Below are 122,500 nucleotides of genomic sequence, written 5' to 3' on the forward strand. Positions count from 1 at the left end.
GAAACAAAAAGCGAGAGAGCTATGAAGGAAGCTACATGAAGTTATTATCAAGCGTATCACTCGCTCCTTGTTTCTGAATATAATTAGTGTTAGAAAAAGTTGTGGAAATGATCATTTTAATTCATGCCTGAAGCGCTTACACATGGGTAGCTGAGGGTTAAAAAAAATAAACGCTCTGTACAAACACAGTGTGTTTTTATTAATATATTATTAATATCTCTTTATAAATTAAACACCAAACTGAGTGTTTTTCTTTCCACATTTAGCATCTGAGAGCTGTTGGGCTTTTCATAAGCCAGCGCTGAAAGCATGAAGAACAGGAAGCACTTGTTGTTACATTCTCTTTGGGGGAAACCCTTAAAGGATCTACAGTATGTCAAACTGTACAAGAGAAAAATTTCCCTTTTTTAAGTAGATGGAGCAATTCTGAGCTGAAACCCTTTTCTGACTTAAAGCTAGAATGCTGAACCATTCATGGAATTACTGGGGAAGCCTTGAGGAATATACATGAGCTGAGCTGAAAAGTACAATCATTGCTTTTTTAAAAGCTAAGAAGTAAAAATGGCAAATGACATGAATAAAAGGAAAAAAACACTTCAGGGCATACTGCTGTAGGAAAATAATCAGTGATTGGGTGAGTGAGTAAGTGAGTGAATGAGTAAGTGAGTGAATAAATAAGTGAGTGATTGAGTGAGTATGTAAGTGAGTGAGTACGTGAGTGAGTGAGTGTGCAAATGAATGAGAGAGTGAGTTAGGGAGTGAGTGAGTGAGTGAGTGAGTGAGTGAGTGAGTGAGTGAGTGAGTGAGTGAGTGAGTGAGTGAGTGAGTGAGTGAGTAAGTGAGTGAGTGAATGAGTGAGTGATTGGGTGAGTGAGTGAGTGAGTGAGTGAGTGAGTGAGTGAGTGAGTGAGTGAGTCAGTGAGAAAGTCAGTGAGTAAGTGAGTGAGTGAGTGAGTGAGTGAGTGAGCGAGTGAGTGAGTGAGTGAGTCAGTGAGTGAGCGAGCGAGTGAGTGAGTGAGTCAGTGAGTGAGCGAGTGAGCGAGTGAGTGAGTGAGTGAGTCAGTGAGTGAGCGAGCGAGTGAGTGAGTGAGTCAGTGAGTGAGCGAGTGAGCGAGTGAGTGAGTGAGTGAGTGAGTCAGTGAGTGAGCGAGCGAGCTAGCGAGCGAGTGAGTGGGTGAGTGAGCGAGCGAGCGAGTGAGTGAGTGAGTGGGTGGGTGAGTGAGTGAGTGAGTGAGTGAGAGAGTCAGTGAGTGAGTGAGTGAGTGAGTGAGTGAGTGAGTGAGTGAGTGAGTGAGTGAGTGAGTGAGCGAGCGAGTGAGTGAGTGAGTGAGTGAGAGAGTCAGTGAGAGAGTCAGTGAGTAAGTGAGTGAGTGAGTGAGAGAGTCAGTGAGTGAGCGAGCGAGTGAGTGAGTGAGTGAGTGAGTGAGTGAGTCAGTGAGTGAGCGAGTGAGCGAGTGAGTGAGTGAGTGAGTGAGTGAGTGAGTGAGTGAGTGAGCGAGCGAGTGAGTGAGTGAGTGAGTGAGTGAGTGAGTGAGTCAGTGAGTGAGCGAGTGAGCGAGTGAGTGAGTGAGTGAGTGAGTGAGTGAGTGAGTGAGTGAGTGAGCGAGCGAGCTAGCGAGTGAGTGAGTGGGTGAGTGAGAGAGCGAGCGAGTGAGTGAGTGAGTGGGTGAGTTTGTGAGTGAGTGAGTGAGTGAGTGAGTGAGTGAGTGAGAGAGTCAGTGAGTGAGTGAGTGAGTGAGTGAGTGAGTGAGTGAGTGAGTGAGTGAGAGAGTCAGTGAGAGAGTCAGTGAGTAAGTGAGTGAGTGAGTGAGTGAGTGAGTGAGTGAGTGAGTGAGTGAGTGAGTGAGTGAGTCAGTGAGTCAGTGAGTGAGTGAGTCAGTGAGTCAGTGAATGACTGACTGAGTGAGAGAGTCAGTGAGTGAGTGAGTGAGTGAGGAAGTGAGTGAGTGAGTGAGTGCGTGAGTCAGTAAATAAATGAGTGAGTGAGTGAGTGAGTGAGTGAGTGAGTGAGTGAGTGAGTGAGTGAGTCAGTGAGTCAGTGAGTGAGTGAGTCAGTGAGTCAGTGAATGACTGACTGAGTGAGAGAGTCCGTGAGTGAGTGAGTGAGTGAGTGAGGAAGTGAGTGAGTGAGTGCGTGAGTCAGTAAATAAATGAGTGAGTGAGTGAGTGAGTGAGTGAGTGAGTGAGTGAGTGAGGAAGTGAGTGAGTGAGTGCGTGAGTCAGTAAATAAATGAGTGAGTGAGTGAGTGAGTGAGTGAGTGAGTGAGGAAGTGAGTGAGTGAGTGCGTGAGTCAGTAAATAAATGAGTGAGTGAGTGAGTGAGTGAGTGAGTGAGTGAGTGAGTGAGTGAGTCTGATGTCACATGTACAGAATGTCTATCATATCTGTAATAAATCCTGCAGTGTGTAAGTACGGCCCTCACTGTGCTCAGATGTGCTGAACAGAACTGGGTTAACTGAGCTTTAATGCACTTCAGGTTATCCTGCAGAGCTCAGCCATAAAAACAGACGGACATTTATATGCTGCGGTTTAAATCATAACTGTACACTTTAGTCTGACAGTCATATGCCAGCAATTTGCTCAAAGAACCTTTTATTGTTAAGAGACCCATAATACTGAACAAATAAAGATAGCAGGGATTAAAACTGTATTAATGTAAATGCCTCTGGCTTTTGTTTGGGGAAAAAAAGAAGCATCTACATCATTCGTAAGAGGTTTGTGAAGCTTGTAATGATGCTGGAAGGACCAAATTAGGCTTCTGGGGATCAGAAGAAGAGCTTTTTACCAAGTTCAGAACTTCACAGAATACAAAATAAAACGTATATGATATGACTTTAGATACACAGTTATTATGGATTCATTCACACACCCATTTACACCTAGGGGCAATTTCGAGTCACCAAGTTACCTAATGCCATGTTTTTTGGAACGTGAGAGGAAACCGGAGAACATAGAAAATCTCTCTCTCTCTCTCTCTCTCTCTCTCTCTCTCTCTCTCTCTCTCTCTCTCTCTCTCTCTCTTTAACTTAATAATCCTTGAAATTGCAGCATGTCATGTTACTGACAAACCCTATACTTGAAAAACTGCAACATCTAAGAGAAACTGAGACTAAAAAAAAGTCTTAAATGATATATTTTATTATATTTCTTTATTTTGTCTTCGTATAAAAAGTTTAATAGGCGAATTCTGACTCTCAGTCCTAGTCTTGAGCATTTCTCTGCATAGTTTCATAACTTTTTAAAAGTTTCATTTCCTAAATTGCCCAAGAACAATGGTGATACATTGCATATCATAAGTCTAACTTTTTTCCAGCAGCATTAACATCCATCCAGCTCATCGTCGTTACAGTACCTAATTATCGTATAATATGTAATAGTCATCTCGGCCATTGTGGTGTACGGAAAAATACGGAAAGTATCACAAAATAATGATCCTTCAGTGGAAGCAGAAGTATTATGGCTAATATTGAGCCTCATGTTGGGATGATTCTGCTTTTACAGGTGTTAGTGATTTCTTGACATTTAAACCCATGTTAATGGTAGCACTGACCATAAACTGTGTTTTTTTTTTTAAATTTGAGAATATGATTAGAACCCTTTAGTGGTCATTGGTCGATGCGGAGTAGCTTTTAAAAGTAAGATTAATAATTTATCACGTCAAACATTGCTTAGCTTTTAGGCTAGGTTTCATATGGAAGCCATACTGTCATAAATTATGTATATGTTCACTGTTATTTATATTATACACCGCATCCACCTGCTCCAGTCAGTGTGTGTGTGTGTGTGTGTGTGTGTGTGTGTGTGTGTGTGTGTGTGTGTGTGTGTGTGTGTGTGTGTGTGTGTGTGTGTGTGTGTGTGAGAAGAAATACGTTAAATTACAGCTTGTCATTAATGGACTGTCGTGTGTTATATCAATCACGCAGTTATTCACAGTCATTGTGGTCACTGTATACTGTATGTACCTATTAGGGATAGAATGTGGTGATACTATCTGTATCTGTATCTGTATCTGTCTGTAACATATTATAAGTGCTCTAAAGATTTGTATCTAGATTGATGTTGTAAGGCTTAAACCTTTTTTTATATATATATATATAAACCCTGGCATTTATTTGGACATGGCCTAAAGAACAGATTGACATTTTTATTCGTTCGTTCGTTCTCTCTCTCTCTTTTAATTAAATATAAAAACAGCCCAAAAAAATGATTGAAAAAAATCCAGTGTGTTCCTCATCCTCAGCTGCCTCAGCTTGTTCCCATCCATAATTGTTCTCAACTACATTTTTTAATCTTGCTTGCACAGTTCATTTTGTCTGTATCGGCCTATAGTATTTTCTAACCAATTTATTTGGTTCTTTTTTCCAAAGTAGTGTATAAATCAAGTGAGACCCTGAAAAGGCCTACAGATGAATGAATAAATGAATGAATGAGTCAATCAATGAATGAACACTTTTGTGGATTTATTATAGTCAGTTTAATAACGTTTTCATTGTTCCACTAGCTAGAAATGAGCTTAGTCTGTTTGCACACCTCTATATTAAAATATCTGTGTGTGTGTGTGTGTGTGTGTGTGTGTGTGTGTGTGTGTGTGTGTGTGTGTGTGTGTGTGTGTGTGTGTGTGTGTGTGTGTGTTTTAATATTAACTGTATGTTCTCAGGCTTTAAATAATACACTGCCATAATCGTCAGATGAGGAATATTCAAAAGGGAAGTGTGTGACGTTTCTAAACATACTGCGAGAACCAGACATGCCAGAGATAGCTCAGACACGGCAGTTCTCCATCAGGATGCCTAAGAGAGCGACAAAGCAGGAAAAGGAGAAGTGCACTAAAGAATGAGTGGATGTCACTTTAGTGGAGTCAGACTTTAGTGTTGCGACATGTGAAGCAGCAGAGCTAAAGCATCCTGCAGCTGGGTGTAAGACCAAGAAGTGATACTGAAGGGGATTTTTAAGTATTAGACCTAACGTATATATGAATATAGAGTCGTATCTAATTAAAGCTCAAGGTCAAAAGCCATTAGCACCAAAGCACTGAACTGCTGAGTGAAATATTTCAAAAGGCGGACCCGAGTGCTGGAATAAAAAAATTATCATTAAAATTTATTTATTTATTTAGTTAGTTAGTTAGTTAGTTAGTTAGTTAGTTAGTTAGTTAGTTTAAAATTTTATTCTTTTCTTTAAAATTTTATTTATTTATTATTTTATCTTTCTATAAAAGGGCATCATATGATTTATACCACAGCCGTTTATCAACGTTGTATTTTAATTCAAAAAATAAAGATTCATTTGTTAAATAAATGTATAGTTAATTTTGTAAAGAAAGTGAGTTCTTATTATTTATCTTATCGAAGTTCTCTTGCAAGAGTGAAAAGTTAAGTTAAAAAAGACACACACACAAAAACAGGTGCAGTATGTCATGTTACTGAGAAACCAGAAAGCGTAACATACGTCTTCTTTTTTTTTTTTTTTTTACAAACTTTCCTGTGCCAGAATACTGTGCCAGAAAACTGACTATTCCAACATGCTGACACTAGAGACTTCTTTAAATAATGATTATATGTTATTAACCATAAAAACAAATTTTGAGAGAAAAGACATGTCTCTCTCTCAAGAGGCCACATCTGACCTTCATTCACTAGGAGTAGCAGGTATACAGACCACACCTCTTTTATTGGGCTGACAGGTATACAGACCACACCTCTTTTATTGGGCTGACAGGTATACAGACCACACCTCTTTTATTGGGCTGACAGGTACTATATAGAACACACCTCTTTTATTGGGCTGACAGGTATACAGACCACACCTCTTTTATTGGGCTGACAGGTATACAGACCACACCTCTTTTATTGGGCTGACAGGTATACAGACCACACCTCTTTTATTGGGCTGACAGGTATACAGACCACACCTCTTTTATTGGGCTGACAGGTATACAGACCACACCTCTTTTATTGGGCTGACAGGTATATAGACCACACCTCTTTTATTGGGCTGACAGGTATATATACCACGCCTCTTTTATAGAGCTGACAGGTCTACAAACCACACCTCTTTTTATTGGACTGACAGGTATACAGACCACACCTCTTTTTTATAGGGCTGATAGGTATATAGACAACACCTCCTTCACTGGGCTAACAGGTATATAGACCACACCTCTTTCATTGGGCTGACAGGTACATAGATCACACCTCTTTTATTGGGCTAACAGGTATATAGACCACACCACTTTTTATTGGGCTGACAGGTACTATATAGAACACACCTCTTTTATTGGGTTGACCGGTATATAGACCACACCTCTTTTATTGGGCTGACAGGTATACAGACCACACCTCTTTTTATTGGGTTGACCGGTATATAGATCACACCTCTTTTATTGGGCTTACAGGAATATAGAACACACCTCTTTTATTGGGCTTACAGGAATATAGAACACACCTCTTTTTATTGGGTTGACAGGTACAGTATACAGACCACACCTCTTTTTATCGAGTTGACCGGTATATAGATCACACCTCTTTTATTGGGCTTACAGGAATATAGAACACACCTCTTTTATTGGGCTGACAGGTACATAGATCACACCTCTTTTATTGGGCTGACAGGTATATAGACCACACCACTTTCTATTGGGCTGACAGGTACTATATAGAACACACCTCTTTTTTATAGGGCTGATAGGTATATAGACCACACCTCTTATATTGGGTTGACAGGCATACAGACCACAGCTCTTTTTTATAGGGCTGATAGGTATATAAACCACACCTCCTTCACTGGGCTAAAAGGTATACAGACCACACCTCTTCCACTGTGGTTGCTGGACATGATAAACAAAGAGACCATGATATCATCTTTCACTGGGACTAACAGGTACACAGGGATCATACCTCTTATGCTTGCACTGACGGGAATATAAGACAAGCTGCATTTTCTAGAAGCCACATCTTCATCATTGAGACTGGCGAGTACATAGGTCATGTCTCCTGAAACAGATGTTCACAGAGGATGCTCCTCCTTCACTGGAGACCACGCCCCCTGGACTGACATGCAGAGAAGCCACACTCTGTACTGGCAATGTCTCTGGAAATTAAACATACAGCAACCACACTTTTTTATGCTGCGGCTAGAACTGAAAGCAAGACAGCATGTCATTTTATTTGCACAAATTATCAGTGAGATTTTGTTTTCTTCCATGTGCACACTGATGCCAGCCGACGCCACATGCTAAACATCAACGTTTAGTCTCGTTCATAAATTAAATATCTTAAATCCCTTGCATTATATTTGAAGGAAATTATGTTAACATTACCCCTAGTATTATTACAGGCTATTTATCTGATTAGTAAGACTGAAAGGATTTTTGATCGAGACATGACTCACTGTTACAGAATTCTTCCTTGTCTCAACCCTCTGCTACAAAAAAAAATGATTTATTTTCTTATTACTACAAGCCCTGACAGCGACAGCAAATTTGATTTCTTCACGTCTTGAGGAACGACGTTCCTGGGCAAAAGGTAAAAGTTTCATAGCAAACAAGTCAAGTAGGGAGAATAGTTTATGAATAATACGATATAAAAAAGGTCAAAACTTTAGGAGAACGTTTAGGTGTACTTCAGTTGCTGTTCTGAAGGAACTATTTTTTTAGAACCCTACTAGAAAGGGTCCTAAACTAGAACCCTTTTGGAGGCTAAAACCCTGGGGAGAAAGAACCTTTTTTCTATGACTGCATATGTTTGAAAGGTAAAGGAAATATATCCAGAAATGTGTGTGTGTGTGTGTGTGTGTGTGTGTGTGTGTGTGTGTGTGTGTGTGTGTGTGTGTGTGTGTGTGTGTGTGTGTGTGTGTGTGTGTGTGTGTGTGTGTGTGTGTGTGTGTGTGTGTGTGTAAGAAACCACATTAGCGCTGCCAAATATTCTGACAGAAAGACAACACGAGTAAGACTGATCATTTCAGGCTTGCAAATCACAGCAAGAATGAGTCATGTCATTCATGCCCTCCACAGACAAGCTGTGGTTACTGTAAATATGCATATGTGTGTGTGTGTGTGTGTGTGTGTGTGTGTGTGTGTGTGTGTGTGTGTGTGTGTGTGTGAGGACACCAAAGCAGATGCGGCTCGTCTATGAATTATGTCCTCAGGCGGAAATTTGTCACTGGCCTGAAATACTGCCAACTTCCATCATTACGCTTCGATATGCATTTTTAGAAACACGGCTGAAGAAAAAGAACCGCATCATCACGTTCTTCACTTTGGATTAGCTTTGAATGAACATCATAATTGAGTATTATGAGAGAATCTGGGATAACAATGCAATAAAAAAGCAATTCTTGTCGTTTATACATGACCGCATTACAGAACGTGTTTGTCTGTTTAGCTTAGCAGTTATCTGGTTAGTGCAGGTGTCATTAACAATCAACAACAACAACAACAGGAAATCACGCTAAAGAGTGAATATCTATTGTTTTTGAGCTGTGAGCAACCTGTAGATGATCTATGCAATGCCCAACCCCATTCCTGGAGATCTACCATGCAGCCAGAGTTTAACTCTAGTACACCTGGCTCTAATAGTTAGATGCCACTGAAGGCTTTCATTAGCAGGATCATATGTGTTAGATTAAGGGCTAAAGTTTGAAAGAAGCTCAGTCTGGGTGGTCATGCTGTGTATTGTGCGATACTGAGAACTCTACATTTATTGTATGTATGTATGTATGTATGTATGTATGTATGTATGTATGTTTGTATGTATGTATGTATGTATGTATGTATGTATGTATGTATGTATGTATGTATGTATGTATGTATGTATGTATGTATGTATGTATGTATGTATGTATGTATGTATGTATGTATGTATGTATGTATGTTTGTATGTATGTATGTATGTATGTCTGTATGTATGTATGTATGTATGTATGTATGTATGTATGTATGTATGTATGTATGTAGTGAGGACGTATCCACTTAGACGCATCATTAATAAAAATTGCTGTTAAAGGAAAATAATCAACAAATGGTTAGCACAATGTAGCTTGATATGAATTATTTGTTAGGATTTTCCAATAAGAGCCTTATAAGAAAGCATTTTTTTTTTTACAATTAAAAATTACATCATCGTTTTTTATAGATTCGTTATATATATTTATAGATTATACAATAATTTATTATGCATAGCTATTATAGTTTATGCTTGTTGTTTAGAAGACAAGTCAATACCTCTTATAATATGCGTTATAGCAGCTAGAAACGATGGTATTTCACGAGACCAATGACCGTGTTAACCTTAATCTTATAAGCATATAATAACTTATTATCAGCCATGCCATATATTATTTGTAGCATTAGCAATACAAGTTCATTAGTACAAGATGTTACTATAGAAATAAAAATGTATTAGAAAGAGTGCCTTAATACGGTCCTGTAATTGAGAACTGCTGTCATAGAAAAGTATTGAAAACATCTTCTGGCCAATCACATGTGATATAAATATATCTGGACATGACATGAGATGAAATAGATCGAACTAAGAAAGGTTTCTTTGGATGGTTTGTAAACCTTTCTCAGTAAGATCTACTTTAGTAACCATTTATGTAAGATTTTTACCCTTTATGGTTCTAGATGTGAATAACGGCACTGGAGCGATATGGACGGGTTCTAAAGAGTCAGCTCCCCGGCTGAAAATCTTCTAGACGACAGCAGATCTGACACTCATTTTTGCATTGAAAGCCACATTCACTGTAAGCAAATGAGCTTGTGGAATGCAGCAGCCTCCAAAAAGCAAATAAGAGCATTGAGAGTGGTGGTGTGTATGTGCGTTGGTGTGTATGCACGGTGGTGTGTACGTGCAGCAGTGTGGATGTTCAGGGAGTGCATTTACTCTCTTGCTCCTAATGGCTGCGGATGTATCGTTAGAAGATGATTCCTCTCAGCCTTACATGCCAGAGCTCTTTACAGACCTGGAAAAGCGTTTGATGCAAATTGTGAATGAACTACTCTATTAGTCAGACGAGTGCTAATTATGCCCCCACGGCGCCACACGCTCGATATCCTGCGATGCTCTCTTGCACCGAGGGCTCTTATCACATGAGCATCAGAAATACAAGGCCCATGATCAGATTACAAGCTTACACATGATAAGACTGATGCAGAACATTGTGACCAGGAGATTTTGTGCGTGTGGTTGCTCAGCTCATGCCTAAGCATGAAGGAAACGGTTTCATGATATTAGAATGGAAAATATCAATTGCTCTCTTCACAACTCCACACTTTTAGGAATGTCTGAAGAAACCAAAGTTTCCCTTTGCTCAAAGGAAACACGCTCTAGATGATTTGCCAGTGTCACCGCAGACAGCTAAGTAATACGAGCAGGATAAGAACAGCGTAATTTTTCTGTAACATCTCTCATTAACCATTACAGCCTCTGCCAAGTGATTTTAATCTTAACCCCCTGTGCTTTCTAGCTCACAGACGAGTACCTATACCTTAGCAGAAAATTAAGCATGTCTGGAATTCCACCTAAGACTAGATAGAAGTTTCATTTAACTTTAAAAGCTTCATCCTGGTCAGCTTCAAGGTGTATCAGGAGCCAATCCCAGGAACACTGGGTTCAATCCCAAGGCATCATACACACACACACACACACACACACACACACACACACACACACACACACACACACACACACACACACACAATTCAGAGTTATCAGTACCTCAAGTGACCAAGGGATGAAGTTTTGATGAGAATCAACACACTGACAGTAACCTGAGCACAGTGATGAGCACGGGGAACCCAGAGGCAGAGGCAGCAACACTACCGGCTGAACCACTGTACTGCCCTCAGCCTAAAGGAGTATTTGTGTTCTTTGAGGGTGTAACCCATGTTTTGTAAATGTGGCATGAAAATTTTAAGCAAATTCAGAGCATGGCTATTGTTGTGTACGATTTACATATAAGAATGGTTGGCAGTGGATTCAGAAAGACAGGGTGTATTCCCAGTTTGCTCCCAGTGTTGATGTGATTGGCTCCGGATATAAACCCTGACAGGGTGTGTGTATGACTCATACCCAGGACTGGCTCAGGATCCAAATCCTGATTATATATTTACCTGACTCATGTCCAGTATTCCCAGGATATCAGGATCTAAACCATGACTGGGCAGTGTACCTGTCTCATGCCCTGTTTTCACAGGTTACGCTCCGGATCCGTACCCTGACAGGATGTGCTCTTGCCTCTGTGCCACTGTGACCTTGACCAGTGTTAAGCAGATATTATAGACCACTAAATAATCAACAACTAAGAAGATTTAACTCCAGTGTCTCTGTGTGCAGAAGGGAAAACTCGTGCAAAAAAGTGCTTCGCCTCTAGACATGGTTTGAAGGAACTAGGTAAAGATTTAAGCATCTTAAGCAACGGTTATAGGATGCGCAACAATGAAGGGAAAAGTAAAATATGACATTTTTAATGATTAAATAGACATAATAAATAATAAAGTGTTGTGTCACGGACGTGGCAACAATCCGTCCAAACATCTTGATGAATGCAGGCGGAATCCCTTCCCGGAGAGATTCCCGCTGCTGAGAGGCTGCCGGGGGCGCAACCGTAAGCGAACGGGGGGCGGCGCGTGGGATTCGGGAGGCGGGGATGATTGGTTATGGAGTAGGAGGGTATTTTCCAGGTTTAAATACAGCGCGGTGCGGGAGCTCCGTAAATAGTCGTGTCACGCAACGCCGGTAAAAAAAAAAACTAAAAGAAAAACAAAAAGACCCACGGAGAGCCTCATTATGAGAAGCGACAGCGCGCGTACAGAGTGACTGACGCCAGACGCGCTGCGCTCTACCGAAACGCGTAACCAAACAGCCACGCAACGGACCGGGATGCACAGTTTACACTGATCTTCCTCAGGTTTCACACTTCATTTGCACTCGCTTGACTCCTTTTTTTTTTTTTTTTTTTTTCTTGTTTGTTTATTTGTATTGGAAAGTTTGCACGCTCCCGTGTCGAGAGGGTGAATGCCCGCGTCTGCGTGCACGCGTCCTGATACGAGCGCCAACTTCACACGGCCGGCTTTGGGCAAACGGAGGGGATCCGAGCTCTACTGCTCTGCTCAGATCAGCATGAAGTCTGCGGAAGAAGGTGAGTGTGTGTGTGTGTGTGTGTGTGTGTGTGTGTGTGTGTGTGTGTGTGTGTGTGTGTGTGTGTGTGTGTGTGTGTGTGTGTGTGTGTGGCAGTGTGCTTATTGCAAATAACCTGCTCCGGTTCAACTTGATGCGCTGTGTCCATATCCATTAAAGAAAAAGTATCATGCACATAATAACCCAATAAAGAACGGTATAAAATTCTAATTAACAGATTCAGAACACAGTTCAATAGGCCAATGATGCAGTTTAACCTATTGGACAATTCAAAAAGAAGAGATCAAACAGAAAATTGTCTAATTAGACAATCTAATTATCAATTATCTAATTAATCTTTGGTCTTACAAAAGAATATAGAAGTTCAATTTTTTTTTCTAATGCACACTCATAGTGATGCTTTCAGTAGAATCATCTCTATCTACTGTAGTATCTTATTGACTGATTAATGGACTCATATCTAAAGTGGAGTTATTTAAATGCAGTAGTGATACAGTAACATGATATGTTCCTGTCAGAAAGTTGATTTGTATTTTAAAAAAAAAACAAATTCAGTAGAATCCACAAAACATTTCCTATCATAGATTCCATAACAATGCTTTCACATTGTCAAAGATAATTCACTATTCATCGATTAATTGACTCGTAACTTGGTCACACTGTACATTAACATTGCCGAGATAATAAAGGTGTTTTGTGATTTTGTGAAAAGAATATAGAAGAGACATTTGGCGTGTATGAAATGTTATATTTCCAGTAGATCTGTTAATGAAGTGTTACTGATTGAATAATGCACTCATGTCTTATATAACGTAACGGTAATGTGGTAATGTTGTCATCCCATTAAAGGTTCAAAACGAAAGGGTCAAAGACACAACTAAACCGAGAGATAAACAGATATGTGAATTTCTATTAATTTCATGTTGATGCTTTGGATAGAATTTGAATTGCATTTTTAATTGTTATTATTATTATTATTATTATTATTATTATTATTATTATTATTATTATTATTATTATTATTATTATTGACTGGTTATTGACCAGATATCTAAAAGTGCAGAATAGTTAGATGCATTTATCAATACTGCAACATAATATGATTTATTGCCAATACAGTTACCTTTAAAGAGAATATAATGCATAAACATAGAAAAACATAGAATAGAATTGCATGTTGATGCTTTTAGTTAACCTGCCAGTATCTGAAATGCAGTTAGTCAAATGCACAAATTATCCTTTATGTAACTTTTCATTTCAAAGCAACTATAATGACATTAAGTCATTGGGATTAAGTCAATATAGTTACTTTGAAAGAATAGAATAGAATAGAATAGAATAGAATAGAATAGAATAGAATAGAATAGAGATGCAGGTTGTTTTAATTACCTGTTAATTCCTTTATTAATTCATTATCAATGAGGTACCCTAATACAGCCATGCCAAAACATTGACACTTGAATAGAATATTATAGAATAGAATAGAATAGAATAGAATGGTATTAATACATTTATAAATGCATAATTAATAAAGATCAGTTGCATTATCAGTGTAACCTAAGAACACTATGTTAATGTAGGTACTTTAAAAGAGAATAGAATAGAATAGAATAGAATAGAATAGAATAGAATAGAATAGAATAAGATTCACTTTGTCAGTTTTCTTGTTAATTTCTTTATTGATGCATTAATCACACTAAAACCGAACAGTCTTGTCACTATCTTGATTTTAGAATAGAACAGAAGGTGTGGTTGTTGATCAAGTCTCGCTGTGTACTTGTTAATCAGCTGCTACTTTCTCACTGTCAGTCCTGGAACCACAAGCAGTCCGTTATAACACCTATGATATTTTATTGCACTGGAGCACAGCTGTTATGGCCACAAATAGACTCGCCAGTGCCTGTGATAGTTGCATCAATATGTTGCAATATTGCTGCCTCAGTTTTTTTTTAACTCTCAGTTAAGTGTCTCAGTTCAGTTGGGATCAGGAGTGCACACTGAATATCACATCATTTATTAGCGGACGAAGGCTCTGTGTGCTGATACGGGAAAGCGTATCGGAGATTGATGATGGATGAAGGATCCCCGTCTCTCGTACACTTACTCCAGTAACTAAAGCGCACTGATGTCATGGGCTCTGCGTCGATTTGGGGTTCCTTCTGTCTGTCTGTGCGGTTTGGGGGATTGCATTACTGTGGCGAGGGGAGCATGATTATTCGTTTCAGCCCTCTGCTTTTAAGCCTCATAATTGATAGCAGACTGCTTGGTTTGGGTATGCATGTGCGCCGCCTCAGCACGTGTGTGTGTGTGTGTGTGTGTGTGTGTGTGTGTGTGTGTGTGTGTGTGTGTGTGTATCGTCTCAGCTCTTCAGCCTGCTGACGAAGGCAGTTTTCTGCACCCCTCTTCCAATTTTTTTTACCCAACCCTCTGTCTCTTATACCCATAATTTCACCAGACACACAATTAAGAGACTGACTCTCGCACAACACAAACAGGACAGTGGGAGAGTGTTAAAAAATAAATAAATAAATGAATTAATTAATTAATTAATATTAGAAAACAAACATTCCAGGCTCCCGTGTAGGCCGCACACGTGTACACTTTGCAAACGGTAAAATTCCAACAAAAGGGGCGACTTCTGCTTTATTTCACTATGCTTTCGTGTGTGTGGTGAACGGCTATGCAATCTATTGCAGCTCACTTCCCTGTCGAGCAGCTCCCATGAGCCTGAAATGCAAACAAGCCATGTCACATGGAGAGAAAAGAGAAAACCCCGTGTAAATGTATGCAGACGTACCTGCTGCAGAGTGCGGTGTGTGTGCGAGAATCACAGACTACCTCAAAGTCGAAAAAAGGAACTAGTAAGGGGCGGATCTGGCTGTGAGTGAACCCTCAGAATGAGGCGGCAGGTGGTTTTTTTTTTTCTACGAGGGTAAGGAAGAGATAAGAGCTCTTGTGTGACTGAACAGGATGTCAAAAGCCACTGCTCTGCTCTGCACGAGAAGCTGCTGATACACAGCGGCGCTTAAACACTCCTTCCCGGAGACGCTGAAGATGGGATCCGGCCATAAAGAGCCCGAATTTGATTTCAGCTTTCTGTTTGAGTACGGCAGCCGAGGCGGAGAGAGGGAAATGGAGAGAGGTGTGTTGGGCAGGTGGCAGAGTCTGTATGTGTGTGTGTGTGTGTGTGTGTGTGTGTGTGTGTGTGTGTGTGTGTGTGTGTGTGTGTGCTTGTGCATGTGCATGTGTTTGTCTGTGTACTGTATGTGTTTGTATATGTATATGAATGAATCTGGTTTTCTAGTTTAATAGATTTGGCAAGAAATTACATTGCAGCATTAGTTTTCTTTATCTCTGGAAAAGATGATCTTCAGTGCAATAAAAATCTTTTTTTTACCAAATTTTTTGGTAAATATTTTTGTTTTCCATTCAAATACAGCTGGTTAATATTTTATACATATTCAGTCAATTTAAGAAAAGGATTCTTTGTTTTATCCTGTGTATCTGTGTATGTGTGTGTGTTTTGTGTGTGTGTGTGAGAGAGAGAGAGAGAGAGAGAGAGAGAGAGAGAGAGAGAGAGAGAGAGAGAGAGAGAGAAACTATATATATAAGTATTTATTTTGTCTAATTAAAATAAGATTACTTTTAAACTTCTTGTAGATTTTTTTTTATCTTTACAAGACTGACAGCTGTTTTTTTTTTTCTTTTCTTTTTTTTTCATTGCATCTGCTTCTGGAAATAGTCTGTCACACACTAATTTTAGTCAGTCTGCCCACGCATTCTGTGGTGCATGACAGGTTCATCATTTCACGTGGTGTCCTGGTTGCGTACCGCTGCAGTTAACAAATATAGATTGAGGTGAAGGGGCTGGCCACAAAAAAAAAAAGTCACTGTTCAAACAGAACACAGTGTTTTCTTTAGAAATCTGAATAGGTACGAACAGGGTCATGATGGGGCCATTTTCTTTAACCTGTTTGATTTTGTTTTCCTTTGAGCCACGTGAAAGTGAAATTGTTTGAGTGTTTTTATAAATGAAGGCTTTAAAATAACTGATACAAATAATCCATAATCTCAGGCAGATTGTTAGAAATTCATGTTTTATCATTGATACTTTGCACAATCCTTCTTTTTGTAACAATGCAAAGAAGCAAAAGCAATTTTGCTGCAATTACAGTACAAGGATTGAACAAATACATTCACCTTCCTCATCCCCTTGAGTTAACCTTAAATATTTGTTACTGTCCATATGCTCATGCAGATTTCTCCATGCCTCAAAGTACATTTTGAAGTAGGCCTCTATGGTGCTGCTAATAGATGTAGTACTTTTGTTTTTTACTCATCATTGTCTTTTTCTTTTGTGTTCGCAGAGGCTTTTAGCTACACACCAAATGTTAGTCTGTCTCTCCCACTTGGCATGGCCAACCCTTGCCTGGCATCTCAGTACCACAATCTTCAATCAAGCCCTGTTATCTCAGTCTCATCATGCCACCAAGCGGGTTACGGTCTCCAAGAGAGCACCGTGGGTCCCAATTACTACTTCCCTGGGCTCCGTCCTAACGGTGCACCTCCTCTGGAGAGGCCACGCATTGAGATCACCTCATATGGCCAGATGCCTGAGGAAGAGGTGGTGGAAAGTGGGACCATGGGCCCTGTGCCTAAGCGAGTCAACATTGTGACCTTGACCTTGCCTAGTGCTGATGGGTACCGTGATCCAAGCAGTCTGAGTCCAGCAAGTAGCTGCAACTCTGAGGCATCATATGAATCTGGTTTCTACAACTATGAAAATTCACCCCAGAACTCACCCTGGCAGTCACCCTGTGTATCACCCAAAGGCTTATCCTCTTCGATGCTGTCTTGCCCTCCTCATGGCCATGCCCCAGGTCCCTCTCCTCGTACTTCCCCTTCCACCTCACCCAACGACGACATCGGAAGTCACGGCAAGCGGAAGTATAGCTTCAATGGCACCCCTTATGGGCACGTATCAGGCATGTCACCCAACCACTCACCTGGGGCGTCACCTCAGGGTTCACCAAGGCTTGAAGAAAGCTGGCTGGGAAACACTAACCAGTATACCAATTCCGCTATTGTGGCAGCCATCAATGCTCTCAGTACAGACGGCTTTCCTGATCTCGGTGACGGTGTTCCAAACAAGAGCCGGAAGACCAGTGTAGAGCACAACCCCAGCATGAGCTTGAAGGTGGAGCCGGCAAATGAGGACGTGGGAACAGAACTTGGCCAGGAGGACTATGCCAATTCTAACCGTATGCCATTCAAGAAGGAGAGCTATTGCTCAGGTTTCCTGGATGTTCCACCTCACCCATACTCATGGCCCAAGCCCAAACCTTACCTCAGGTATTCAGTTGTACACAAAATTCAAATAGACATACATCTAAAAATTCCTGATCTATTTCAATAATTGATGCTTCAAGCACACGATTATGTCTTATGAATGATTTGTGTTTACATGCAGATTATACCTTACTATGAAGTCTCTTACGCTTGCTATGTAAAATAAAACTATTTTAGTTATAGCAGTAGGAAACTGAAGGTAGAAAGTTCTTACGTATTTCATAAATTCCTATCCAAAGGCCGATGCAATGTGTTGTTGTTGAGTAGTTCTCATAGCAACCCATACATAAACACTCACCAACACATCATTTTATTATTTTGTTGTTTTTACTGTTTTTAACAGGCCTCTGGGTCCGCCTGTGGTCATAGTGCACGAGTGTGTATGCGTGTGCGCACTTTCCTCCGCCGGCATGCTTTCCTGCCGGAAATCAAGTGTTTGAGGGTGATAGTGTGGAACAGGAAGTGATGGTGTCAATGCCGGTGGCGCTAGCTGCAGATTCTCCTTCCCTCTCAGACACATTAGGCCGATAAAAGACAGATAAAAATGCAGATAAAAGTCCAGAGGGAAGCTAGTTCATTTTGGGTCAGAAAACACACCAAAAGTTCCAAGAGGATGCCTGAGATTGTGTCCATTTGTGTTGCTTTTTGTTGCGTCGTCCAGGCATCCGGGTGTGCTGAAATTTTGTTCCGTCAACGTGTGCTTTTTGTGTTTTTTTTCACGTGGGAATGTGTTCTCTCATTGCTCGTTCACTCTGGACAACAGAGAATCACAAACACAACATAGTTTAAAAAAAACGCAAGGCGTTTTCTGAATCGTTATTAAACTCGCACAAAGTCTCATCGTTTCAGCGGAACCAAATTTATCCACTTAAAAGCATAAGTGCTTTTGTGGAGACCTGGACTGATGAGCTGTCAAGTCGTGATAGAATGCATGGAACACTTTAAATGGAACTCATACTTCTTTCATTATTTCTTCTGAAAAGAAGAAGATTGAAGAAGAAGAAAAAAAATGTTCACAATTAGCTGCCAGACTTTAAAAATTAAGTATGTCAGGCTGTGACTACAACAGATTAGATTAGAGACAATGATGAAATGGAGGGATCCAGGTCCCGAACGCTTGCCAGAGCAGGCAGAAAATCTGGTTTCACTCATCCGATTAATGCCTGTAAGACTGTGTCTGTGAATGTCCGTATGTGTGCGTAATTCATAAATCTTGATGAAGTATATTGTGCTGTGATTTTGCAGCCCGTCCCTGCCGGCTCTTGATTGGCAGCTGCCATCCTGCTCAGGTCCCTACAATCTGCAAATCGAGGTGCAACCCAAATCCCATCACCGGGCCCACTATGAGACTGAAGGCAGCCGAGGGGCAGTGAAGGCCCTATCAGGAGGCCACCCTGTGGTGCAGGTATGCTAACTTTTCTTTTGCTAGCAAGAATACAGTATAAAAACCCTTGCAAATGTTTCTGTCTAATCTAATTCATTTAGTGAATCTAGAGCCCGGGTAAGTAAATTTTAGTGTAGCTAGAGTCTGTAGAGTCTAAAATGTAACATAGCATGTGTTTATCCTGTGATGTATCTCTGTGTGTTGTAAACCTTTTAGTAATTTAGTAGCACAGTACTTTTACAGTAACCACCAGTCACTTGATGAAAAAAGTAGCTTGTCTGAAATTAGGGGGAAAAAATGACATGCAGGAAAGTAGAACTAATGAAACAAGTGGCAGGTACTACTAATGTGAAACGGGGAAGAGGGCGGGGCTTCCAGCGAGACCAAGGGGTTAATATTTGTACGTTTTTTGACATTTGTACAACTGTCAATCATTCCAGATTCGCTCATCTGCCATTTGTATTAGGGGGAAAAGTAGACTATTCTTTTTTGTGTATGTTTGAGCGATGACTCGTAATGTGTTTCCCCTACGCAGAATGTGTAAAAAGGTCAGCGGTTCTGTATTCTGTAATAGCCAAGGAGGCTTTGCAACTTGACTCATCAACCCAAATAAATCTAGGCTTTATTTTACAATTATTACATTATTTATACAGTTTGAACTATATTTGGGAATATTAAGAAAAGTGACCTTAACTATTAACTGTGCAGAAACATTATATATGTTTTAAAAGATTTCGAATGTAACTCTTATTAGGATCCTGAATCGGGTTAAATTAGCACTGCGTTTAATAAAAAAGTCAAATTTTGTTCCATGTCTATTTTGCTGCCTGGCCATGTGAGCGTTCCGTAAGGGTAGGGGAACATTTGAGAGTGACAGAAAGAAAAAGAAAGAAAGAAAAAGAGAGTGTGTATGCACTTGTGAGTGACATGCTGGTGTGTATGTGTTATTAATGGACCGTGAAGTCCGAAGTCAATCGACTACACCATTTGCAGGAGCGAATTGCAGTGGCGCATATTATCGCAATTATTGCGGCACATGAGCACCGCCTCTAACTATTGTGCTTGGCAGGCATTACAGGACCCACGTCATTCTCACCTGCATTACCTAACACGTTACAAAAAAGCGTTCTCTATTTTTCTGTCTTGAACTAAAACCCCTTAATTCGCTTCTTGGTTTATCCAAGGTGGAAAGTGCACTTGAAAGTGCAATGCTACGTGTGTGTGTATGTGGTCGGGAGTGACGTGCGTGTGGCCATGAAATCAATAATGTAATACATTCAGACGCAGACACACTGGCGCGTTGCTGCCGTCTCTTGGTAAAGGCAGTAGTCGAGGCATTGCAGCTGTTTTCCAAACCCTTATTTTCTCCCCAGTCGAACACGGGCACTTTCACTTCCCAGCACAGCAGCTGCCGCCCAGTCAGTTTCAAACCTAATTCATCAACTCTCAGGTGTTATTTATAATCCATTTCCTCCCCGAGCAGAAGTCACGTCTCGATGTTGAAGGTGAATTTGTTAACATAGGCCTGTAGGGAGGTAGACATTAACCAACTTAGCCTGTCATATGTTTGCTATTGAGAGCTGGACCTGACTAAGCTTGTGCCACTTCATCTCTCATGGGTGTAGTGGTATCATAGTGTCCCTCATATTGCCAAATGTGTGTGAAAACCTGACCATCATAGCCATCATTGGAGACATTCACGAAAGTTGGTGTAGAAGAACTCAAGTGTCCTCCACAGAGCCCTGTCTTCAACCCTGAATGCCCCCAAACCCCAGACCTCAAACCTTCACTCCCAACATCAGTACTGTACCTGGCCTCAGTAATGCCCTTAAACATAGTCACACTCACATAGAAAAAATCTAATTATAAGCCTTCTAAATCTTTAAATGGAATGTTTAAAAAGCACATCTGAGAATTATGGTCAACTGTCCACGAACATTTGACTATAAAGTGTTAAATTTATATATAAATTGATTTATTTTGATTTAAATTTATTATATATAAATTGTGTATAAATTGAATAGTATCAATTTTAATCTCTATTGGGATTCATATATTCAAATAACAGCAACAGAATTTGTTAGCTTCTTATATTTATATTTTTTATATTTTATAATAAAATTACGTTTATGTCCGGTACAATTAATTTTTAGAAACAAGTTGAAAAAATACCATTTCAGTGACGCACTTCATCTGCCATGTTCACATTGTTAGCATGCTTCTTTTAACTTTTACTTTTCTTCACTGTGATTTAATGCCTTAACTGCTCGAGTTTGGGGGAAATATACGAGAGCTTTCATCAGCCTGCGGCCTCTCGAGCAGACAGCAGAAGCTTACTTGCTGCTTTCTCGGCTGAGTTAGGCAATCCCGTCCAGTGATAGAGCTTCTGGGAGAAAGAAGCTTCAGCTTAGTCATGCTTCAACTGCTGCCAGAATTTGCCGTAGAAGATCCAAAACTGAGAGTAGAGTGGGTTGAAATTTTGGCCCCCCCGCCTTCCCCCATTCTCCTACTCTCCTTGCCTGAGCATCATTCGCATCATGGCTCCCAGGGTAAGACAGTAATGAAGAGCAGGTTTTGGGCGGGTGGATGGCAGCCATGGAGAACGGCAGCAGGGGGAAGAGGGTGTGGGGCACAGGGAGTCAACAGGCAGGCAGCTGAGGCTCAGCAGAGCTCCTTCCCCTCTGGGACCCTCTGCTTCCTGCTGATTAAGGACCCTAGGCACAAGTGGTGCCCCTACAGAGGAGTAGGGAATGGTATTGGGGCAGAGAGGGACAGGAGTCCCATAACCCAGCTGATGCTACTGTGTTGGGACTCCAGGGGACCTTGTCTCATTGTTGGTGTCAATTCTGGTGAGGCATTCATCTCTCAAAAGTGCTCCCAAGTCAATCCATTGGATGACACTCAATCCAAAATGTTTCCTTTCATGCATCAATACACAAACGCACTCATGTTGCTTCTATTGAGGTGGTGACAATTTTCCTGTAGAGTAGCATTGTCAAAACAAGAGATACAAACAAAGCGGTGGCCACCAGTGGCACCATCCCTTGTCAAACTTCAAACTTCGATATTCCATATCACATTTCGTTTGTATAGTCATCACAAGGGGGGGGTTGCATTTTAATTTTCTGTCATATGATGTAAACAACTGGAGCGCCAACAAAAAATGGTGCCCCCCTTCTCCCAAGCCGGACTGTTTCTCTGCCCCCCTTGGCATACTCATTAGTGATCATCGAGGTTCCACTGTAATGAACAGAGGTGTTTTCCTACTCTCTTTTACTGCTGCTCCCAACCACACAGACTTCCCTTTGTTTTGGAAAGTTTCTTTCATAGAGGTGACATCACTCTCCCTCTCCACTACACCACTGGCAGACTGGAGGCCAAGGCTTGAGAGAGATACCCCATCCCCCAGAACATACCCCAGAAATCTCCTTCCCCTAATTAGACAAGAATCTGTGAACTCGCCAGCTGCCCATTCTGTCTTTGCCTGTGCCTTTAATTTGCCTGTATGGTTTATTATTTTGGAAGCTGACCCCTGTAGCCACTTTTCCTCTTCCCTAGCTACTGGCAACCGCAATACTATTGGGGGGATGTCCGTCTTCGGAAAAGGCACACTGCTGCACCACAGTCATTGCCAACATCTACATGATGGTTTTAAAGGCATTCTGGGGGGAATCTCAAGGTCTACCTTCAAGGGAAAGAACACCCCAAGAACGATGGGTTTTTCCATCATGAAAATGAATATCGCAAGTGTTTGCCAGTCCTGAACTACATGGAATTTAGTTTTAGGGGAGTGAAGACCAAGCTACGACTCACTAAGTATTCCCATAACTTAAAGCTATGTTTTATGTTTAAAAGTCTTTAACTGCCATTGGTTAAACTTTAAAAACAATACCTAAAAGTCTGGTTGACACGTAATCTGATTCCCTTTTGGGCGAAGAGATTCCCTGTACTACTAGGCTACTACTTAACTGCTCTGATTTCAAAGCCTGAGGTTTTGGATGAATACTGTGAAATGTGTTGAGATTTGCTGTCTGAAAACATGTTTCTCTAGTAAGTCTCCTGTACTGAGTCCAATTGAACAAGCCTGGAATCCCCATCTTTGTTTCATATTGAGGCAGAGTTGACAGATTTATTAAAGAAATCAAGAAAGTATCATCTTTCAAATAATTACCGTCTCATGTTTATTATGTAAAGATCCATTAAACACTCAGATGTGCCCAGATTTCCTTTTCTTTGAGGGCCTCCCCTTACTCAAGACATTGGTATTGGGAAACCACTAATTGCGACCATGGAGAAACTTAAAGAATGCTGTGCGACGGCAACATTTTCATTGGTCTGAGGTGCTGACCACAGATTTATGAGGTAAGGCATCGTTGGCCGCCACTTAGATCACGGGGCACTGGGATCCTGCACACATCAGTGTGTAGCCTTTGGCAAGGCACTCAGGTACAAAGACGCTCCTTTTTAAGCCGTCGATTTATACAGTGCATATGATCTCTATGATCTTTGGTCTAGACATGGGGAGCTCTAAACATTGGCCCTGAGTGACATTCGTTTTGCATTTGCGTTTTAATACTCACCACAGACTATTGTCACTCTGCCGAAAACCATAAAAGCAACAATGATTACCGAGGCAGCCAATTACAGTAAAGCAAATCTATTTCTCTTTCTTTCTCTCTGTTTCTCTCTCTCTCTCTCATATACACACATATAGCAAATGCTATGTGAATCAGCAGAGAGTTAATAAAAGGGATTTTGGTGTGGGTATAATAAGTCTTAGATGAGGGTAGATTTAATTTGGTACAGAGAGGCCTCGCTGGGTGACTGTCAGCACCTATGAGCGAATGTGATAATGGACCAAGGTCCCCCTCCTTCCTTTCCTCCAACCTTGCACTCATACACTTTCTCTCCCTCTCCCCCTTTCTACGCCACGTGGACTAGACCAGTCATGAAATTCCTACTTACCACCGTGGAGAGTACAAGAGACAGAAATGAGAGCAGGAATGAGTTAGACAAAGTTACATAATGTTAAGTAATACAGAGAAAGAAAATGTGAAAATGGAGCTTATTTAATGTCGCCCTCTGATGTCACCACTCATCAGCCTCTCATTTCCTTAAACAAATGTGCTTATTGCAAATTCTTGAGCTGACCCAACAGGAGTGATGTGTTTCCAGGGAGGGCATTTCACTAATACCTAGGAGCCATACTGATGTAGGAAGTCTGCTGAGCATGTCATGTGCCATATTACAGTAGTTATGGGGAATAATAGTGCATTTCCTGGGTAATTCTGTACATGTATATGCTTAGGCATATCTGATAAACTGGCAATCCATGCAGTATGGAAAAACTTTGTACAGTGAGTTGCCTGCTTATTATCTATCAGATTGGTAAACCTAATAAACTGGCAAATCAGTGTAAAGTAGGAACAGATCTCGAGTACAAGAGAGGTTTGGCTTTCTGACTGAGACTCAGACTGAGACTCAGAGCTTTTTCATGCAAAATAGTAGGGAACATGCAGAACTAAGTCAGACAAACTATGTTCAATTTCCTGATTTGAAACATAGAGGATGGTGATGGTAATAAAAAAAATTATAAAAAAAAATTATAATTTTTCTTCCTCCTTAACTGATTAAACTGGACAATATAAAATGGATTTTAGCAACAACAAAACTGATATTTTTGGAAAAAAAATCAATTAACTCAAAAGGACAGGTGAATACACTCACTGTACAATTTATTCAGAACACCACCACCTACTCATTAACACAATTAATACAATTAATACTCATTAATACAATTAATACTCATAAATACATTAATACAATTATCCAATCATGCAGATACTGGTCAAGAGCTTCAGTTAAGGTCCATTAAAATGGCAGGTAAGTTTACACATAACAGTCTATCAAGTTTTCACAGAATTGTGCGGGAAAAAAACCAACAACCATCAAGTGTGTGGTACTTTTCTGGGTGAAAATAAAGCATCGCAAAGGCCAAGATCATGAATCTGAAGAGTTTAAGATTGGAAAAACAAGTGGGCCAAATAAAGTGGCCAGTGAGTAAGATTAATACACAGTCAATAGTCCAGATGTGTCATCAGTATTTCTTTATTTTCCAGAGATTCAATAGTGAACTATAAGTAAATTTGTTTTTTGTTTTTTTTGCCACATACTGGACTATTGAATGAAAATAAAGACTTTGGCACCTATCAAGCCAACAGACATAAAGAGTCATTTGGATTTCATGGTGTATTTTAGACAGTGTCTCAATGTGAGATGATAAAGACACAGAGAGAGAGAGAGAGAGAAAGTGAGGGAGGGTTCAGGAGAACACATGTTAAATGGATCTAAGGAGTTTGCCCAAGGGGGACAAAAACATGTTACGTTACTTTCAGGAAGACCAACATCACTGCAAGTTACCTGACCTCATTCATCACTTCCCTTTGTGTATGAGGTCACTTTTGCTTTTGAATTAAACCAGCCATAGTTGTTGCCCTACACTGCTAGACCTGTGAGCTCAAAAAATCGTTTCCCTCAGACATATAAATGCTGAGGTAATGCCTGGTTGAAAGAACAAAACCATGGCAGAACGCAATGACTATAATACCGTAGTTTAAGTGGTGTGGAAAAAGATATGTCAGATGGTCTACTCAAATTAAAAGACCAATTTCTGATTAGACTGCTTGATCGAGTGCACAAAAATGCAGTTGCAACATTTTCTCAATTTTCTCCATTTGTCTAGAGTGCTTAGTAGCACACAGGCCTGTAGCTAATTAGCTGCAGTGACACAGCGAGTAAAATATAATAAGCAGAGCGAGTGCCTCTGGTGAGATCACCTTGGAGATAAAGTGCTCTCTAGAGAAGTAAGGACTTCGAGAAGCCCCTGACCCTGGCATGCCTTGCTGATGACAAGCATATGTGACTTAGCGTTCAGGGTCAGGACAGCTGTTGAGACTCTGAAAAGAGAAAAAGAGCCAGGAGAATGGATAGATCATTAGCCAATAATCGCTGGCTTAAAAAATTTGTCATTCTTAACCATTCAGTTCTGGGAATCATGCTTAGAAAGACCTTCTAGTAAATAATGGATTTTATATTAGCATGTGTCTTAAGTATCATTATTCATCTTGGACAATATATCATGCTTGGAAATTCGTTAATTTCTAGAAAATATGCCTCATGTCAGTTTATGTAGTTAAGTCACTACATCTTCTTTCGAGTCACTCGAAGTGTGAATAATGCGGCCACGTTAAATCGTGTGTATAGCAAATTAATTGCTATGTTTTTTTATTTAACAGTCGTTTGACACAATCGTTTTTCCTGTGTCAGTATTTGCTCCTGTTCCTGACATGATCCTTCAGACATCCAAGGGTTACCTGATAAAAGCCAAAAGGCAAATAGTACAACTTTTAAGATTACAGTGGGGTGAGGGTGTGTGGGGGAGCCAGAGGAAACTAATGATGGCAAGTTGATGAGGTCATACAATGTAGAATAATTACATGTATTACTGTATAATAAGAGTTCATTCATTCATCTTAAGTTTTTATCCGGGTCTGTGGAGGGTCAAACTGTGAGGTAGGAACACACCCTGGATGGGATGCCACACACATTCAATCAGCAACTGAGGGTAGATAATCCATCTACCAGCATGTTTTGTTGAAGCAGGACTTGGGTTGGGTAAAACCGGAGGAACACCTTGTGATAATGTTAGGGAAATCTCAGACAGAATAGACAGTAACCCAAGCTAAGGGTGGACCCAAGCTAGTGGTGTAAGTTTGAGACAATATCCACTGTGCCACTGTACCACCATATCATAGGATTCTCACTTACGATAAGAAACCATTTTATTTTTCAATCCAAGAATCAGATTGTAGTTGGCAGACACTTCCGATAACACAAATACCCCAATCACCCTTGCCCCCACTGCCCCACCATACAGGGGCAATTATATAAGCATTAATCAGGTTATGTCATAGGTTACATGTGGTCTACATTCTGTTAGATCACTCAATCAATTAAATAAGCATAGCCCTATCATTTAGCTTGACATACTCCCCACTTTGACTTGGTCACTCTAAGAAACTTCATAAGCCCTAGACCTGAAATTGCACAGTTTGGATTTACCACATGGTCTTTATTTTGACAGGTCGTTCTTATTTGCTTTCATGGCAATTGAACATGTGGCCAGTAAACCCCAATTGAATTGAGCTCTGGAGGTTAATCTTAGGTTTTTTTTTGCTCTTAGTGTTTTCTTTTTTACTGTTTTCAGAGTGCAGTCCAGTTGCCCACCCACAGTGTGGAGAATGTAGCCATACAGACTGAAAGATCTGGTTACACCAAAGTCTCTTCAGTTGTACCATGATGGTTGCCGATGTGAGCCACTTATCCAGCATACAGTTTTTAATCTGCTGCTGCATGCATTCATGCAAAATACACAGCAAATGTCCAGGGATAGCCATAGTCCTGTATTTTTTACAATAGGTCTACATTTGCAGATCCCACAGATCTACAGCAACCGTGCCACTTACTGTGCTGCTGACGAGTGGTTTCTATCTATGTATAACAAACATTTGTTCCCCCTGCCTGTGCTGAAGTGGTTTTTATTAGAGAGCAGAAGGGCTAAGTGGTAACCAGAGAGAGAAGGGAAGTTGTACCTGTTTGAAGTAAGGGGTTCTGATTCTCTTGGTGCTTTTATCTCAGTGTGGCACCGTCTCTGGCTCTGGCCCAAAGCTTTGCCAGGTGTAATAAAAATCATAACACATATTGTGTTCCATGTCAGAAAGCCCCCAGGGCAGCATTATGGAGGCTAGCAGCATGTTAATAGCAAGTTATGCTTAGAAATGCTGCCGTCACCAAAATCCAGGTCAATTGAATCAGGCTAGCATTAGGGGAGAAGACTGCATGGATCTTCTGTTTGTTTTTTTTAAGCTTATTTAATTCCAGTAGGTGTAAAATCAATATTTTAAGTGGTTTTGTTTTTAGCATAAAAAATACTAGGTGACATTTATAGAAATTGTGTAAATTCTATTGAGGAACAAATAGAAAAAACAACATAATCACCAAAAATGGTTAGCTGTGGTTATCTCAGATCCTAAAATCTTAGTAGAATAAAAATGAATAGTTATTTTCATTTATTGTTATAAGGTGTTATAAATGTTATATACTGTAAATGGATAGATTATGTTTGAATTATGTTTCTTTCACTATTTTCCATTGAAACGGTGTGTTCTAAACGTTTGCTTCTCGATGGGCATTATTTTTATGGTCACTGAGAAATGTTCACAAACAGCAGCATGACCAAAGACCAAACCTTCAGCTTATGTGTTACTGAACAGAGGCTATGAAAGAGTTCCTGCTGCATAACCTCAAGAAAAAAAAACCGAACCTGTCTTTAAGAACCCCCCAAACCCCAAAGGGAACTCTTTTAATTCTGCAAGCAATACTAGGGAAAGGGTAATGTGGCTCGTCTCCAGCCCAACCAGGGAAACAAATACAGTACTGTTAGCACGAGTGTGGCTCTCTGAGGCTAAAAGCTATCATTAGGAAGCCTTAGCCGCAGTGTGCTGAAATAATTACAGCACAGAAGAGATGGGGTTTTAAGAGTGGGCTTCTTTTAAGAGGTAGCAGGCTTTTTGAGAGCTCACCTAGATCTCTTTGTTGTTTTGCCAGCTCTACGGCTACATGGAGAGCGAGCCACTAACACTCCAGCTCTTCATTGGCACGGCAGATGACCGACTTCTGCGACCGCACGCTTTCTACCAGGTTCACCGCATCACCGGCAAGACCGTCTCCACTGCCAGTCATGAGGCCTTGCAATCCAACACCAAGGTGCTGGAGATCCCTCTCCTGCCTGAGAACAACATGAGAGCCATGTGAGTCTGTCCCACATGCATGCATACTCTGTCATACCATTTGTACTGAAATTATTTATAGACTAATAACAGTGAATCTATATGAAATAATTCATCTATGACATCATTGGTGGACCACAAGTGGATCAAGGTCGGTGGATCCATCTCGCACCCTTAATAGTTCCTTTGGATGAATCCTTAGATCTAGAAACCTATAGCAAAGGGTTTCCCTTTCTTAGGAATTTTTTTTTCTGCACCAAAATACACTCAGAATACATTAAGACTACTGTTCTTCTGTAAAGATCAAGTCAAATCCTGCTCCACAGACCTGTCTCAGAACATTTGTTGCTTCGTACTCCCCCTCATCACCACCACCACCCGGAGCTCAAATGTCCCTGGGGCTTTTACTTGGCATGTGGTCCAGCCAGCAGCACTTCTGGCTTGGCTTTCCTTCTCCACAGCTCCACTGGTTTTTGTTCCAGCAGCTTTAGAGTAAGAGAAATAAGGCAAAGAACCCAGACATTACATAACCTCCATCACCTTCAAATGTCTCTTTTTTGTTGTTGTTGTTTTCTATGGTAATGCACCACTTGTCAAAGTTTACTGGCAAAACACAATGGTTTCAAGCAAATACAAACACCTACCCATTTTACCAGCTTCATTTTGTTAAGAATTTGGCCAAGCAGGATGATGCCTCAAATAGTAATCCAAACTCTCATTTTTATTTCTCATTTTAAACCAATTATCTGAAGTGGAAGTGTCATGAACAAATCAAATGGTTAACTAAATTACAGGAGGAGATAGCAGCAGACGTTCTTCCATGTCCTGATGACCTGATAAGCCTTGGCTAGGTTGTCTGCTGAAACGTTGGAGCGGTGAGGGGGTTTTCTCCGGTCCAATCTCAGACAGGAAGGTGTGGGCTGAGGACCTTTTTCTTTTAAAGGCCAGGTTTTGTGGAGGCTGGCTGATGTGGTCTTTCCATGCATAAGCAGGCTGTTGATAAGACAGAAAACAGTGCTTTTCTCATAGATTCAGTTCTTTTTCTTCATCTCCCTGTTTCAGTTGTTCAGAAGATCTGTTTTACCCAAGTCATCTCCGTAGGGGCCACAACGCTACACAGATTCAAATCATGAATGCATGTAAGTGTCAGGAAAACAGAGCAGAGCAGCAGTTCAGTCTGGATTTTTAACACAGTGTTTATTTTTTTTAAAGTTATGGACTAAAAATGTGAAAGCAAGCTATGTTTTTATCCTGTGGGAGGTTCTAGGGTGCTTCTATCCAATCCAGTGAGCATGCAAGGTGGAAATTGTACCTAATTGGGCCATGTCCACTGTCGAAGCAAATGAGGTCATTTTTTACCCATCATTTCCCTTGTTTCTTAATTATATCGCTAAGAGAAGTATTAACAACGGAAAGAGCCTAACGATGGTAAGGACACCAGACACTTTTAACCCTGGTTTCAGGGAAATGTCTGTCAGCCCACACTGATGGTCTCTGCATCTTGCTGCCCTTTACATTATAGACCATTATAGAACAGAACTACAATTGATGAATTAAAGCATATATACTCACTACTAATTTGTATGATTCAATTGCCCGTGTCACAGGACTCTCATAATATTTTTCACTCAAAAATTTGTTTTGCCTGAGATTGACATCAGACACTAATAGCTCTGTGGTATTTTCTGTGTATTCAAATTGTAACTGGCTGAAGTGGAGGAAAATAGATTTGCGTAAAATTTTTTGACATTTACCATGTTCCAGAAACTGCCTGAACCTCAGATATAAAATAATTGGAATCCCAAGCCATATCCCATATGTATGCTCTGCTTTATTTTTTATCAGCCTAGCTTTAGTTTTATTTAGTTTTTTTATGCCAGCTTGAAACATGAGACCTTTTTCCACCCAAATGTCCAATAAATAAAAAAATGCACAGAGAAAGAGAGAGAGAGAGAGAGAGAGAGAGAGAGAGAGAGAGAGAGAGAGAGAGAAAGAGAGAGAGAGAGAGACTAGGCGTGCAAGAGAATGAAATGAAATACTGAGAAAGTTCCTGCCTCTGAATGTGGCATTAGTTAGAAGAATTGAAGCTGTAAAAGTTTGTAGTGGTAGTTCTTTTGAGGCAGGCTGGATTAAGATGCTCGACCAGCTGTGAGAAAGCATTTGGTGCCCAGTGTGCTTCTCCTCTGGAAACACATAGCCACCAGAGATCCCCCACTCCATGGACACTAGGGAGGCAATTAAGCTACGGGAGGGAAGTCCCTCTTCCAGGGTGTGAAAGTACCAAATGGGATAAAGACGTTGACCTGTTATGCATCACCCTTACAAAGCCTACTATTGTAGACGTTTAAGTTGATGTCATTGCTAGTCATGACAAACAGCCAATACATGCATTGGTTCCATCACTTTTGTCCAAAATGAACCATAAAACTCACAAAATCCACTTAGGTGCAAATCAATAAAATTTTCAATGCTTATTTTTTACATTTGAAAGTTCAGTGGTTTGACTGATTGGTCCACATCCCATTCTTATTCTTTCCGCATGAGTAAAGGCTTTATTAAGGAAACTTTTAATGATCTTACACTTCTTCCATGCAATTCTTCCAGAATCGACTGTGCTGGAATCCTGAAGCTCCGAAACTCAGACATCGAGCTGAGGAAGGGCGAGACGGACATCGGCCGCAAAAACACTCGAGTCCGAATGGTGTTCCGCGTCCACATCAACCAGCCCAACGGCAGGACCGTGTCTCTACAAGTCGCATCTAACCCCATTGAGTGCTGTAAGTACACATACTGTACATAGATACCCAAACAACAAAACAGCACAGGATTCGGTTGAGGTCAGATTTTTGTAGAAGGTGTTCTTACAGTATGTTGGAAAGCAGTTCAAAAGCAAGATCATTAAAACATTGATTAACACAATGAAATTTGATTTGTTTAGCACTTGGACAATAGACACTGACACATAGCGACTTTACAGATATTTGGATGTAGATCTAAATGCCTAATGGACAAAGCAGCCGTGAGGGAGATGAGGAAAAAACTCCTATGAAATGACAAGAAAACTTGAGAAGAACCAGACCCAAAAGAGGGATTATAAATCATTACTGTTATAAAGTCACAGTATAAAAAAGTAATTATAGAATAGAAAAATGCTGATAGAATGAATGTTCAGACTGAGTTTATGTTTATGTTCTTTCATGAGGACAAAACGGTATATATGTATGATTAGATCAACTATCCATTGAAGGGTTTCATTATCCATGACACAGTGAAGATCTTTCGTATAAATTGTTTATTGGGAAGTAAAAACCGTTATGCTAATCACATGCAACCGTGCACATGAGCTTAAAATGAGTCAGCGAAATTATCTAACTCATTAAAAGATTTACAGTACAACAGCTATTTGGTCAGTATTTAGTTATTTACACTGGGCCATTGAAGGTCATTTTCCAGATGCAAATTCGAGAGGATGCCTTGTTACTTATTTAAAAATCATGATGTTATTCACATCTCTTTGCCATTCCTATAAATCTGCCCCAGTATAATAAGCTTCCTCTACATTCAGGGCAAACAGATGGACTACACTCTTCTCTCTTTTGTCAATTATTAAAAATTCCTACAAGGCTGAGATTAATATGCCAAGATCCTGATAACAAACCAGTAAACCGAATTTGACGCTAAGTATTCTGGCTGAGAAAACGTTCAGTATGACCAAAATGGCCTTGAGCTTTGCCATGAAAAAACATTAACGGCAAGCTGGTGCTTGAGTAATGACTGAAATGAGTATGTTGATGAAAATGAAGAAACAAAACCTGCTGCTTAATAGGCAAATAGTGGCTATAAACATATCGATACAAGAAATGTGTTCCTGATAGATCCTTTTTAATCATAGCAAGCGTAAGCATTTATTTGCATTGAAGTTATGTATGGCTCCAAGGGTGGAGAAATTCAAACACTGCTTTCTTCTGACTTTCTTATTGCTTGGCCTAATAAACAGGCTAACATTGGCTACATTGGCTACATTGCTTGATTTTTCGATTGCTAATGATCCATAATGATTCACATAAGAAGCAATACAGGTTGTGTTGCATTATTATTAATTATCACGAACGCAACAAAAATCTGGCTTTTTTTTTTTTTTTTTTTTGTAAATCTGAGGATTTTATTCACTGATAGATTTCCTCAATCTGGCAATTCCACTCCCAAAATATATACGTTAGACACTGAGTTTACTAGCAAGTGAACAAATAGAAATAAAGATCTTAGAAGAGACGTTTCTGGACACTCAGGGCTAGATGGAGATCAGGTTCAGAGATGGCTGATGCATTTTGGTGATTCGTATTTGTTCTCCTGCAGCCCAGCGCTCAGCACAGGAGCTGCCTTTGGTGGAGAAGCAGAGCCTGGACAGCTACCCAGCATCGGGAGGTAAAAGGATGCTCCTTAGTGGGCATAACTTCCTGCCTGAATCCAAAGTCATGTTCGTGGAGAAGGCCCAAGGTAAGCCTTAACTATGCTCTTCTCATTCTTTTTAATTTCCATCCCATTTGCTTACTCACTTGCCCTCGTTTTTTTATTAGCATCCCCTCTCCTTGCCTCTCTCCTTCTGCTCCCTCAGTCTGTCCTTCCGTCAAAATAGAGCATGGCTTGCCAGGCGGCCCATGTGGTGTGCATTAGGACGCTATATTTTTAAACCAAAACGTATTTACATTTGCACAAGTTTCCATTGCCTGTTCTCTGACGTTCAGCCGCAAGTTGAGGAATGAATCACAAACGAAGCATGTGCAATCTCTCTCTCTCTCTCTCTCTCTCTCTCTCTCTCTCTCTCTCTCTCTCTCTCTCTCTCTTTCTCCTCTCCACTCTCTTTCAGTCTTGCAGACTCATTTTCTCCCTCACCAGCCCTTCCCCCATTTTCCTCCATCTTTCTGTCTCCATAAAAATAATAGATCTCTCTATTATTTCAGTCACCTCATCTGTCTACTGGAATTTATTTGTCAAACATATGCTGTCTGGGTGGAAAAACGCAACAAGATGTTGATATTCGATGGCTACAAATCGTTTCCTTGATTGCGTTTGGAAACCTGTTGGTGAAGCCTAAACCACCGTTTTCTATATACATGATGATGAGAAGACACATAAGATGTCTTATGGCACCTGTGATTACACACAGATTTTGATATGAATCTGTAGTATTCCTGATTTTTAATGCTTGCCTTGATCACACACTTATCGTTTCTGTCATTTATAAATCTCAGCTCGTTTAAGCCAGCGCATTTTTAATGTCTGTCAGTGCAGAGGAGTTTGAAACACAACATTAGCAATTAAACATAGCTTTTCTAGGCTCAGTGGCTTAGCCTGCGCAATTCCCACTGGCCGGAGTTTCGGAATCGCACTTCAGCATAGAACTGCTGGAACGTCAGCATGACAAAAAAAATCACTCCGAAAAACCATTGTGTGGTGTTTTACCTTGTTTTCCTTGGCATCTCTCGCCTCAGGCTTTTCCCCAAGAATATGAATGCGTCTGCTGTTCCTCTCTCTGCGGGGTCTCCACTGTCTCGGGGTAAACTCTTTACTTCACTTGGCCTGTTGCCGGCCCCTAAGAGAGGAGTTGTGCTGAAGCGTCACATTAAACGCTAATGAATTAAGATGGATGGAAATCTAGAAACGATGATCTTTCCTGAAAGAAGATGGATACCTACCATAGGTCCAATCTGTCCCAGAACGTTGGTTTAGCACAGCAACATTCAGAGACATTTGGGGAAAGCTGACTGCCAGAGATTTGGCAAATGCTTTTAATAATGTGTAGTCAGTAGTGGTGTCTCCATCTGTTTTTTTATGCTAATTTTAAACGTGAGTATTGTAAAACCTAAAGGGAAAAAAGTTGCAGAGGTTTTCAACACTGGTGTTCGGGTTGAACTGAATATAGATGAGCAATATAAAAGAAAAGATTAGTCTATGGCCTAACTTGGGATTTACTACAGCATACCTTGAGAGAAATGGGATGAGAGATAAAATGGGCTTTGTGAGATATATATATATATATATATAGTACGGCATTGTGGAATATGATGGCTGATGGTAGACTGCCCAAATGTTTTGAGACACGTGGCTGGATTGTTGAGTGTTATTACCGGACTCTATGGATTCAATGGCATTTAAAGTGAATCCTCAGTAAACCTTGAGGAACCGTTTTTAAAAGTGTCAGATTAACCGAGATACACTCTTTTTCCTGATTTCTCTCATTTTCTAAATGTCTTCGATGTGGAACCTTCTGAAAATCAATCCAAAGAATTTTAGGTGAAGAACTAAATTAAATGGTAGCAATACCATTAACCCAGTAGCTTCAGTGGTTCAGGATGTAGTCCATGACTGCTTTTGTTGTGCAACGGTTTGTAGTTTTTCTTTTGACAACTTATTCGTAAATTTATTGAAGCATTTGGATAGAAGCCAAAAACCATCAGGTTTGTGGGTTTCATTTTTATATTCTGGTAGGGGCTTCCACAACATAAATATACATACACAAATACATACGCACACATGTGCAGAGGCCCCGAGAGGCCATTAAACACAAGCACCTCATATACTCCGACATGTCACGAATCAGCATCAGTGAGCTGTTTATGCAGCAACAGACTCTGCATGCAAATTCAGCCCTGATTGGAATGGAAAGAGAGGGAATCCTCAAGAGAGGGAAGCCCTTCCTCTGTCCCCCTTTCACTTCTCTCTCTCCCTCTCTCTCCTTTTCCTAGGCTGAATGTTTAACACACTTCGCTGGTCTGTTATTGCCATCGCAGGCTGTTTGTTTTCTCTCTTTGCAGCCTCCTCATCCGAATTTCTGACAATCCTCTCTGGTCAATATGGCTGACTATTTGTCTACCTGTCTCTCAGAGTCTCTAAAGCGAGTAAGACAAACTTCTGGACAAACGTCTCAACATCAGACATCAGCCTGAATCCATTACAGAGACTGAGAAAGAGAGAGAAAATGACCGAGAGAGAGAGTGAGAGGGAGAGAAAGCACAAAAGACAGTGAGAAAACAGAAGAAGAAGAAGACATGTTAAAGTTTATTGCAGTAATTAAAAACTCAAACACAAATGAACTGTCAAATACTAAACTCACGCGAATGCCTTTTAATACCATCAAAACGCACGCTTCCTAACCACAGCATTAAAGTCGAGGAGCAGCACCGGCTTTCCGAAATGGACGCCAATAAACACCTTCTTTAAATTTCCAGCCTTAAAATAGCAACAGATGGCTTTCTAAACTTGCAGAAAAAAAACCTTTCTCTACATTAAGGTAACGCTAAAGTAGAAGCTTTAGAAGGTCTAGAATTAGAAGCTTTATTTTTTTAATAAAACTCCCTACTTCTTACTAATATCAGTACACGCACAAGAAACAGATGAATATTACATAATGTAACAGCTAATCAGACCGGAATATGCAAATGCATTTTTTTTTGTGACCTAAAATTAGGCATGTGGTAGCCTAGTGGTTAAGAAGTTGCATTACCAATTAGAAGGTTGTGAGTTTAAATCCCAGGTCCACCAGACTGCCTGTACAAGGCCCCTAAACCCTCAACAGCACAGTTGTATAAACTGAGATAAAATGTAAGTTGTTCTGGTTAAGTTCTTCTGCTGGAAATGTAAATTTTTAATGCATCATTAATAAAAAGAGTTCACTTATGTCAAATATACTGTTCCCTTTTCTAATAGTAACTAAGTCAAAAACACATTAATAACCTCAGAATATTCTCCGCTTACCGGGACATAAACCAAAGGCGCCACATCTTTAAAGCAAGGAATTCGATTCGAAATAAGAGAACCAGCTCCTGAACTACAAAGGGGAAGGAGGCAGAGTTTGCATGGTGTCAGTTCATAATGGCGAGTACCAAACACTTATGCAATTGTTAATCATTCCAGCATTTTTAATTGGCAAGTTTGCCAGGAAAAGGCATGTGTAGAAGAACGAAAATATTTTAGACATTTGTTGTACATTCATATGTGCTTTGTTACTCATTAGATTAGATTTTTCAGCAGAACTGACACACAAACAATTTATTACTTAACTATATAAATGACATGAATTGATCAAGTGTAAAATGATTTTGTTAACAAATCAAACTAATCGTTTAGTGCAACTTATTAAGACAAAAAAAAATAATATTCTATTCACACAAATGCAGAGCTTGTGCCCTGTCGTCTTTTTTGAAAGAGTGATGCAGGCCGTGTGTGTGTGTGTGTGTGTGTGTGTGTGTGTGTGTGTGTGTGTGTGTGTGTGTGTGTGTGTGTGTGTGTGTGTGTGTGTGTGTGTGTGCGTGCAGGATCTAATCTAAATATAGTTTGCTTTTCCTGAGTGTTTGCTTGTTTGTGTGTGTGTGTGTGTTTGTGTGTGTGTGTGTGTGTGTGTGTGTGTGTGTGTGTATGAGTATATAGCTAGCCTGCAGGTGTGTTTGTGTCTTAAACAGGATGTGTTTTCAGTTTCTTAGCTGTGAGGGATTCCCTTCAGAGGGATCAAATAGGAACAAACCAATCTTTCAGGAATTGCACACGCACGCACACACACACACACACACACACACACACACACACACACACACACACATAAACACACACACACATAGAGCTCTAAACATACTCAATATCTGGTATGTCCCAGAATAGACATGTGCCTGTCATGTTTAGATAGGATTTGTTCCCCATGATAAGGTCTGTCTGTCCCAGCTGTATTCCAGAGTCTCTTATTTTGGAAAAGCGCTCGGCATCGTGGCACGTGTCTTTCACCCGCAATAATTTTGTTGACCAGATCCAAAAGTGTGTGATTTTTTCCTGTGCTTGTAACTTTATGTTTCCAGGGTGAGGCTGACATTTGCATGGAAATGCGCTTTGTTATTTGAGAGTGTGTGTGACTGTGTGATTGTGTGGTCATTTGTGTTCCTGTGGGTCAGTAAGAGAAAGCTGAAGAGTTTTCCCTCCGTTTTGGCAGAGCCAGTCATAGGCATACCTGGCTCACCTCGTGGAGTGTGTTTGTGTGTGTGTATGTTTGTGTGTGTGTGTGTGTGTGTGTGTGTGTGTGTGTGTGCTGGGGAAAGCCTCTCTCTGACTCAGAGGGGAGGGAATTCCCTTGTGGCCGTGATGCGTTTTACATCTGGTCCGTTTGGAGCTGTGCCTGGATCCTGCATACACCACTGGAATTTCTATGTCTGTCTCTCTCTCTTTCTATCTGTCTCACTCTGTCTCTCTCTCTCTGTCTCTCTCTATCTATATCTCCTCTTGCCTGTCTCAAGTTTCCATCTGTCTCTGTCTGTCAGTCTATCTCTTTCTCTCTTGGGCAATCAGTCTTTCGCTCTCCATTTGTCTGTTCATCTCTCATTCTTCCCCACACTCTCTCTTCCTCTGTCTGCCTTTCCCTCATTCTGTCGATCCTTTGTGCTCTTTCTGGTTGTCTCTCTCCCTTCACGGTCTGTTTGTCTCTCCATCTGTCTCTCCTTTCTCTGTATATCAGTCCTTGCTTTTCTGCTTTCACTTTATATCTCTTTGACCTCTTTGTCTCCTTTACTTTTTCTTTCTCAGCTGTCCATCTTTCTCTTTAATCTCCCTGTCTCACTCTTTGGCTCTTTCTCTTCCCTCTGCACATAGAGACAGACAGGGAAATAAGCAGACCATGATTAAACAGAAAGACACTCACAGATACACTCACTCTTATCTTTTCTTTGTTAGGACAAGTTCTCATACTTACCAACTTTGATGTTGTGATCTTCAACGTAAAGACTTTATCTTCTTTCCTTTCTCAACACAAGGCGACTAGTTTAAGATTCTTGATTAACACTTTCCTAAAATGAATAATTTCACTCAGAAGCAATCACAGGGCAGAAGTGCGGAGAGAAAGTCAGGATTAAATTGCTCTCATCATGCGGTGTGTAATTTAATCATCCATCATGTTTCCATTTTGTTAAACAGACGGTGTGAACGCTCTTCGGCTGTTGACAGCTGTAATCGTCTCGTTGCCGCCGGGTCTGAGCTTTGATATCTGTAAGCTACTTAGCTTCTTTTCCGTTGCTGAACAGAAGCTAACAGACGTGACAAGATTCCCAAAAAGCTCATTCTGACTGTATACAATATTAACAGCGAACAATGATGCAAGCCAGTTGTCGTGCTCGAAATTTTCAATATACAGTATTTACTGCTAATGTATGACTTACATAGCTATAAACTGACAGGATATACTTTTAAAGTTTCTTGCTAACACAAGCTAATAGGAAAGGATTTCAAATAAAAGTGTTCACCGATTAGTCAACGTTTACACGTTCACAGCCGACACTAGGGGCTAGCTTGCTAAGGTAAACAAATCAGACAAGAATTCTGTGAGTTACATTTTTTAATGGTCAAAATCTTTCCTGCCTATGTTAGCAATGCCATTTCTAGCATTTCCGCCTGGAAAATGTAATCATTTCAAAGAACTACGTCGCTGCATAAAATAAGCTAATTTGGCTTTTTTTAGTCGTTCATAAATGATCCCTATTGTTCACTGCGAACACTTGTTACTTAGCTAACAAGCGCTGAGCTGACAGGATTTCAGAACAAAATTATATATGTCTGCAATATTTACAGCTTACATTATCTAGTCAGTTATAAGTCATTCATAAACACTCATATTTACTGCTAAACGCACAAACAATTAACTTATGATACAGAATTTCGATTGTAAAGAAGAATTTTTGCAGTATGTACAGTTAGCTCTAGCTAGCAGACTAACATAAGAAAGATCGGACATTTATAACATTTATTAACAACGTATACAGTATTTCATAGAGTATTTTTGAATTATTAAAAAAAGTTGACAATATTCACACAGCTTACATTAGCTAGCAAGATAATACAGGGTAATTTGTCATTGTAAGCTATTCATTAATGCTCATATTTACTGTTAACCCTAGTCAGCAATCTAAAATGAGGTAAACTGACAGGATTTCAAAGAATTATTTGACAATATTCACAGCTCACATTAGCTAGCAGGCTAAGATAGGAAAATTCGACTTTGTACATTGTTACTAAACTAACAGGATATTTAACCCATACTGGCCAATCTTCACAGTTAACACTTGTTAGCTGAAAAAGTCTAGCTTTTGTGACAGATTGTTTGACAAGATATAGAGTACAATGCAAATATATTTTTAAGAAAACAAAATAGCTAAACAAAAAAGCTAATTAAACACTTTCATTCACTCTGAACTAGTTAACGTGAGCTAGCCTGACAGGATTTCTAAGAGAATTTACCTCATTTTTTGTCAACATAATTTATTTAGAAAAACCTGTAAACCTATTTTTTTTTTTTTTGCAGTATGAAATGCGTCTGAATCATGTAAGGGCATGACGGTAGCTGCTCTATCTCTCTTCCATTAGTGCTGGGTGGTGTGTGTGTGTGTGTGTGTGTGTGTGTGTGTGTGTGTGTGTGTGTGTGTGTTTCTGTAAACTACTATGTGTTGTGTCTCTGGAAGGAGTTTGATAATCATGGTGATTTGTCTGTAACTTCTCCGAGTGATGAAAGAGCACTGAGGTGTGTGTGTGCGTGTGTGTGTGTGTGTGTGTGTGTGTGTGTGTGTGTGTGTGTGTGTGGGCGTGTGGCTTGGGGATGTCAGAGCAGTGTGGGCAGGAACAGAAGCATTTTTACAGATGTTGCAGGGAGTGCATGGAAAGTTTTGCGGTTATCAGTCCTACGGCTCTCTCTGACATAAAAAGGTATGCCACATATGTGGCTCTCACCCAACTCATCTGCTGCACAAAAAAAAAAAAAAACAAAGAGCAGGAAAAGGACGATTAAGACCTCTCGTCTTTAAGTTTGTCGTTTTATCCTGTGGAGCAATTTTCCTGGCTACAGGGGCCCCCGTAAAAACGGCTGTGTTTAATTTTGCTACCCGCGGATTGGAGACAGATATTAGGAGAGTAAAAGACAGAGACAGGATGGGGAAGTGAGGAAAAAAAACAAGACACACACGATGATGGTAAAGGGGAGGGATAATAATTTGTTAAGTTTTGCTTTATTAAAATGAGTTTTATTGTTTTTGTAACTGTTTTTTACAAGAAGTTCCTTATCAGAAAGTTTTAGCTAATGTGTTTTAAATTGAAAAACTTTCTAAAGTTTGACACACAGACACGCATTTTTCTGCATTTTTCGGATTTTTTAAGTCACGTTGTCAAATTAAAGTAAAAAAGAAAAAATTCTTGATTTTTTTTTGTAAAAAATATATATTTATATTATATATTTTTATATAAAGTGAAAGTGTTCCAAAACCTCCACAAAGATATAATGAATATCAAGTATTGCATTAAAAATAAAAATAAAAAATTCTCACAAATTTCTGACCTAATTTATAGCAGTTTAAAAAAACATTATACAATCTATAATTTAATGTGCGCATTTACTTAATGAAAGATTAATATCTGTATGTTTTTTTTTTTTTTTATCTTTATAGTATTCTTTTACATGAACCAGACCTCATGGAACAAATGGAGTTGATTTATGGTCCATAAACCCAAGGTTCATATGATGGATGTCTGGTCTGCAAATTAACTGTTGATTAAGGAACACAGGCTTCACTATAGTGTCATGTTACATTGATTATAATATCACCGCTATACTACTTTAGATTGGACAATTTACACAAACTTGGCACGTCTTGCTACGATGTGGGAATGCACGCTGGAGATAAATATCTTGTACTGTACGTTATGGGGCATATATTTAGACTTTACTACAGTGCATTATCATTTAATATACTAATAACAACGGTAACATTAACTCTCTACTGTAGACACACACTCTCACACACATATAAAAAGTCATACGATCCATTATTGATATTGTCTTCATCAAAACAATAATCTTTATTGCTTTATTAATCCAATGATATATAATGCAGACTGATCTCGATGCATCAGTATTGTACTCTGTAACTTAATATTCTACTGGAACTACTTTCAATGCAATTGAGTTGAATTGAGAGAGAGAGAGAGAGAGAGAGAGAGAGAGAGAGAGAGAGAGAGAGAGAGAGAGAGAGAGAGAGAGAGAGAGACAGAGAGAGAGAGAGAGAGGAGATTGTGAATGAAGGAAAGACAATAAGGGAGGAGTGAGGTGAGGGATAAGGGAACTGCACCTGAAAAACATGTTTACCAGCAGTGGACTTAAGGGGATGTCTAAGGTTTCCCCGCTGGAGGAGACAGAGGAGAGGAGTGAGATTCCCCCATGATGCAGTGCTGTTAAAGGAATACTTCCCTTCTAAAGTGTCCAACAATCCAACAGTACGGAACAGAGATTTGGCAAAACCTGACAGCTCTGTGCACATGGGATCACGCCTCCCACTCGCTGCTCCAATTCGGTTTCATTAGTTCTCTTATTTATGTAATCGCTTTCAGTCAAATGTATTAATTCTTCAATATCTCTGTCTTTCAGCGTATACTGAGCACTTTCACACACAGAGCTGTAGATCTTTCTTCATCCAACAGCACACACACACACACACACACACACACACACACACACACACACACACACACACACACACTTCGTTAGGAGCTGATAGGAATAAAAATCTACCTGAGATTTGCTCTTCAGAGAGAATTTGATGACAAGAACAGATGAGTGGAAAACCATACTCCGGCCCACTTTTAGTCTGACTCAGACACCGTCAGTATACTGATAATGAAAGTTTAACCACATCCTTGAAACTCCATATGCACACTTGCTCTATAGAATATCCCTTTATCATACGATTCACTTTAGAGAAGAAATCAATGTTCTTTATATAATTAATTACTTTGATCAACAGAAACGTGCGAATGCGAGTCTCGTATTTTTAGCATTAGTAATGAGAACAAAATTATTGTTCAGTGTTTAACTAGAAACTTGATCAATCAGAGAAAATGACTGCTTGGAAAAAATATTGTGTTCAGTGTTTATTTTAAAGTCATTTGGATATCCATCTCCAGAATTATTGGCACCCTATGAAAACTAGTTATAATACTTGTGTAAATAGCAAACTCACCTAAAACATATTAAAAAAAAATTTCCTCTTCTAAGTATCCTCTCTCTCTCTCTCTCTCTCTCTCTCTCTCTCTCTCTCTCTCTCTCTCTCTCTCTCTCTCTCATCAGAAGAAATATTATCTCTCTTTTTAAAAGGAAAAATTAGAATCTATCTATCTATCTATCTATCTATCTATCTATCTATCTATCTATCTATCTATCTATCTATCTATCTATCTATCTATCTATCTATCTATCTATCTTCTTTGTTGACTTGATTTTTATATATTTATAAAACTATATACATTATATATTTGTATGTGTTATTTTTCGTACATGCTTTACATGTTCTTTGTTCTAACACAATATATTTTCTGTATATATTTTATACATTATTTTAAATATTTTCTTGTTTAATAATTTAGTGCTTTTTTGTATTCTCAGATGGACACCATGTGTGGGAGACAGAAGCAAACGTGGACAAAGATTCTCGCAAATCTGTAAGTAGATGAATGGATGGATGGATGGATGGATGGATGGATGGATGGATGGATGGATGGATGGATGGATGGATGGAATGATATTATCACCTGCAGGCAGATTCGCCTGATTCAAGTTTCTCATACATTGATACGCATCATTTTCTCTCCTTATATTCACGGTGATGATCGTATCTTTTCTTTTTTTAATTGAAGGTATTATTTTAAGATGATTTGGAGAATATTTTGCTGATGCAAGCTTTATTTGTACACACTCTCCTCGCTTCTGGCTCCTGGGTTCGACACGCTCCGGCTCTCTGATGTAACCTTTGTTCATTTATTACTCGGCGTAAAAGAGGAGGCTGATTAGCTTGTGCAATACTAACTGATCTTTTCAAGCAATTTACAAAGTCTCTGGTCTCACCTCAGTGACTCAAATTACTGCTTATTGTGTCCCGTTTTTCCACTACATACATACTAAAACCCCCATCCCTTCCTCCCTCCCTCCCACACACACACACACACACACACACACACACACACACACACACACACACACACACACACACACACACACTGTCATCAGCTTCATTTGCTACAGCTCCAACAAAAATAGGTCTGATTTAGACGCTTATTCTTTCTTTTCATCACCTCTATTTACTACAGTCCAAAAAGGAATCTTTACCGCGAGCATTATGTTAAACATTAAACGCACCGCTGACTTTGTTGTGTTCATAAAACACACTTGAAGTGTTGCTTCTACTTACACACTAAACACACATCGTAATAACCTACGAATAAACCTCTCCACATCTTGGTTATATTTACGCTCAGAGAACAGAAAGAGCGACATGCTTTAATTAGCTTTTTATTGCTTTTATGCTAATTTGTGTTCCGAAAGGTTGGTTTTGTCTGAAATTAAAACAGGGCAAAGATATGATAAAACAATACATCTTCCAGACCCGCAATTATACAGTGTTTTGTTTTGTTTCACTGAGGTTTTGCTAACCAACCAAACAACACTAGAACACTTGATATTAATATCATGAATGTAATTTTCTTTTAGCGCCCATCCCTGGGTTTCATTTTTATGTCCAAAAACATCTTTCTACAATGCACATGGTGCTCTGTAGAACTTGTACACAAACCCTAATGCTTGTTTTTGTCTTTATTGCATGGTTTTGCACTTCTCAGCGCGAACTGTTGCATCAGCTAGGCTAATCATGACCCTTCGCCTTAATGCTAATTGGCCTTTAGGGCCAGTTGGTGATAGGACCAGAACTACAGAGTGGAAAAAGACAGTGTGTGTGTTTGTGTGTTTGTGTGTGTAGTAAAAACTTAAAGACTATTGTACCATAGATGTTTATTGAGAGACTATGGAAGGCACACATTTAACACACACATTTGACGACAAAGGTAGTTATTATGTCATAAGTGTACGGAAAATGGAAAAAGATAAAAACTTAGCGGACTAATAATTTGTCTGTTTTCACACCCTCTCTCAGAAACCACATGAAAAAACTTCCCTTCCACAAATTAGCCAGGGGAAGCCCTTTTACCTGCCCATATTACCACCTTTTCAGTCTTTTGAATGATAGCATCATTCACTAGCTGACTTTTTTTTTTTATCTGATTACCTGAAATATTGGTTTCGATATGATTTTGTCACAGAATTCTGTCATATTATCTTGTTTTTTTTTTCTGATTGGTTAAAGATTAAAAATAAAAACTAGCATCCAGCAGGGTGGATCAAACATTAGGAACTACACAATTCCTTTAGTTAGCTAGCTAACATGCTAGTAAAGTAATTGCCTAAAAACAGTATTTGTTTTGCAATTTCAGAAGTTATACTATTAAGAATAGTCATCAAATTAATGTCATAAAATAAAAGATGCACAAGATTCATGTTAATTTCCAAATTGGGGATAAATTATGTGTGAATTTTAGCCCTGGGTAAAAGCAATAAAGGCTAATTTTGCTAAAACGAAAGTAACTGACTCTGCATTAGTTGTCATTCTCTTTAAGAAGAACGTTTCTTCACAGTTTAATTTCTAGTTATTAAACTCTACATTCCTATTTATAACAGACTTCTTTGGTTGTGGAGATCCCTCCTTACCGCAATCAGAGGATATCCAGTGCCGTGAACGTTAGCTTCTATGTCTGCAACGGCAAGAGGAAGAGGAGCCAGTATCAGCGCTTCACCTACCTGCCGTGCAACGGTAACTCATCACATAAACTTCATCTCTATTCTGATTCCTAAACTTTACTTCATTTATCACCCCTGTAATCTACACCAAGCATCTGAGACATCGTCTTTCACTTTCATTTGAGGGATTTCCTTTCTTGAAGCAGAACATTCCGGAAAACACAACTCAACGCATTTTTTTGTAGACAGCACACATTTCAAGAATACACTGAGTAACGTCAAGAAGGTTCTAGCATTATTTTTTCATTTTTATTTATTTATTGTTTCATTTTGGGTTGTTTTTTTCAAGGGGGGGAGCAAATATGTGTGTGTGTGTGTGTGTGTGTGTGTGTGTGTGTGTGTGTGTGTGTGTGTGTGTGTGTGTGTATGACGGTGAAAATGAGAGAGAAGCCTAACAAAGCTTGTCATCACTTCCTGCTGTGCTCGTGTGAATTGCTCCTGCTACCACTTCAAGCACAATTGTGGTTGTTGATGTTTCTCATAAAGAAAATCTCACGCACGCTATGGTGTCGGGCCTAAAAAAAAGAAAAAAGAACACACAACACACACACACATACACATACACACACATGAAAGTGACTGAGTGTGAAAACCGCCTCTAAAATTAGCTGCAGATTCTTTAAAAAGCGGAAGGACGACACAAACAGGCTGCGGTCTGTGGGAGGTATTGAAAATAACCATCACTTTCCATTCATCTGACGTACTATACGTCCTGTAAACACAAAATCAAATGCATGGCGACGTGTTAACGGATCCAAACATGAAAAATTGACGCTATTCTGATGAAGACCAGGAGCTTATTATTACTCACAAGCTCAGTTTTTATGTTAATCTCCAGACTGATGTCTGTGTTAAGCTACACGTTGCACTTTCATTAAATTTGTTATTAATGGTGCTTGCAAAACAACTTGCATACTGAGATATGGTTCTTCCGGGACAAAACTTTGGCGCGTAACTTGTCCCGCAGCTTTTGTCCTAGACCCATGAATGAGGTGTCAAATTGACCGGCTCATTGAGGAGAGGCGTGCTATGACTTTTATAAGCGATCGGAATTCCGGAATTCCCGGTACGGAAGCTCAAATTTGGCTTTTTTCCTCCATAGACTTCCATTATAAATTTTGGAGGTTTCGGCAAGTTTTCGAGCGATTTACACCAAACTCGACCAGCTCCTTTAGGACCTTACTCCGGACAAAGTTTTATTTTAGTAGCAACTTTTGTCCAAAAGTATTGGCACCCCACCGGGTATTCACTTGATGTCACGTGTAGACCCGCCCCCAAAATAAGCGAAATCATAAAGTTAGCGCAACATGGACATGTCATATATCAAAACACTCAGCACGATGAAGGGAACTTGCCACCTGCAAGCACCATTCACATTTTCTTCAGGAAATGTACATTGTAGTTATTATTATTATTATTATTATTATTATTATTATTATTCAAATTGCACCATAAAATTTAAGAAACTAGCTAACACGCCTTAACCTGAGTTACTAGGTTTTTAGCCAATGCTGTGACTATTAACCAAGTTTCCACAGACGTTCAGCTGTGATTTGACTCCAACTTGTACTATTCCTAGTCATGCAAGAGTCTGATTACGCTAACCTTGCAGTAACCTTAGCACAAGATTTACTGGATGAAATCATAGAATAGAATAGAATTTTTGTCACATAAATTACAGCACAGTGAAATTCTTTATTCAGATATGTCATCTTGGGAGGTTGGGGTCAGAGCACAGGTTCAGTCAAGATACAGCACCACTGCAGCAGAGAGGGTTAAGGGCCTTGCTCAAGGGCCCAACAGTAGCAGCTTGGCAGTACTTGGTATTGAACCCAGATATTTATAACTCCAAAGGTTAAATTAGAGATAACAAAAGGGCAATCCTGAACTGTAAACCAGGCAAAAAGACAAGCTCAAAATCCCAGGAAACCCAACATTATGATATACTATAATATTCAATTTAACTTAATTCAATTTTATTTCTATAGCACTTTTAATAATGGAAGTAATGCTAATGGACATTGTCTCAAAGCAGCTTTACAGAACATAAGAAATCTAGGACAAAAAGTTCAATAATAATATTAGACTTCTATTTGAATGTGTTTGTATTTGTCCCTAATGAACAAGCCTAAGGTGACTGTGGTGAGGAAAAAACTCCCTTAGATGGAAGAGGAAGAAACCTTGACAGAAACCAGACTCAAAAGTGAACCTCGTCCTCATTTGGGTGACACTGGTGGGTGTGATTATAAACTGTTATAAACACCAGAGAGTGTTATTATGAATAATGTCCCAGTCTGACAATTGTGTATTGATTCTGAGGTTCTTGTCCTCAAAGACCACATGCAGTTGACATCTTAACATTCTTATCGAATGTCCAAAATCTTCCTGAAGTGGAAACTTGGGCTACAGACAAATTCAGAAAAATAAAGCTCAGATTTAACATCATGCCCAATAGGACAACATGTCTTTATCCAGAGTTAGGAATAAGAGGAGAAAAATACCGGACACTTTGGATAAGAACAATAATCTATCTTCAGACATGAGAAATAATTACACATGGAATACACGGATAACGGATCAAACACAAGGCAAGGATGAAGACAATACAACGTTACAAACGTTACTACTTTACATACAGTATAGCGTTATATATTCTCATGAGCTATCAAACAGGATTTCCTGCCCAAGCACCTTCTCGAGCTTACAGTTGAGTGCAAAATGTTTTGCATCCTCCCCTCCACCCCCGGATTTTTTAAGGTAAAAAAAGAGGCTTGATTTTATATATTATCTTATGCTTATTCATTTGTTAATCTAGGGGTAAAGTCACGAATCAGTTCAATTTTCCTGGAATAGTGAATACATTTAGATGCAGAATACTTTCAGCTTCATGAATCAAATAAAGCTAGTGTAATATTTCCAGGGTTAATGTTAACATCACGTTTTATTGATATAATCCTAAGAGACTAAGGGATTTCCCCTTGCTAATTTATGAAGAAGACTGAAAAACATACTGTGAAAAAGGAAAACACGGTTTGTTCCATCTATCAGGATTAACGCTTTTAACCTGTTTTTTTTTCTTTTCTTCTACCTGCTACCTGTTCCATTTAACATTCAACGTGTGTGTGTGTGTGTGTGTGTGTGTGTGTGTGTGTGTGTGTGTGTGTGTGTGTGTGTGTGTGTGTGTGTGTGTGTGTGTGTGTGTGTGTGTGCAATGAATTATATCTATTCTCACTCGTTGCTATATGTAGAAGTATATTTTCTCACCTCATTTAGCATAAAATATGTTTTTTATTAGGTGGGATAATAGCTGGCAGTTTCTATATAATGGGTTTCATACATTTTATTTTATTTTATTATTGTCTAGAATGATATAAAAATGAAATACAGGAGAGATAAATTCAACGCTGTAAAACTCTCACTTATGCGGATGAAAGAAGTATTAGGAATGTGGGTTTGTGTGTGTGTGTGTGTGTGTGTGTGTGTGTGTGTGTGTGTGTGTGTGTGTGTGTGTGTGTGCTCGCTTTTCTCGCTCCCGACGTGAGCGTCACTTTTCCAGTCGCACTTCCAACAACTCTCTCGTGTGCAAAGTCGTGACGCAGCGTCTTGTTCACGTCTTCCAAATAAGAGACATTCTCACCAACCACATAAAACAGAGGCAAAAAAGAAAGGCTGGAACAGAGGAAAGCCCACTTTAGCCGTCGCTTCTCGGAATCCCTCTTATTTTTGCAAGCACAACAAAGATTCCTTCACAATATCGAGTTCTATTAATAACCAGAACGGCGGCAGCCTCTTCAGCTCAAGTCGTGTTTAGTAGAAGGGTGGTGTTTAATAGAAGGGCGGTGTGTTTTAGCCTTTATGTTTTATTCCTTTCAAAATGACTTTATAAGTAGCGACTGTAAATGGAGCAATATTGTAAAAAAAATAATAATAAAATAAATAAATAAATAAATAATTAAAAGTAAACTGACGTTTATTACTCAGCTATAAATCACAGAGATGATGTTGAGGTCATTTGGAGAGGAAAAGAATGGTTTTGTGCAGCCCTGGAGAAGACTGAAAAGTCTAGAAATGTGTAGAAATTTAGAAAAATTGAAGAATTGAGATGAATTTGTCAGTTGCATACGGTATGTTCACGGATCATAGTTTTTTTTATATATATATATAGTAATGTTTAAATTAAATGATACATTTCTCAGAAATATTTTTGTAGTTTTTAGAAAATTATTTTAGAGAATATTATTTAGAAAAAAGTATAATAAATAAGTCTGTGTGCGGGTGTGTGTGTGTGTGTGTGTGTGTGTGTGTGTGTGTGTGTGTGTGTGTGTGTGTGTGTGTGTGTGTGTGTGAGATTTTTAATAGTTTTCTGACTTTCTGACTCAAATTTGAACGAGGAAAAAAAATAGTATGTAAGAAACAGGGAAACAATATAATTTTTATTCTTTTATGCACACACACACACACACACACACACACACACACACACACACACACACACACACACACTCACACACACACATATATATTTGAATCTATATATTGCTAAATACCTGAAGTGAGTATGCAAAAACTAATAGGAAATTAAAATTGTTTACTATTTTTTAAATAAGCACATTTATTTAACTATCAAATGAAATGACTACGGACAACAATGGGACGTCTATAAGCGCAAACAGAACACAAGAGTTAAAATGAAGCACACGACATGTCAGTGGAAGCTTGTTGACCTCTTGCTGTGCAGGCCTTTAGATGTTTCAGCCAGTTGTGGCTTTGTCCAGCAACCAAAACATGACTAAGCACCATAAAACCAACTCTCTGTGTGTGGCATAACACCCACAACACACAGCGTGTCCATTTTCCAAGACCAACTGACTGTCTCATACGTACAGTGTCTACTCTGTGTATTTACAAAGGACAGATGCAGGACAGACGTTTCTCTTACAGACGCCGTGCAAAAGTTTTTTCAGAGACGTCTCCTTTATTTCACCTTGATGATCTTCATAAATCGAGACGTTCTGTCCTCGAAGAGCCGGGAAAAGTAGCAGTCCAAGTTTAGGGACTGATAGTTTGCCAGTTTTGAGGGAACATGCTGTTTGTCGTGATTGTGTGGAACTGGAACTAGCGCTGGCAGGGCAGGAGCTGGCACGGTTTTGAGCCGGTGACAGACACAACCAACTGGTCCATATTGGCCACCAGATTGCACCTGCCAGGGGGCTTGTAATTATGACTAGGCTCTCGTGACGTAATTAAGAGTCACCTGTGTCACACGGAGACTCCTTCATCCTTCCCTTCTGTCTAAAACTGCTAAACTGTGAGACTGCAGAAGAGCCTGGGTTGTTATTTTAGGTGTAAACTGATAGACAGACCTGCGAGTATTTTAGACGCTTCATACTCTATTCGTTTTATCATTCTTATCTAAAAATAATAGGACGTCTTACCCAGGAACATAAATTAAATGCTTCTTAGAAGTTTCATTTAGTAAATAACTTGTTTGACTTTGCTAAATCATGCTAAAATTTTGGCTTAGTGGGTAGCACGTTCGCCTCACACCTCCAGGGTCGGGGTTTGATTCCCGCCTCCGCCTTGTGTGTACAACAGCACACTTAATCATCTTATACCAAAGCATATTGTCAATGATTATAATTAAAGAATGACAAATTATAGTTACTTTTAAATGTTGAGGAATTAATTAAATATTACTTCCTAAAATATGACTTACGCTATAACAGCTCAAACAAAGCAGTGACACTGGACACTCCTTCCAAAAAAAAAAAACAACTATACATGGTACAATGACATTTTGAGAAAGGCAATAAATCACGGAATGTTATAGAAAATCAATTAACCCCCTCTAGTCAATCAGATTTGAGCATGCAAAGTATTTAGGTACAAAGTATCTGTACAACGTATTTGGCTTTTGTGTAAGTAATACTGTGATTGTAATATTCCTGTCCAAAATTGTTGCTGACATTTTAAAAAAACAAAAAGGACTGGACATTTCGTTTCTAACACATTTCACACCGATCCTCAGAAGCACTGCTGGAGTCCCTCTGTACTCACTGCTCTCAGGAGAAAAGTCACACGTTGTAAACATCCACGTCAGGCCCGATGTCTTTAATAGAAGCAAGATAGAGATTACATAGAGATTCTAGAGAGAAAGATAGACAGGGGGTATGATGCTATGAATAAAAACGTCTCAAACTAATCTTAGACAGCTGGAAGAAGAAATACATGAAGATGTAAGTCTAATGAGAGGAAAATAGATCTTTACCTCTGCTTTAGTTTTGTTCATGTGTAGATTGAATTATTAATATGGCTTAGATGTTTACGTTTTCCCTTAAAAAGATTAAGGTTTGACTTAGACCAGATTTGTTTTGAAGTCCCGGTTTAGACTTAAGTGCCAGTTTTTTAATCAAGACCAGATATTGATTAGCTTAGCTTTTCATTGCAGGACAAAAATCCACACCAATCCAACAGAAATTAACATGGACATTTTGGCATTACATTTTAACTACAGAGTATTGCATGCTTTTGAATCACCTGTCCATCATAATAAAAAATAAATAAATAAAACATATTTATCCCAAGGTGACTTAAGGCAAAGAGTCTCACTCCAAATGCACCAAACAACAGCCAGGCCAGGGCTGGTAGGTGTAGTCTCTAGAGGAAGTGCTTAGGGAGAGCCAGAAATCATGGGAGCAGCTGACTCGCACCAGGCTGGGTGTCCGGGGACACCCACAGCACTCCCACGCCACTTAGAGCAGACAGCAATGACGTAAATCCGTGGAGCGCTAGGGATCGCTGGTGTGAAAGATCCATTTCGTTAAAAAAAACTAACAACCTAGAAACAAGATCCGAAATCGGACAGGAATCTCGTTTGGGTTCATTAGAGATGTGTCTAGCCAAGTTGATTTAGAGTGCTTGTAGGTTTTCTCCAATTGTAACATTTACATGTTTGGTGCTGTACGTTTGGTGGAAATAAATCAACAAGTCAATAAGTAACAATGTTAATCGATCAGTAATTTGCAGCATAAATAGATTTCTGAGGTATTGGGTTGAAGTTTTCTAGTGAAGAAGGTTGTCAATTTCATTTTTCCCTCAATGAAACTGTTATTTTTTGTGTACGTAGTGGATAGAAATGTAGAATATGTCTACCTAGAAACCATAACTATGCAAGATAATTAGAAATAATTGTCTGTATTTAAGTGACTCAGTGTACTGTGGAAACAAATGATGGGTTGTCTGAATTGAGGTGGATTGTTCAGTGGACTTCCTTCAGTTTTCTTTCCCCTAAGCCTCCGCAACCACATGCTGAGCGGACTCACTCAACCAGTTCTAAGTACCTAATCACAAATAAATCATTTTCATTCCCATTTTTTTGTCCTTTAGGACAACATTTGGTTACCCAATGTGGAGCCCATGGGATATAAAGCTCCTGCAGCAGCTTGCTCTCTTTCAATATACTTTCTAATAGCACATTAGAGCTGGAAACCAGTCCAAAGAGAATTTCAATATTAGAGCCAGCTGTGAAGCTATCCCTGATGACTCATTGTTTCTTCTTTTCTGTTTTGTGTCCTGTGGTAAAATAGCAGAGTTCTCCAGCTCTTATTCTGAACAGTTGATTTGGTTTAAGAGGGTATCCTTTTCACATTCGCCATCTTTCCTACTTACTCACATCTATGGTTTTTCCTTTAGCAACTTACTGTCCACGGTCTTGCTCACTTTGCCCGTCCCCCCCTTTCTCTTGCAGTTCCGATGATAAAGACAGAGCCGGCTGATGACTATGAGTCCCGGATGTCCATACATGCAAATGCCTACTTCGGCCAGCAGAGACTACCTACCATGATGCCTTTGGATGAGCCTGAGCCCTGCATGGTGGCCAGCTATGCCCCCTGTGCGTCTCGCCCCACCCCCATGCTATACTCTTCCCCCAGTTCTAGCCCTAAGCTTCATGACCTGTCACCTGCACCCTTTCCTAAGTGCCTGAGCAACAGCCCTACACACTCTGCCATACCTGGAGGTATGGCATCCATGCAGGATCCTTCCACTCACCATGGGCTGGCCTTACCCAGCTCCCCTGACCCTGCCTCCCTCGCAATTCACCACCCTCAGGGTAGTCCACACCTTGGCAGCCCCTCATACCACCCTCTCTACCCCAACAGTAGTCCATCCTCCTCTCCTACTTCCCATCCCTCAACACCTGGGGCTGCAGCTGAAAGCCCTTATCTGGCCACCTTTGGCTCCACCCAGCCAAGAGGAAGCCCACCCACCCTGTTAGCAGATGATCACGACTCCCCTGCATTGCCTGTTACCATCAAACAAGAACCACAGGAGCTTGACCAAATGTATCTGGATGATGGTAGGTTATGAAACCATAATTTTTCTATCATAAATTTAATCTAGGAACAATTCTAATAGTTTAGCATTGTTAGTCAGCCAAAATTGAAGGCCTGCAAAATACAGTAGGACATCACATTTTTGCGAAGTGGTAAACATACAAATGGGTTAAGACTAAAAAGCAGACCCAAACACCAAATGTTTGGGTTGGTGTGGTTAACCTGTTTGGGTTTACCTAGTGGTAGAAGAAAGTCACATATCCTCATATATAATAGTGGAAATGTTTACTTCACATATCCCAGAGTTATAAGTAGCGGTAAGTTGACTGAACTTGTCTTGAATCTCCAGTTTGAGAAGTATCAAATTTGGTTCAGCAAAGCAGTATTCTCTTAAGATTACAGATGTGGACAGATACAGTCATACAGTACAGAGCTACTACTGTACATTTGGGGGCATTTTTTGAATTGCAGGGTTTAGTAGCAGGGTCTGAGGCTAGGATAACTAAAAACTACGACCAATTTCGGATTGTGCTGAAGTCTTCAGAGTGTTCTTTGCCTCCTAGTTTGGCTCATTTATCTTGTCAAAACCTTTCCCAACTGTCTCCTATCAGTTGTGTTTTTCTCTTTCCCATCTTCTACTGTACTTGTCAAGAGTTTGCAGAATCACATAGTTTGTATCCCATTTGAATTCTACTCAAGTGCTTAAATATTCTTATATCTTGTTGAGCTCAATCTGGTGATCAAACTGGGATAAGATAGAAATCCCAAGTTCTGGGCATGTGGAGTGTTGTATTTGGGGCATTTGTTGTTTACTGTGTTCATAGTCATTCCTATAGTGTGCCATATTAAAACCTGTTACACATTGTTTATTTGGGCTCCACCAGCTGCAGGTGGATAGACACGTGTATGTGCGTAGATAGGGGAGTTACGAATACACCCGTTAACGTGACAGCAGTAAATTAGCACAGTGGGATTTCAAACAATCTGTCCAAACACGCCAGGGTCAGGGGTCTGGTTGGGAGCGGCGAGAGAAAACACAGGCACACGCGCCGTGAGCCCAGACTGTTGACACGAGCTCTAATGAAGGAAGCAAAACAATGGGTAGGGGTTTCCTGAGGCCATCTATTTTTTTCCAGAATTGGATTCGTGGCCCCTTGTTTTCCCCCAGCCTCCCCGTGGAGCCCTCCAGCTCTGAGTTGGCGTCATCAAGGGAGCTTGGGGGGCCTTGGGGTGCCCCCTGGCACCTTGCCAGTCAGTGCACAGGGGGCCATTGGATGTTTGGCCATGAGATCTCCCACCTTTTCTCTCATAATTACCTCACATCTTTGCAACACCCACCACCAACACCACCACCCCCACCACCACCCCCACGCGGTCACTTGCAGCTACTGGCGTAATAAATATGAGACCATTTAATTTGAACCAGAATGGGAGCATAAGCACACATCATTTATTTGTACATCTGCTTTGGGCTTAGATCATTTATAGAACTTTTTTTTTTTTACTTCATAAACTTCATACAAAAATGTTTCAAAATTTGACTTAGTGTTAAAGCCAAAGAGCTTTTATTGCTGAAAATGTCAAGCAACGGAACGATTTTTTGTTAAATTCATCATTACACTCAAATTGACATTATGTCGGCACTGCTTGCGTTTGAGTTATTAGACTTGTACCAATAAAAGAATGATAATGGTGGATTTATGGCCCCTTAATATGCTTCACAAGCCATCTCTGACTTAAAGAACAAGTATACCAGATAAAAAATCGAAAAAGCTAAAAAGCAACATTGCTGATTTTCCAGAACCATAATATTGGTTTATATGGTTATTCAAGTGGTTCCAGTACTAGTCATTAACAAGAGTCCTAATAGTGAAAGAAGCGATAGGAAGCTTAGATGTGGCTTTTTGGCTTGTGTGTGAGTGTGTGAGTGTGTGAGTGTGTGTGTGTGTGTGTGTGTGTGTGTGTGTACGTGTGTGTTTGTGTGTGTGTCTGGCTGTATGGGTGGGGGGTATTTAAGGGCTGAACAGAAATTGAGTTAGAACGTAGCCTTCACTAAATCTGTCATCACCACATCCTCAGCTCATAAATAAACAACACAGAGGGAGCCGAGGTCATCTATTTGTCATCAGCCCTGTTAATGACTTCAAACATGGTCAGATGTGACATTTTGAACGTCATGTCAATTCACACTCAGCTAGAAATTATCATCTGTCTGTGTCCAGCTAGAGTTTATTATCTGTTGGTGTCAGGCAGATCCGTGCTCTTATTCTTTATGTGGCAGGAAAGAAAAAAAAATCGAATAACCTCACGAATATCGAGTATAACTTCATCACATATAAAGTCCATAATGCCAAAGGACATATTTATTCATATGTTGTGAACTATGGTAGTATTAAGCGAATGGAGCTGAAACTTTAGCTCACTTCAGTGCACTATGAAAGCTCGTTATTGGATCGTTTTACCTAGCAGCTGCCCCGCAAGTCGGCACAATGTGAAAGTATTCCGGATTTCACTTTAAAAAAAAAAAAAGCCATAACCTCATTTTCTGTATTTCACCCTGTACCTCATCCTCGGTCACTTTAGCTTTCGTGCCTCCAAATGCATTCGGCCTGTGATTACACTCACATTAAGTGAGCTGCAGGAAAGCATATCGATTGGCTAGGGAGCCTCCAGATCTCGTCTCATTAAAAAAAAAGAAAAAAAAAGAAAGAAAAAAGCTAGATCAGAGCCGCCATCTTGCGTGCACTAATGCTTGAATAAGCATCTGTGGTCAGCTGCTGGAGTCCCGGTAAGTGTGCGGTGGTAACTGCATCCTCTGAAGGAATCTGCACAGTCTCCCTCTCTTTCAAACAAGCCGAGAAATGAAATAAACAACGCTGGTGCAGTCGAGCAGACCAACACTCTGAAGCCCTCCTTTAGCCAGGCTCATTAGACATCTTGGAGAGTGAGCCCCTAAGAAATTAGTCTACTTCTCAACAGCTGGATATGAGTCTAGTAAGGAACCCTGAGGTTTTGTGTGTGTAAAGCCTTTTCAAATTGCCCAGCACTCAGCACTGTTGCTAACTACACAAGAGGACATGATGTTCAGGAGTATAAGTACACGTTATCATCACCGCTCTCCATTTTCACTAGCTGAACTCTTGCTGGGTTCAGCACTTTGCCATGCCAAACGCGGTAGCTTCTTTGCTGAAAGGATCCAAATAAACAACTTCTTATCCACTCAAGTGTTGAAGGCTGGTAGGTCCATCGCCAAGACACTGAGGACACAGGGAACATTTTTCACTGCTACTTGAAATCAAAAACATACTTCTTTTTTTCACAGCGTCTCTGTCTCCCCCTTTTCTTCTTCTTTTTTTTTGTTGCTGTGTCTAGCGCTTGCGTAATCCAGCCTGCGGTCTCCAAACTGGGCAGCGTCCAATAACAGTTATAGTTGGGTCATTCCCTTTCATATTCACAGTGGTTTACAATGAATATGGCACAAGATGTTAAAAAATACACATGGCATTTTGGGGAAGCATTTGAAAAACAGGGGTGTGGGATTTGCTTCAGGCAACTAATTAAGCAATGAAAGCCTGGACTCGATGCATGGTGGGACTGGGGTGATATCATATGTGTTCTAATGTGAGTTAAGTCAGTATCTAGCAGTGTTAACATTTTAGATCTTTCTAAGTGGGTGGCTAATGATTTTGGATGTGTAAGTCTCATTTGGTTTATCAGGACCTGATTAGGTTTCAGTCACGTGAGCAGGACTAATCAGTGCGACAGATTCAGTCCAGCTGCGCTCCTGAACATCCCGAACTGTACTGTATGCATATAAGCCGTAAGGTCGGCAAAGAAGCTCGTCATCTGAAAACTTCTCAGTTTTGGTTGCAACTAAATCATTTAGCTATATGTAAAGTATTATGAAGTACGGTTACTTCTATCGCCGTCATCAGTTTGTCGCATTTTGTCACACTGATGATGGTGGATAATGATTATGAGAGTGATATGAGCATTAAAGTGAATTGTGTAAGTGGAGTTTGCATGTTCTCCTCGTGCCTCGGGGGTTTCCTCCGGGTACTCCGGTTTCTTCCCCCGGTCCAAAGACATGCATGGTAGGTTGATTGGCATCTCTGGAAAAATTGTCCGTAGTGTGTGATTGCGTGCGTGAATGAGAGTGTGTGTGTGCCCTGCGATGGGTTGGCACTCCGTCCAGGGTGTATCCTGCCTCGATGCCCGATGACGCCTGAGATAGGCACAGGCTCCCCGTGACCCGAGGTAGTTCGGATAAGCGGTAGAAAGTGAGTGGGATGAGTGAGAGTGAATTTTGATCTTAGGTCAAACTCAGATTTGTGTCACTTCAACCTGGAAATGTTTTTGAAATACTTTGTTTCTTTAACTTTTTTTTTAACACTCAATGACCATCATGAATTTCTATTAATACACTTGAAGAAATACTTTTTCATACTTTTAAATACTTCTCCACACTCCGTCCTCATCTCCTCTTCTTTTACTCTCTTCTAATGGAGCAAGGGTCTTAAATTACAGAGGATCCCTGTGACCCCCCCCCCTTTCCTCCCTCCCCGATTTGTGGCTTCCCTCATGGAAACTTTGACGCGTGCTGGCAGCAAGCCCAGAGCAGCAGGACTCCACTCGAACCTCTAATGATGATTGAGAGTGCGTCCGGCCCGTGCTGAAATTGCTGAGTCGCTAACGCTGTAGCATAGCCCACATTGGGTTGAGGTTGAGTTTTGCATTAAAGAGGTGGAGGTCACAAACATTTTGGGAATAGCAGGGTCTAGAGCGTCTTCAGGGAGCTCGAGAACACTGCTTGAGGCTATCTCGGCTTTTACTGCATTCAAACTTTGACCTCTGTGGCTTGGTGTAAGAAGGCGGAGTTAATCGAAAAAGAATTGGGGCTTTTCTAGTGAAGTGCCCTCAGTTTTTATCGATAGGTAAAACATAGTGGTGGTGGTGGTGGTTTTCTTCATTATTCATTAGCAGAGAGGACACGCTTCGGGTTTTTGTTACGTTTACGGATTACGAATCTAGAAGATGAGTGAACCACTGGGAACCTACGTTATTCTTTCCAACAATTACCAAAGACCTAAACAGTGGCCGCAAAGGGCTTTGGGGTTGGTTAGATGGCTAGGAAGGCAACCAGACTGTCAAATACTGCACTATTTGGGATTTGTTGCCATGATTTCAGCCATTGGAAATTTAAATCCAATCCAATAAACATATGAACCCAGTAGTGCTTTAAGTTAAATTTCCTCAAACGTCTGCTTTTGTTATTATCGGCTACAGACAAACACTCCACAATTTATGACCTGATTCATTTCTGCTTTACTAACGTCCATGTCCGAGACAGGAAATGAAACAAATACACTCCTTCACAGCCTTTTTATAGCATAACACTTGGGTAAATATGGAAATAATCATCCTGAAAAGCAGATGTCAGTGCACAGTAACTGTTTAGATGATTGAAGGTTAGCGTGTCATAAGGAGCTTCCAGACTTTGCAGTAGTTTAATTGAATTTGCTTTATTGACTGATCGATTTAGATAATCAGACATCCAGTCTGCTCCATCTACACCACAGCACGTATTAATCAGATGCACTGGGCTCCGAATGTCTGGGTCCTGCATCTGTCTTACTAATGAACTTTACTTACCTGAATGTCAGATGCTTCACATGATCTAAGAGATTATTATTATTGTTGTTGTCATTTTATTTTTCTATAACATGTTTTTTTTTTCATCGCATAATCGTTAGTAGATGCTTTAGCATCTGCTTTATAACAGCTGCTTTATAACAGCTGCTTTATAACTATATAATTACTAGTTCTCAAGCATACAGCATTATAATGAGTATTGATGCTTGATAGTGAACAGGAATATAAGTATCCTATATGGCTTCATAAATATGGAGTCATACATTGATAAAAAAAAAAAAAAAGTATTAAATGCAAGCATTAGCAAACTACACAGAAAAGAAAGGCCTCGTAGAAAACGCTAGCAAAATGATTTATCTCAGTATCTCACTTGTGGTAAAATGTTTTCATTTTTTTTTGGACCCAGCCCTTTGGCCCCAACAGTATGTTAATGACTTGGTGAAATTCTTTGTCAGCATTTGGATTCTGATTCTTTGAAGTCATCGAAGCACTAAAGTGCTTCATGATGATGTTAACAGTCTCTTAATGTTCGGTCTGACTTCATAGCCTTGTCTTCTCGAGTGAGGCTCGTTTCTGTGGCGCAGCTCGTTCGGCTCATTCACAGAGGTCCAGTTTCAGCCACTCCATCATTATCTCTGTGCTCGAGTCACAGCAATGGAATCTGTCTGGTGTGTAACGACGTCACCGTCTAAACAAATTGGCTTTCTTCATGTCTGATGAGGAAACTTTAAAATTAAAACCTTTTTTTTTTCCATCTGGGCAAAATATAGCAGGCTTGAAGGACTGAATACATGAATGTTTAATCCACATTATTAAGAGCAAATGTCTAAAAGCATCTGATGGAAGGGGGATCGGTAGCTCCTACAGAAGAGGGAGGAAGCAGGAGGCGGCATGTGCCGTGAGTTTATGTGGTGGAGGTTTGTGGGTTGGTACTTCTACGCTCCTGGGAGAGGGTTTGAGAGTTGTGGCTTGGAAAAAGCTTGGCTCAAATCATGTCACGCTGGAATCCTAGGCCTAAATTCATCCTGTTGGTTTCTTCAACACACCATGCACTTTAAAACTTTATTTGTTATTTGGAATTGAGTAATTGTGCCATTAGTTCTGGCCACATTGCTTAAAACTTCAATTTAAAACCGTTCAAAATTCCCATTTAATTACGTTTCCTGTTTATAATCACCAAGAGAAAGAATCCCGCCGTGAAGGATGTCAACAGGCGAAGCTCCTGCAAGGCTGCAAGGCTGGGGGAAGCCGAGCGCTTTGCTGATCTTGGCTTACCTCCATCCTTCTCTTTCTCTTCTCTCTCCCTTTTGCCACAAAACTCACTAAAACAAAGTCAAGAGAAAGAAAGCGTCTAAAAATGAAAAGGACTTTTCTTCCCTGTAGCTCCCACAGCTGGCTGTTTCTTGATTTCAGTAGAACGAACCACACACAGTACGTCCCTACCGAGATCTGTAAACGTGGGGCCCGAAACAGAGCGGAAGGAATTTTCACGGCTCAATTTATTGCCTTTCTTTCCTTCATCATCTCTCAGCCAGAATGAGAGAGTTAGGGCTCTTGGCCACAAGCTCCCGAGACATACAGTGTAATCTTGGGACACAGATAGAGCAGGAAGAGGCTGATACGTACACACCTTCGAGACGATACATAGACACGCAGACACATTTAATCACGCATCTATGAAATAAGGCAGCCAGACTGATAGGAAAAAATGGGGAGAGAATCTGAGCTCTGGCAACCTTCAGTGTTTGTATCGAGGAAGTAGGGTTTCCACCTGCTTTTATATCATTTCCATTCATGTGGAGGAAAAAAGATGAGATAACCTTCGATAGCAGGTGAACTTTGCACATTTGTGAAGATTTAGAAGATAATAATGTGTAGTTCTTACACCGGCCATGATGTTTCTCAAAATGAATTAATTAGCTTATGTTTCCTGACTGTAAATCACGTCAAGCCACACAAAATCGTCCATATTTTTTTTTTTTTACACACGTATAATAGCTCAGCGTGTCCTACTCCGACTCCATGAAAGTTACCCAGGCAGAAACTCCTTTAATGAAAGGAAGTAACGTACCTACCCCTTTTTTCACTCCTATAGTGGATGGAGTTAGTACGCTTGAGTTCAGTGGCTTCTAACAGCACTTGTTTAATGTCTTCTGGCTCTCACATGAATCATGGCATGTTTTAAATCCCATTCAAGCCGTAGACCCATAAAAGTGTCCGCCTCACATATGTTGTACTTCATCTCATTTCCACTTATGTAACTAATAACTTGGTGACTATGGATTACTTTGAGGCTGGATAATTCCTCGTGTTACTATACCGTGCTACAGACAGACAGGAGATCTTTATGAGGGAGGTGAAAATGCAAGGAAGAATTAAACTACACGCTTTTTTGGGTTGTTTTTTTTTTCCTTTGAAATTAAGTGGCATGGAATTTAAAAATGGAATAAATGTCTCAGTTCAGTCTATTCTTGCAGAGTCGCCGTAAATTTATATATATATATATATATCTCGTTAATGATCAAATACAAATGATTTTTCAAATAAACAGCTGAAAATCTGATAAGGGACAATTTGTTTATAGGTGATAACAGTAGTATTTAACTACAGATTGACAAAAACAGAAAAATGCACATGCCAATTATACAAATAACATGGAAATCTATGTGAAATCCATGATCCAATACCAATCCAGCATTTCAGGCACAGCGGTCACTCAATTTCCAGCAGTCATTCCCAGTCCTCCTCATGGAAGAGTTCAAGCATGTCGTTTTCAGGAAAATAGAAGCAGCCGAGGAGGTTGTGGGCGTCGAGTCTTGTCATTGGTGTTTATGTTAAACCTGCAGGACTTTTACTGGAATCGCATTCCCTGCCCCCGCTAAGACGCTCAGACGATGAGAGCGAAACGCGAAGCGATAAAAAACCTACAGGTGGTGAAACCGGATTGCTGAATGCACGGTCATGATTTATGCATGTTGCATCCATGCTGTTTGTGTTTGGACGTGACAAAACTGAGTCTGTTGTCTTCTTTATGAGTTATGAATATGTCTGTGCTACTTTTTTTTTCATCTCAGCACGCACGGTGTGTGTGTGTGTGTGTGTGTGTGTGTGTGTGTGTGTGTGTGTGTGTGTGTGTGTGTGTGTATAAGAGTTGGAGGAGATGCTCAGTGGACCCTAGTGGATTCTGATCTTTGTATATTGCTTAATGGGTATTTCAGAGCATCCAGATGTAGGAGCCATAGAAGCATTTAAAGAATTCCTAAAAAGGGGTGGATGGGACAGTGGAGTGGAAAAGCTAGCATAAGTGTAATGGGATTAATAGCATGGGGAAACACTAGCAGATGGGTTTAAAATATGCCAACCATTTAAAAAATAATAATAAAGGTCTGGTGTTGCTTAAAAAAGGACATCCACTAAATAACAAATAGTGAACATACTGCCATGTCACTTTCAGTTCATTACCCCAGAGAAAGGTCACAATGGCATATAAGGAGAGGAAACCATGGATTCTCCCTGTTGAGACATGATAAAAGTGATTAAAAATGGTTAGGTAGAAAGGTTTGTCCGAGCACTCGTCCTATGAAGGACCGAGACCATTAAAGCCCACGCTGATTTGATCATTTTGGACACCATGCCAGCATCGTATATATATATTTATATAAGGAGGAAAAGAGAAAGTGGTTTGAAATCAGACATCAAGACTGACAGGCAACAGGTGATTTAAAGAGGCAGCGTACAAATGCTGATGTTATAAATCCCATTAAACTCAGACGTGATTGCTTCAATATGCTCCTGCTTTTTCCAGTATATCTGAACGTAAGACGATGATTCTCTTCTTGTGGCTTGGCTCTCCGGGTTGCATTTGTCAAAAGCTGCTTATCAGATGGCTGGCGAGCTTTGTCATGAACCGGCACATGTGGAAATGCGGACGTTTAATCCTTAACACATTTCTCAAAAGTGTATTTTAAAGAAGTTGCACACTTTTATTGAGGTAAAAACATCTGCGCTCACGTTATGGCTTCGTTTCGCTGTTGCAGCGTGCCCCGTGATGATGTAATAGGCCAGCTAGGAATGAAAGGTAGTTATGGTTTTCACATTTGTCAGATCCTTGTTGTGCAAAGGGCATTGTGAAATGAGTGTGTGTGCAGCCGAGCAAATAGTAAATCATTTCTGCACATCTCTGATTAGGGCACAGGAGAGCAGGCCTAACCATGTAAACACCCCTTCCACACACACATACAACACCCTAAGGGATGGCGCCCGACACATACACCCTTGCCTCCCCAGAGACAGAGAGGAAGTGATTGCAGGAGAAGAGGAAGATAGCAAAGAGTTGAGGGGGATGGGGAAGACGAGCCCTGCAGGGAGACTAACGGAGGTTGGTGGATCAAAGGGAACAGGGCCTGTCTCAAACGGAGCCAATCTAAACAGCCACTGTTGTTAGAGTATCTGTCTAATTTTGGCAACCAGGCGTTTCTGGTTCTGTGTAGGACAGAGAGTCTCATTGGCGATATGTGTTGTGCGGGGGTTTGTTTTTCTTCCTCTCTTGTCTGGGTCTAGTAGACTCTTGTATCCCTCTGGGTTCCTCGCTCACCCTGGCAACAGTTGTAATTGATCATGCTCAAGGGAGCCTCAGAGCTCACACTTCAGCATCAGCCTCTATCAAACAGGTGGAGTGTCTACCTCACCTGAAGCAGATAGAGAGCTGTGTGAGTGTCTCAAGACTGTGTATAGAGCTGTGATGGGCGTAGAATCGCAAGGGGGAATCGGGCGCACATTAAATCCCAGGGACACGACATTACAAGTGATTTTTTTTTATTATTATTATTATTATTATTATTTCAAAGGAATTTACAGCCATGTGTGGATTAGTAGCTCTGAAATCAATACGTTTTGTGAATGAAACTGCTTTTTAAGTTCATGTTTAATTAGTACTATCAAGTCTTAAGAAGATTAACACCAGGAGCTTCTGCTTCTTTATAAAACTTTGGACAGGCAGAAAAAGACAACATGGACCTAATTTAGGAAGACACCAAGACCATATTTAGGAAGGCTGGACCCTGCTTAAAGGGTCACTGGCATAAAATATTCTTCTCCGAAGCTTTAGAGATGCAAACGCAGTCCAAAGTGTGCAAAAGAGTATAGGAAAGCTCAAAGATGTGATTCAAAGTAATAAGTCTTGGCTCCCACAGTCTTGCCACTGCCTTCTTGCCCTTGTAGCCATGCCCCTGGCTCAAGGCCTTTCAGCTGTCCAAAAGGACACATAAAAGTACACACTTATAGTCTAGAGAAACATTTAATATCTCTCTCTCTCTCTCTCTCTCTCTCTCTCTCTCTCTCTCTCTCTCTCTCTCTCACACACACACACACACACACACACACACACACACACTCTTGCTCTCTTTCACGGTGCGACGTGGTGGGGATTTGAAAGGTTTCAGCAGCTGCTGCCAGGGGCTGGTGAATAACACACCAGAGTTTATTCAAACCCATTTTAAAACAAACTCTCCCTCCTTCTGTCTGTCCTCCTGCTGTCAGTCTCATAGCTGAACGCTTCCACATGGCCAGTACTGGATTTCCGAATCAGCCAAGGTTTTCTTGACGGGGCATGCCGTCCATATACGTTTTTTTACTTTATTTATAACTGCAGTAGACTAATGACAGATCCAGTGGAATATTTCAGCATGTGTGTGTTTGTACTCTTTCTTAACCCCTCTAATGTCTTTCTCTATGGGGTTAAGACAGGAGCTTGGCATGCTAGGTCTTTCACTGGCGCAGCTTAGCGCGTGGGAGGCTGTGAATGGCCCATTAGCGTTTCGGCTGAAAGCGAGAGCAGATTTGATATTGTGGGGAAACAATAAGTAATATGTAGCAGGAAATTCAATTGCTCTTCTCCTACAGCATCAAATTCAGAGTTAAGCTTCCTTTGCCAAATCAATTTCACGGGCGGTTTAAACAAGGTTAGAGCATTTCTGTGAAAGCCGCCCTATTGAACATATACAATTTCAGAGTGGTATATTGTGATCTTGCATTTACGCCAAAACATGTTGTTGGATTTCAGTAGATATTCAGGAGAGAGAAAGTGCAGCAGTTCCTGTCGCTCAACACATCATTTTGTTAGCATATTTATACAAAAGAATTGTCTAAGTTAGAGTTTGACATAGAGCGTAGTGTAGACCACGATGTCCCTCGGTTAATAAAAAATACTGACCTGCGACCGGTTAGTTGCATCTTAGCTGCTGAACTCATCATTCCTGATTGAAAAAGCTGATCCGGAATTAGCTTCCCTTCACGCTCATCATCACAGTATCAGGTTTTACGCTAAGGATTGTCCAGGAGTGATGGCCATCCATCTTGAACCAAACCACAGGCTTTCTGCTCCCACTTCTATCAGAGTCTCCTTTATACTTACCTTAGTGTTTCCTGCTTTTCTTTGTGAAGATTAATAGCAATAGTCACAGCAAAATCATCTCTTATTAGAGCTTCAACCTAACCAGATATTAGCTGAAAGTTATGCTTGGTTTAAACCTATTAAATGCATTCGTGAAAGCTTGAATGCTAAGCTACAGTATAGCATGGCAAGATTTGCTAGAATTCTCAGTACATTTGTTACCATAATACTTGTGAGATTAAAGGACAGACATGGACATGCCTAAATGTTCTGCTGTGTTGACATGTAGGATATGTTTTTTTCAATGACTAGAACATTGATTATGAAGTCTATAATCAGTCTATAAAGACTTCATAGAACAGACTAGCCGTGTCCTAAAGTTCACCTGCATTAGAAAGCCACATTGTTAACAGGCTAACACATACGTCCTCATTGGCAAGGGCGTCGATTTGGGTAGGGACGGTAGGGACATGTCCCTACCGATATCCAGGGAACACTCAATTGTCCCTAGCAATAATTCGACCAAGCCTATATATATTTATACATAACCACTGATATTCGTCTGTGCCTTGTGCTTTTTTACTTATTTCATTTAACATTTATCCAGGAATCATTAAATAAGATGAAAATATTTTATACGGCGTTCTGTAAAAAATAGTGCAACTTGTTTACCCCCTGCAATGAATCCCGCCTCTGTAACTCAACTCTCTAAAATGATTGGCCATTGCCTTTTTTGAGTCCCACCTCTCTAACCCACGTCACTGTTTGATTGGCTTTGTCTTTCTCTCTAATGTTTTGAGGTCGGCTGCAGCTATATTTCGTTGTATGAAGCAATATGCAACGTGATTATACAGGCTACCGGTATGTGAGGAAGAAAGTTTTTTTTTTAACAGTTTTATGCACAAAATACGGGGAATGTTGTCCCCACCAATGTCAAATAAATTATGTCCCCACCAATGTCAAATAAATTATGTCCCCACCAATGTCAAAATCAAACTTTCGCCATTGCTCATTGGCACGTCTAGACGGTCTCTTTTTCAATCTAATGCCAATGCTACCTAAAAGGAACAAAACATACTCGTAGAAAAACACTTCTCCCTGCATACATGAGTTCAGAAAAGCGCCTGATTGGTTAGTGATGCTTTGTTCTCGCCGGTGAGCTTAGCTGAAAATCTTGGATCCTGAATAAGCTTCTTCTTTTTCCTAGGTAACTACAGTACATATTAAAGCAAGCTCAGAAGCAACAAGCAAGTTAGACTCAGCTAGCTGTATAAGTTTTCTTATTAGCTTTAACCACAAACCTAGTTATAAGGGAAGTAATTCAACTCAACTATATTGCATTTCAATCTAATTTGGACTTCCTCTATTGGGAGCTACATTATGATTGAAACACAATTGCAAGACATAGAAGGAACAACTGATGTTAGCAAGCAGCTTGTGGTATTGTTATCTGTTTTAGTTTTTTTTTTTTTTTTTCCAGCACTTTTATGAAAGTTTAACCAACGGAAAGTAATCGAAATGGTTTCACATCAGTATTGCCATGAAACCGGTGTCCATATCAATAAAAAGTTATCAACTTGCTGAAAGAGAACAAAGCCGGAATTCCTGCGTCGTGTATTTTTAGACCAGCAAACGTCAGTTGTCTGTCACTGATCCAAGCATAAGGAATGAGATTAAAAGATGCCTTAAATACAGCCACACCTAAAAGGAAAATCAGAAGGGAGGGGTTGGCCGTACTCCCTATACACACACGTGTCTGTGTGTCTGTGTGTGTGTCCTGGCAGTGCCAGTATTACAGGCTGGGGCACTGCAGGGAGGATGCATGTTTTAATAAAGCACCTTCTGTGTTCTGTCACACTTCGAAATGCTCCGTCTTCAACCAGCCATGCTTGCTTGATTTTGTTGTTGGTGGTGTAAGTTCTTGATTATACAGTCTAGCAGCCTGAAAAGCTAATAATATTCAAACATATAAATAAAATATAAACAGCCCAATAACAGACCCCTGAGGTGCATCAGAGCAAATGTCAAACTTCCCACCACTGTAGATAAGCTAAAAAAAATAAATGGAACAAAACATGTGTTACAAAACACATAAAGTGCTATTGTTTCATGAACAATACAACTAAAGTACTAAAGCTAGCTAGCAACACTGTTTTTATTACATTAATCAACTCAGTAAGGGTTAAATTAACAATATAGTGATTCCTAAACGTTTCATAATATCGTATCAGAATGCATGCTCATTATTGCATTAAGACTAAGTTGTCTAGCACTTTAATATCAAACTTGACATTTATGTTATGTTAAATTCAACAGCAGCTAATTTCAGTTAACTGGTTCGGTTTAATATCACTAAGTGAATTCACTGATTTGTTTACTCTATAATTGGTTTTTTTTTCCTCTTTCTTTCCATAATGCTCAAAACCCTTAGCATACTATCCTAACTCTGAAGCATGCTGGTCATAGCATTGTGTTTACCCCTAAAAGGCTTTTCCCGTTAGGGGTCGCCACAGCGAATCATCTGTTTCCACCTAAATCTATCCTCTGCATCCTCTACTCTCAAACCGATGTCCTCTTTTAACACATCCATACTGTATATCTCCTCTTTGGCCTTTCTCTAGACCTCTTACCTGGCAGCTCCATCTCCAACACCCTTCTACCAACATAACCATCTCCCTCCTCCGTTCATGTCCAAACCATCTCGATCTACCTCTGACCTTGTCCCTAAAACAGCCAACCTGAGCTGCCAGCTGTCTGATGTGCTGTTTCCTAATCCTGTCCATCCTCATCACTCCTAAAGAGAACCTCAATCTCTGCTACCTCCATCTCTGCCTCATGTTTTTTTCCTCACTGCTACAGTCTCTAACCCATACAGAATAGCTGGTCTTGTACACCTTTGCTTTGATTCTTCCTGACCCTCTTCTGTCATACAACACTCCTGACACTTTTCTTCACTAACTCCAACCTGCTGCTTGCACTCCCCATCACATTGGACGGTTGACCCCTAAATACTTAAACTCCTGCACCTTCTTGCCCTCAGCCCCCTGTGACCTCACAGTTATACTTCCCTCCCTCTTGTTCATACACATGTTTTCTGTCTTCCATTCCTCTTCTTTCCAGAGCAGACCTCCACCTTTCCAGGTGATCCCAATGTACACAACCCCTAAACTTTAATAGTACCATTTATTTTGTTTAGCTTCATGACGATTAAGTCGATTTCAAAACATGGAATATCTATCCAAGCCCCTGTATTTGGTTTAAGCATAAAGTAACCTCTGTTTTCTTTTTTTAATGCCTGACATTGTTACAGTACGTTGCATCAGGTGGGCTCAAGCCCAGGAGACTATTCTACACCTCAACATGCAATTTATTTTCTTCCACTATCACAAACAATTTACTAATCTTTATGTTATCTGTTTTCTCTTATTTTGTTGAATATGCTGAAAAACAGTCTGGCAAGTCATATTAATAGAATGCTATAATTAGCCACGCATGTAGCACTGAGGTTTAACGGTTTACAACATCCTGTTTCGGTGGCTTTTTTAATGTCAAAGGGGTGATTAAAGGCCTCTGGACATATTTGCTGGCATAAATCAAACTTTTTTTTTCCAGCACATGCTTTTTTTTTTTTTTTTTTTTTTTTGCAGTGGAAAAGCTGATGGTTTGGAAATGGAAAGTATTAGTTGATAAAGCAAAACAGTGCAATGTTGTGGTTGCTGTGTAGGTGTGAATATTTCGGAGAAAGCCCGACCGTTACCGAGACTGACAAGAATGAAAAGGAAGTGAGCACTCTTCCTTTGCAAGAAAGCCCTTTGTTTTGTTTTCGTTACCTGAGGCTTTTTTTTACGTATAGACATTAAGTTTGATGATATAATTGTGACCCTGGGTTTGTGGCGTACCTTTTTTTGCCAGTGTGTGCAGCGAAGAACATAGTTTCGGCATGTTAATGCCTGTTTTGCTGCGAGCTGTGGTGGGCACAAACAGCCAGTGGTGTTGGCTCAGCCTGCACTTTTCCACTGGGACTCCCTCATGTAGGAAAACGAGTTCTGCCGTGTGTGAGTTGGTGTATGTGTGTGTATATTGTTGCAAAAGGAGCTGATAAGGCATGCTGGTGGTCTATGATCATAAAGGCACGAGTTATAATCTACCCTGATTGTGTAGCATGGAGTGCCGCTAGATCTTCCTGTGCTTCATCTATTGTTGTCGGTGTATCATTAAACCGCCTTTAGAGGTGGCTGTGATCTCAGGGGTCATCAGGGGTCTCTCAGCATCGGCCAACCTCACTGTGAAGTCACTTCCTCAGGTCCCGCCAAAGAACACAAAGATAAGGACACTCTGAAGTCTGAAGTCTGGCAGAGAGTGTGGGAATGTGCAGGCACAAAATAATACGAAGCGGTCTCAGCCACTGCTTCCTCGCTTACTCAAATATTGTGATAGACAATCTACGGACATCTATTTCCTGTCATCGTTTGAGAGTAGTAATATTTTTAATACTGCACAGTTTGGGCTTGCTGGAGTATTGTTCAGATTTTGTGCCGGAGTTTTCTGGTGTTAATCTTAGCCAAAATATCTGCCACAAACCACATCCCACTTCTTATAAACGGGCAAAACATTAACATGCGGCTGAATATAATGTAGGGGTGGGCGGCCATCTTGGCCGAAGATCGCTCATACCACCCAAAGTTTTGTAGAGGAAAATCGTACTGCTTAATAATACATTCTCCACATAATTCTATATCCTTTTCAAACCATTCACTTGATGAGGGCGGAATCAACCAGTAACAAACCCCGCCCACCAGGATAGAAATATTCCATTATAGGAATCGTTTGCTGTGATGCTTCTATCTAAAGAACCAATTTATGTTAGCAAAATATAATTGTCCCCCATGGTTCACTGAAGATCTTTCTGTTTTTATTGAGAGATTATCAGTATAATCAGTAAAATATAAACATCGTCTAGAAGCAAATGATCCTCTTCCACCTCCTTTTTCCCTTCAGTGAATTCTATATATATTTCGGTATCTTTCCTTTCCTTTTATTTTGGAGTGATGTTTTAGCTACAGCCACACCATACAGTAGATAATGCCTGAATCAGACATTTTGCTTGTTTGCTTTAAATTTAAATGTAACGTGTTTTCTTTCTCTTTTTTTTTTTTGTCTTGACAGTCAACGAGATTATCAGGAACGACCTGTCCTGTACTTCCTCTCACGGTCACTCGTAGATGGCCATGATCATACCTGACGAAAGAAGGGACCAAGATGTCTTCCCTCTGAAGCCACCTGCAATTGGACAATCAGTCCTCTCTCCTTTTGGAGGAACTTCTCTGAGGACAATGTGACGTCATGTTTCACATGAAAGGCCTTAAATTCAATGGTGTGTATATATATATAAAAAAAAAAAAAAAAAAGCACCATGAAAAAGCAGTGACTGTTTCATTTGTTGGTTGTTCTTGTTCTTGCTCTTGCCTTAAAACATTAACATTAGAACTGCTCTATGGTGGACCAAGATCTCACAAAGGACTTAAGTTTTCTTCTGTTCTTGATGCGTGTCCCTGCCGGCGTTCAGGACAAACGCTGTACATTTGGCGTTTTGTAGCAATTAGTCCCGACTGTTTCATCACATGGGACACATTCTGCAGTGCCTTACTGCAAGTACAAACGGCGATGCAACTCCGTTCATCTTCTTCACTTTTTTTTTTTTTATACCATTACACTTTGCTCACTCATTTGTTTACAGTAACTACGAACAGCTGGAATGTGTAGATGTGTGTGGAATCGTGTGAATAATGTAGACCTGTGTTTAAACCAGGTTTTTCTTTTTCTTTCTTTTTTTTTTTTTTTTTACACCTTATACATATAAAGTTGTCTGTAGTAATTTTTTGTATAAAAGTGTATGTTTAATGTGCTGTATATAATGCCTTAATGAACTTTTGTCATTCCCTGTGTAGTGCATGGTCTCTTAGTGAAATCGGACCACCAATTGGACTACCTCCCTGATGCCCTTGTACCCTTAGGACTATAGCAAGAAAGAAAGTTGTTAACGAGCTGAACCAAGAATTGACCAAGAATCGCAGGATTCCAGTCGAATTAAAGGAAAAGCACTTATTCCTCTAGTGGAAGTGGGCACTAACCAGTTTCCTGGAGATCATAGCACTGTCCCAAATTTAGGAATCATAAACTAGTTAGGCTACAGTGGCAGTTTGTCTAAGACTAGCAAACATTAGCGTATATTAGCTGTGAGGTTAAATATTAGCACATCGTTAACAACAACGATTTTTGCGTCGTTTTTTTTTTTCCCCCATAATCTATTCTGGTCAGAGGGGTGTTGAATCATGACCGAAACAATTTTATCAATGCGCTTGTTCTAATGCGGTATAATTTCTATGCTAACCCAGATTTTGTACGATGAAGAGATTTTTAAAGATTGATATTGTGACGTTTTTACTTTTTGGAAGAATCTGCAGTCTGAGTGTTTTGTGTAGGGTCACAGTCATAGGTCACATTTTTTGGTCATGTTGTGATGATGTGTTGAGAAATACAACAAGAAAGCCCGGTGAAGGAAACAAGGAAGAAAAAAAATGTTCATAGCTGCTAAATGGAAGTGATAAAAGTAACTGAAAAAATATGTCATTGTTGACAAATTGGCATGGATTAAGTGGAACTGGAGTTTGGGTTTAAATATTAGAAAATAATGAACGTTTGACACCGTTGTTTATTATTTCTTAAAACAGCATGACCCCAAAGGTGTTTTTTTTTTATTCCTTACTTTGGATAAACAGTAAGTAAAATGTGTCTGAGAACTTTTCTTAGTGTCCATTTGACCTTGGACAGGATTTTGTTAGTCAAGTGGTTTGAGCTGATTTAGAAAAAAATGATAGATGTTTATAAGCTAGCTGTTAAAAATCGTGCAACTTAGAAAGCCGTATCTTTAAAGTAACGCTCGCTATAGTCACGCCACCAGCAGCTTAAATAACGTGTAGATGAGCTGGATAAAGCATGTTCGATTTGTTTTGAAAATTGGGACAGATCTCCAGCGACAGGGTTCGTGACCACTCCAAGAGCGCTGTCCCCACAAACGAGCAAATGCATCCCGCTCCAGGCGAACGAACTCATTTTGTTTTAATTAAACCATTTGCGCTCTGAGCTATCATTTCTCTAATGGGAATTTTTCCCCCAGCACGATCACACAAACAGAATTAGAACAATCTCGCGAAGCCTGTTATCCTTTAATAAGCGTACAGCAATATGTATAATCAATCGGAGGTCGGGTTGGGTTTCATGGAGATGAAAAAAAGACCAGCAATAAACGATGTGACGACACCAAAGGATTTATTACGTAATCGATGTTTTCTATAACCAGATACATGTCCCTAAAGATGACAGAGTGGACCTTATTCGAGCACCTCCTTGACAGATATCCTGAGCCGTGTAGAGACGTGTCAGCCGTGGCAAATCTCAGACACGTCCCAAGCTTTCGGTGTCCAAGACTGGAACTGGGAACAATTGTCTAGAATCTTCTACAATACCAAAACTGAGAGGTTTGCTCTCAACGAAGGCTCACTTTTCTTCTAGTGAAAGATGTCTTTCTAAAGCATGCACTTAATATCGATTTCCAATGTTTCGTTCATTATTGTGACACAGAGACTTTGGGATACTTTTCTTCCTGTTGTATATGAACGCATGATCGTGTGCCTTATTCTGCTAATCTGTTAAAGGAACTGATTGTATTCATTATCTCCCCCTTCTCAGTTTAGGCACACGGTGGATTCAATCTTGTATCTTCTCTAATATGGAATATTTATAGAAATCTCAAGGGTATTTTATGTATACAGTATGCTTTCTGCTAAATAAAGAAATAAAAAAAACATTATTTAAAAGATATTTTGGTGCTCAGTGTTTTTTTTGTATTCGGATTTCTACCTGTAATGTATGTGGCTTGACGGTTTTTTTAATGAACTATTTATCGGACCCCATTTTCATAGTATTTCATAGTATTTCATTTATTCATTCATTCATTCATTCATTTTCTACCGCTTATCCGAACACACTCTCATTCACTCACACACTCACACACTACGGACAATTTTCCAGAGATGCCAATCAACCTACCATGCATGTCTTTGGAACCGAGGGAGGAAACAGAAGTACCCGAAGGAAACCCCCGAGGCACGGGGAGAACATGTAAACTCCACACACACAAGGCAGAGGTGGGAATCGAACCCCCAACCCTGGAGGTGCGAGGCAAAAGTGCTAACCACTAAGCCACCGTGACCCCCATAATTGGTATTTATGTTTTAATATTATTTCTGTGCCAGATTTAATTAGATCTATTTCTGAAGACTAGTATCATCATTTAAAACACTGTGATCCTGACCAGGCTGTTAATAAGTGCCATAAATGCTAAAGAACGAACAAAAGTCTCCCGCCAACACAACTCATGACCCACACATGTTGCATTTAAACCAAATAAAATAAATAATTCATGAAGCTACAAAGAGTGTGCCTACTCTTTATATCTGAATGTATATCTGTCTGTTCATTCCAAATATTAAAACATTATATTCCAATTTGATTGCATCTTACAATATTATATAGATATTATACCGTACTATGTATAAGTGAAAACGATTTCAGTTAAAGCCAGGCGTTTTATTTCTGTCGCAACTCGCGTTAAGACACGACTGGAAATAACCTCTGATCATCCATCGACAGTGTAAGAGTCATCTGTCCCAAAAGCAAACCAATAGTTTCCATTCTAGAGCATTGGCCATGATTGAATAGCAAATAGTTTTGCCTCAGGCTTTGTTTCAAACGTTCCACTGATTACAAAGCTGTAGCGGAGAACTTCTGGGAGATCGTTTCAATATAAACAAACTATCATTTGAAATGGATGGATAAAGCTGGATCAAGCTCAGCCTTTATCTTGTTGAACTCTGTGTTCCATGTGCATAAAAGTGAAAGGTGTGTTGCTAAAATGGGGACGTTTGAAATACCAGCAGGGAGTGAACAGGGTGATCATGGGAAAAACCATGGGCATAGTGCCACGGGACTCTCCTGTGTACCACCTGTCTGTCCTGCAGTCTTTTTCCACTCTAAAACAGCCATTGTCATGGTGACAGAAGGCAGGCCTGGGCGGCGATCTCCTGTATGCCCGCTGCAATCCAAAAATAACGTCTAGTCCAATATTGAGACACGCTTCTTTTTCCGAGTGCTTAGATTAGCTTTGTGACTAAAAACAGCTTTTGGTAAACTTTCAAAAAGTTCTGGGTTGTATATGTACCTTCATTTCTGAGGTTCTTATTTCGCAGACCATTATTTAACTTTAACTCCTGAACTTCTACTGATCCGTAACATCGTGGAACTCTCACAAGTTTTCCGCCAAAAGTGACCAGATACTGTAAGCTAGCTTACTATCTTTCACATCAAAGAAATACAGTAAGCTAGTTTTTATTGTTAGCAAACCTCAGCTATTGTTTACAATTCACCATGACAACACAATAGCGTTAAATTTTGGGTCAAGAAAAACCAAAAACATTCCCTGGACATGCAAGGATACTTTGCTGCGAGTCAAAATGGTGTCCTTTAAGCAGCAACGTTCCATTATAAGGGCTGTATTATTTTCCTGTAAGATGAGGGATGATACAAAATACAGTAGGTGCGATGAATATAAAAGTTCCTTCTCCTATATTTATCTGCAGATAAATTGTCTTTAATTATTTAATCATTTTTCATTAAAAAATTGACCAGAGAGGCTAATAATGAAAGAAGGTCTCAAGTGTTATACAGTACTGTATGGCTAAGTTAGGTCGATTTGTCTTTGGCTAAACTAGCTATTACGTTTAGCTAGCTATGACAAACTCCATGACCGAATTCTCAAATCTGATTGGTCAGAAGGTGTTAACTGTAGTATGCCCTGTTGTGATTTCCGCTTTACACCCAACCCCCCTACCCCGACTGTATTCTCACAGAACATCAGCAGCAAACACGCTGGTTGTGTTTTCACCTGCAATATTGATAAGCGCCTGTGTGTTTTCCAGCCTGAGTATTTGATTACAGCAAGCTTTTCTCTTAATGGTTTAAAAGCAACTATGGAGCAGCCATGGTTTGACCGCGCACCATCAGGTGCAGACTGACTGCGGGCCCGCTCAGCGTTAGATATGAGTGCTGGACCACTCGAGAAGCTTTTCAGCTTGTCCACACTCCTCACTCCTTACCTCATTTCCTTTGGGAGAAGCCGGAGTGAAGCCAGTGTCCATCTATTCATTCTAATGAGGCCTGCTTATTGATTACAGGGCAGGGAGGGGGCCAAGCTCGAGTAATGACCCTTTATTCTCTTCTGCCTGTCAATCACACTGACAAAATACACTCAACAATTCCTCTAATGGACAGCCAGAGAAACCGAGAGACCTCGCTGGCACCTCAAGATGCTGCTTTCATTTGCCTGCTTTAGACCGCGATTGACCAGAGATTGACTCCATAATTTGGTCGAACAACAGTCCAGCGTTTGTTTGTTTTTTTTTATCTACATTCAGCACGATTGAATCAGAAGATGTTGCTTGTGGTGCTGTGATTTATATAATATTGGATACTTTAACATCCTCAAAAAGTTGTTAGGAGTGTCACAGACTAATTCATGATGCCACAGGCTAATTGCATAGTAGTTGAGCTGTGATGATTATTTAGAGTGCTGAGAATCGACTATATTTTCAGATTTTATCGGAATAAATCAGGACCTGCAATTATTGTTAAGAGTAGATGTTAAAATAAAGAATGAAGAATGGGGAGAATCAGGGATTGGCTGGTGGGAATAACAGTGGTCAGTGATTGGTCAGTGGGAATAATAGTGATCAGTGATTTTGGGAAAAATTGTTATAAGTGTTTTTTCATTGGAAACAATAATGATCAGTAGGAACGGTGGTGATCAGTGGTTGGGTTGCTGGGAACAACAATGGCAACAGTGATTGGTCACTAGGAATAATATTAATCTATCATTGCACTTTGGAAATCAACAATGATCAGTGATTGATCATAAAAATATAGTGATTGCTTTTTTGTACTGCAAAGTGTGGTGATCGGTGGGACTGCTGGTGATCAGAGCGGTCATTTGTGACCATGATCAGTGATTGCGATGATGAGGAACCGAAATGATCTGCCATGCATCTTTGGGAATGATGGTGAGCAGGGATTGATCGATTGTAAACATTGGTGATCAGTCACTGGTTGTTGGGAACAACTGTTATCTGGGATTTATTACATCTGCAAAAAAAAGGCATACTTTTATTCATTCATTCATTCATTTTCTACCGCTTATCCGAACTATTCTCGGGTCACGTGGAGCCTGTGCCTATCTCAGGCGTCATCGGGCATCGGACGGAGTGCCAACCCATCGCAGGGCACACACACACACTCTCATTCACTCACTCATTTCCAGAGATGCCAATCAACCTACTATGCATGTCTTTGAACCGGGGAGGAAACCGAAGTACCCAGAGGAAACCCCTGAGGCACGAGGAGAACATGCAAACACCACACACACACACACACAAGGCGGAGGCGGGAATCAAACCCCCAACTGTGGAGGTGTGAGGCAAACGTGCTAACCACTAAGCCACCGTGGTCCCCTATCATACATTTAATTGGCTTCAAATGTTTTTTCTTCCTTGATAGCTGCATGGTTTCTGGTAGTCATGCTTTCAAAGGTAAGTACTCTAATGTGGACAGCACAAAATATGAACCCCTTTATGTGACACTTAAGAATTCAAAACCATTCCACAGGGTAGCTAAATAAACTGCAAATCACAGACAAAGACATGGATTTCTTTCTGTTCATCAAATTCTTGTATTAATATATTATCATTTATATAGTAACATAGTAACAGCTCATATTTTAGAAGGTGTCTCCAGTTGCTTTATATTTCTGTTTTCAGACACAGGAAAGTCTGCAGCAACGGACAAAGCAGACTAGAATATTGGGGTGGTAAGATTAGTGCCCCTTTATGTCTGGATGAACACACAAACCATCATGGTTTATTCTTTACACGAGAAATATTAACAAAAAAACGAACACTTGTACTGGATAAACATTTAAACAGTTATCAAACATGCTATGGTTACTTATGAGATGTTAGCGTTGAGAATTTGTTCATGTTAAAGAGGTCCCTTTTCCCCTCCATTCATACTCTCTGTTCACTACTATCATATGAAACATTTTGTGACCCTTTACGAATAGTTCCTCAGTACCCCTTGCTTCACCTGAGTTGCGACAGGCCTCTAAGGAGGTCTCTGCAGTTTGCGGTGCAGTAAACATGTAGGAATTTCCTACTCTGACCGCAGCTCGGACATTCTGTTTAATGAAAATCTCTACAGTTTTCCGTACAGCAAGCTGCACATTCATAACAGCAGTTTATTATGTTAACAGAAATTTCGATTCCTATACAGTGTGTGTGTGTGTGTGTGTGTGTGTGTGTGTGTGTGTGTGTGTGTGTGTGTGTGTGTGTGTGTGTGTGTGTGTGTGTGTGTGTGTGTGTGTTGGCACCAAAAAAAGTACAGGAAAGTTCTGAGCAGCCTGCAAACATAGCAAGGAAAAGTATGAGTCATTTCAATATTGTAATTAGAATAGAAATGTCACTGTTGGGAAACATGAAAATCTATTTAGGTCAAATTCTCACTTTTCTTCCTGAAAGTAGGATCCAGTGTGTTGAGATCACGTGGATATCTGTAGCTATGTAGCATCGGTATCTGTTTGAACACGTTTGTACTTTTTTGATACTTGTATACGGATTTAACCCGGAGGTGGGCGTGGCCTAATCATTTCAAACAGTTCTTTAATCTCAGCTACATCCAGCGAGGTTGTAATTGGTCTCAGCTAATGATGCTAAGCTACTGATGGCTACACATGCAGTGTTTTCATGCATGCAAGCAAGTCCTCCATAAGCAGTTGTTCGTACCTACTTGTGGTGTTTACGAACAAATGTGGTTGGCTCTGTTTTCCAAAATATGAGACAAAACTAGTAGCTTCATTTAAATCATCGCAATCCTGACCAGAATTTCTTGCAATCAGGAGCCTAGTCATAATCCATGTACTTATGTGGGGGGAAAAAATTGTAAAATCTGTTTATATTTGAAGTATTTTTGCATCCATACTAAGCAGTAAAGATGAGCGAGGGTTAAAGGAAGTTATTCAGCAGCAGTGACTGAGCCAAACCACAAAAGCATCCTAAAAAGTGTACCTGCTCTCTGTTCTCCGAGAGGCAGAACGCACTCCAGCGAACTCTTGTTCGTGGCTCCCTTATGTTTAAGAATGCCCAGGTGACACACATTACAGGCTTTAAAAGCTGCAGCCTGAAAAACAACCAGGAGGAACATTAGGCATCTCGGATATTGATCGGCACATTCTGTCAGGCCTTGGCTCTGCCGCTAGGCTGAGTGGCAGGGCCCGCGGGTCAGCGGTCAAACCATGAGCTCATTTTCACTCTTCTCTTAAAGGAAAAGTCCATGCTGATCCACATTAGTTGTGGTTATATTGTAATATTTGTGATAGTCTCTACAGCTGTGACAGTATCAAGAAATGCATGATTTTGTACTTTTTTGTGTGATGAAAAAGTTTTTCCATCACAGGACTCATCAGCTCGCAAGACTTGTTCGCTATTGTTAGCACCTTAAACTGTTGTAAACTAAATCGTTAGAATTAGATCACATTTTGACTTTTATTACTGACACGCAGGACACTCTTTTCTTTAAGAGTTAACATGTGGAGGATGAGCAAAGTCGCTAACAGACATGACTTAACGCTATACGTCACGACAGCGCCGCTATTGCTTTCACATGTTTCCTTCTGTCCGAGTCTATAGGAAGGCTCGTAACATAAAAAGAGGCACAAAGGCGCTTTGCTCCCTTTTTCTGGAAGGCTAATTTACTGCCTCAGGAGTTTTGCATCTTCTTCATCTTCATCTTCCTTTGTTGAAATTGTGGACATCATTATCCCAGTTCTGTCAGCTCCTTCGGATCGGCGACAGTTGTGTAACACCAGGCCCAGTTTGTCATCATCACGTCCACGTGTTCCAGAGAATGCTTTTTTCATGTATGTTTTTGCAATTGAGATCACAATCAGTGAGTGTGAGCATCCACAGAGAAAAGTGAGCAGACAGATGAGAAAAACGCTGAAAGAGAAGAAGCACATCTGTCAAAAACATTTGACAAAAGACAAAAAAAGCAATGTATAATTTGCTAAAATACTGAATCTTAACTAAAAAACAAGTTTGTCATATGTTCAGCATGGTTAACTATCGAGAAGAGTGAAGCTGTTTAGCCGACATGCTGCTGGAAATCTTGTTAAGTTCCCAGACAAAAGCAGTTTTCTGTGAAAAAAAAAATAAATTTTTCATTACTTAATTAATAAAATGTTGCTTAAGAGTCCCTGACTCGAGTTATCTGAGGAAATGTTATCTACGCTAGTGACTTATGAAACTTGCAGACATATTGTCTAGATTAGCATGCTGTGCTACCAACCTGCTCAACTTTCTGTTTTCATGTGCTAGCTGTTTTAGCTTGTCAGATTTGACTAAGCTTTGATGGTTATAAATTTCAATAACCTTTTGTTCAAAGAATTATTAGCTAAAGTAGCTAGCTAATGAAGTGCACTAACAAATTGTCTGTCAGACTTTAGACATCTTATGTTATTTATTTTTTTCATTTGTCAAAGGTTTAAATAATTCTGAAAGGCATTGCCTCATACTTGAGTTGTCATTGTTCTCGGCAAAATGATTAGCTAAAGTAGTTAGCAGTGTTAGCTGATTGGATGAGCTAGCCTATTTTCTGTGCAAGCATTAGCTAGCTATGTTAGCATGTTTGAATAAGGCTGGTTGGCTGAAGTAACATAAAAGTGACAAGTTGGAAAAAAGTTATTTTGGGATTGTGTTCTCTGTAGAAAACTGAAATATTTTGGATGATTTATAGCATTCTCTAGTGTTGTTATTATTTGATGTCTGTACTTTTGAGTTTTTCAACAAAATTATTGTGTGTGAGAAACATATTCGGTCAATAAACCTAAAAGAAAAAAAAAAATCATGTTTTAAACAAATCTGTGACAAAATTTCTATGAAGGACAGGAACAGTAAAGTGACAAAATCCCAAATGACTCCATACTCCCTACTGGCTAGCTTCAGGTGTACACACACTTACACACTCTCTCTCTCTCTCTCTCTCTCTCTCTCTCTCTCTCTCTCTCTCTCTCTCTCTCTCTCTCTCTCTCTCTCTCTCTCTCTCTCTCTCTCTCTCTCTCATGACTGAAGTGTGATCCAGGCCACAATGAGCCTTGCAGATGGAGTTTATGCTCGTAGTAATCACTCTGTGAATCAGTGTGTAACTATGATAAAGGCTGAAAGACAGACAGACAGAATCTCCACATAGATGCAGCAGCAGACATGACTCCATCAACTGGAGGAAATACCCCGGGGTCATAATCATTGGAGAAAGAGAAAAAATGTGTTGAATTACAGAATATAATGGTGCCTCTGAGGCAAAATGTGAACTGACAAGTTTATGGCAAGTCCTCCAAATATCATGACAAATAGATCTCTCATAGATGCTCACTCTACACACACACACACACACACACACACACACACAGAGAGAGAGGGGGGGGAGAGAGAGAGAGAGAGAGAGAGAGAGAGAGAGAGAGAGAGAGAGAGAGAGAGAGAGAGAGAGAGAAGAAATAAAGAATATAATAAATAAAAATAATTGAATTTATATCTAAATCTGAGCTAAGCTATGATGCTATGTTATTATTATTATTATTATTATTATTATTATTATTATTATTATTATTATTATTGTTATTATTATTATTATTATTATTATCCTATACATTTAAGAAATGACGAAAAGAATCAAGGAGATTTGGAAGTTTTGGTATCAAATTAAAGAACTCGGAGTCAAAACCAAAGTGCAATTTGTAGATTGTAAGCCCGTGGCGCCCTCTTGTGGTCATTCAATGTAAACACACATTTAATAATCAAGTTTACTTATTATTTTCAACATAAGTGGAGACGTTAAATTTGTTTGGTAACAAATTAAAGGGTTACAATAGAATAGAATAAATAAAATAAGAATATTATAAGCAATGTAAGTAAGATTCAAAAGAAAAAACAGAGAAGTTGTGTTATTTTTGCAATTCATCTTAATACAGTTTACTCGTCACTCATGTAGATAATTGACAGAGAAGATCCCTTAATTAGAATAGAGTAACATTTAAGTAAATTATTTCAGACATAGTCAAATTAGTGGGGAGCACGATGGCTTAGTTAGCACGGTTGCCTCACACCTCCAGGGTTGGGGTTCGATTCCCGTCTCCGCCTTGTGTGTGTGGAGTTTGCATGTTCTCCCCGTGCCTCGGGGGTTTCCTCCGGGTACTCCGGTTTCCTCCCCCGGTCCAAAGACATGCATGGTAGGTTGATTGGCATCTCTGGAAAATTGTCCGTAGTGTGTGAGTGAATGAGAGTGTGTGTGTGCCCTGTGATGGGTTGGCACTCCGTCCAGGGTGTATCCTACCTTGATGCCCGATGACGCCTGAGATAGGCACAGGCTCCCCGTGACCCGAGAAGTTCGGATAAGCGGTAGAGAATGAATGAATGAATGAATGAATGAATGAATGAATGAATGAATGAATGAATGAATGAATGAATAGGCAAATTAGAAAAAAAAAAGGAAAAAGTTGCAGTTTTGTCATCGACCTCTAGATGGCTATTACAACCATTCTGTTTACATGTTACCAAAACGTTGGCGAAGAAGAAAAAAAAGTTAAACTAAACCTGAATCCCAAATCACTACTTCACTGACTACGTAGTGAACGATGCACTACGCGTAACGCACCCTATGTAGTGTTAGTGTATAGGGTATGTGTAGCCATTTGGGACGCGCTTACGGCTATTCTCTTGATACCTCGCAATGTATTTAGCTAGCTTTCGTTGCCTTTCTTTAGCTTAGCCATGTTAAAACCTTCTCGATACAACAGTGTTGTTTAGTGATTTTTAATGTTGAAGTAAATATTACGTAAATAATTATAATTAGACATGTTCCCAAATATTTGTATTTTTTGCACTGTTTGTAAATAAAGGAAGCTCAGAGGTTGCGGATAAGAAGAAACGGTTGTAGGTAAGCGTCAAAAGCTACAGATAATTAGCATAGCTTAGCATAGCTTAGCTTAGCATATGTTACCTTAGCTTCAATTAGCGTTATTTCTTAGGGAATGCACTTCGCGGGCTAGGTAGCTGTTTACATTGGGATTTAACAGTGATTTAAAATGCTATTCAGACAGTTAGTCACAACAATATGGCTGTTTTGTTAAGAATTAGTAGATAAACGACGTATTTTATAACAATAAAAACATTTGTTTGTTTATTTAATTAACTCTAGCTAAGAAACCTGTTTTTGTTGCTAGTAACTCGGCTAACTAGCAGTGCTGTTTAGACTTGCTAGCCGTGTCACACCTAAGTAAAAACTTTACTTATTGTAAAAAGTTACAATAAGTAAATAAATAAATACGTTTCATTACACACAAAAGCTAGACTTATGATTTGTAACTGTTTTTTATGACATTGTATTAAATAAGAAATGTGAGCGTTTGCCATTTTGTGCTTGTTTTATTTTATTACACACGTCCCAAAAACTATCGAAATGAAGAAATAGAAAACTCACTGCTGAAAATTGTGTTTATTCTGAGAAGTTAAGGGTTCTGTGACACTTAATAAAAGGGAAAAATGATCTCTCCTTAAAATAAAATTTAAAAAAAGGAAAGAAATGCTGTGTCTAAATTACAGTACATAGAATGATGCCTTTATAATGTGTATGGTGAGTAAAAGTACATAGGATTGAATGTGTAGCAAAATAATACATACTACCCTGTCATAATACCATGTGAGAACAATATCTACAAGTATCACAAGATGTAATCTATTTCAGCAACCATTAATCATACTGGAAAATAGAAAACTTTGGTTCGCACGTAGTATTTTAGGTTCTTACACTTAAATATTTAAATCAAGTTCACTCATCTGCCATGTTTGCAGGTTGACTTTATAAATCATTTCAAAACTTCTCTTTCTCAAAGACTGAATTGTGATAGTAGAGAATAGTGAATCCGGCGTAGTCGTTTCAGCCGTACTACGATTTTGGACACGTTAATTCCAATCCCGGATATACGTCATCATATATACCCATCAGATACCTAGTAGGGGCGAAAGTTTATTTTTCTCATTTGCTAGTTTCCAGCGACGTCACGTTACCGAGAAATCTTAGAGTAGTAGAGAAGTTGTACACAAAGATTGAGAATGGTGTGCACTCATTCTGTATGACATAGTTTAGATAAGCATGTTTTGTTTCCACTTTGTAGCCTGAACACCACTCATGTCAAATGTTTAGTGAGACTTGAAGGAAAATATAGTAACCGTGTGTCAGGTAATGGAAAAATCAATTATTAAAAGTAACTGAGTCTCATCTTTTTTCTCTCATTGTGATGCATTTGTAGAGGAAATTTATCACAGGAAGTGGTTTTGTCATGATAAATAGCATGTGAAGCAGTGACCTGTGTTTTACTTGTTATTTTCTGTTTTTCTCAACAGTGGTAAACCTGAGCATATCATATGTGTCACCTGGAGGGCTGCGGTAATGGCAGATGACAAAGATATACTTCGAGATGTGTGGTTTGGCCGGATACCGGCATGCTTCACACTTCATCCAGATGAAGTCACAGAGAGAGAAGCAGAACCGTTTTATGTGAGAATCACAAGCACTGTGTATTAGCCAGGATTTGGTACATTATTTGTCATGAATGTTTTCAAGGCTGAAATGATCCTCTGCCTATTGTAATACTTTTCTATCGTTATTCCTGCAGCTTCTCCTACCGAGGGTCAGTTATCTGACTCTAGTGACCGACAAGGTCAAGAAGCACTTTCAGAAAGTCGTGAAAGCTGAAGATGTAGACGAAATGTGGTTTGAATATGAAGGGACACCTCTGAAGTGGTAGGAATCCATGTTTCTGATTCTCTCTATATGTTTATAATGAACACTTACACAGTCACACCACAAGGTGGCAGCAGAGACAATGTTTTGTAATAATAAAGCAATGGTTGTTGTTATACTCCAGTTATATTATTTTTGTTTTGATTCTTTTAATTCAGGGATTTTCTTTGTGTTTAATAGGCACTATCCAATTGGAGTGTTATTTGATCTCCATGCTTCAAATACAGCTCTCCCCTGGAGCATCACTGTGCACTTTAAGGTACACAATCCACTAACAGCTAGTAATTAAAAAAAAAAAAATTTAAAGCAATTGCCAGATAATTAATATCCGATTATAATGTTGCACATCACAGCATTTTCCTGATCGAGACTTACTCCGCTGCTCCACAAACGCTGTCATAGAAGCTCATTTTATGTCTACAATTAAAGAAGCAGATGCATTTAAGCACAAGGGCCAGGTCATCAACGACATGCAGAAAAAAGATCACAAGCAGCTGTGGATGGGCCTGCAGAACGGTGAGTCATGTAACTTTCACAGAAACATCAGTCACATTTGCTCTGTTAATGTTTAGAACAGAAAATTTGTGTAAATTTTTATTTATTGTTTTAAAGAGTGACAAACAATGAAAAAGCTCTGTACTGCTGAAACTCTGAACTGAGAATAGCAGAGCTTAAAGAAAGACACTTGGGGGAGAACAGAAACAGCTCGCTGTCTAATTTATGATGAAAATAGTCACTGTAGAAAGTGAAAGGGCTGAATAGAGTTTCAGGGTACAACTGTCTTTCTTGTGTTTAGTAAGAAAGCATATCATAAACACTTTGACCTTGCATGTCTCCAAAGAACAGAAGGAATAGGTAGAGAGGAAAACCATCACAGGTAAAGGAGTGAAAGTTACAGTAACAGACCTAAGATTGTACCTTTATTCACTGTCTGAGACTCGTCTCTGTTATTTCATGAAGGGTGAAATCTATGATTTGGTGAAAAGACTTTTATTTAGCATTTAGGAAAGGAGTCTCCAGTGTTTAAAAATGAAATTGTGTTTAAAATAAAAGTAAATGTATTGAGGACAGAGGACTTTCTTGTTACTCAGGAACACAAAAAGTTTTTTTTTGTCTGTTGTTTTTCACTTTATTGTTTATTGTTGAGAGAAATTGCTGGTAGGAGGACTGTTTTTGTAAGGACTGCTATAATCTAAGCTATCATTTACTTTGTGGATATTTAAGCAACCATAAATGGATAAAAAGTATCATGTCTTTAATTACAAAAAGTCGTGACTCCTTAGCAAAAGGTTGTGGTATAAGAGTAATAAAATGCTTCACGGCACACTGTTATTGGGAAATAATAAACTTTAGGGACGGTGAATTGGAGGAAACGTCAGTTATGACCATCCTCAGCACTTGGATGTGGGAGAGTCAGTGTGATCCTGCTGTTTAGATGATGTGTACCGTGAATGTACAGGAATGCAGAAATACCCTGAGATTTTGTAAATGTAGACTCTAAGTGTTTGCTGTTTTTGTTGTTTTAGTTAACACATGGTTGATGTTTTCTACAGATAAATTTGACCAGTTCTGGGCCATGAACCGCAAACTGATGGAATATCCAACCGAGGAATGCGGCTTTCGCTACATTCCTTTCAGGATATACCAGGTAATTTGTTTTATAGACTGAAGTGCATTTTGTAACCACCCTGATGAATTGAATTTGCACGCTGCAGTACACAAACTGCCAATAGATGGGGCTCTTGTGTATGTTTTAAGCAGTTTGTTTTGAGTGGAAAAAGAAAAGTAAACTTGTAGTATTTATCGAATAGGAAATCAACAATGAAGGGATTATTTAGGCCTGGAATTGACTTCTCTGTCTAGAGAGCTGGTGTTTCATTTAAGACATCTGGTGTACGTTTATTCTTTAGTTTTCCTCTTTGGTGTTCAGGAGTCTCTGGAGACAAAGCTAAACCGTTGAAGAGCGAATTGTAAACCACCCTCTCATAATGTTGGAAAACCTTTACTTCGCTTATTTATTTCTCAATTTGTATTTGCTTTGAGCTTAGAACCAGGTGTAGCAGGCCACTAGTTTTAGCGTTGAAAATAAAGTGAAATTACAGTTGCAAAGTAGACATCATTTCCATAAGGATTATAATTCTTCTGAGTCAGCTTTCTGTTTTTTATTTTATTTCATTTTTTAAAGTAAATGTTAACGTAACTTGACTGTTAACTTAAGTTACCAGCTATCGTCAAAAGCATTTAATAACATATTTACAAATTCTTAGCAAGAAGAATACATATGGCCATCCTTAAAAATATTTTGGTTTGCAGTAACAGTAAAAAAAAAAAAAAGGGGTCAGTAGGTAGGTCTATATATCTATTTTTTTTTTTTTGCAAGTTTCAATGTAAAAAAAAAAAAGTACAATTTTGGTGATGGTGATTACGTACAGTAGGTATGACTTTAAACAAATTAGCATATCGTGACATCACTGACTGGGTCTTCAACTCGTGCCCTCGGGCCTTGTTTTGATGCTGGGAACAGTTTTTCCAGAACTTCGTGCGAAGTTAAAGCGGTGTTAATTAATTTTTTAGGTGCTTGAACCCGTTAATATTATTTTATTGTTTTTGTATTAGTTGTTTGAAGAGTAAAAAAAAATGGTCGGTCTTAACGCAAATTTACAACCGGCAAAAAAAAAATTGAGTAGGTCCTAAATTGACAGGGTCGGTCGGGTTACGGCAAACAAGAATATTTTTAAGGATGGACTAAGTGAGAAATATGGCAGGATGGTGCTCGTCGTGTTTCTGTAATTTAAATGGCTTGCCGGTTTACTCATGATCCTCCTCACTGTTGCTATGCCGACCGTCATACTTAACTCATTTGTTTACCAGGTACCGTGCGAGCCATGCTGAGATGTATAAAAAGGGAAAGAAAAAAAAGTGCAAATTGATTGGCTAAACATCGTCATGCAGGCTTCCCAAATTAACTCTGACTGAATTCGTGTCTCTACAGCGCAAGAATCTCTGGTAAAAGTCTAATAGTGGCTGTCTTCCAACTAAAATTTGTTATTCTTGGCAAGTTTAAGCAAGGCAACATAACACTTTTAATCTGCCATCTTCTAAGGTGAAACTGCCTCCAAAAGGCTTCCTGTTCACTCTGTTTGCAGCCTACACAGGACATAACATTAGAGTTACATATTGTACTGTACCGATGTACATAATTAATTGTCGGGCCAAGTATCTGACTTCACCGCTATACTGAGTCATACCTAATTTGCATAAAAGTAAGATGTCGCTTGTTAATCGATGGCCTTGTTCATTGCTGCTGTTGCTTCTCTCATGGCACGCTTTTAAACCATTCTTTAAAAAAATGATAAGCAACACTAATCAATATAATTAATTAGAATTCATCACAATCAATTTATACTGTATTATAATTGCTGATATTTAAGATTGATTGTTTCCTCAAGTCGAGCTGATTGCGGTAAAAATTATAATTTTTTTAAATAAGCAAATCGATTAAAAACTAACTGTCGCCGCTCCGTTTATCCCAAGCTTCTGACATTCGTGTTTTTTTCGGAGCCGTCACGTGATATTAGGTGACCTGAAATGGCTTCCAGTTCTGAAACAAGGTCCACTTCTTATTCTGAGGCGAAAGTGTAGATAAGTGTAAAGTGTAAATAAACGACAACGTTCGTGCAAATGTGATAACCGTCTTTAAACGCTTAATATTAAATCTATTTTTATAGTACATCTGAGATCTTATGTTTAAGGTACACATGCTCACAATGTGAAGTGAATTTCTACGTTAGGTTTTTCAAGCACAAAGCTGAAAGCTGAAGCTTTACTCAGGAACAAAAGGTCAGTTTGAAGCATACCCTTGCCTGTACTCAGTGATTGGATAAAGACTAACAATGCTTCATTGACCATGTGGTCTCCTGCCAGCTTGTGTGTCTGGGAACTGAAAAGAAAGTGTCTGCACACTCAGTATCACACTTCTCATCAGTATTAATAAGCCTCTACGCCGGTATCGTCCTTAATAATTGATCGTGGTGTTTTAAAAATGCATCAAAGTAGCTGTCACTTATCACACTCTCTCCGCTCAGGCCCTACAGTTCATCACACGTAAGCTACCACTATCTCACACGGTGAGTCAGGTTTTCTGGTAAGGTGATCTTGCAGCGACGCATCCTAATCCACCTTCTCTTCCCGGAGCTCAGGGATTTTAGTTACATCTGCAACACCTGAGCCATCCATGTCACTGGTTTCCTTTTCACACCATTTCACACCGCTGGCTTGTTTTGTTAGTCAGCCTGCTGTTTGACATTGTCGGTCGCTGACTCCATGTGAAACCGGCGAGAAAAACTGAACCCTGTCCAGCACGCGACACCTCAGAGTTCAAAAGTCAAGACCTCGCACGGAAGGAGATTTTTATTTCCAACCAGGCTTTGCAATTCACGTTTGATTGCACCAGGGTTTTAATGCAAATAAACACAGACTGTAATTTAAGACATCTGTCAGAAAGTTCAGTTTAATAATTAGTCCCTCTAACTGAAGCTAATAAAGATGGAAATGTATTCTGTACCCTCCTGTGTATGCAAATCCTTCTTCTAGTCATCATACAAATTTTTATAACTGATCATAATAATAATCTTCTTACTCGGGCTTTTAAAGAGCTCAGTTTATGCCTCAGTTTTGTATTCATTTTTATATTTCTGTTCTAATATTTATTTATGTACTGAATTATTGTATTTATTTTTTAGATCGTTGCCAGGTTGTTTTTCCTTTTTTTATTTTTTTATTTTATTATTATTAAAGGACTTTTCTTTTGTGGATCCCTGATTCGGTCAGAAAAACAGGATGAATCTGGTTCCCACAGAAATATTGCTAGACACTGTTTAGTCATTGCACAGTACAAGCATGAAGCTGGATAACGCATGCCCAGTCACGATGATGTGGGGATCCCCAGCTTCCCGCTCAGCTTGCAGCCGGGGGCGGATCTGGCACATCTATACGATTACGAATCCACAAATTGTTAATCATTTTCTCCTGTGACTTGCCAGATAATGGGAGCAAGCCACTGTGAAATGGATTTACTGATTTTTTTAAAAGCTAAATATATATATTTTAATGAGGGAGCACTTTTGCATTAGAGCTAAATAAATATCACTTGATCTTATATTTACAAATATCTGTCCAATCAGGACAGAGAGATTTCTTTACCGTACTGTGCTGTCAGGCAAGTAATTGAAATAGTTGAAAGAACACGGCTTTGCTTTAAAGAGAATCGCCGATAACGGTGTCATTTTGACTTTCATACCAAGTATAGGCTATATAACTTGCACCAAAACTACCTTTACAGCCCATGCTGTCATTCGGACATTTAGAGGTTAAGGAATATTCTCTATGGTGCTGTTGAAATGATCATGACGATGACCTGATTCCTCCCTTTAGGTTTCGGTTTTTACGTTAATTTTCTAACTGTCACACGATCATTGACGTTCATGTGAACAAGAAGGTTATTTCAAATTTACAAACACGATTGAATCCAAATGCACTGTGCTGTTACCCGCGGCACTGATAAACACACGGAGCCCAAAATAGAGCTTAACATCCTGTTATTTTTGACTTTTTTTTTTTTTTTTAGTTTTTTTTTTTGTGGTCAGAAATGACAGTTGAGGATGAAACTTTAGCTCTCACACCACTTTCCCCATTATGTTTTTTTTCTCTGTCGGTCGGTTGCTTTTTATTTCTAATAGGATATTGAAAAGAATTCAAACCTTTTAGACTTCCGGAAGTGACGGTGACTATTTGTGTCTCTGCCGTAGACGCCCAGTGACAGGCCGTTCATCCAGAAGCTGTTCCGGCCGGTTTCTCCCGAAGGCCACACACTGACTCTGGGAGATCTGCTCAAAGAGATGGTCCCTGCTGCCATATGCCAGGATAGTAAGTCAACACAGTTACATAGACACACACGTTGATGTTGTTTGATGGTAAACGTCCTATTTTCTAAGAAGTTTTGTTTGACATGCAGTTCAAAGAAACTCCAGAAAGCGTCTTTCTTTTTATTGTGCAGCAGCCCTTCTCAGATTTAATCCAAAGATTATAGTTATGCGTGACAAAGAGAGTGAGTGAAGAAGAACAGAACAAAATGAGAGAGTGCAGGAGGTATGAATAAGGGTCACAGCCAAAACAGGAGCTGTGTGGCTTTCTCCTCAGAGGAAGTCAGATGTGTTCCACCATGCAGGCTGGCCAATCTGCGGGTGCTGTGTTCCTCGCTGCTATTGTTCTCTTATCTGAGACGGTAGATGAAAGTAAAGGGACCACTACACACACATACACACACACACACACACACACAAAAACACATACACGCTCTCCTTTTCTTCATTAAAGTGAAAGTGCCATTGCTGGCATTGCTGTTTGTTTGGGTTCCTTTACTTCCATGTTGAGGAGATGGAGGATGCAGATAAATGATGTGTTTAGATCGGGAGAGAAAAGAGTTCTGGCGCACACTCTTTTTACAAATACAGGGTGCTCTGTGTCTCCTATGTCTAATGGATGTAACTTTTGGGGATTAATGCTGTATTTTCCGGTGATAAGCGGTCAACCAATCCTTTCCCGTACGTTTTTATATATATATATAGTTCATGGAAAAGCTTTGATGGCAGCAAAACCTCAAGGATGACTTAGTACAACACGCTGGGCTGATTTAGCCGGGGATTCCCACGGAGAAAACAGCAAGACAGAGCCAAGAATGCTGTTCACCCACCAATGCTAAGATCAACAATTGCTGTTAATTAGCATCTGGCCTCAGACACAAAAGAGTACTCGAATCATTTGGCTGTAAGCAGTTTAAAGGGGATGAGCAGAGACATGTAGCCGATCGCACCGTCTCCTACGCTTTTTCAGCATATGAGATTTCAAAACGTCAACAAGCCGAACTTTTTTGAGAATCGAGAAATCCCCACGCTTTAGAAGTCAATCGGAACAGTGAAAGATTTTTTTTTTGTTTGTTTTATTTTTAAATATTTTTAACCATCGTCTTAGAAACTGAGCCACGGTGGTATTATTTCAAATAAATGATTTGCTCAGAAAGCCCCCGCCCATCAAACCTTCACATCAGCCTACGCTGTTAGTGGGGAAACCTACAGCTGGCCCACCCACCTCTCCACAGTCTGCATCACTACTGAGCTGTCGATCTTCACAGCACACTAAGAGCGTGCTCTCTTTTAGAGCTCTCAGGCTGAGTGTGTGTGACAGAGATGGGGCATTCCACTTCGGCACACAGAGTATTCTGCCGATCTCCTCAGACCATAGCGGTGGAAAAGGGTCACTCTTAGAAAAGTATCACAGGATGGAATAAACAAGTCAGATTTATTCAGAAATGATGTGGGTTCACAGCATCCCATCAACGACGCCGTGTTTGCTCATACAGCCAGACCTCTCGGGCCGTGTAAATGGGCAGAAATGAGGAATTGCGGTTTGAACAAATAAAGTGTCGGCCATGCTTGAGCAGGAACATTGTAATGTTCGGTCTCTCGGCTCTGCAGCACTCCACCACAGTGTGCTGTATGTATCAACAGCAACCGCAAGGCACAACTAGAGAAAGCAGTTAAACTTTCTGCTCTTCTGAGGTCTTTTTTTTTTCCTTTGGCGTTTATGATTAGCATCTGGATTCAATGATCGACTTTTGAATAAAGAGTCTGCCTTAGAAAAAGATTTCTGCTGTAGCGAACTTTTTTTTTTAAAATATATTTTATGTGAATATTTTTATATCTCTTTATTCTATTTTAAACGATGGCATATGAAGTATTGCCAGATGTTTTAATCTTTGTCACACGTGAGACTCCTTATCGGCCATAATATATTTTCAGTTACGAGTTTTCTTTCTGAATCCCCATTTTATTGGAAAAAAGTAAGTAACTTAATTTCTTTTTTAAGAAAATTAAATGATTAGTATAGTTTTATGTGCTCTTGGAATTTCTTTATATAACATTTAGAATTTTTCAGATAAAATGGACACAAAAAGATAACCAATAAAGGTTAGGAAAAGATTGAAATTTGACATTAAAAACAAAAAAAACTTCTTTATGGCACTGATAATTACAAAGTCAGTATTTGTCACAATATTTACAGCTTGTGAACATTTTTGGCCATGTGGAACAATTTAGTGGTTACTACCAATAGTTTTTTTTTTTTTCTTCCATTGTTTACTGCATTTTTATTTTTCACACCTTCCTCCGCTGGATAGTTTTTCTTTCGTTTAAGTCTGTAAATTGGCGCAAAAAAAAAAAACAGCCCTTGGTATTGTAGAAGTTCTTATTTCCATAAGTGTGCTACTCAGTATGTGCTAATCATCTTAGCTATCTAAAGGTCCAGGGAGAAGTGGATGTGGCCAAGCAGAAGACGTGTCAGCAGTTTGACTTCAATCAGTTTTACTGATTAACCTCACAGGTGGGCGGAAGCTCAAAATGACACACCGCTCCATCAAGTACTCAAAACCCATAACACGTCAAAAAAACTCAAGCTTTCAGCTTTTTGTGGCCTAATTTGAGATTGAATTGAACCAGGCTCTAAGTCCACCCGGTCTGGAACAAACTGTAGTTTTGAATAGACGGATGTTTTCTAGACTCAAAACACCATCTCCCACTCATATAAGAGCTTATAAGATAAAAATATCCACGTTTCTTCAGAGACTAAATGACTGTTTACTCCAAAAGGGCCATGTTCTCCCAGCAAAACGGTGAAGGAGTAACCATGACGTACTCGCTTCCAAACGATCTGCTTTTGTGTTGCCGGTTCATCTCTGCGCTCCATGACTTAAGGTTTCAGTTCTGTTATGCCTCTTCTGCTTGTAAGCAAGAAAACTTCGATAAACAAGTAGTAAGACTCTTGAGTAGATCCGGAGGTGTTGGTGCTTGTCAATGCATTCCAGGTATAAGAGGACGATCGTTCGATCAGATTATTTACGTTGTAATTCTATAGAAAGCTTACTCATGGATGGAAGGCCAAGTGATTCAATTCATAAGCACATTTACCGTTCTTGAGTGCTGTTGTGTGGCCATCGTCCTCCGTTCATACAGTAAATGGGCCACCGATGCCACATCCCTGCTGCTGGTTTTTACGGTTTCCTCTTTCACCGATGTCACCACTCACTCGCTGCGTAAACAAAGTCAACAGGTGTTGTGAAATCGCAAACCTTTAACCGTCTGTGCAACATGATGGTTTCGAATACTGAGAAATTGTTATCAGGTTATACTTGTACAACTGAACCAATTTTCATTGTATTTAACGTTACCGGTTTCAGTATGTATAGAAAAGAAACTGGTGGGTAGAAAAGAACTCTGATGACTTAATTAGCATTGACCTGATTGCCTTCAAACTACGTACTGTGCAGTTTCATGCACAAAAAAATTCTCACACAAATAAAAAAAAAAAAAAACGTCGACTCCTACCATGTGCCCATTTCTTCTCAGACGGTGTACGTTTTTTGTAACGCTGCAAGACCGATACCGACGCCAATATGAGTAATCTACTAGTATTAATCAATCGGAGAGATCGCAAAGCTCTTTTACCCGGTTTAAATATTGACCAGGAAAAGCGCTGGGTTATTTTAAATGGTTTTGTTTCTTCACGAGTAAATAAGCACGGTATTGGACCAATACCTGATATCAGTAGCGGTATTGATGCATCCTTTCTCGGTGGAACAACAACGTCATAAAAATCTGGACACACAGTAGTGTTGTCTCCTATCGGTTCTGAGTTCAGATTACCGTCTGAGGTTCTTTGCATGTTACCCCATGTTCTCTGTGTTGTCTCTGAGCTCTGTGGTTTCTACCACCTCCTGAAAATCTGTCAGTAGGTGGTTTGGTTTCACTGAATTGCTTTTATATGTTAATGCATGTGTATGGTTCACTGTAATGAACTGACATCCCATTCAGGGTGAACGCCCACCTCGCTCCCACAGACACCACCTCTATTCGCCACGACCTGGATCAAGAAAAGCGATAGCTGATGGTGAATGTCAATATCGACAATATTGAGGCAAATAAACACCAAAAGCCCTGAAGGGTGTGAGAGCCGGAGGGAATTTGACGGCAACTTAAATCACAGTTTGGTTTCACATTTACAAAGACCAGTCATTTTCAACACTTTTCTTTCACCTTGGAACTCTGTCCAGGTTTCGCGTCGGAAATGTCATTCACTAATGTAAGTCCACTATAAAAAGTTTAAAACGGTCCCTGATGAAATCGCTGATGGATGTGATTTGTGTAGGAACACTCTCGTGGGTGTCTGTGCTCACTTTAGGATCCATTGTATGACCGTGTTATTTCTTCAGTCTCATCGAAAAACCCCTTTGTGTCATACTGAGAGTGGTTGAGGGGAAGGCACCCACCCTCCGAGAGAGAGAGAGAGAGAGAGAGAAAATATGAGGGTTAACTACAAGAGTTACACCACCCTTCAACTTTTACTCTCTGTTTTCAGGTGTTGTGGTTTGGTTGAACATTACGTGAATCTTCCTGTTACTTTCTCTGTCTAAAAAGGAATCTGTTTGGATTCAGTTATTGAACCTATCCAGCTCATTTAAAGATGGATCGATCATTTTACAAGCCATAAGTGATTTTTTTCCCCCTCGGATAACATATCCCTAAAGGTTATCGTGACTAGTTAAAGATAAAGTTAAAAAATAGTTAAAGAAGAAACTTCCGTTTAACCTTTCTGTCTGTGTCGGGCCGTGTTTAACGGCCAAACCGCTCTTATAACGGTTATCTTGTTATGATGTGTACATGCATTTTAGTTTTGGGCTTAAAACAGCCAGGCTGTTAGTCATAATGTGTGGCTAGAGCTCCGCCCCTTGCGTTGCACTAAATTTGAGTTTGGTATGAGTGGACGATAGGGTGTGGCCTCCAAGAGTCTGACGCCAACTTTATCCTGTTCGTGTCTTCTTCGTTGTTCTCGCTCTCTGTGCCCTAGTGGTAACCCCAGGGCCAATGTATGGCTTGTAGCTAAAAGTTGTCACAGATTGATGGATGGAGTCTGATTACCAAGGCACGATGTTCGTGTGTATGTGTCTGAGTGGATGGGTGTGGGTGTTAATTACAGGCTGCTGCTATGGTATCGGCCATAAAACAGTCAATTGCCAACACGTTGAACATTGTGGATGACTCAACATACACGTATGATATGATATTCAGCTTTCATCATATAGGCCATATATATATATATATATATATATATATATATATATATATATATATATATATATATATAACCAGCATCATATTAAATGATGGCATACTTTTTTCTTGTAAAGCACTGTGATTGTGGATGGAAGCCACCTGATGTGAAACTGTACAATGGTTTAAAGAAGAAAGAATGTAAAATGATTTATTTCTATACATCATGACGCATATCGTGTATCATGACTATTATATTTCTTTATATTTATCAACAAAACAATTCCTAGTGTTTGTTTTTATACTGAATGAAAGGTTTTCTTGGAAATGTATTAAACCATTTTTTATTGGATTAAAGGTTTTCTTGGAAAATGATTAGAGAAAAAGACCTTCGGAATCCATGTAAAATGCTTGGAGTCAAATTCACCCAAGAAACTAAAATCAATAAAATAATTTCTGTCAGTCTAAAAAACTGTCGGCTTTAAGCATCGTCAGGTTTGTTGAGCTGATGTAATTTAGTCGCAAGTTGAAATGCCAGTTCAGCCATGCGGCTTGTTTGAAACTTGTCTCAAAGCTTTGCAGATTAGTGACTAAAACATTTAAGTTTCCAAACCTCAATGGAAACTTGTGGAGCATGTACAGGATACAGACCTCGTGCCGAGTCGGTTCAAGCAGCAGCCGATCGCAGTTCGGGTCGGCAGTAGGAGAAGGTCATCCAGTGTACGCGTCGGTGGCTGAGCCAGCGTTTTGCTCTCCCCCTTCTGCATTAGCTGCTTAACCTCACCTCCTTCCCGTAGGTCAGCAGGCTAATGTTCCTGCCTCCAGCATTCACCCTCAACTTTCCAGCATGAGCTCAGCGCTGAAAGTCACGAGTAAAAGATGATGGAGAGACAGTGGCTGTTGTCCGCTTTCCAGCACAAACACTAGAGCTATTCATGACCTTATCCATCAGACCCAGGCCAGATTTTCAGATTTATTTCCATCAGCTTGTAATCCAGAAAGCAAGGCATATATAAATATTACAGCTTTTTTTTCTTTTTTCTTTAGAAGATTTTTTAATTTAAATGGTTTACTTTCAATATTTAATTAATGAGCATGCACAGACTCACTGGAGCACAGGGAGACTCATTAGTCCTTGTCTGTGACCATTTGAACCCAGAGTGCCCCCTGTTTTTTAGACAAAATGATGGATGGGGCACATTTAGAAAACGAGGAAAATGGACACTTCTCTGAACGACAGGCTGATAAGTCACTCACAGTTCATCTGTTCATCTAATAACTCTCTCTGTCTCTCTCCTCTCCTCTCCTCTCTCTTTAATAGACGATCCAAAGAAATACCTAGTGGTGATTCACGGCATCGAGCCACTGGTCGAGACGCCCGTCCAGTGGCTCAGCGAGCACCTGAGCTATCCAGATAACTTCCTTCATATCTGCATCGTACCAGCACCAAGCGACTGATGCCTCTGCTGACCTGGTGGCCCAAAAGTGACTCTATTAGTCCCATCATTCAGGAAAGACCCTTTCAGCAGAGTCTGTTCACTTTCTCATACTTCTCCCATTGACATTTGCCTTCCTGGCTTGCCATGCCTACTACTACAAGATTTGGACAAATGGAAATAACGTTCTTTTCTTACGCATGCTATAGGGATGTAAATAACACCTTTCACTGTCTCAGTATCCAGTTGTTATTACCTTGGTGTTTTTTATGTAACAAATTAGCCTGCTAGTGACTACAGTACGCTCAGAAATGTTGGAATTATCTCTTTTTCAGATGTTTACATCCCTGGTATGCATCTCTCTCTTTTTTTTTTCTTTTTTTTTTTACTCACTCTTTTTACATGTTGCTTTAAAACTCAATCATCTTCACACTGGCATGATGAGTTGGCACACTCCTGATTTTTGTCCCGGTTTGCCGAGTGACTGATATTCTTGGGTCTAAAAGGTCAGAGCTTTATGTTTTGATCAGCCAGACATTACTAGCCTTTGTTGCAATACAGTGCTCTGAATAATTGTTGGACAAACAAGTCTACCTTTTGCCCAGTCCTGTATATTTGTTTCATATAGACCAAACCGTTAGTTCTTTATGTGTAGCAAAACAAAAGACTAAATAAATTTGTAAAGACGAAAAAGATGCAATGACCTCCTGGGAGCTGTTGCGGTAGCTGGAAAGTTATTGGACAGTTTTTCGAATAAAGTTCTTGCTGCTTGATTCAGAAAACATGCTTACAGAAAGTCAACAGGTTTGTCCCAGACGTCCGGGATATACATATATCCAGCTCTGTATTATATGGGTGTCATATGATCGGGTCTGTGATCGGCTGATCAGATACACATTAAGCTCCGCCTTTATTTCCCCATGGACACCAGTGCAACAAATTTTGCAGTATTTTTCAGCAGCTAAATAACACACTAATTATTCTTTCGGATCTTGACTTACAACTAGTTAAATTATGTATTTTAAACCTTAGACCTTTAAACCACACATCCAGGCGGTGGGAAGTTATTACCCATTTATTTTGGTATGCACAGGGGGTTAAAAGTGGTGTGAAATTTGCAAATGGAGTTCTCGGAGTTGTAGTGGCAAACTCCACAATTCCAGTGTGTAGGAGCAGTCTAGGAACTGGAAATGTCCAGATGACTTATTTAAATAATTAACTCTAATCTAAACTGATCTAACTTCATACAAATATAAAGACATAATTATGGGTTTACATGTGTCTTCTGTGTGTTTTTGTTTTGTTTTGTTTTTTTTTAACGACTGTCTGTTCATCTGTTGCGGTTAACTCCAGATGTCTATCATAAGAGGAGCATGACCCCCTGATTATACGATCAGTACGTATATAGAGATTTATAAAATTGTAACACATTACAGCTGATACAGCACAGTATTTAAACAGCTCGGATTATACAGCCGCTAGACAGAACTGTTTAGGCTGGCAACATTTGTTTGTGTTTATTTCGTTCGGAGGGGACATGACGGAGGAGGTTGGAGCAGGGAGCAGACGATTAGCAGCTGAGAGTGATTATTTGCTTATAGGAATAAGTGAGTGTACACTCTCAGACAGATGGGGAAAGCGAATACTTCAAACCACACCAGGTCACTTCTCAGCAGACTGACTGGAAGACCTGGGGGCTTCGAAGCTCTGAAATGTGTGCGTTAGGTTTTTTTTCTGTTTGTTCGCTTGGTTGTTTTTTTGTAATCGATCTCCAGATGTGTGCACTTCATTGATTGTAATTAATCTGCTAATATTAGTATTGAAATCTACACATTCTTTCAGAACAAATGTGATTATTATTTTTATTTTTTTTGTCTTTTCCATGCTGTGGCTTGCTTTTCTGTCTTTTGCTAAAAAAAAAAAAACAAAAGCTAATATATGATTAAACAATATTTTGTAGTTAAATAACTTTGTCTTTCATTTAATGTTGGTGTTTGGGGTGAAAATGCAGAAGATCAAGCAACAAATATCCATAAAATAATTCTTTTTAGAACCATCAAATACCGTAGAGACCAGATATTCCTGGCGTTTTTTATTAAAATTAGCAATGTTACTAACTCAGCTTAGAGATATTCACTCTTATGTCATGTTATGCTCAGTGTTTAATTCTCAGTTTAGGACCCAAAGGTCTTCGGTGATGTCTCTCAGACTCGCTGCTCTGGTTTAAGACCCCATGTGAGACATCAAGATTTAATGGCATTGTCACCAATGACCATCATTGGCAAAGTATGAACCATGTCAGGAAATGTTAATATCTCTACAGTTAATAAAATGGCTATAACACTTTTAATATCCAGCAATTGGAGGATTTACAGTATGGTAAAGTAGTGGCGAAGATGAGCGCCTCAACAAAACACCTTTAAGACCTGAAGTCGATTATTGTATCTCATACAATCCGACACGTATTAATAGTAAAACACTTTTAATTAGCTTAAAACTACATTTGTAAATACAGCTGTTTTGTGTTTTGTTTTTTTGTTTTGTTTTTTTTCCAGTCAATGGTGCTTTGTGTTGTCTCTCAGATCACCAAATATTTTTGTGTACGATTATAGGTGAGTTATACCGTGGGATGAGTAGAAGTTGCGCAATGCATGGAGACTATTACACGTGTCCCACCCATCTGCCTTTACTTATTGCTAAAGGTGTGTGTTAAAACACCCAACACTGACTCATGTGTGGATCTTGGACACTTTGCTCCATTATTTAAAGAGCAATGCTCATGTGGATTAGAAAAGAAAAAAAAAAAAACATTGTACTATAAGGACGTTGGTTAGGTTTGTATTCCGTCTGTTATATTTTCTCCTTGTAGCTCAAGAACACGATTAAAGATGGCTGATATGCTGGTAATATATAAATGTTTGTGTTTTTGATAAACAGGAAAACTGATCATCAAATTCTGAGAGCCAGCGTTGATACCTGGTGTGAAAGTGTCATTCAGGTGGAATTGGATTATGAAACTTTCCAACTCATCACTCTCTAGTCATTCTGTCTGAAAAATGAGAAGAGTTCTCCAGAAGAGTGAATAAGTAAAAGGAGTGAGATTTTCTCTTTGCCGTATTAGACATCAAAGGTCCTCGTCATGAGTTCATTAAGTAACACTGTCTCGGCTTTGCTTTCTCGTTCCTGTAAAGCCGTCACTGAAGGAGATCAGAGGACGTTGCCTCCTCCTTTTCTTCCTCTTTCTGTCATTCCTCTTGCTCTTGTAGGTGTCTGTACGTTCTGCACTGTGCCTTTTCTCGACCCGCCTTGCTCTTTCCTGCATGAGCGAGGAGACTTATGGCGCTTTTATCCCGGAAGCTCTCTTTGAAGTTCGCGTAATGATTAAGTAGGCCTCAGGTCACCCTGTGTGTGTGTGTGTGTGTGTGTGTGTGTGTGTGTGTGTGTGTGTGTGTGTGTGTGTGTGTGTGTGTGTGTGTATGTGTGCTCTCTTAACCCTGTTAGTTGTCATTCACCAATTTCAGAGTGTAAAAGCAAAACAGAGATGGCTGGAAGCCTGTAACCCAGTCATGGCCTGTGAACTTATACGAGGTGTTAGGAGAAGAACTTTCCCCTCTGTCCTCCCTCGCTCTCCGTTTTTTATGTACACCTGGATAGGAGTAGCTTAATGGGGGTTGGACAACTTAAGATACAAACAACAAAACTCTCCCTGCTCCTTTCTCAGGCCCTCTCATTTTCAGCGCCCCCCACCACCACCACCACCACCACTTGGCCAGAGCTAACCTGTTATTAACCCGGGCCCCTAATTGGCAGGTGCTGAGGGGTTCTGAGATACTATGATCACTTAGAGGAGAGGACAGACCAAGAGGCCTCTTCATTCATGTCCTTGCAATTTGCTCTGCTCTTTGTTTAGGTCTTCGTCTCTTAACCCCGGAGTAGTCATCGCTCTCATTCCTAGGCTTCTACATGGCAAAATCTGTATCTGTTCCTTGTGCAGCTGGAAGACAAAAAAAATGTTGTATGGCCTCTGGTCAAAATAAACACTTATTGCATTCATTGTGTGTGTGTGTGTGTGTGTGTGAGAAAGAGAGACTATGTGCATGTGTGTGTGTACTTGTTTGCCTGTTTAGCAGGCTGGATGTGTGGTTTGTGGCTCCTGGCTGGCTGTGAAAAAAGGAAGACTATAATTTGTTGTACAATGAAATAACACAAGACTTGGCATACATGAAAATGGAAGAATCTGAATTCCCCAGCCAGGAAAAAAACAACTGGAATCTTTTAAATGGTAATCGAAAGTAATTTTTTAGCTAAATGTGAAACCGCTACATTTCGAACAGTCATGAGCCATCGGAATAATTACGTTTGTCAGCAACATTCTCCTGGAACATCAAACCCTGCTCTGTGTTACAAACCATTAGAGCATTTCAGCTCAAAACATGCTCCAGGATGTCTTCATTACAGTAAATAACACTCGCCTTATTTAGAAAGAAATGCTCGTATTTGAAAGGGCACGTGTTTTGTTGTTGACTCTGGTGGTTTTACTGAGTCATGCTACTGATGTTGCTGCCGCTGATGGTGCTGGTGGTGGTGGGACCTGACAGGAAATGAGGAAAGCCTATTGTCACTCATAATTCATATCGACACATGCGGCCTGGCCTGTAAATCTACACGGAAGCAGATTCGGGAGTCATGTTCCCTTTCTGATTTTTTATTTATTTATTTTTAAATAAAATCTGTAAAAAAAAAAATGTAAACTGATTATAATGATTGCTCTAATAATTCTCCCACGTATACAACTTAAGTGCACAAGCTTTCTTGTATAAGTAATGGAAGCTTCCTTGAACTTAAAAACATGATTCTAGGACAGCGTCTGTTCTGCATCGTTTAGACACGGACAACTCTCGCATAAAAAAAAAAAAAAGCTCTTGTTTTGAAGTGACTGACTTTTTTCTTTTCTTTTTTTTTTTAACCACATGACCTCATGGCACAAACCAGAACCTCAGCTACACCTAAGTCTACAGAAAAAAAATGTGTGTGGATTTTAAAAATAACCAAACGCCCACTTGTAGTGAGACAAGTGTATACTAATTCTTTTCTTTCTTTTTTTTTTCTTTTTTCATTATGTACCGAATATTAAATTCCGTATTCCTAAAAACATGACTACAAATAGGAAACGAACAAACGAGGCGAATGAGTCAAGGCTGTATGAGTTCTCGCTCAAAACCTGCCAGTAATGCATTACACCTAGACCACATTTATCGGCACTAATTGTCACCTACAAGTTGCGTATGAGACTCTGCAGAAAAGCACAAGCGTTCTCACGCAAAATATTTAACCAGCTGGTAATATTGCTACTTTTTTTTTTACTCATCTTTGCGAGGACACACTGTGCTCTTGCACCCTAATCTTTTATGCCTTGCTTAGGATTACGGCTGTTGATCTATAATGTGCAGTAAATTCATAATTTGTGTTGATTAATCATTAATTATGAATATATATGAAAATAAAGCTATCACAGTATTAGAAAAGTGTACACATTATTCGTTAAAACTGAGCTGAAGCGAAGTGACTCGGATAGTAATATATACGTGTCGTGTGTTAATAGAAGAATACAAGCCTTTATTTTGTCACATGTGCATTATAGCAAACTTTCTTTACATATCCCAACTTTGGATGTTAGGGTCAGAGCGCAGGGTTAGTCATGATACAGCACCAGTGGAACAGTAAGGGGTTAATGGTCGTGCTTAAGGGCCCAACAGTGGCAGCCTGGCAGTGCTGGGGCTTGAACCCCAATCCTCCAGTCAACATCCCAGAGACTTAACTGTTGCCACTGCTTTAGACCCAGTGCTAAACTGGGAGCTGTTGATTTCATTATTAACATTAACTGTAATTATGATTATTATTATTATTATTATTATTATTATTATTATTACTATCATTAATTAAAACTGTGTCTTGTTTGATTGACTGTTCATGAGATAAATGGGTTTAGAATAAAATTTCGTTTGAACTATTCCTTTAAGAAGAAGCATCTCTGTGTTTTCAGAAACTGGTGGTTCAAATTGGTTTGTTCTGAAAAAAACATTAAGACTTTATCATAAATTTATACTGGCCCATATAAATGTAAGGCCTTTGTTGGGGACGGATGTCCTGAAATTATCCCCCTGTTTCTGGGCCTGGTTCCCATCTGTTTCTTCTTTAATACGTATGGCCACACTTCAGGCCTGATGGGATGCATGGGCGGCTCATTACAGAAAGCCCCCCTGGGTCTTCTTGAGTCACTGTTGATTGTACTGTGTCATTCAGTGTTTAAAAATTCTTTGGTGCAACGTCTGTTTACCGTAAGTGCCATTCGTAAGTGGCTGTTTTCCGGAAATTTCGCCGGAGCCCTCAAAGACAAGCATTCTTTCCAGAAAAAAAAAAAAAAAACGTTTGTGTTGACAATGGCTAAGGGCGGGTGTGAGAACAAGCACCTTGTGATGTTGGAAATGTGAACCAATCGGTAATTAGTAATCGTTGGTTGAATGTTATTTTTTAGAACATGCATTCATACTGTGAACGTGAAATTGTAATTATTAATGTGAAGGCATGAAACACTTGTCGCTGTGCGGTAATAGGAAAATAATCAAGATTGGCTTTGCTAGACGTGTCATACGCTTAAGCCATTTATAGGAACGTTTAAAGTTGCGGAACATCTAGGTTAGTTCCTGTTATCACTTACATCGTAGCAATTGTAAACATTTACGCGCAATCCTTTCGAAAAAAAAAACAATGCCGCTTGACATGTTTTCTCCAAAAGATTTACAGTGACTGAAAACTGGGTTACAGCTGTATCTCTGACCATTACAATGTGCTGACACCAGACTCCTTCTACAAATGTAGAGAACTGAATAAGTTGTAAGAATAGAAACAAAAACATCTACTATCCGAGGTTATGTTATAGAAAATTAATCAATACCTTTAATCCCAATGGACTGATATGGACATGTATAGAAATGAATTGATGCGAGATTAGATCCAGGGCAGAAGCCCAGCCAGGATGTAGCTATATGCCAATGACAGTGGAATCTTTTGTATTAATATCTGTATGTTCCATTTCCCCAGTAGTAATAATAAGATATTGGAAAGAGAACCATGTGCCAGTGCAAAGCTAAATTGAAAATGATGAGTAAGATGATGAATTCCATGACTCGTTCAGTCATTTCAGTGATTTCAAATCAAAACAAACTCAGAATTGATGCGGTACAAATGTAGACTGGCTGAAAATTGTGCCAAAATTGCACATTTATGTTCGTACCAGACTGATCGCGAAGATTCGTCTTTAAGGACATTTCCAATTTAGCATGTTTCATATCGAAGCAAAATATATTTTAACAAAATGACAAGAAAAGACAGACCATTCTATTATGTCAGTGAACATTTATATAATTTACAATTTAAACAAGTTGCATTAAATAACTATGTAAACCTGTATGTAAACATAGTGACAGAGGAGTTTCTCTTTGCTTTCTTTCTTTCTTTCTTTCTTTACATTTCATTTAAAGCTGAAGATATGGGGAAGACTTTGGTCATACATCAGGACAGAAATTAAGAGATGCTACTGCTTTACAGCACACTTTGGCGCCTTAGGGAAAGAAAGTCATCGAGCCATCGAAATGATGACTTTTACAAAATGTGTTTTTAAAAAAAAAAAGTACAGAAAAAGGCCAATGAAGATAAACCAGTGCATATAAAGACCAAGGCACTTTGATTTGTGCCATCCATGAGTGTAAAAAGGGCAAATAACAAAACGTGTAGAACAGACAACATCTAAACAGCGACTACTATCACTATAGACACTCACTGTTGTTTAAGTGAACTTTGGTAACTAGCTCAGTATGTCAGACCCTCCCCACCCTTCCAACCCCTTCCAAAATATTAGTGAGTGAATAGAGAAGTACTCTCAGCTTCATAGCCAGTGTGCTACATGCTACCAGGCTTCTGGTTTTTTTTTTTTGTTTGTTTGTTTGTTTGGTTTGGTTATTTTTTTTTTTTTTTTGGTTAGGACTTTTTTTTTTTTTTTTGGACCACATAGAGATCACTACTCCAGGGACATTTGGTTTCTTCTTCAAGTAGAAAAGCAATAAATAGATATGCCTTTGACTTCCTTCTTAATACACTCACAGCCTACATACATACACACTCACAGTTTGAGGTAACATGTTGAAAATATAGGAAATGCCCTTTTTGTGTTACACCGAGGAGTGCTCAATAGAAATTAGGGAAAGGCCCCCAGCATTTAAGACGCGGTGAAGGTGGCATTGTCAAAATTCCATTATGGTATTACAACAGCCTTCCACAAAAGAGCTATTTCTTTTAAAAATACCTGTCTGCTTCAAAAATACAAAAAAAAAAACAAAAAAAAACCCTGAATGAAGGCGAGCTCCTCAAATCTGGTACTCATTAGTTCATCACAATTAAAGGGCAAACAAACAACTAACACAGGCTACAAGAAACTATGTACAAAAGAGTGACGATAGAAAATATACAGAACAGTGAATTACAATGAATTACCCAGTCATTGTAAACATTGACAATAAATTAAGGATGTTGCATAACAAACTGAACCAAATATTATTAAGGAATAACAATAGCAAAAATAATAACAAATAACAATGATGTCAACAATAATATTATTATGAATAAAGAAATAGATGATTGTCTCTAAAGTAAATGTAGGACACACTGGACCACTAGTGGCCTGGAGCAGTGTCTCTTAGCCCTGAGTATGGTAAGTCCCTGAAAGCAAAGATCTAAGCCTGTCTCCTTTTGAGGAGCGTGTACACCTGTGGCTGTCCACAGCCAGACCGGGCAAACCGATGAGGCTGAGGGTGCAGCATGTTTTAGTAAGTTTCTGTGCTCGGGCTGGGGCTAAGATTCCATTGCCTCCATAGTCTCTTGTTTGACCTTGACAGGTAGGAGTTTAATAACTGATGTTTCACTTGGCTCATACAGGCTGTAGGTGCTAGATGAAGGAAGCAAATCCGCTCCAGTGCTGCCTTTGTGGTATGATGCCTTGAGGTCCATTTCATGGCAGATCACACTGAAGATCTGCTTTTCCACTAGCCTCTCTATATCAACACCCTCAATCTCCTCCAGTCGGTCAGCATTGTCGCTGATGTCAAAGCGCTCAATCTCTTCATTAATGCGGTTCAGTTCATCAAGGCTGCAGTGGGGGGAAGGCATAGCAGCCAGGCAGTAGCCCTTGAGGTGGAGGCGCAGGCTGCAGAGGTGGATGTAGTTGCGGTGGCAGTGTGGACACTTGTGGGGGCGCTCACGTGTGTGCAGCCGTTTGTGCAGTTTGAGGTGGACAAACTGTGTGAACTTAGCTGGACATAGCTTGCACTGATAAGGTTTTTCACCTGAGTGCAGCCTTAGATGAGTCTTCAGATTACTTGTGCTGCTGAAACGCTTGTGGCATACCTGTTGAGAACAAGGAGCTTTAGTACTGAAAAAGAACCTTCAACCTCCAAAACACAGCTAGATGGCAGGTGTTTAGTTATGAGGAGATTAGGCTTACCTGGCATTCATGGGGCTTCTCTCCTGTATGGACCAGGAAGTGTTTCTGCAGGTGTGCCAGCTGAGTGAAGCCCTTATTGCACGTCTGACACTTAAAAGGGCGCTCGCCACTGTGGACACGCAGGTGCACCTGAGAATAGTGCAGAGGGGAGCCGGGTTAGACACAGTGTCCCATTCATAACAAGAGGTGTATGTGTGTAAGACTGAAGGATTGAAGAAAATAATTACAAGTAACAAGCACCTTAAGGTTCGAGAGCTGTCCGAAGGTCTTGCTGCATACGTTGCACTCGTACTTTATCTTGCCATTCTGTTTCTTCAATGGGTACGGCAGGGTCTTGTATCCTGCAGGGCCTCGCTTCATCTTGCTGAGATTGATTGCCTCTTCATCTGAACGTCGGATGCTAGGCTGCGCTGAGGTCGGGTTGGCAGGCTGTTGATCGACAGAGACTGCAGAACCAGCCGTGGGAGAACCACTGACAGGGGCATGAGGGTGTCCATGCAGGGTTTTGTCTTTCGGGGTTGTTGCTCTTGAGAAGGCACTCTTGGGCGGTGGAAGCAGGAAGTCCCTGTGGGGTGGTAGCAGAAAATGTCGACCTTGCTCAGGTGGAAGCATGGTGTGTGGGAGGGGCATGTGGGGTGTCATTAAAGTGTTATAAAGGGGGTACATGCGGGAGAACACACTCCCCATGGGTGGTGTTCCACTCATGGAATAAGGGGCAAATAGATAATGTGGGTTGGGGTAAAATGAGGAAAGGGGATTGGACGGGGAGTAACCAGGATAGTGACCTAGGCTGCCACTGTAGAGTGGCAGGGCATCCCTAGGATCTGCTGGGGTAGGACTGTTTCCTGGAGTGGTTTCAGGGCTGCTGCGTGCTGATGGGCTAGGGGTGGCCGAGGACAGTGCAGGTGAACGAGTGGCAAAACAGATACTTTGACTGGATTTTAAGATATCCTCTCTGAGGTGATGTTGGGGGCGGATTGGGTAGATGACACGGGGGTAGATGGGTCTGTCAGGGCTGACAGGGCAGTGGGGACGAGTGGGCAGTGGTCTTGCTGGCTCCCGCCATGTGTCTTTGAGGATTTCTGAGACAGTATGCTCTCTCTTCACAACAGGTTTTTCTTCTGATGCCTGCTGCTTTGCTTCTATCAGACTCTGCTCTGTAGATACAAATAAAAGGAGCACATTAGACTACAAAGCACTGGCTTCTAGCATCGTTATTATGTGTGAGTTCCTCTTCTCTCTCTCTCTGTCACATATGCAACTTATATATCATCATCCAGTACTACAAAATACAATCTATACTAACTGTGCTAGGTAAGATAATGGGCTCCTCCCCACGCTACTGGCTTCTTGCTACAGGAGATCCTTTGTTACACAGCACATAGATCTTCCCGAGCAAAGAAGGTTCAGGACACAAAGTAGCCTAGTCGTTCAATTAAGGGAGACAGTTTGACTGATTAACCTAGGGGCTGTACACAGGATGTGAGGCATGACAGCGGATCCCAGTCAGGGTGGTGAAGTAGGCTGAATTCTGCTCAGAGCACTGATAGTATCTAATGGATGTGGCAGCAAATGATTGAAAGTTTCCTTCTAATAGGAAGCTTTGACTCCACTCACTTTACACACCTCTACACAGCTTAAAACGTAAAAGTTTGACCATTGTTGGAGACCTTTTCATACCAGATATAGAGGTCTTTAAAACGTTTCAAATGAAAATGTTCAAAAGTAGACAAAGTATTAAATATCCTGTTCTTTTACACCCCTCATAATAGAACTACTGTTTAAAGTGGAACTAAATTATCATAATCACTTCCTGTTACCTTTTCTGTGACCTTTACGAATAGTTCAACAGTGTCTTTTTCTGCTCTAGTTGTTTGTGTGTGGTTTGCAAGATGAGTATCCTCCTAAAAATCTCCCCATTCTTATAGCCCCCATCCTTCTGCTCCGTGAGCAATGTGTAAACGCAGTTAGAGGTTATCAGTAACCTCCCCCCCTTCCAATACTCCTTCCAGAGATAGCGCCATTCCCCAGTCCTCCCCAGAGAACTTGTGCAAAACAAACAGGGAAGCAATCCCAACTGATATCAATCTGTCAGCACAGCCCCATCGCCAGGAAGTTCAAGTAGTCAATGGGGCATTTTTGTCTCTGCTTTATTCTCTCTTTGCCTCTCTTTTAAAGTGCCAAATAAATTATGGAGTTGCGCCAAAGATCTGTCTGCACTTCCCTTATGCACACATGTGTGTGAAGAAGAGGTTACAAAGTAGTGATGGTTGAAGGTTCTTCTTGAAGTATGTTTGACTGAAGCATCAATTTACTTCAGAAAACTGAAGAAGTTTACTGAACCATGGAGCGAGACAGCTCAAGCTTTTCTAAATCAATCCCATGTGGGAGGCCCTGCCAGTCATCTCAGCCCATTCCATTATACTGAGTCATATGTGCAGTGGCTATAAGCCTGTTCATGCTATGACTCTGGTTTGAGAGACAGCAGCAGATAAGGTGATTGCTCTTACTTTCTCAGGTAGCAGGTAGGTCAGAAAGCCTAATTATATACTACTTTGTGTGTGTGTGTGTGCATGGAACTCGCTGGGGGAGACCAGGCTCCCATACCCCGAGGGTATGCGCATGACCCTGGGGAGCGGAGTCACCAAGACTGCTCTGTTCCCGCCACACCTGCATATTGTCTCCTTCCTCTTCTAAGTCTCTCTCTCTCTCTCTCTCTCTCTCTCTCTCTCTCTCTCTCTCTCTCTCTCTCTCTCTTGTGTGTGTGTGTGTGTGACTGCTACATAAAATGTTTTCTTTGAAACTTTTACTACTGGTTGAGCAAGAACCGATTGAGCATCTTGAGTGAGCTTTCATGTTGAAAGAGTGTCTAAGTAAAAATGATGGGCAATAGCATCTTTCTCTGTGTAATTACCGGCAACATTACTATGCCTAAACAGAAACATTACTACAAGGAATTCAGTTTTTAGAGAAGATGAAAGAGAGAAGAACATGTACTGTTAGTATGTTAATGACAGACTATGACCAAGTCAACACTCTTCCCCTTGCTTCATTGTGAACTAAGACGGAACAGGAAAATATCCCCAGGAACAACAAAAATGACTTAAGCATCATTATATTATTAGTATTAAGGTATTTTTTTTTGTACTTACTGAGCTTTTCCATCATGAGGTCTCCTGAGGGAGGGTAGTGGAGACGATGTGCAAAATCTGTGCAGTACCACACCAGCAACTCCTGGTCAGCAGGAATGGCCTTCACCGTGTAGAAAAAGATGTTCATACCGTTCTGGCAAGCAGCCAGATTCTGCTCCTGCTGTGAGTGTGCTGGATTCACATAGCGCATCCAGTTGCTCTTCTCCTCATCCAGGCCATCTACAAAGTGATGGAATTTTCCTTCTGCATAAATCTGAGATAAAGGAAATGAAAAGCAGGGTTTTAGCAATTAATACAATTTTTTTTTTTCTCTAAGTTCCCACAATGTGATCTTAACGCTTGCCCTTGAAACGAGCAGACAGACAAGTGGGAGATGCTAAAGCTACAATCTCTTATAAAAGCCACATGGCTGACTCAGTAAGCACACTCCCACCAATACTCACACTCTCATGTTGAATCTGCATGTCTTCTCTCTCTCACTCATACACACTCATAGACACACACACACATACACACACACATACACACACCCTCGCATGCACTCTCAGGCCTAGAGTGGAACGGATTGTTTTGGGGTAATGTAGAGTCTTATTCACTTTAACTCCACCATTTCCAGGAACCCTTGACATCACAACCAAGGCTTCCCTCAGTGACACCAATCTTATGTTCTTCTACACATTTTACTGTACCATCCCACCCCCTCCACACACACCGCCCTGTTGTCAATGCTACTCCAATATCCAGTAACGTAGGAAAGATGTCACTGTTTGTTAGCAGGTACGAAGTAGCATCTTTCCACAAGGGGATCTCTGTGGTCTTATAACCAAAAAAAACAATTCTGAGTAAAAAACATTTTTTACGGTCATGGTTTGGATCGCACTATGATGACTTGACACTTTCACCATGACGACATCTGTATTCAACAGCTGAAAGCCACAGGCAGGGAAGAGAGAGCGAGTACACCTCATGCCTTACTGGCAGTTGCTTGGTGACAACCTGATGTGAAAGCTTTATAGGCAGCGGTTTTAAACAACCAAACTTTGTGGTGCAGCCAATTGACATCTAACTGTGTCATAAGCCATCGATCTCAAGATTAAGCTCTTAAGTCGTTCGCCCTTTTTTTTGACGAAGAGAAACAACACAGTCAAAACAAGATCACACAAGACGAAATAAATCTTCACTCTCCCACACAGACACAAACTGTGGTTCTCAAAACACTACACACTAACTCAGCATTTTTTCTGTAAGCATGCTCTGCTGTCGCATACTCCGTGCACCCATTATGTCACACAGGAAGTAAGTGGAACAGGAAGTGGAACAGGAAGTGACCTGTTCGGGTGTGTTTTTTCTCTCTCGTATTTCTTCTGCTCCCCCTTTACTGAAAGTGAAGCTTCTTAAAAAAAAAAAAAAAAAAAAAAACTCACCCTCCAGAAGTACTTCCTGTTGGCATCCTTGTGGACATCCTCTGCTGTGTAACTTTCTCCCACTAGAGGGCCAAAGCGAGTTCCTTTTGGTATGTACTCTCGGCTCACAACACCGATCACCTTGTGGAGATAAAAAAAAAAAGAAAAAGTAAGAAATGGGTCAGGAGATAAACCAACAATTTTATGACCCAACATTAAATCCCATCGTGCTATTTTAGCAGTCAAGAGCAATTTATGAGGTGGTTTAAAGGGCACTTAAGAGGATGGATGACCTCAATTAAAAGAAATTCGTGTAGGAGATCCAATTCACAGTCTCTCAGAAGACTAAAGATGCAGTCAGTAAGTGCTGTAATTTTTTGGAATACTTTTTTTGACAGCTCTAGGAAGTCAGGGGTCAAGCAGAATCTGTCTTGACATCAATTCTAAGCTTGGGGAAATTATGTCTCATTTGTCCTCTCTCACCTCTCATTAAGTGCCCAGACCCTCCCTCCTATACTCATTACTACTGTAGGCCTCCTTCCTCACCACATCAAACACTACTACAACCCTCAAAGCATAAATCCACACCTACGATTATAGCTTGCGCTTCTTCCTTTGAGGTAAAAGGCATCAAAAAAAAGCCCAAAGGCAGATGGAACGAAGAGCTGCTGTCTGGCCTTTTGGATTACAACAACCAGACTTCAATCTAATCTCCTCGACCAAGATCCGCTCTTCAAACTGCCCCTACACCTCCCCCACCACCTTTCTTCCATATACACCCCGAAACACAAACAGCCATGCGGATAAAGCAGTAGGAAATCCCCTCACATTTCTCGAAAGCCTAACAGCAGAGTAGCAGTTCAGTAGGGAGATTAGGTCGTCTTTTTGATAACTCATTTACAGAGATTTAGCTCGGCTCCCGAGCTTCTCGCCTGCTCCCTCTCACTGTTTTTCCACCTTCTCTTTCATCCCCTCTTTCTCTCTCTCTCTCTCTCTCTTTTTGCATATCGTCCTACCCTTTTTCATCAGACGCTGAACGAATCTCTAAAGTGGAACTGCTGTTTTTTTTATAGAGATAAGACCAAGAAAATTCTATAAGGACAGCACTGAGCCGTTCAAAGGTTTCCTCGCTTCAAATCAAGAGGAAGTTTGCACATCGTCACTACTACAGTCATCACTGTCTGTCCAAGATAACAAACGATTGATGTGATGGAAGATGGGAGAGTCGCACTTCTTTCTGTGACATGCAAATTACGCAAAGGAACACTCTTTATTTCTTTCCCAGTCCTCTCATTTATACTCAAGGCTGATAATTTTACACTCCGTGCGTCAATATTAGCCGTCACACTAATAATAGGTACACTCACTCACGGAAGTTTCTTTACAAGCAGATGGTGTGTACAGTACCATGGATGAATCTGACACCACAAACCCAAACGCCATGCTGCAGGCAATGAGTTTGTCAGTCTGCTAATGTATGATGCAGCAGTGAGTCATTACAGCCATACCTCTTTGGAGTCAGGGGCATATCTGAATGCCAAGTTTCTCGGCAGCGAGGTTTGAGCACGGGGAAGATCCGGTTTGTCCGCACCCTCCCACGTGTGGTCCTTCACTATGTACGTGCACTTCTCTTCAAACTCGGCTTCCGTCCATTTGGACATGTCGGCGTCCTCGACGATCATCTTCGGATCCACCTGGTCGACGGTGTTCGGGGCGCCCTCAGTGGTCAACATGACAGAGCTATGCTGAGAGGCGGCCTGAGAGAAAGACGGGAGTCGAGACAGATAGAAAAAAAGGGAGAGGAAATATTGAAAGAGTGAATGGAAATTCAGCTTTTTGAAATTGAATTAAAAGGAAAAATAAATGACAAAATAACTAACGCTTCTGACAAGTCATAGTGTGCCAGAATAATTAGGTCATCTAATAATCGTTCATAATGGAAAGCTAACAAAATGAAAATTCACAGCAAAAGTACACAGGAAATTCGACAGAATTTTAATAAAAACCACACGCGAGCACGAAACAAAACGAAATCATATGCTGAACAAAAACATCCAATCCTACAACCATCAAACACCTCTTTAAACACCACAATTATCGTCTCTATCTACACGTAGATTATATTTTTATTTCACTCTCTCATCTTTTCCCATCATAGCCAAAAAAAAAAAAAACCCTCACAGACAGGACGACAGACGACAGAGGAAGGAAGTTGCGTCTGCGTCTGAATGGAGCTAAAATTGGAATCAGAGTTGTAAAGCGTCGGAGTCTATAAAACATCCCAGGGAATAAGTGTGCGTGTTTGTGTGTGGAAGAACAAAAGGGGAAGAATCACAACTTTTTTTTTTCCATAAGGGGGCCACGGCAGCACAAACAAGCTTCAAACACTTCCCTCCCAAGATAGTCCCACGATCAGGCTGAGCCGAGACACCCTGTCTTGTCCCGCTCACCTAAAACCTGTTACGGACACGGATTAATTTCAAAATGTGCTGAATTCGTTTAGTCTATTTCACCCATTTTATATATAGAATCAAAAATAATAATAATAATAATAATAATAATAATAATAATAATAATAATAATAATAAATCAATAGCTTTAATAAATAAATAAATCATGAGAAGAATAATTCACTCCTCGCATTTTGTTATTGGTTCATATTATCTGTTTATACAGTCTTATTTCCATGAGTCAAAAGACACAGAGACAAAAATCATGCAAGCTGTCATTTAATTCTGTGTGTAGGACAGCTGCAAGATCAAAACTAATAATGAAACCGAGAAACTGAACACGAACAAACTGGGCAACCATATATATATTTTTCTATTTTTCTTTTTCTTTTTCTTTTTTCCTCACAAGTCAAACCCAAATTAAACCGAAGCTAAGCTTAAACTCAACCTAAGAATCGGTCTGACATTCGAATACTATGAATATTAGGAATATATCATTCCAAAATAGATATATAGGTATTATAAAAAAAAATCAAGTTTATTTATAAGATTTTTTTTTTCAGATTCAATTTAAAATATGTTTTAAACTATTAAAATGTAACACCTTTTTTTAGCGTGACATTTTTTATAGCATAAAGACACAAGATAATATTTTCTCCAGCACGATCGCACACAAAAAAAGGCACTAGATCTCATAAATGTACAAACGTTTACACAGAGTTTAATTTTAACGACGTTTTTCATCATGCAGTCCTGAAAAGCCTGAGAGGAAAAAAGTCAATTCTGCTAACTGACATGCAAATTGAAAAAAATGATGAATAAATAAACAGGCAAATAAATGACAAAAAAAAAAAACATCACAAATATCAAATACCATTCATTATTTTTAACAGATTTTTTTTCTGACCAAAAGAACACAACAATGTAATTAGCTGTAATTAAAACCAATGTAATTAATTAAAAATATATATATAATGATAATAATAAAAACATTGAGTGCCTTGATTCTTCTCAAAGCTCAAAGCAAACTGAAACATCAGCCAAACAGTTTCACTCACCGACAGACTTTGGTTCCAGCCGCACATAGAGCTGTCTGATCTCTCCCCTGAGTGTGCTTGTGTGTGTGTGCGTGTGTGTGTGTGTACGCGGCAGAAAGAGAGTGTGTTCGTGGGACAGGTGCAGATCACCCTCGTTCCCTCTCTTGTCCAGCCGCTAGTCCAGATGGCGACTGTGTTCTCCTGCGAGTGTCTCGAGTTTGACTAACTGCCTGAGCATGTTTCTTTCTGACTTGTTGAAGCCCTGGCTCCTCCCACTTTTTCCTCCACCCTTCCTCCCTCCCTTTCTCCCTCCCTCTCTCTCTCTCTTTCTCTCTCTCTCTCCACCCTCCAAGGTCATGTCATATGCATCACACACACAGGAAAAATCATCTAGATTTTACATCACTCATTTTCAATAAAAGTAATGAAGAAGGAAATGCAATGAAGAAGTCTTGCTTATTTCTGTTAAGGTAGATAAAATCAGGCAGCAAACACAAAGCTGGTGAGAGATGGTCTTGTTTAAAGAGAGAAGAGAAAAGGAGGAGGAGGGAGGTGTTGATCCCTCTTCCTCTGGCTCTCTTCCTAAGAAGGAAGGAAGGACATCCTGCGCCAGTGACTCAATAACCTGTTGCTGTTTACTAAGAGCGGAACTGCAGATTGATGGCTATGTTTCTCCTCACACCTCCTCCTCCTCATCCTCCTCCTCTTCCACAGCTTCTGGAACCTCTCTGCTATCCCCTAGGGGGTGCTACATTCAGCCTCTTGACTCTCCTACACTCATACAGTTTGATCAGAATCATAAAAGGGAAGAATGTAACACTCTCACACAGTGAAGTGACTGAAGTGAAGCTTAGTACACAATCCTAGTCCACAAACCATCTCTTCAGAAGAAGAAAAAAAAAAAAACGGAGCAAAGTCCAAACAGCAGACAGAACAGATCTCTGGTGGCCTGCTACTGTAAGACTCTTCCAAAGCTCTGCATGCTTTTTTGTTTAAATAAAGCCTGGAAATCCCCTAGAACCCTTTAACATATATCTATGTGTGGGAGGAAGAGCGGTGAAGAAGAGAAAACTGGTCTGGTTGTGACAAGAGAATGGAAGGCGCTTGAGTCCTGAACAAAAACGTAGATGGAAACACACATCCCTACACACACATACAGTATACAAGAACCCACCCAAGCTCTTCTGGTGACAAAGATCTGACCACATCATTCGCTCGTTTGCTGCCTCCTACTTCCTGGCGACAGACGACCCATAAGACCGAGGCCCTGCAGGCCCGTCTCTTCCTCCAGCCTCGACCCGAATCTGGCCTCCAGCTGGGCCCTGACTCAATAACAAGCCGCAGAGGAGAAACAACAACAAAGCTCTGAGATTTTTGAGCGAAAAACGAGCGCTTCCTTTTGAAACTGCCATGTGGTCTGGACTCGGCGACTGGGAACAATCTGGCAAGGAGTGGAGTTTGCGTTTTCCACCATTATCGTCATCACCGACTCCTACCGCCATTTGGTATACCTTTCTCTCTTGCTCTCTCTCTTTTTTGCTCGTGCCATAAAGGAAAGAGTAGGCTGGTGGGGGTGAGGGAGGGGTCTCTCAGCTCTGAAGTCAAATTCAAATGGGCTTTTTTTTTTGGCTTCTGTAGTGGGTTTTAATGTGGCTTACATGCCTGCGAGGGAAGAAAGGAGCCAAACAAAAGCGACAGAAGGACTTCCAGCAGCTTTGTTAGTTTTGCAGAGGGTCGCTATCAAACCCACTGCTGGGCTTTGGCAATAGGGCTTCAAGCACAGGTGAGAGAGTGAGTGACAGACTGAAAAAAAAAAGACACCGTGAAGTCAGAGATTGGCATGTCAACTTCTGATTGAAATGTGTTCATTTATTTTCTGTCCAATTTTTCTGTCAGGTATCATTGCAATCTATTTGCCGGTGGGCAAACCACATCCCATCTGTTTTATGATGTTCATAAAAAGTGCTCATTTGACTCCATACATTCAAATATCTCAACTGGATTATTTGCATTTATATTTAAACCAACACCCCCTGCAAGCAAACAATCCCCAACATGCCCAGACCACACTCCCCTCCTTTTTCAAACACATTTACAACTGTATGTTATCTCAAAGAAAAAAAATCTAACTCTCAAGTTTTTTTTTTTTTGCCATATTAGTTCAGGATGAGAATAAGGTGGTGGCTTTGGAAGAGGAGGGGGTGTTTAAATCCAACCTGAATTTTCCTGTGTGTGTGTTCATGAGTGGATAAGTGGGGGGAAATGGCTATTGTTCTGGGAAAGTTAATCCACAATGGTAGCGTAATGTCTGTGTACGTTTAGCTTCACACAACTACCCCTGAAACCCAACCCCCCACTTTATGTCATCATTTGGTGTGCTAAAGCCACAGCCTCGATTATAATCCTGCCAATCCATGCCTGCCATCTGGGAACACTGTCCAGGTCAGCTATAGTCAATATGCTTGTTTTGTCAAAGCACATGTATATTTCACTTCCACTTTAAATACATCCTGTCTGTACATGATCTGGAGATGTTTATTGGTCGAACATTGCATGTGTCTCTGGACTGGCATGCTTAGACAAATCTGTCCACTTTATACATTTGGATAAACTACAACTCATTGGCATTGCGGTCATTTTGTCACAAAAGATGTACCTCTACTTTCTTCCAGAATAAATATCATGCCGACTGACCAGGCACAAAGGAGGTGCTTCTAATATATCACATATGCTCTAATACGTTCTGATCACCTCCTGGCATTTCAGTAACACTGATTGATTTTGCTGATGTGAGAGCTCAATAAAAGATGACTAACTCCTGCTAATATGTGCACTAATTGCTACTGAGATCAACTTTGATGTGGTCAAAATGTTTGATCCTCAAAATGGCTGCAGTTGTATGCTGTGCTGTCAACGTTAAAAAAAGCAGAAAAAAGTGATTGAATGAAAGTTCGAATAAGAAGGACACTATTCGTTGACTTTATCGTCACAGACGAAATAAATTAGAGGCTGATGCACAGTTTTGTTAGAAGATGGGCCTTGACAAAGCAGCTCCAAATAAGCCATTTCCTGATTGTTCATTATCCAGTAAACAGACCGGTGTGTGTGGTTAGCCACTCAGACTTTAGTGTACAGGGTTCATAATAATTACTGTGTATGTAAAATGAACACAAAGTACACATGTGTTACCTGACATCAGCATCAAACCAGTATTTGTGCTAAATGTGCTAAACTAGCTTTATATTCAGGATCTAGCAGACGGAAATTTATTAATGTAAATAACATGCAGAATTGGACTTTACCACATCCTCTAGGTCTTCTAACCAAAGGTACAAAATAAGTACCTTAAGTATACACACACACCCCCCAAAAAAAAAACTCTACCTGGTTTATACTTAATAAAATTGTGGGATTTAACAGGGCACCTGGAGCCACACTGGTACCTTTAATACATATCTCACATATTTTTCACCTAGAAATATGGATATAGTGTACCTTCATTTTTAAAGTAAAGCCTTAAAACTACACTTCATGCACAAACATTGTTTCTGCGCGCGCGCACACACACAGAGAGAGAGAGAGAGAGAGAGAGAGAGAGAGAGAGAGAGAGAACGTCGATAATACAATGTAGATAACATTTCCTTAACCAGTGCTGAGTCTCAAAGATACACACAAAGTGCACACATCCATGCGCCCCTATACGCGCACATGGACACGCACGCACGCACATCGAAATAAATAGAGAAACGCTGATAAGGAGAGTCCCGATTTTTTTCCCCTAATGTAATGAAATTAAAGCGCGTGTAAGTTTAGTTACAATATATATATATAGTATCTATAATCCTATTTTATAATGTATATAGTAAGCCAGGTATAAGACCGTATGTGTCCCTCCCCCTCGCCACTTTCCTATCCACCTTCCTCTCACGCACACGTACACGCACGTGCTATGCTTTTTTTTTTTTTTTTTTTTTTTTGCATCCGAATCGATTAAACCGTTTGAAAGGGAAAAGTCAGACAAACCTCTGAACTTTCCGTTTATCTCAAGTTAAGGTATCGATTCAAACACGTGAGCGCGCGCTCGGAAACGAAAGCGCAAATGTTTATTTCAACATCCAAAACCACAAACTCTGACATATTTACCTACACTTTGTTTATCCCTATCTGTGGATGATAACAACGTATGCTATCTTATTTGTGTATGCAGTAAAATAAATAATGCACAAATGACAAATAAAAAGAGAGAAATGAGCAACATTAAAATAAGAAAAAAAAATGACACCGGTAAAACTCTTACCTGTCGGAATTTCCATTCAAGTCTCAAATCCCAGAGGAGTCTTGAGTCTTCAGCAACTCGTTGATTATTATAAAGCTTTAGAAGAAGAGGAGGACTGTGGTCCAAGAAGGAGCTGATGGATAAGGCGCACACACGCGCACGCACAGACATCTCCACCCAGTACGCGTAATTAACATCAACAGCACTAATTAACACCACAAACTTTCGTGCGCATTGTGCATGAAAATATTCGAATAATTGGAATAATATTAAAAAATAATAATAATAATAATAATAATAATAAGTAAGCCTTTAGAGATTATGCACGCGAAAAGAACAAGGGAACAAAACGGAAATAAACGTGAAAAGGATTTTGTTCAGATTTATAAAATTCTCCGAGGTGCAGAAAAAGAAAATAAATAAATAAATAAATAAACCATATATTGTATGACCTCTTAATAAAACAGTTTCAAAACCACACGAGGGAAAATCCAAAGGACGATTTAACGAAAGCTGAAGCGAGCAGGATTTAAAAAAAAATTTAAATGAAATAAAATGAAATTAATATATATATAAATATACAAATATAAATGAAGGTATTTTTCCAACGCTGTGCTATTAGAATGAAACGAAATCGATCAGTTAACGTATCAATACATGTGATTTCTTTTTTTTTTCTTTTTTGTTATTTTAATAAGGATAAAATTCCATTTTGTAAATGAATTCCTGCAAATTTCCATCCCGACGTCGCGAAACGTTTTATTTGTCCACCCATCTAGAGAGCCAGTGCGAATTGGTTGGATTTTAAATAACCTCTGAGTGTATTTTCTAATATTAAAATATCCCTTTTTTAAAACTGTCTCTCAGCATAATTTCACATGTAGGTGAGTTTCTTTCTTTCTTTTTTCTTTTTTTTTGTATTTAACAGTCAAATTCAGCGGTTCAATGAGACTTTAATTTCCCTTCAAATCCTTTAATGAGAACTTTACGCAAATGAGACTGTTTTGAAATTCTAATGTCTTAAAATGATTCCGTGACAGTTTTGTCGGGTCGCTGATCAAAGTTTTGGTTATTTGGTGTTTTCACTCGACGAAGTGTATTTCTTCTACTCGAAATAAATAAATAAATAAATAAACAAGTTAATTAATTAATCCGTTAATTAATTGCGCACTTAATTCGGGTCATTATTTAATTGATTGATTATTTAATTAATTGAAATAATAAATGAATCAATAGTTTCTATCTCTGTAGTCATCTGCATCAAAGCTATATAGCAGTTCATTAATTATTCCAATTAATTATGTAATTAACCAGATTCTCTTACACATCTGCATTTACATCTGCTGAATACTGTTTCTTATTTATTACATAAAGTCTATTGTGTATTGAAAATATTATATTATAGTGTGTGAATAGTAGAAATGCATAAAGATAGTTTGTGTCAGTGGAAGAACTGAAGAGTGGGTTGTGTGGAGCTGGTACCTAAAACTCTGTAACGCACACACACACACACACACACAAACAGAGAGGTACAGAGATACAGAGAGAGAGCGACAGAGATTAAGATGACAAAGATCTCATCTAAGTGAGTTGTCATCTTGAGACCAGACATAGTTCTTCTGAATCACAAAAAAGGTCAGTGTGACTAAAAATAATGCAAACACACACACATACTGTACACACTCACACACATTTTTTGAATCACCCTCTTGAACATACATTCATTTCTTCTGTTTTTACACTTTTTCTTGCTTTCATTTATTTTTTCGCGCGCACACACACACACACACACACACACACACACACACACACACACACACACACACACACACACACACACACACACACACACACACACAAATACAGGGAAGCCCTGTGGCTCTGTGGACTTGTATGAGTATGCTCTCATCCAGAAGAAATATTTGGCTTGGCCTGCTGCCAGAAAGCTTCAGCAAAAGCTGCCAAGTATTCAGCCCTTCCACGCGCCACGCGCCAATACGGCCCAGTGCTATAGTCTCTGTGTGTGTTTATGTGTGTGTGTGTGTGTGGGAGGGGGGTTGTTCTATCAACCTGACAAATGACACCTACATCACAGATTATTAATGACCAACTTATAGAAAATCACAAACAATAAGGGTCCAGGCACTTTTTGAAGCTCTACTGTAGCTTCCTTTCAGCATTGTGTCTCACGCAACATGATCCCTCTGCCTTTCTCTTTATCTGTGTGTGAACAGAGGAAGGCCTCGCTTTTCCAAAACCTTATCGGCTCAATCTCAATGAAGCAACCCGAAAGAAGAGCACAGAAGTGCAATAAAGCAATTTCACTTTCATATGTTTTGAGGTCACTGGGTTTGTGTTACAAACTGGCTCTTTTATGAAAGCTTTCGTTAGATAATAGATGTAAGAGATGTTTCATCGGGAAAGAAACCGCTGTACTCTTTGCTATCAGATCTCACCTGAACCAAAAAAAAAAACACACACACGATCGAGTTGCATCATGTGTGTTAAGGCAGTGTTTAAAGTACTCGTTATAAAGTTGTTAAAGTGCCTTTAAATATTTGATTATGTATATATATTTATATATCTCTGTCAGAAAAATAAGAGCAGTTTAAGAGCTAAAATCCAACTCCAAAAAGTCCAGAAAAAGACGATTTTTCGTGCGAAAAATTAGTCAAATTAAAATTTTCAACTAGAAAACATTGAATGCATTGTTTATGAATGTAATTTTTTTATTCCATGTTCAAGCACTTGTCCAGTGTCCAGATTTCTCTATTAAAAAAATTCTTAGGCTTTTAAATTTTTCTCCTATTTCATTTGACTCTTATTTATTTTATTGGTAGTTGTATGTTATGAAAAAAATACATTCTCAAATTCAGAAAAATCTACAGATTGTTAGAGGAGACTGGGGATGTTTGTAAGACATTTTGTCTTTGATTATTAGATATGTCACGGTGCTGATCATTTTACTTAACTAACCCATCAGAGATTGAAGCCTGGGTAGAAGCCTGTAGCATCGCTGCACGCTTGCTGAACGAGCCCTTTGGCATCACTATATTGGCGCACTTTTTTGGATCTTTTTGTTATCAACACAAAAGATGAACGAACGAATGAATGAATGAATGAAAAACAGAAATGATCTTCTTTATATATATGCATAGGTTCGTTCACATGTGTATGTCTCTTCCTGTCAGTTATTCCTATCAGTTACCTCTTAAAAATCTCTC

At 39.8% G+C, this 122,500-nt stretch overlaps 3 protein-coding genes across 8 annotated transcripts in view; 2 read left to right on the forward strand and 1 right to left on the reverse strand.

Annotated features, from left to right (window-relative positions):
• Positions 1–11,663: 11,663 nt before the first annotated feature.
• LOC113640328 (nuclear factor of activated T-cells, cytoplasmic 1-like) lies at positions 11,664–73,671 on the forward strand. Of its 2 annotated transcripts, none has more exons than XM_027142777.2 (10): positions 11,664–12,138; positions 16,505–17,489; positions 18,732–18,891; positions 28,537–28,739; positions 31,323–31,495; positions 33,075–33,215; positions 43,174–43,229; positions 45,295–45,427; positions 53,162–53,770; positions 70,957–73,671. In XM_027142777.2, exons 1-10 carry the CDS (start codon positions 12,015–12,017, stop codon positions 71,010–71,012), a joined length of 2,640 nt encoding a protein of 879 aa, XP_026998578.1. In that variant the 5' UTR covers positions 11,664–12,014; the 3' UTR covers positions 71,013–73,671. The 2 variants fall into 2 exon arrangements, with proteins under 2 accessions (XP_026998578.1, XP_026998579.2); XM_027142778.2 differs by lacking the exon at positions 11,664–12,138 and adding an exon at positions 14,678–15,279.
• Positions 73,672–82,711: 9,040 nt separating this feature from the next.
• Positions 82,712–122,500, forward strand: part of atg5 (ATG5 autophagy related 5 homolog (S. cerevisiae)) — a 41,808-nt gene continuing 2,019 nt past the window's right edge. The window contains exons 1-8 of one of the 5 annotated variants that reach the window (XM_027142794.2): positions 82,712–82,941; positions 84,408–84,561; positions 84,680–84,807; positions 84,988–85,066; positions 85,161–85,323; positions 86,361–86,455; positions 90,615–90,732; positions 97,288–100,317. In XM_027142794.2, coding sequence (XP_026998595.1) covers positions 84,454–84,561; positions 84,680–84,807; positions 84,988–85,066; positions 85,161–85,323; positions 86,361–86,455; positions 90,615–90,732; positions 97,288–97,424 — 828 coding nt within the window. In that variant the 5' untranslated portion in view covers positions 82,712–82,941; positions 84,408–84,453 and the 3' untranslated portion in view covers positions 97,425–100,317. Of the gene's footprint in view, positions 82,942–82,965; positions 83,104–84,407; positions 84,562–84,679; positions 84,808–84,987; positions 85,067–85,160; positions 85,324–86,360; positions 86,456–90,614; positions 90,733–90,862; positions 96,015–97,287; positions 100,318–100,339; positions 101,456–122,500 lie in introns of those variants that run through there. The other 4 variants (XM_047806360.1, XM_047806362.1, XM_027142793.2 and 1 more) reach the window with 4 other exon arrangements.
• Positions 104,740–115,199, reverse strand: prdm1a (PR domain containing 1a, with ZNF domain). Its single transcript, XM_027142849.2, has 7 exons — positions 115,022–115,199; positions 113,022–113,270; positions 111,535–111,654; positions 110,111–110,363; positions 107,199–108,115; positions 106,959–107,087; positions 104,740–106,861 (listed from the first exon to the last, which is right to left on the reverse strand). The coding sequence occupies exons 1-7, from the start codon at positions 115,046–115,048 to the stop codon at positions 106,310–106,312; spliced, it is 2,247 nt and encodes a 748-aa protein (XP_026998650.2). The 5' UTR covers positions 115,049–115,199; the 3' UTR covers positions 104,740–106,309.

Source organism: Tachysurus fulvidraco, chromosome 22 (assembly GCF_022655615.1).
Source record: "Tachysurus fulvidraco isolate hzauxx_2018 chromosome 22, HZAU_PFXX_2.0, whole genome shotgun sequence".
Taxonomy (NCBI): Eukaryota; Metazoa; Chordata; class Actinopteri; order Siluriformes; family Bagridae; genus Tachysurus; species Tachysurus fulvidraco.

What these genes read in the sequence shown, in the direction of transcription:
- LOC113640328 (XM_027142777.2), top strand. Translation starts at nt 12,015, where the DNA reads ATGCCCGCGTCTGCGTGCACGCGTCCTGATACGAGCGCCAACTTCACA. An exon ending in ATCTAACCCCATTGAGTGCT is followed by an intron (nt 31,496 to 33,074) that starts GTAAGTACACAT and finishes GTTCTCCTGCAG; the next exon opens with CCCAGCGCTCAGCACAGGAG. An exon ending in CCAAATGTATCTGGATGATG is followed by an intron (nt 53,771 to 70,956) that starts GTAGGTTATGAA and finishes TTGTCTTGACAG; the next exon opens with TCAACGAGATTATCAGGAAC.
- prdm1a (XM_027142849.2), bottom strand. Translation starts at nt 115,048, where the DNA reads ATGTGCGGCTGGAACCAAAGTCTGTCG. An exon ending in GCTGGAACCAAAGTCTGTCG is followed by an intron (nt 113,271 to 115,021) that starts GTGAGTGAAACT and finishes TCTTTCTCTCAG; the next exon opens with GCCGCCTCTCAGCATAGCTC. An exon ending in CCTCATGATGGAAAAGCTCA is followed by an intron (nt 108,116 to 110,110) that starts GTAAGTACAAAA and finishes TTGTATCTACAG; the next exon opens with AGCAGAGTCTGATAGAAGCA.